This window comes from Mauremys reevesii, linkage group 18 (genome assembly GCF_016161935.1).
Source record: "Mauremys reevesii isolate NIE-2019 linkage group 18, ASM1616193v1, whole genome shotgun sequence".
NCBI lineage: Eukaryota > Metazoa > Chordata > Testudines > Geoemydidae > Mauremys > Mauremys reevesii.
The window spans coordinates 16,653,716-16,775,611 of NC_052640.1; the positions used below are offsets into that span (position 1 = coordinate 16,653,716).

A 121,896-nucleotide genomic window follows, 5' to 3' on the forward strand; every position below is an offset into this window, starting at 1 on the left:
TGTCAGGTCTTTTGTGTACCACACCTTTAAATGTTTAAGAACTCTTGCATGTGCAGAGTTTAACAGCCATCTTCTTGAGTCACGGTAGCCTGTATGAGAAGAGATACACCCACTGATCTCCCTGGGAGACTTTAGCTCTTGCATTTAATCTACAATAAAAACCCTTTTGTACTGAAAGTGTAGTTTTCATTTTCTTTTAAGTGCCTGTCAGGCTGCAGGTAGAAAAGGAGGCAAACGTGTTTTGAAGAGGAATAAAAGGGCAAGAACAAAATTATCGGTTAAACATCTGGAAGTGTCCCCCAAAGTAACACTGTTTTCACTCTGTGAAATTCTCATGGTGAAACTAAACCAGAGGATGCTCGGGAAAAGGCCTGCTGTATAAAGTTTCACTTAGCTCCAGGTCATTTGGTGACTATTCACGTATCTCCCAGAAACGGCCATTCATTTCACCGGCCTTTGAGATACTGAAAATACTTTTGCCTTTGTTTTTCCCTACAGAACTGGCAAATGGGCAGAATTCACCAGTCAGTAGATACCCACACACATTGCACAGCTGAACTGTTTTGTATATACGACAGCTACTTTAAAGAAAAGCTAGTCCTAATCTAAGTGTGTGTATGTATACAAACAAGGACTTTGTAGGCATCCAAAGCACACTTTTAAAAGTTTCCCTACTAAATACACTAACAGACACATACATACTCATTACAGCACAGCCTCCTTGCTCTAGCTCCTACTAACTTACAGAGCTGCTGCTGCTGTTGTGACCTTTTATAGCTGACCCAGCTATCCCAGAATGCTCTGCTGTTCCCTGCCCCAATTGCTTACTCATGCTTAGCCACACCCAGTCTGCAGATAAATCAGCTAACAGGAAGCTGAGCCTCCCCTACACATTCATTCATCCAGGGAAGAAAAGTCAGAGAGAGAAAATGCTAAAGAAAAGCTCCTCTAGGCCCCTGTGGGAGGCTGAATTGTAGTATGTTTGCTTCCAGCTCCTCACACCCAGTGTTTTGGTGAGTTATCTTGGATCTGGGTAGCCCTAACTATGTGAGTGTTTGAACCCCAGATCCAAATCTGAATTTCACAAATGACCCCAATGTTTACAAGTGAGACAAGGTGGGGGAGGTAATATCTTGTTTTGGACCAAATGCTGTCAGTGAAAGAGACAAGCTTTCAAACCAATGTTTATAAAAGGCTAAACCAAAATCTCAGCTGCAATTATAGGGGTGTTGGGAATCTGGATTTGAGTCAGAGAGAGAGAGGTGTAGCTGTAGTGTCAGTGTCTTGGGAAAACTGACCTTCCCTCTTCATTTTTTTCTTTAAAGTCACACAGGTACAAATTGGTTTGCTCCCTTTTAAAATCCCTTTCACCCTGAACTTGCCTGCAATCCATTGGCCTGCAAGCTCAGCACAACAGTGGTTCAGCAGCTGTTCTCCTTTGTAACACCGCTTAAGTGTGTGACTCACACAAAAGAAAAAAGAACCGGAGTACTTGTGGAACCTTAGAGACTAACAAATTTTATTTGAGCATAAGCTTTCATGGGCTACAGCTTATGCTTGAAAACTTATGCTCAAATAAATTTGTTAGTCTCTAAGGTGCCACGAGTACTCCTGTTCTGTTCTTTTTGCAGATACAGATGAACACGGCTGCTACTCTGAAACAAAAGAAAAAGCACAGCAGGATTCAATCCTGCAAAGTACTGAGTAATATTGAACATCCTCACTTCTCATTACAGCCCTCTGGGTGCTGAGGAAGCACTGCTCCCCTTGAAGCTACTCCCAATACATTGCAGAACCAGGCTATGCAGAGAGTAACCCACTTATTACTGTTGTTTGATCACTGGCACTCAAAAAATGGTAAGACCCTTATATGGCTAGTGGCCATTCACAGTTGCACTAGATAAGAGGTAATGCATTATCAGGGATAGACATAAACCCTTGTACTACAGGGCATTACTTAACTTGCTAATGGAGGTGAGAAAAAACTTCCCCTAGCAGCAGATTATTTCACAGTGGTCATGATGGGGGTTTCCTGCACCTTCCTCTGAAGCATGTAACTGTGGCCATTGGCAGAGAAAGGATACTGGATTAGATCAGAGGATGGGCAGTCCTGCAGTTTAGGTGCTAATCTAGCACTTGAGACCCAGGTTCAAATCCCTCCTCTGCCACAGATTTCCTGTATGACCCAGGGCAAGTCACTTAATTGCTCTGTTCATCTGTTCCCAGTCTGTGAAATGGGGATAACAGCCCTGCCTTACCACACAGGAAAGGGGTGAGGATAATTAAAGACTGCAAGGTTCCAGATACTTCAATAATAGAACCACTAGTCTGCTGCAACATGGCGGTCCCTGTGTGTCCAGCGCTATACAGGACGTGAAATGAGAAAATCCTTTTACAACCTAAAAAAACAGTGAGCAGAAAGGAGGCAATGGAAACCCAGAGGAAGACATAACCTGCTCTCATAACAGGACTTCTGCTGAAATCTGCCTTGGGGGTTGGATGCCCAATGGCCTCTAAATTTCCATGGCAGATTTGAAAATCTCAGCCCCAGGCACAAAACGTTTCATTACGGCTTCAGCTCTCTCGGAGCACAACAGCATCTGATCAAGGGTTGGTGAGGGAATGGAAACGGGATCACCTTCGTATCAGTGCTGGAAAACGAGGGGCTAGGCTGTGGGCCTGAGAATCATGGACAGATTGGGGACCATGGGGGGTGTTGCCCCCCAAACTGTATATGTTGATAGTGGGGGGGCACAATTTAAAGGTTCAGCTGCCCCTGGATATGCCCCCCTCTTACTTAGAGGCAACACGATATTGCTGGTAGTGGGGGGGGAATTTAAAGGTTATGGGGGGCACATGACCACCCCACACATCACCTCTGAATCTACAGAGGTTTTCAAACTGTGGGGCCCACCTTCCTAGGTGGGCATCAAGGAACATTTAGGGGGGCAATGCCAGACAGCTCAGGCCAGCCCTGCCCAGCTGGGCTCAGGGAGGGAGGGAACACCACATCTGCCCACTGACTCATTCATTATGTACACTCTAATTTAAGGACCACTAAAAATCAGTAAATCCAGATGTTAGACCTACACCAATTATTAGTAGTATTAAGCACCCCCCACTGCCTCCCCAAATATAGACGTCAGACTACACCTGTGCTGAGAATCAGGCGATTCAATCTGCTACATGGGAGGGAAAAGCCTGTTGTCATCTAGTGCCAGCATAAGGTGGAATGGGGAAAGATGAGGTTAGTTGGAGCACTAAAGCACAATGCAGCAAAATGGTGCCTATCAGTCCGAACTGTGTCACTGATTAGAGGTGGGAAGTTGTCATTAAATAAATCACGTGAACAAAGAGGAGGAAATTCTGTCATTGGTGGGGCAGGGCATTGCAGCAAATAAAGCTCAGAGTGGCACCCAAAGATGTGGCCCATCTTGACGTCCAGATGTTCTGAGAGACACCAAACCAGTGCATGCCACGCACGGGGCTGCTCGTTGTCACCAGACAGACACGGCAGGAGGAAAGGATGAGTGCACTGTTTTTCCTTATTTATTCCTTAGCAACCAAAAGCCCCCCTGTATTTTCCCAACTTTGGGGCTTACGCGCTGGATCCCCATGCGGTGGCATTCTACCACCATGAATGGTGAAGGAATCTGAATCGTCACAAATGGCTGGATCTCATTTCTGTTACTAGAGAACGATAAGCTAATGCACCCTGGGGACTTTACTTGGCTCCACAAGAAAGGATCATGGGTAATGGGGTTAGGAAAGGGAAGCCTGAGGCACAAAGGGGTACAGTTTCCCCTTGATGCATGTGCTTTGCTGGGGTACATGCAGACATTCACTTAGACTTGGGGCTGGTCTACACTGGGAAATATCTGAGTGACATAGCTCTGCTGACCTGAGCCCTGGTGTAGACTGTGCAAGGTTGATAGACGTATTCTTCCATCAACCTAGCTACCGCCCCTCAGGAAGGTGGATTAACTACAGTAACAGGAGAGCTCTTCCCAGTGGTGTAGATAGTGTTTATGCTGAAGTGCTACAGGGTCACAGCTGCAGCACGGATGTCGTAGTGTTTTAAGTGTAGGCATACCATTGATGTGTTCACTAGGGGAAAGGTGTGTTCTTAACTCCAGTTAGCGAGCTCAGGGTCAATCCCAGTGAAGACGGAGACATGTGTAGTTTTTGCATGAGTTAGCAGGCTGAGTTAAAGGCGAGGCATCCCCATAGTCCTTACATTGACCCGCCAACTTGTGTGGAAACTACAACCTGCCTTGTCTTCACTAGGCTTCTACCCTGTGTTAGTTAAGTGGAGTTAAGACACCCCTTCTATCCTGTGGAAAACAAGGCCTAAGAGGAGTCAGACCCCTGGATTTAACATGTGGGTCCCAATGCACCCCCAAACCTCAAGTGACTCAGCTGAGACCACATGATTTCAGTTAGTTTCCAACCAAAACTTGGCCCATGTCCACTCCAAGTTCTACCCAGCCAGATTGCTCAGAAAATTCATCCCACGTCGTTCGCTCACAGCCCCGTTTCAGGCTCCGCTCCTTTAATGCCCTGAGTCGTAGCCACCATCTTCATTGCAAAAGAGGGACGAGCAAGGCCGTCTATGCAGCCTATCAGCATGAGTGCTAATTATCCAGCAGGCGTCACTGCTGCAAAGCTGAGCAAGGCTCTCTTTCCCCTCTGGAGCTGAGCGCAGCGAATCATGGGATTATTTGACTGGCTTTCTTGCTATGCCTGGGACATCTTCCACCCTGAGCAGGGCCTGAAGAGCCTATTTAACTCTGTCCCTCTGACTGGCTCCATGATCAGTCCATTGCAAACGCAGTGGATTAGTTTCACCTTCTCACTGTTCTGCACCTACACACACTTGCACCAGGAGGAGGAAACGGGATTAAAAACCATGGGGCAGGAGAAAGCAGCCATAAAACGTGGAATGTCCCAGGCACTCATGCTTGACCTTAAAGTTTGCAAGCTTAGGGAAATGGTAATGTAACCAAGAAAGCCAGCAGATGGAATTCAGCTCCCCAGCAGGACTGGAAACAAATGAATTGACTAACTGAAATATACATTCACACTGATCTCTCTGCATCAACAGCACACTATTTACCGTCCAGTACAATAATATTGAATCAAGATTTGCATGGAAGGGTAATTTCTATTCCATAGCACAAGATAATTTCCCAAGACCTTTTTTTCCCCCCAGAGATGCAAAAACATTTACTTTAACGATAATGAAAATAAACTTTTCAATCAGATAAACCATAACTACCAACTGTTAGGAGGAGGATTAACTTGGGCTGAGTTTTTTTTTTTTTTTTTTAAACGTAGCATGAGGAAAAGCCCTGGGGACAAAACATTTGCAGGACGGGTTTTAGTGTACATTGAGCTAATAGTTTCTCTGAGGAAAAATGTTTAGTGCTGACAGGTATCGGTTTTCATTACTTGGAGTGTCAACTAGCAAAGTTTTAATCAACAGGGTTACAGGCAAAATCAAGCAGTGTGGTCTGCTGGTTAGAGTGGGGCACTGGGAGTCAGGTCCCTTTGGTTCTCTTCTTAGCTGTGAAACTGGCTCGGCTGTGTGACCGTGGGCAGGTCACTGACCGCTGGCTTGTGCCTGCACAGCAGGACTATGATGGTTCTGGTGCCTCGCTAGGCCACTGAGCCCCGGCCCTCAGGAGTATGTGGGTACAAAATGTACTTTTTATTATTTGTGTCACAGCAGCACTAAGGGTAGGTCAACAGTGGAACCAAAGACCCATGACACAGACACGGCTGGCCCGGGTCAGCTGACTCAGGCTCACAGGGCTAAAAATTGCTATGTAGACATTTGGGCTCGGGAAGGAGCTGAGCTCTGTAGGGTGACCAGATGTCCCGTTTTTATAGGGACAGTCCCAATTTTTGGGTCTTTTTCTTATATAGGCTCCTATTACCCCCCACCCCTGTCCCGATTTTTCACACTTGCTGTCTGGTCAGCCTAGAGCTCTGGGACCCTCCCCCTTCATGGGCTCCCAGAGCAAAGGCTCCAGCCCAAAGCCTGAATGTCTACACTGCAATTTTACAGCCTGAGCCCTAGTCAGCTGAGCCAGGCCAGCCATGGGTATTGAATTGCTGTGTGGACATACCCTTAGAGGCCCCAGTGTCAGGCACTGTACAAATATATGGTAACAGAAAGTCCCTGCCCCAAAGAGCTCACAAACTAAACCAAAGGAGGGGGCGGGGCGGGACGGGACGGGACGGGGGGGACATAGAAACAGAGGTGAAGTGACACACCCAAAGTCACATAGCAGGTTAGCGGCAGAACCAGCAACAGAACCCAGGTGTGTCAAATCCTGCTCCCTGATCTAACCACTAAACAGCCATCTGCCTTCCTCATCTCGGGAAGCTCTTCACTAGAGACTCCCGCTCCTGCAGCCCTTAGAAGCAGCGGCGGCTCCAGGTACCAGCGCTCCAAGAGCATGCCTGGGGCGGCAAGCCATGGGGGGTGCCCTGCCAGTCCCCGCGAGGGCAGCAGTCAGGCAGCCTTTGGTGGCTTGCCTGTGGGGGGGTCCACCAGTCCCGCGGATTCGGCGGCAATTCGGCGGTGGGTACGCCGAAGCTGCAGGACCGGCAGACCTCCCGCAGGCAAGCCGCCGAAGGCTGCCTGACTGCCGTGCTTGAGGCAGCAAAAACGCTAGAGCCGCCCCTGCTTAAAAGACTAGGTTGGAGCGGAGCAAGCTGCTCACCCACTGCAAACATAACTGGAGCAAACTCAGCGTTCGCTTTCCTTCTTATCAGAAACGTTAGACCGCAAGAGATTAGGTTATTAGCAGTAACATAGCTCTGGTGCTCCAGGCAGATAGCAGGAGAGATATGCTGCTTATCTTATCAGCTCCATTATAATGGCTCCCCTGGTGTCGCTATAATTTTCTGATAATATTATAAACAGACCTGATAACATTTTATCTTTCTTATACTGTTGGCTTTGGCTTCTTTTCACCAACCCTTTACTTAACAGGTTGGCTTTTCCCTTTTCCACTAAGTGGATTCTCCCTGTACTTTTGTTGCTCTATTTTACTTTATTTTAAAATCCATTTCACTCTGCTGTCCCCTTGAGGTTTCTTTACAGTCCTCCTTCTGAACTGTCACTTTATCTTAACAGGAGATGCCGGGCTAATTGGCTTTTTTCATCCATACCAGCAGCAATAAGAATCCTTTGCACTTGCATACAGGGGCCTCTTTCATCCAAAGATCATAATGTTCCTGAGACGCATTCGTTAGGAAAAGGCCACAGAGTCCCCTCCTTGAGCTTTTTCCTTGCATAGGGGAACTTCATGAATTTGGTCTCTAAGCGTTTCCTTCTGCTCATTGCCGTAGGGCAGCAGGATTTGCCCTTGCGCTGTATGTGTGTATTTAGAGAGAGCGCAAAGGGCTTTTCCTCATGAGCCGCCGCCTTGTGTTCCTGTGTGCACGATCGAGGCACGTTGTCTGGAAGAGAATTATTTCACAGATGGCAGCTCTGCAGATATGACATTCATTCAAAACCTCTCTCTCTTATAAATGACAGTTTGGAGAGAAGTTTAATTCTTTTGCAGTAAATTATTCCAGAACCATTAGCATAGCAACCGTAGTCGGCCAGCAATGTCTGCCATGCTTTGAGTGAGTTTCACTCTATCTAAGCCCGACCCAAAGCCCACTGAAGTTCTTCCACTGATGTTAATGGGATTTGGATCAGGATCTATTTCCCTTTCCAGTCATCTCTTCACAGTTTACTGTTAAAAACTCCCCCCACCCTTTGTTGGCACCGCACACCAAGCAGCTATAACAAATACTCTGTAGTGTAGAGCATGATAGTTAGTGAAAGACAAGGTTATCAGGTCCATCCCCTTTGCAAGAGCAGGACAGCAGGATGTCAGAAACAATAAGAACATAAGAACATAAGAAAGGCCGTACTGGGTCAGACCAAAGGTCCATCTAGCCCAGTATCTGTCTACCGACAGTGGCCAATGCCAGGTGCCCCTGAGGGAGTGAACCTAACAGGCAATGATCAAGTGATCTCTCTCCTGCCATCCATCTCCATCCTCTGACGAACAGAGGCTAGGGACACCATTCTTACCCATCCTGGCTAATAGCCATTTATGGACTTAGCCACCATGAATTTATCCAGTCCCCTTTTAAACATTGTTATAGTCCTAGCCTTCACAACCTCCTCAGGTAAGGAGTTCCACAAGTTGACTGTGCACTGCATGAAGAAGAACTTCCTTTTATTTGTTTTAAACCTGCTGCCTATTAATTTCATTTGGTGACCCCTAGTTCTTGTATTATGGGAATAAGTAAATAACTTTTCCTTATCCACTTTCTCAACATCACTCATGATTTTATATACCTCTATCAATAACAAAGAAGATAATTTCTAACTTGAAATTGACAATAGTGAGAAGCATTAAGGGGTGCAGCCGGGGTGGGGTTCAGTCCCACATGGATTCTCAGAACAGAACATGAATCAGAATTGGGTCTGTGCTAGGACAGTGCATCCAGAGCCCTTTGACTTGTGAGCAAGATCAGCTCTGGATTCAGCTCCAAACTCAAATTTTGCATCTTAGGCCTCTCTCTGTAATGAGACAAACTGCAAATCCATTTCTGAACGCTCCCAGACTTGCGGGGAGAGAGGGGGGATTTGGATTAGGATCCAAGCCCAGATGTGACTCAGGCCCATCTCTAGAACACAGCTGAATAGGCTGCAGCAGTGCCAAAGTTCTTTGAGCCTGACCAAAGCCAATACCTCTAAGGTGTGAAAGCCATCCAATCTGTGGTCTCTCTGCCGAGACTGCCAGCATGCAGGCCAGCTACTGCCTCCGGTGAAACAGAAACATAGGCCCAGATCCTGAAAGGATTTAGGTACCTAACTGCCATGGGAGCTAGTCACTTGGAACTGAGCTGGAATCTGGCAAAGGTCCATTTTTATCAAGTCATGCGGTATAACTTCGGCCTTAAAAATAATTTAGTGAGAGCAGTGTCCTGGTTCACCAGCCAGCCAATCATAGCAGCAGTTAGCCTTCAGTTTGGGGCTGGGATTAGGATTTAAACAGACCTGTCTCTAACCATGACAATGCCCAGTGTCAGGACTGAGGTGTGCCAGTATCTGAGGCCCCTGCAATGGTCGGGAATTAAGTGAGATACACCCAGATAATCCGAGCGAGTGACCCATGAGACAGGATCATGGTGAAGGTGAACCCACCCAACGTCACTGTCAATCTGATCTAGGGGAAGATTGGCTCCCAACCCCACATAGGGTGATCAGTTAGGTCCTGAGTATGTTAGCAAGACGCAGCCAGCAGCGAGACACCAAATTCTCAGTACTACCTCACAGCACTGGCCCACCCTGTCCAGGGGCCCATCTTCTGCTGTGGCCATCTCTGATGCTTCAGCGGAAGGAAACCACCCCCCAACCCACCATAACACATTGGTGGGAAAAATCCTCTCCTGGCCCCTGCAGGTGTCCAGCAGAAGCCCTGAAGCACATGTGGCACCTTTCTAATACAGGAGTAATATTAAATCCAGAGCTGAGATCTGACTGGGGTCCCTGGAGAATGTGTCGGCAGGCACCTCAGAGCAGATGGGCCACCATGTTTTTACATTATTCTTGACATTCTCACATGGAGGGAATTACAGTATCTTAAAAAACTAAGTACAGCCACCTGCCAATCTGTATATTCCTTTGCTGAGAAATTACAGCATTTGGAGACGGTAACTTTTGGGACTTAATTTAGATGAAATAGTGCCAAAATAAGTCAGGAAGATAAAATATTACTTTTGTATTACAGAAGTGCTGAGAGATACCAAGATAAGGGCCCCATTGTGCGAGGCATTGTACAAACACATAGTAAGAGGCAGTTCTTGCCCTGAAGAATTTACACTCTCAATAGGTAAGTGGAAGGAAATTTTATCCTTGTTTTACAGATGGGGAACTGAACTAGAGAGAGATGAGGTGATGTGCCCAAAGCCATACAAGAAGTTTGTGGAAGAGGTGGGAACCAAACTCAAGACCTTCCAAGTCTGTCTTAATCACAAAGCCACCCTTTCTTACCACAACTTCTTAGAACTCAATGGTCTCTAAACCGTTCTCTTTAGAGCCCCTTGAGGTATTTGTAAATCCATGTTCAGCACATTTGTATGGGTAACGCCAGTGGTAAGTTCAAGTTCAAAGCAAACCTACACATTGATATATAACATCAGAGAGGATGTGTGGCTGTTGACAGTGGGGCGGGGCACAATTTAAAGGTTTTGTGGTATGCAGTGGGGTTCAGGGCAGGGCATATAAATCCTGGAAGAAATTGACGGGGGGGGGCACATGACCCCATGTGTCCCCCTCATGCATCTCCTCTGCATAACATACCCCCAAAAATATAACATGCCATAATTTTCCACCGCTAAACTCCAAATTATGGATTCCTTCAATTCATTTTAGAAACATGGTTTATCTAAAATTCATTGCCCCTTCTTTATAAGAGTCTCTCTCTCTCTCCCCCATATAATCCTTAGTCCTGCCTTGAGGGCAGGGGACTGGACTAGATGACCTCTCGAGGTCCCTTCCAGTTCTATGAGTCTATGATATTCATCTAAGTATTGTATTGGGCCTCATGGGGAAGGCTACTACCATGTTTCCCAATATAACGAAACTCCGTTCTAATCATAGATCTTCTTTGCTTTCCTCTTGAGAATAGTGTTACAAAATGGAGCTGAATGAATATCCTTTGGTCATTTAAGGAACTCGTGAGGTTTGATTAAATCATTAAAGGCAGAAAGAATTGAACCAGACATTCATTAGCAGGCAGTTTCCACAACTCACTTCTTCCTGCTTTCCTTAGGTTCAATGTTCCCCATTCTGCAGCTCCTGCCAACATCTCATTCCTCATCTTCTCACAAGTACCTCTCTGTTTACCTCCATCACACACACCTGGCTTCATACATTCCTGTATATTACAGCAGCACCTCAAGGCCCACCTGATATCAGGCCCCCATTGTGTTAGAAGCCGTTAAAAGACAGTCCCTCCCCTGAAGAGTTTACAATCTACAATTACAAAACAGTCAAAGGGTAGGCTGAGAAACAGAGAGAGATGAAGGCCCAGATCATCAAAGGTATTTAGCATCTTTTAAATCAATGGACATTAGGAGCCTAAATACCTTTGAAGAACTGGGCCAAAGTGACTTACCCAAATCACACAGCAAGTCAGTAACAGAACCATGAATAGAGAGGCCAGGTCTCTTGAGTCCTAGGCCCTAGCCCACCCTTCCTGTGTTCTTGGAAGCTCCCTCACTCTTTTGAAAACCCACTAGTTCCATGACACATTCCCTTAACAATGACCAACTACCACTACATTTCTGAATGGCACGGTTTGCTCTACACTGTACCAACCTGTGGCAGTAGAACGTAAACCCAATGGGAAGGATGATTTATTTAACACACCCACTACGCCCTACGCGCGCGCGCACACGCACACACTACAAACAGATGTACATCTACAGTACTTAATACATAATTTTAGGCATTAATAAAACGAAGGGCTCACTTTTAATATATTGCATGTAAAAAAACCCAAAACAGTCTATGAGCACCAAAGAGCCTTCAGAAGACCGAAGATGGGCTCTCAGGACTACTTAAAGGCAGGTCTATTTAAAGGGCCTCATTCTTGTTTTCACTAAGGGCCCTTTACACTGCTCCTCTAATACAGGAGTAATATTAAATCCAGAGATGAGATCTGTCAATCGGTTCTTTGCCACTAATTTTAAAGGCTGAGGGATCAGGCCCTAGAAACGAGGCCCATAATAATTTTGGTTGTATTGTGTCATTTTTCCTAAGAGGCTGTTTCAGATGGAGGGAAGTGTTCTCAAAAGTTTACTCTTCATTTGGTAGCTTGCTTTATTTTATTTTTTTTAATTTTTGTATGGTTCAGGGATGGTTAAAGCAGAAATGTTCGCAGGTTTGCCTGTGAAGAGTCAAACATTGTTCCTGGAAATAAAAAAGTTGGCAACTGGCAACCTGCAGCCAGGACAGTCATTGTAATATCTAAATACCTACTCACAAGAGCAGAAATATCAGATCTGCATGCAGCTGTGTTGTCTGCCCCCTCCGTTCGCAGAAGTACTGCTTCCCAGAGTCAGGGGCGGCTCTACGAATTTGGCTGCCCCAAGCAGGGCGGCACGCCACAGGGGGCGCGCTGCCGGTCCCGCGGCTCCGGGGGACCTGTTGCAGACGCGCCTGCGGAGGGTGCGCTGGGAGGGCGGCAGGCGGCTCCGGCAGACCTTCCGCAGTCATGCCTGCAGGAGGTCCGCTGGTCCCGTGGCTCCGGTGGACCTCCCGCAGGCATGACTGCGGAAGGTCCGCCGGAGCCGCCTGCCGCCCTGCCGGCAAAATGCCGCCCCAAGCGCGCGCTTGGTGCGCTGGGGTCTGGAGCCGGCCCTGCCCAGAGTGGTCCTGCTTGGAATAGCCTTAGCTGTCGGCTGCTCTGGGAGGCCGTTTATTCCTCCTACTTTGACTGCCTGTTGTGGTAATACGTTTTCTTCTTCTGTTACTTCCTTGGGAGGTATTTGTGTGTTAGTGCCCTGGAGGGTCTCTGCCACAGCGGGTCCCCACGAATCCTCAAATTGTGGAACGCAGAGCGGGGAAGCATGTATTAAGAGATGGAAAGTTCTGTGCCAGTGCGGGATTGCTCCCTAATGTTATATCTTACTAGTGTTCTCTCCCTTAGTACCTGGGTCTGCGAGGTGCTTGCAGGACAATACAGATATATCACACAATGTGTATGCGTCTTACTTAAGGGATGTGGTCTTCAGCAGCTGGAAAACACAACCCAAGGGGATTTTTCCTGAACCATGAAGACTTTTTTAAGTTTCTGGTTTGGAAACCAATTTTTTAGAGTCCAGTTAACTCCAAATAGAAGGATTGGAGTCCATGCAGCTGGGGCTGGGTGTTTTGCAGCTGAATGTTTGTAGTTATTTGTGCCTTACCCTACCAAGTACTGCCCCAGTTCCTTTTTCATCCCAGCAAGCCCAGATTGCCCCCAAAAGCCCTGTGTTGCTGATTGATGGGGCTTGTCCAGAAAGACTGAGCAGTTTGTGGTGTTGTGACAGTGAGAATTTTGGTCACCCGTCACAAATGGTTTATCATAGGATAATAATTGTGTAATAGAAGCTTAATTTCTCCTCCATTGTATGCAAGGTCTAAGAACAAATTTTAGAAAAGAAAATAGTTAAGGGCATGGAGGTAAATGGTAATTGGGATAAAATACAACATGGTTTTACAAAAGGTAGATCATGTCAGACCAACCTGATCTCTTTCTTTGAGAAGATAACTGATTTTCTAGACAAAGGAAATGCAGTAGATCTAATTTACCTGGATTTCAATAAGGCATTTGATAGAGTTCCACATGGGAAATTATTAGTTAAATTGGAGAAGATGGGGATTAAGAGAAGAATTGAATGGTGGGTAAGGAACTGGTTAAAGTTGAGATTACAGCCGATCATATTGAAAGGCGAACGTCTGGCTGGAAGGAGATTACTACTAGAATTCTAAGTGATCGGTCTTGGGATCAATCTTATTTAATATTTTCATTAATGACCTTGGCATAAAAAGTGGGAGTGTGCTAATAAAATTTGACGGTGACACAAAGTTGGGAGGTATTGCCAGTACAGAGGAGGACCGGAATATCATACAAAAAGATTTGGATGACCTTGAAAACTGGAGTAATAGAAATGGGATGAAATTTAATAGTGCAAAATCATACACTTAGGAAGTAACAACAAGAATGTTGGCTATAAACTGGGGCTGTATCAGCTGGAAGCGACAGAGGAAAAGACAGACCTGGGTGTATTGGTCAATCAAAGGATGACTATGAGCTGCCAGGGTGATGTGGCTTTGAAAAATGCAGTCCTAGGATGTATCAGGAAAAATATTTCCAGTAGAGACAGGGAGGTGTTATTACCATTACACAAGATATCGGTCAGACCTCATCTGGAATACTGTGTACAATTCTGGTCTCCCATGTTTAAGAAAGATGAATTCAGATTGGAATAGGTGCAGAGAAGGCCCACTAGCATGATCAGAGAAATGGAGAACCTACCTTACAAGAGGAGACTTAAGGAGCCTGGCTTGTTTAGTTTAACCAAATGAAGGCTGAGGGGAGGAATGATTGTTCTCTATAAATACATCAGAGGCATAAACACCAGGGATGGAGAGGAGTTATTTAAGTTAAGGGCCAATGCTAGCACAAAGACAAACAGATATAAACTTGTCATCAATAAGTTTAGGCTAGAGGAGTGAAACTCTGGAACAGCCTTTCAAGGGGAGTTGGGTGGGGGCGGGGTGTGTGTGGGTGTGAAAAAAACTTACTTGCTTCAAGACTGATCTTGATAAATGTATGGAGGGGATGGTATGCTGAGATTGCCTACAATGGCATATGGCCCATCTGCGACTGCTATTAGCAAATATTTCCAGTGGCCAGAGATGGGACACTAGATGGGGAGGGCTCTGGGTTACTACAGAGAATTCTTTCCCAGGTATTTGCATCTCACCCACATGCTCAGGGTCTAACCAATCACCATCTCTGAGATGGAGAAGGAATTTTCCCCCATGTCAGATTGGCAGAGACTCTGAGGGGTTATTGCCTTCCTCTGCAGCATGGGACATGGGTCACTTGCTGGTTTGAACTAAAGTAAATGGTGGATTCTCTGTAACTTGAAGTCTTTTAATCAAGATTCGAGGACTTCAGTAACTCAGCTAGAAGTTATGGGCCTATTACAGAAGTCGGTGAGTGAGGTTCTGTGTCTGCAATGTGCATGAGGTCAGACTAGATGATCATGATGGTCCCTTCTGACCTTAAAATCTATGAGATGTTATATACCCGAGTTGCACATGCTAGACATAATTATAAGCTCACCAGTGGAAAGTATAATAGATGGTTTTAAGTGACCTTATTGGATTCTATAACAACGTTACAATTGATTAACCACTTATTAAAACATCTATTAATAATTCATTCATTCTTTGTAAGCTATTTCTAAACAGAGCCTTCATAAAAAGTGTGACCACAATTGCCTTTCAATAAACTGGGGGTCATTGCCCATTCTATTTTTTCTAGAATCCCTTCAAAAAAACAACAGAGAATGTAAGAACAAGAAAGACTCTTTCCTGCTCACAACTCAGACCACAACCATGAAACAAATTAACTCCAATTCGCATGAAAACCTTAAAGCAAGAAGACCAGCAATGGGCATGTGACCCTCTGGCAAAGATATTCCTGAGCAATGGAATTCTTACTGGGGTGAGAATCTGAAAGCTCCTGAACTCATAGCCTTCCTCAGATGCCATATGCCTGATTCAAATAAGGATGAGAACTCAGTCTTAGGTAGACTATCAGCCACTGCTAACTTTCACCCAAACTCAAAATGAATTGGGATCTTTAGTTCATAGACTCATAGACTTTAAGGTCAGAAGGGACCATTATGATCATCTAGTCTGACCTCCTGCACAGTGCAGGCCACAGAATCTCACCCACCCACTCCTGTAACAACCCCCTAACCTATGTCTGAGTTACTGAAGTCCTCAAATTGTGGTTTGAAGACCTCAAGTTCAAAAATGGTTCAGCAATCTTTAAAAAAGAAAGAATTGGCTCATTTATGCACTTCCTGGTTTCATGGGGCTTATCTAAAGGGAGATGCATCGTCGGAGCACAGCACTCACCGCCAAGAATGTCCAGGTTCTAATCTGGGCTCCAGCACCATCATCTTCTGTGGCCTTGGGCTTAACTTCACTGTGGTTTATTTTCTCCAGCAGTAAATGTGGGTAGCAATATTTATTTACCCTCCTCACTGGGAGTGCATTGTGAGGATTAATTAGTTCTAACCATGGCCCATGGAGCACCAGGAATCCTTTCCTGTTGGACAGCTGAGAGAACACACCGAGAAAGAGGCAGAGAGGCATCAGGGGTTGGAAAAGGAAGTGGCTACATGGGAGAATTGCTGGAGAATGGAACCACAGGAGATCCACCAAATCAGCCCATCTCGGTAAAGTATTATTGTTGTGTGGAAATACTTAGATACCAGAGGCAAGACCCAGGTGAACTCAGGAATCACTTTGAATCAGTTGCAGATTTATTTAGAAGCTTGAGGTGAGCTGTACAACGTGACACACCACAGAATTATTAAATGAACGGAAGGGCGATCTAGACAAACAGTGTGGATTAAATTTAGCCACATTCCCTACCCAGACTACAGCCTTGGACATTCCCCAACTCTGCTACGAAATACGGAATACGGGGCCCGATTCTGCTCTTGCACCAGTGCAAGTGACGTAAATGCAGTTATACCAGTTTAAATCTGGGATAGCGAGAAGAGAATAAAGCCCAGGTTGAAATGCGGCCAAGCCTGAAGTAACTGGGTCTCCTGCCACAGTTGTCATTATAGTGTAGACAGGCCCTAATTGGTCTGCTCTTTAAAAAGCTTTGAACTTTATGCAGGATCCCTTGGCCAGCGGGAGTTGCAATGTTCTACTTATAGAATTAGCACAATGGTAAGTAATCCTGGCTGAGCTCTCACATCTCCTCCCCGAATTGAATTTTATTAACTAATGGGCCAGTGGTGATGGCTCCATGATGAATGACTTACAGGTGCAATCAGCTGATGCAAATGGATGGGGATGATACACAGATGCCGGAGCCTAATGTATTCTGCAGTGGGCAAAGGATAAACCTCGTGAAACATTTATTTTAAGTCTTAAAATATCAAATTTCTCATAACTACGGGCTTCCTAAATCTAGGCCTGGTAATTACAAGTTTAGAGCCATGAATAATTTCATGCTAGGAGGTGAATTAAATTTAACTGCCCCCCTATCCCCTAAAAAAGCACATTACCAGTGAGGACAAGTTTATGATCTGATCCAGGACAACTGGTGCAATAATAATAAATGAAAACCGAGACAAAATTTCATTGTCCTGTATATGGGGATCTTAGAAAAAGTTCCCTTTACAATCCGAGACTGGGTTGAGAACTCCAAAAGTGTATGTGAGATTTATGGACCCTTTCCAGACACATGACTCCAACCCCTCTGGATCAGCAGGATTCTGGGCTCTAGGAAATGGGGAGGGTTTTCTGCATCTCCATCCCTGGGATGGCATAGACTTGAAATCTTTAATCTTACCTTCACCAATAACCTCCGGAGATCAAGGGCCAGAATGATCTCTGATGTAACATGATTGGCGTCAAAAGAGTTACACTGGAGTTTGCAGTCTTGGTGTAATTTATTTGGAGGGATTGGCAGAGATGGCAAGAATCCGTTGTCACTGTCTGGCTGCCACATGCATTTCTGTTGTCTCAGAGTTCTGGCACCAACTCCAGGGCTCCAGAGCTTGCATAGAAGTTGCATGCTGGTGTCCCTCGGATCAGAGAAAACGACAGTCATCCCAAACTTCCACCAGGGGCATGGCAGCATCAAGAACATCCATCATTTGGATTGCGTCCAGGACTGTATTATAAATGCCATTTTCCAGTGACTCATATCACACGGCTATAAAAATACAAGCATCAGGCAACGTTCAATAATGTTAAGTCTGTGATACAAAAGGAAGGGCGGAATTTAGGACTGATTTTCCTTCCTCGGCTTTCCCTGATGTGCCCAGGCTCATAGTAAAGCGTGATGGGGAAGCAAAGAATGGAGAATTGACCTATCACAAGGAACTTCTAAGTTTGTGTCCCACCTTAGTCGTCCGTGTGTTGTCAACTTCATTCTCAATAGCTTCTCTGTCCCTTTAAAACTACCAACCACCCTGGGCTAAATTCTGCTCGGATTTAAGCCACGGGCAACCACAGTGATGTCAAGATTCAGAAATAATTGATGTCAATGGGCTGCACAAGGTAGAATTTAGCCCCAGTGGCTCATCTTTCGTCTTCTTGAGAAGTAAAATCTTCTGGGGCATTTCTGATTTCACTCTCACTGGCCTTTATACCAGTGTAACGCCCTTAACATCAGCTGGGAGAAAATGGGGGTTTCTTGCGATTTCAAGTGCTTGCTTCTGCCAGCCGTGCCAGCAGCACCGCAAGCACGTCCCTTCCTGTGCTGTATTTTGCTTCTGATCCCAGCTAGGTTCTGCAGTTGCAGAGTCACTTGAAAATGAAAATAAAGGGGGGAAAGTCATTAACAAACATAACATCTGAATGATGAAATTTGCTCCTGGAAATCAAAAACACAATGAAAATCTCCATTGGTTTCCCCTGTCATCTGTGGAAAGCTGTAGTAGCAGATGCTTTAAATTCTCTCTTGGATGAAGGGGGGAAAGCTTGGGTTACTGAAAAAACAAGTCAGACTTCAGTCTGAGGAGGAGGCATTAGTAGCTGCTTAGGATCTCAGAACGGCAACACCTTGAACCCATCACCAGCCAGGACCATGATGGATGGGTGAGGATAAAGGGCAGCCTCGTTGACCCAGGATGCCTTCCAGTGCCCTCGAAAAGCCAAGAAGAAAAGAGATTCTTATCGCCCCGTGAAAGAACAGAGGGGAGAATTATCATTAAAATGCCATCCAAATAAAACTAACAAACAGGGGCTTTTCCCTCTCAACCTCTGCTGCCCCACCCCCATACTGTACAAGTACTGAGACGGGTCTGATGGCAAGTTCCACACACACACGAGATGACTGTGACACAAAGAATTTTTATCTTTGAATTAACTTTCCTGAGTCAAGGTCACATCCCTCCGGTTCAACTTTGGGTTTCTTAGACACTCTTCTTTGAAGATTTAGCAGGATAAGTAATCAGCTAGTCTGGGCATAAATTGTAGATCCATTAAAATGCATGGACTAGAACATCTGTACCCACATTCTCTACTTATCAAATGAGGCTTTGAAGCTGACAATGAGGCACTTACCAATCAGGTAAACTCAATCAGTCTAGGTCAAGAAACACCTCTGGAATAGTTAGAACTAATTTAATATGCTTTAGAAATCTATTGTGCAGTGGGGGTAGTGTGGCCTAGTGGACAGAGCACTGGACCTGGCTTCTAGTCCTGGCTCTGCCACTGGCCTAATGGATAACCTTGGGCAAATCACTTCATTTCCTTGTGCCTCTGTTTCCTCACTTGTAAAACGGGAGTAATGATTCTGACCTCCTTTGTAAAGCCCTTTGAGAACTACTGATGATGAAGAGCACTGTGTAAGAGCTATGGAAGAATAAATCTTGGCTGCAGTTGAAGGGGGGAGGGATAGCTCAGTGGTTTGAGCATTGGCCTGCTAAAACCAGGGTTGGGAGTTCAGTTCCTGAGGGGGCCATTTAGGGATTTGGAGATTGGTCCTGCTTTGAGCAGGGGGTTGGACTAGATGATCTCTTGAGGTCCCTTCCAACTCTGATTATTGTTAATCAGGGGCCAGAGGTCTCAGTCTAGCTTAGCTGACCACAATCTTATGTCTGAGTCCTAAGGCAGTGGACTCAAATGTCTCTCATGTCTTGGTTTCATTCCTAAGGCTGTGTCAATGTCGGAGGGGTTCTGCCAGGAGTTAAAGTAAGGTCCCCCCAGCCTATGTTTTGCACCACAGGATCTTGAACTCCCATGTGCACTTTTTAAAAAGAGAAGGAAGGGTTAACCTTGCAGTCTGGACAGAAGTTCTGGGCCAAATTCAGCCCTGCACTAAGCAGGCTCAGTTCCCGCTCAAGTTCATGAGGGCTGTGCAGGCTTACTTTGCTGCCCAAAATGGCGCTACCTCCCGAAGTTAAACAGATTCCAGTCTCCAGGATTCTTTGTGAGATATCACTAAGCACCCAGTGGGTGGCATGTTCCTTGCCAGCCACTAACCCATTACCAGTGACATACCTTGAGCTGCTGTGATGGATCGGTGGCAGCATAGGAGTAAACAGACCCCCTGATCAGTAGCTAGACTGCCTGCCAGCGGCACAGAGATAGAACTCTGGCCCTACCTCCCCACACCCAGCTGTCTGTCCTTTATTTGTCCCTGGGATGGAGGCAAGTAGACATGTCCTTTTCACTCACATATGCTATGCAAATTGGAGTTTATGATTATTATTGTCTTGCCTACAGGTCCACCGTGGGGCCCAGACCCTGTTGCCCTAGGTGCGGCACAGAAATAGAGACACACTTATGGTCCCTTCCACAAAGAGTTTACAATCTAAGATTCAAGTAACACACAGGAGTTTCCCACGGCAGCTCCCCCTGGGCTCCTCTGAGCCCCGAGGCTTGTGGTCCAGCTTAATGTGTGCACATTTCCTAAAATCTGTCTTCCTCTCTCTCTACCACTGCATCTCCTTATGTTCCCAGCGCCTGTCTGCCTTTATCGCTTCTTACTGTGTTCTCAGGGCCCCTCTCTCTCTTTCTCTCTCACGTGTGGTTCCCAGGGGTTAGTCTCTCTTTCCCTGTTCCCAGAGCCCATCTTTCTTAATCTCTTTCTCTCTGCTCCCAGGGCATCATACCTCTCAATTTCCATGGACAGGCTTTGAAATAAGTACAAATTAGTTGGAAAGCCTACAAGCAGGAATTTCTATTGACGTATGTGTGTGTGTTACAATCCGGTATCTGTGGTTGGGGAACATCTGGTGCCATGTAATCCAATGTCTCATGAAGCCCTCTGACTCAAATTCCACCTGTGCACCAGGTTGTTTATTAACCAGACACTCTGACCCATTTGGAAAACAGTACTAGTCCATGGCACAAACCCCAGAGGGAGGGACTCTGCATCCAGCTGCCCTGGTATTTTGGCTGGGTATTAAACACTCCAAAAACAAGAGAGACTTTGGCTCTTTGAGACCACCCCCTCTCCCCAGTGTTTTCTAAAATGCTTGCATCACGCTGATCCCCCAGGACCTTTGGAATTTGCTCTCCAAGTCAACGATGACTTCAAAGGCTTCCAGGAAGCAGGAATAGGGCTGGAGATATTCATTCTTAATAAAGGAAATCTCCAGAGTTCCCTCACTGATCTCTCTTCCAACGTGGCTGTCCTCCTACTTTCACCACGTATCAAAGAGCCCCTTCCTCGTCCATCCCCACGGTCAAACTGATACGGATGTTGCCCCAGTCCTTCCCCATCGGATTTACTCAAGCCAAGAGTATCCCAAACACTGATACTGCCAAGCAGCCTCAGCAGCAAAACAATGGAGCAGAGGGTCACCGAATCAAACAGGAGGGGACGCTGGAACAATTCACCGAGCGCTACAAGACAGAAGGCGCAAATATTTCTTTGCTAAACACATTCAAGTCTAGTAACAGGTGTGAACCCTTCTCTATTTCATGCAGTCTCAAAACTGCCTGGGAGCTGACATGCAATTCTTTGGGTCCAGCAAACTCTGACCTGTATTTGTTTTAAATCTCTCTCTCTCTCTCTCTCACACACACACACACACTTCACTCCCTCCTGCCCAGATCTAACCACACACACACACCCCACTCCCTCCTGCCCAGATCTACCTCACCACCACCACCACCACACACACACCCCACTCCTGCCTGCCCAGATCTACCCTCCCACCACACACACACACACACTATTCACTCTCTCCTGCCCAGATCTAACCGCAGACACACACCCCACTCCTGCCTGCCCAGATCTACCCCCCCCCCCCCGCCCCGCACCACACACATAGACCCCACTCCCTCCTGCCCAGATCTAACCAAATGACCAGTTTAGCCATCAGGGAACAAACACCACAGTTCACCTATAAACAGTAGCCCCACAAGAAAGGGCTGCTAGGCAAACATTGTGCTGTGCTACCGATGACACAGGCATATTTTTGTCCCTTCCCAGGCATCCATCATAATAGATTTACAAATACCATGCAAGTCCTTAAGGGGTAGCTCCCCAGCTGCATGGCTGCTTTCCTACCACCACTGGGAGGTTGTGCCACAAATGTGGCTTCACATCACCTTTTTGGTGTTTTGGCTAAAGGTGTAACTCAGAGCTGCTACAGTCTTCCCAGGCACAACTGTCCCCAAAGAGCTGTTCTGAGAGTTGGGGATCACCGAAGTACAGTGGCATCCTAGCCATGTTCTTCTGCCCACCCCTCCCGCCTTGCCTGCTGGCACGCCGTAGGTCAGGGGCTGTAATAGGGGGAGTAGCATAGGGCTGATTGCTAGTGCTCTGCCACCTGGTGATTGCCCTAACACTAGGTGAATCCCCAGGTGGCCGGTTACTCTGGCTTCCAGCTGCTTGGTGCCACTCCAGCGCACTTTGTGCACATGGATCATCTCTTACTCACTATGGCAAGGTCAACGCCCACTTCCAATCCGCCCATGAGGCCAGTCTCCATCGCCCACCTGTAACATTTTCAAATATAGTTCCTTTGTGCTTTGTCCCATGCTGCTCCTCACCCCGGGGAGGTGCCCCCGGTAAGCACCCGCAAAACCAACTCGTCAGCCTCTGTCAAATCCCTCCTTACCACTCTCCTCTGCTATGACGCCTACACAAAACCTGAGACTAGTTCAGATCTAAAACTACTGCTCATCATGCTGACCAACACTGCCCCATTGTTTCCTTGTGTTCCCCTGCCTGTATCCATCTGTTGTCTCTTGTCTTATACTTACAACCACTGGCTCTTTGGGGCAGGGACCGTCTTTTTGTTCTGTCTTTGTACAGCGCCTAGCACAATGGGGTCCCAGGCCATGATTAGGGCTCCTGGATGTGATGGTGATACAAATAAATATTATTATTTTTGTAAGTGCAAAGCAGCCAGGAAGTGTGTCAAGGATCTGGCTCTCTGCAAGTTCCCACATGGATACATTGACTTGCTCTCAGGGATACCTGCTCTCTTTCATAGAATCTCAGGGTTGGAAGGGACCTCAGGAGGTCATCTAGTCCAACCCTCTGCTCAAAGCAGGACTAATCCCCAACTCAATCCTCAAATCCCTAAATGGTCCCCTCAAGGATTGAACTTGCAACCCTGGGTTTAGCAGGCCAATGTGCAAGCCACTGAGCTATCCCTCTCTTTGCTGATGCAGCTCCCCCCCCTTGATAGACCCGTACTCACGGACAGCTGCATTCCCACCGATGGAGCCTCTCTGTCTCTGGAGGGACTGCACTCTCACCAGCTGATTGGATTCATCATCCAGATCATCACTAGAGGCATTCTTGCCACTGCTGCTTTGGGCTGGTGCTGGGTACTAGTCACCTCAAATTAATGCCTGTAAGAGAAAAATAATCAGAAAAAATTATTGGCCCACACCCAGTGGGGTCATCTAAGGCCTGTCCCTACACCTGCCTGCTCCATTTTGGACTAGTACCCAACACTTCCAAGAGATGCCCATTGAAGATCAGTAATCGCCTCAGCTATGACTGCGATCCGTGCTCAGGGACACAAACAGGCATGTGAAAACTGTTTCTATTTCCATGGGCAGCCATAGGCTTGCATAAGTACCTGCACTTTCAAACCCCACTATGCCTGCATAGCTAAACTACCTCCTCAGAGGCACACAAATCACACCCCAGGCCAAAACCTGCTCACTTTACTCAGGAGTTATCCACTAGTGGTACTACTCGAGTAAGTAAGCTGAGCAGGCATCGATCCCTGATTTGAGGCACGATCCCATTGAATGGTCAGAATCAGCCCTGATAGAAAGTAGGTCTTGTGCCTATTCCCTTCTTTACCAGGCTTTCTGTACTGCTCTCTGATAAGGCTATTGCATCAGACCTCCAGTTACACTTCCTTCGTATTATCCCCCCGGGGGAGACTCCTTTCCCTCCCGTGATTTGAAATACATTCTCTCTGTGCCGATGATTTACAAAGCTCTCTCCCCACCTCTGTTTAGTCTTGCATTTCTGCCGCTCTGAAATCCTACTGTGGATGCATTAAAACACATCTCCCAAATGTTTCTGTCATAAACAGATATTGCCAACAAAGATTCATTTAATTCATTAAAGAATTACCAGTGCTAAAATCTCCTGCTTTATCCCTCTGGTGTATCTGGCTCTGCAGTCCAGCCATTTAGATTCCTGTCTATACCTTCCACTGCTTGCAGTTATCACAATCAGCAAATCACCACCAGGAGGTTGGTGTTGGCATATAAGAGTTTAATTATCTACAATTAAAGTCTTATATGCCAACACCAACCTGCCTACCCTGCAGCAGGCAGCTGTAGGATAAACTGCCCACATGGAAAGTTTCTCCCCCCGCCACATTCACTAGAAGTTGGCTAGCCATATACTGTCCAATCCTTTTCCGAAACCTCTTGGCCTCACTGTTACCTTGAGGCAATGAATTCCTTGCAGGTCAGAGCAGATTTACAGTATGCTGCCAGGGCAGTGTAAGGTAGTAGGAAGTTTGCACGGCTGTATTTCATGCTGGGGACGGAGTTTCTAAAGCAGCTTGTGATTTGGGGGTTCTACGACCTGGTCTACACTGGTCTGTTAGGAGTGTGAAAAAGTTAAGCATAGCTGTGCCGGCAAAAGCCCTAGTGTAGGCACAGTTTTACCAGCCTCCTTTTTGCCAGTGTAGCTTATTTCCGGTGTAAGTTACACCCGCAAAACCCCTCATTTGCTGCTATCAGCTGCATTTCCACTAGGAGGGTTTGCTGGGAGAACTGTGACAGTCCCGTGACACAGGCCTCCCTTGAGATAGCTTTCAGGGGCTCGGTTTTCAGAACACCTGCCCCCTCGGGAGACCAGACCCTGTTGGGCACCCACAAATTTAAACACCCCAAGTCACTTGAAAGTCTTGGTCCTTATTGCTCTGGGGCTGTCACTCTCTCTTCTTTCATGAGCACCAGACAACTGCATGGGGGGATGGGGGAGGTTAAGCTCTTGACTAAGGGGTTTTTCCGAATCCAGTTAGTCCTTGTCTCATAATTTCACAGCTTGGAACCCCTCTTCCCCGCCAAAACCCCCATTCCAGCCAGTCCTTCCCTTTGAGCCATACTAGGCACTTCCTTGGCAAGCATAGGCACCATATTCCCAAACTGCTTCCCCCGTTGCCTGTCACCCACTCCTCAGGAACGGGCTCACTGCTGGGATCTATTTGCTCAAGGATGAGATGTTTTCATATCTTGGCAATTCTCCCACTTGCTTTCATCGCACAGATCCAATGCTGGAGAGCCAGGGTTTGCTGAAAAACTCTTCTGTTGTTGGCTAATTACTGGGCACCTCACTATGACAAACAGAGGCTTTGAAAAGCTAGTCATCCCTTCCCCAGGCTTGAGCAGTAGTGCATGATGGTCGCGGGGTCATTTGGGGCACATTTTATACCAACCCGTAGTAAAATACAGGACAGAGTCCTGCAAAAGTGCCATAATCTCCTGTTAAAGCTGGTGGAAACTGAAGGGGCTCAGCACCACTCAGGATCAGGTCCTGTTTATTCTACATTTGATCCATCCACACTGGTGTTGGCTGAAAACCCATTAGGTTAAATAAACAAAGTCTCTGTTAGAGGAATTTAGAAGGGTCTGATCCTGCAAGGTGCTGAGTGCCTCCTGGGAGGTGCTGAGCACTTGGAACCCTATCGATGTCAGGGGGAGTCAGAGCCACTCAGTACCTCTCTGGCTCAGGCCCGCCATTAGTAAGTAATGGCACTGCGACCGGGAGGCCCTACCTCAGGAACCGCCAGGCAGAGAAAAATGAAACTTCTGCTTTCCTTCTTATGCTGTGTCTGAAGAAGACCTTGTCTCATGCCTACATGTGCTGGGCTCCATTCACCACTGCCCTGCAGGCTTGTGTTGCCATGTCCACCGGCGCACAGTGGGTGTAAAATACAGCCAGTCTGCCAGGCCATGGTGTAGATCATCGCCCCTCCAGGCCTGCGGAAATCCCCCAGAGCTGTGCCGTCTTTTCTCTGGATATGGGTATCTGGAGCCCACAGAGCTGGGAGACTGCTGGGAGCCAGAGCTGGTACACAGGCCTTGGGCCTCTGCTGAGATTGCCGTGGTCTCCAGGGGATCCCTGAGGCTCTGTCCTCACAGCCTTTTCAACAGAAAGCAACGCAAGCGCCTTTCTCTCCTCCCCAGACAGGATGCTATGGGGGGCGGGGGGAAGAGATCTGGTGAACATTCCCTCCCTCAGTTTTGGGTTTCTCTGTGGAAGTTTTGGGCCAACGTGTGGCCAGCAGTTGAAGAATAGACCCCTTAGGGCCTGTCTACGGTGTATTTACCAGCTAGTGAAGTGTGGATGTGGGTACAAGTCCAACACATGCTGTCAGGATGGTTATTAAATATTGTGAGTCAAGGTGCTGCTTTGATTCAAATCTCTCTCCAATTGCTGTTGGTTTGTTTTCACATTTCCCTTCACTCGCTCACATCTCTGGGACTACCGGGGGGCTGTCAGCACCTACTGCCCTTTCTTTACGGATTCCAGTTTACTTAAGGAAGACGCAACCCTGGCTTCCCATGGCTGAGAGGGCAGGAGATTACCGCCCACACACAGAATAAAAGGGCTCCTCAGAGAATCGTCCAGCTCTGACCAATGGACCAACGTTTCTCTCCCCAAGAAAAAGAAAAGCAGTTGGCAAGTTGTTCCTTGTTTTTACTGGTGTGCTGAGTGAACCCAAGATCCGGCTGTGATAAGTGGATGCAGAAGGATGTGATAAAAAAGGTAAGTTCATGACAAGGCTTGAAGTTTACTGTTCGTGGTCAGGGAATCCAGTGATTTATTCCAGGCTCATCGCCTTGGCTTTCCAGGCACTTGCTGGAGATCTAACATGAAGCCTGTCCACTTTTAAATACTCATCTCCATGCTGCTAATTAGTGGCTACATCTGGAGAAAGAAATGACAATACCAATAAACAACAACACTAGAGTAGCTCACATTTATAGACCATCTTTTATCTCAAATTTAGCATTCTGTGGCCCACACTATATTCTTCTGGTTCCTCTGAGAAGCCCTAGAGAGAGGGGTTTGTGGAGCTGTAGCCCCAGAACAGCAGTAGCAGAATGCCGAAGGGGCATATGGAGGCATGCACCAAACAGTGCTATTGGTACTTGCAACAGTATAGTGTGTACTTTCCCCGTGCCTGCCCTGGGGCACTGGCACGTATGCAAGGAGCTGGGTTGGGATCTGGTCACACCTTATGCTAGCTGGCCTTGTTCTCATGGAGCACTGCAGAGGGCCCAGATTGTGCCACTCGTGATGTACAGAATTACAGTCCTTCAAAGAAGGCATTTATTAAACAAAACAACTACAACTACAAACTAACAAAACAGACTTCCACACAGCTTGAATTCCAGCTTTGGCCCCGGTGTTTACCAGATAGCACACTCTGTCCTGAACTCTATAGCACGCAGAGACATCTAGTGGCTGAATAACATATTGTAAGTAAACACATCATTCATTCCAGATTCCGATTGACTTCAGTGGACTTTAGATCAGGCCCTCAGAGTGCTAGTGGCAGCATTCTGCCTGGTGTATTGGGGGTTGCTCATGAGTGCTGGACTGCACGTGCTGGCCAATTATTGTGAGATTGCTCCCAAGTGCTGGAATGAACATGCTGGTTTATTATTGTAGGGTTGCTGGTAGTGATTGTTTTAATAGAAAAAAGCACATTGTAAATCTCATTTCAGGTCCCTTGCCATGTTGTACTGGTTCACACGCCACCTAATGATTTCCGCCAGAACTTTAATACAATTAAATAGGAAAATAATGTAAAAAGCACGGAGCAATTTTAAGAGTATCCCTACTGAGGAATGATTTGGCAGCCACAGATGGTGTGCCATATCCTTTTCCTGGTGCAAACCCCTTGACCTCAAGCGCCTGTGTCAAAGCATAACTGAGCGGAGTACTGGATCCATTATCTTAAAGTTTAAAAAACTGAGCATTTCTAATCTCCTCAATGCAAATGGGAAAAAGGTACACGTGACTAGAACACATGTTTCTCCTCAGGAATACGAGTACTCCCCTGCCTGTCCTCCAGAGCAGCTCTCTTAGGAGAGCAAGCTGGGGGGAAGGCCAAAGGGCATGCTGGCGTTTGGAAGGTCTGCGAGAGAAAAGGAGATGCTGCGACGCTGCTATTTGAGAAGCCGGCGAGGTTGCGAGGGGCCATAACGTGGGTGGCCCTTGCCCAGTCCCCTGCTCTGCTCAGCTTCTCAGGATGTGTTGTAAAAGTTGTTCTCCTTTTCAATGTTTTGGAAGAGAGACACCATGGGACATTACATTACACCTGAGAGGGGTTCCCTTTTCTAGCTAAGGTGTTAAAGGCCCAGCCAGGCAACTCACTTAACTCTCAGCCTTTGCTGACATGCTCCTGGTTGTGAAAGGACCTCCAGGTCCTGTCTGCTCTGAAAATGTCATTTCCTTTCAAGACAGTGTTGGCAAACAACAGAGCATATGGCTACTAATGGAAAATATACGGTATGCACCCTCAGAGGTATAACTTTCCAGCAAAGTAGGAATGGTCTAGTGGTTAAAGCAGGGATCTAGGAGTCAGGACTTCTGGTGCTGACTTATCTGTGAGCAAATCACTTAACTGCTGTGTGCCTTAGTTTCCCCAAACTGAAAATGGGGGAGTAGTATTTACATGACTCACCGGGGCATCAGGGGGCCCAATTAGTGTTTGTCCAATTTTGAGATTTCTGGGTGAGAGGTGCCCTAGAAGCGCAGTGTATTTTTAAAACCTCAGTTCTCTCTTTGCCAATTCTAGTCCACTCTAAGGAGAAGCTGCTGTTGCGATGACAGCAGTGGATGAGCTGGTTTGGACAAGTCCGAGTATGCAGATTTTGATGGAAGATTTCAATGAAACATGAAGACAATGAGAATGTGGGGGTAGAGGGACGGACAAGGGAGCCAGTACCCTCCACTCCCATGGAAACAAACAGGACAAGCTGAACATTGCACTAAACCATCAAGAAACTCACTCTGTTTTTCACCAACAAAACAAACAATTCCAGGAAAGCACAGCAGAACACGCTTGTTTGAGTAGATTCCCCAGTCCCTGCTCTCCCCGGAACGTGAAACCTTGTTGGGATAAAGCAGCAGCCCCAAGCTGCTACAGTGAGAATAATCTGTGCCTCTCACTTCCCCACTGAACCTGGAATATCTAGGGTCAGCGTCTCAGTGGGTGCCGATGGTCGTCGCTCTAGTGAAGTCAATGGATTTACATGAGCTCAGAATCTGCCCTCTACCTTCCAAACGATGCGGTTCCATTTGCGCTTTGGAAACCAGGCTGGTTTTGTTTTTAACTTTAAATGCCAGGTTTGGATTTTCAGACATGCCAGGCTCCCATTTCCCCACTAAGGTAAGAGCCAGATTTTCAGAAGAGCATTCGCAGCCAGGGCCTGAATATTCACAATGCCAGGAGAAGGCAGGCTCATATCACAAGCAACTGATCATCAGGCCCTTACCACGCTGAGCTCTTTTGAAATATCAGGCCTCTAATTCTGGTGCCTCAATGAGAGCTGAGGTCTTTTGAGAGTCTAGAATGAAATCCTGGCCCCACTGAAATCAATTTCAAAACTCCCATTGACTTTAACAGGGCCTCAAATGCAGGGGCGGCTCTAGACATTTCGCTGCCCCAAGCACAGCGGCATGCTGCGGGGGGCGCTCTGCCGGTCGCCAGTCCCACGGCTCCAGTGGACCTCCCACAGGCGTGCCTGCGGAGGGTCCGCTGGTCCCGCGGCTTCGGTTGACCTCCCGCAGGTGTGCCTGCGGACGGTCCACTGGTCCCGTGGCTCCACCGGGACCCTCTGCAGGCATGCCGCCGAAGGCAGCCTGCCTGCCGCCCTCCCGGCGACCGGCAGAGCGCCCCCCGTGGCATGCCGCCCCAAGCACGCGCTTTGTGTGCTGGGGCCTGGAGCCGCCCCTGCTCAAATGCTTGTGGAACATACCTGGCTGACAGCCTTGGGGACAGAGGCCTCTGGTTGGGTCAAAGACCATGTCCAGCCCAGGCAGCAGCAGTAAAACCAGCCTCTCACTGCCTCTCCAATGAGCCATCATCCTCTTCCTGAGGGACCACGCACAGTAATTCTCCATGCAAATGCCGCTCTGCTGAGATAGCCAACAAGGGCTTCTGTTGTGATGGAGGTCTTGCCATCCGTATCAAGGGAAAGGAATCAGGGTGACAGGTTACTGGTCCTACATCACTGTCTGTCTTAGTGCATTTTGTGAGGTGATTTCAAACGCACGGGTAGGGCTCAGTGCTCAGCTAACGAGCGCTGACACGTCCCTCCCTTTGCTCATTCACACATGGGAGGGGGGGGGAAGCTTTAAAGAAACGTGCTTCCTGATTTTATAGTATCAACTGACAACTGGGGCCACAAGCTGGTGTGGTCCAGTTAAGGCAGGGCAGAAATGAGACTTTGTCAATGTGTTAACTTTAATGAAAGCTTAATGCCTTAATTCAAGCGAGGAGGGCTTAGGTAAGGGTTGAGCAAAAATTTAATACTTTAATGGGACTAAAGACTTAATTCATTGTTGGACTGCAAAAAACTAGCGCTCTTTTGCTGTGTCTGACACAGAGAGAGCGCGAGAGCCAATTATAAAAGAATCTGAAAGTATCAGGTTCTAAAATCAAACCATACCATGTGCAAGAGGGAATGTGAGGTTGTTTGCATGTCACCTGCCCAAAGCTCCAAGACAAACCACTGGTGTAAATGTAGCTTGAGATTTTCAGATTAAAAAGAAAAAACTTCCCAGCTACAAAAATCTCTTTCTAAAAAATGTCATCTGTGTTACTAACACCACCTCATTTATTACAACTGAAATAACTTCACAAATAATTTCCCCAGTATTTGGGGCCAGGTTTTCAAAGGAGCTCTGGGCCCAGCACCTCCCATTTTCATCAGGCGGGATGTTTTCTTAGTGTTTTGCATTGCACACAGCTAGCAACTACAGAAACAGGCTAGTCAATTTCACTTTCGGGTTCTGATGCAGTAGCAGGATAATGTAAAATTTAGGTCACAAATATATAATAGCAACACATTCCCATCCGCAATTTTGCTAAATAAACAAATAACCCCAAATTCACTGGTCTTTCAGGGGATTAGTATCCTAGTTTGTTAAAAAGAAAACAGTGTGGATTCTGTCAGCGCTTAGTTCAATACACTGATTCACTTGCCTCAAAGAGTTGGGAACTGTTAATCAATACAAGATCATTTAATTTACCATTTTACAATAAAGTATCGTTGTTTTTTACATTTACGTTATAAAGCACTTTCACCTGTAAGTGTCAAAGATCTCCACAAAGGTGGCTAAGTATTTCAATGTTGCCTTTGGGGAAACCGAGGCACAGTGAAGTTAAACAACATGCTAAAGGTCACACAAGTGACCTTGCACAGGTTTTGACCATCCTGCCCGAAAAGGCAGAGTCCAGCTGCTCCCCTGTGAAAGGGATTGGAACGTCAAGAGAGCCTTCGATTTAGAAAATACTGTCACTCTCTTGGGTGTAACCTGATACAATATACAGCTTGGTGATTCAGTTAGACTGTCATCTCTTCAAACAGAAATCTGCCCAACCTATGCAGAAAGGACGCATATGTTTCCTATAATGAGACTGTATGTCATTTTTTATGTGTGTGGACTGTTGATATGAAAAGACCTACTCCTTGCTATCCCATACCTATCAGTTTTTCTCTATATAGACTCCGACAAGCCTAATATGTAAAATACATTACAGTTATATAGGACCTGAGCCTCATGTATTTTCAAAGAGCTGATAACATAAGCTGAGAGGAATGCGTGCAAGGGTGTTATAAAGCTCGACTCTGTGTTCCTCCGAGCCTGAGGCTGCTGTTGGCAAAGGCAGCCTCTTTGCATTAATTAGAGCAACTTCAGCAATGCTCTAACACAGAGAAATTGCTAATAGCTCCAAGAGGCTGAAACCAGAGTCAGGGATTAGGAGGGCATAGAGGAGGACCAGCCACACCCTATTTCTTCAGAGGATCCCCCTACACTGGAGTGATCCTGGTGGGGCTGGATGCACTTTTCATGGCCAGAATGCGCTGGTAGCATGATGCAAAGACTCAATGTTTGTATGTTACACAGAATTTTGATCTGTGTGGGGAGTTTTTACCTGATTCAGAAAGCCAAGGTTCCTTTTAGCTGACCCCACTCCTCAGCGCATCACATAGCTGTGCCAGAAAAAACCCTCCCCAGCTATTCACCTGTCACACCTCCATGGCTCTTGTGGCTGATTGCAGGCCCCAGCAGCGGTGTCCTGTGGGGGTGGGGGATTTATCAGACACTAGCAGTAATTATTCCACTTTGATTCTTGCTTGTCTCTGGCCCATGAAATCAAGGTCACACTTCGGGGAGGGGGTGGAATATGGGAGGGAGAATGCTCCCATCTTCAGAGATAGGAGCTGGGCCCAGACTGCCTTAACTGGTTCCACAGAGCTGTTGCTTTCTGAAGCAAGCATGCCAGAACAATGTCATCTCAATACCGCAGGCTAATCTGGGTGAAACTGAGCGTGACGGACTTCATGCATGACAGCCAGGAAGCCAAGCATGGGAGGTCAGCATTGGCCTAGGCTGTAGCTTCCCAGCAGCCGGCTTAGAGAAAGGAGGCACGCAGGCTGTGTGAGCTACTCCAGAAAACCCAGTCATCTCTGCCATCCACCTCCACGAAACCTGTGCATCTGCTTTATGAACGCAGGGAGGGACCTGATCCCTAACCCTGGTGGCCTGACAGCCCTTGGCTGGAGTTCTAGGATCCCATCTTCTGACCGAGGTGAACGGCTGCTGTTTTTTCAAACCTGCTGTCATTAACAAATGAGGCACGGGGCTTGATTAATTCCACAGGTTTCTTCCATTAGGAGCCACTACATCACTGCTGCACAAGAGCCTTCCTCCCCTCAGAGCTGACCTTCCTCCCACTGCGTGGCCATTTCCCTTGGCTGTGGAAGTTATTACAGACTGGTTATTTGAAAGACCTGGAAACCGGGGCAGCCGCTGCTTCCTTTCATCTCCAGCTCTGCTGCTCCTCACTCCTTGGCAGTTTGGAAGGATGGTGGAAGTAATTAATGGTTGGGGAGGGGTGGAGGAGGTGCTCCTGAGAGGAGAGTCAAAAATTCCTCTTGACAATGACCACATGTCTGAGGCTTGGCTACCAGTTCACCTGACAGCAATAAGGGCTAATAGCCATTAGTCACCACCGCAGACATGCTGCATGCGTTTTTGTGATTTCTTTTTCTTTCTTTCTCCCTGTGTCAGCCATCCTGGCGCTTTCAGACAGCTTCTTTTGTCATCTTGCCGGGAGGAGAGAGGGGAGCTCATGGCTCAGAGAGCTTGGTCAGCATCCTTGGCGGAAGGGGATAAAAATGATCTTCAAGGGGGAAAAAATACTTGCGATACAAACCCCACCCCCTCACATTAACCAGGGACTGAGTAAGAGAACAGCAGCAGTGGCTGCTGGGCAGCTGGCAGACTAGTATTAACTGAGCCCACATGACACTTCCCAGCTAATCAAAAAAGAGGAGCCAGATGATGATTGTACATCAGAGATCCCACTGGAACAAAAGACGGGCCCGAACTAGAATGTTCCGCTCCAGCTGTGTCCAAGTGTGAGGATATTTGGATCCAGGGTTTCAGTTCAGGCCAATCTGGAATTGACACGTGTGCCGTGGTTTGGGGAAATTTTTTTCACTAATTCATAACACTATTCCTGACTTGGGAGCCAGGTTGGTCAGGAGGGAAATCCTAGGTAAGCATCATTGTCTCCAGGTTACAGATGGGAAAATGTAGGCACAGACAAGTTATGACCAAAAGATCCACTAATTTGGGGTCCACTAACTTCTGGGTGCACAACTAGACACCACTCAGGCCTGTTTGGCATTATTAAATGCTGAGCACGCATGTCTTCCATTGACCTGTAACAGTAAGACTCTAGCCATCGCAAGCTGAGGAATCAAAAAACTAAGGCTCCAAAAATAAGGAGGAATTTCTGACCCAATGTGTCTAGCCCAAGCAGGTCAGTGCCAGAGCCAGGCCAGCAATCCAGGTCTCCTGATTCCCGCCCCATTGTCCTATCCTTTGGAGACAGGCCGAAGCAACAAAATGGGCGTGCTGCTCAGGACGCTGTTCGCCCCCCACTCATACACCTCTAGATCTGGGCTTTCTGTTCAGGCCCATCTGGAATTAAGGCCTGGTCTACACTGGGGGGGGGGGGGTGTCGAACTAAGGTACGCAACTTCAGCTACACGAATAGCGTAGCTGAAGTCGAACTACCTTAGTTCGAACTACTTACCCGTCCTCACGGCGCGGGATCGACGTCCGCGGCTGCCCCGTCGACTCCGCCACCACCATTTGCAGTGGTGGAGTTCCGGAGTCGACGGGAGCGCGTTCGGAGTTCGATATATCGCGTCTAGATGAGACGCGATATATTGAACTCCGAGAAGTCGATTGCTACCCGCCAATCCGGGCGGGTAGTATGGACGTACCCTAACAGTAAATTAGCCACTTTCCAAGGTAAAAGCTGCCAACAGAAAACAGGTTATGCACCAAAACGAACCGCTATAAAGAACCAGGATATGACACACATGGGACCCTTGGACTGAATGGGATTGCTGTGCGGAGAGGGGCGATTCTATTTCCAAGAGAATTTTGATATTTCAAAATTTGGCTCCATTCCCGTTTGGAATGAAACCCACAAATTTAGAAATTCTGTGAGTAATGGAGCCCTGGTTCTGGGACAAACAGCCCCAGAGCGAAGGCTTCCCACTCCCTGTCAGCCTAACCAGAAGGCAACCGTCAAGGTCTTCTCCAGGCTGCCCTGTGTCTGTCTGAGGTACTTACATGGTCCCCATTAGCACATTGTCTGAGCATCTCACAATCATTAATGCACTTCTCCTGCCACAATCCCTGTGAGGTGGGCACTGCTATGATCCCTATTTTACAGATGGGGATCTGAGACACACAGAGACCAAGTTACTGCCCAAGGTCACACATGAAAACTGTGGTAGAGCGGAGACTTGAACCCATGTCTCTCTCAACTAGGGGCTTCATCATTGGACCATCCATCCCTCTGTAGATAACTGTTTAGAATAGAAGTCTATCAGTTCCGTTTCAGAGAGACCATGTAAGACTTTGTAAGATTGCCAGGCCTTCCTGTCCGATCTGTGATGGCCCCTGTGTGCTTTATAAGACATAAGACAGAGATCTCCACGCTAAAGTCATGCTTTATCTTCTCACAGGAGCAGTACTATCTCCCACTTCCCGGCACAGTACGTGATTTGGCTAGAAAGAAAAGGGTTGCTTATTTCTAGAGGAGTTTTCTGATGCGTCTGACTTAGACATCAGTCACTGTAAGTAATTGTTGTGTTACTGACAGAAGAGCCAATCCTTCCCTGGGCTGAGTGGCCATCCTGTTTGTAAAGGGAACTGCACTCTCTGAGGCAAGCAGCGACAGGCTTGATTGGCATTCAGTTGCCATGCAGAAGTTAAACCAGATGAGCTGTGTCAGCCAGTGGAAGGCAAATGCATGGTAGCTGCTCTGAAAGCCTATCTTCCCCTAAATTTGTCACTGACTGCATTGTTATCTGCAAGGGGGCAGAATGTAATCAGAAACACATTTCTGAGTGAAGGACTGACCTTTGCAGAATCACCAGGAATGTCTGAAGTCATACAGCTGTGCAAGTGCCCTGCTTGCTCAGCCAGGCGGAGCTGCGCCCGGTGCTCGGAACGTGCACGTGGTGCCGAGCAGCATTTCTTGCCACCTGAAATCTGTGCCCTGTATTTGGAAATAAACTTTCTGGTATCAGCGGGAGCTGCTGGGTCCTGAGCTGTTTTGAAAGTCTGGCCGCTTCATAGATTCAGAGAGTTTCATAAGGCCAAAAGGGAGCATTAGATCAACGAGTCTGACCTCCTGTATAGCACAGACCATTACATTTCGCCTAGTTACCCCTGTAGCAAGCCCAATAACTTGTGTTTGGCTAGAGCAGATCTTCCAGAAAGGCATCCTGTCTGGATATAAAGACATCAAGAGATGGAAAATCCACTGCTTCCCTTGGTAGTTTGCTCCAGTGATTAATCACCCTCACTGTTAAAAATGTTTGCCCAGTTTCTAATTTGAATTTGTCTGGCTTCAGCTGCCAGCTATTGGTCCTTGTTCTGCCTTTCTCTGATAGATTAAAGAGCTCTTTAGTACCTGGTATTTTCTCCCCAGAAAGGTTCTGATCCACTGTAATCAAGTCACCTCTCAATCTGCTTTTTGATAAGCTAAAACAGATTGAGAGCTTTCACTCTCTATTTTCTCCAGCCCTCAAATCATTTTTGTGGCTCTCCAATTTTTCAGTATCTTTTTAAAGTCTTCACACCAGAACTGGACACAATATTCCAGAATCGGTCTCTTCAATGCCGTACACACAGGTAAAAATCACCTTCCTACTCTTATTCACTACTCTCCTGTTTAAATGGCCACGGATCCCATTAGCCCTTTTTGTCATGGCATCTCACTGGGAAGTCACGTTCAGTTGCTGGTCCACTGTGACCACTAAATCCTTTTCAGAGTCGCTGCTTTCCAGGATACAGTCCCCCACTCTTTAGGGATGGCCTCCATTCCTTGTTCCTAGATATATAACACTGCATTTAATTGTAGGTGTCCAAGTGGGAATTGAACCCCTGGGGAGATCTGGACCCAATGGTGGGTGATGAGCACTACTGGAAGTCTGGCCCACGGCCCATAGACATCACATGGACAAGCAGGTAAAAGAGGCTATAATGTCAGTGGCGTTAGAACCAATGGGAGCAATATTGACTTGCAATATGGGGGAAAGTGTTCAGGTGTGGGGAAGAACATTAGCAAGTGAGAACCCTTTGTAGAAGACCATCAAAATGGCTAGCTGACGGCCTATTGATGTTGTAGGTTCTTGCAAGATATTGTATGAATATTCACGAGGCAAGATTCTCAAAAGCACTCAGTACCCAGCATGTACCCAACTCTTTGAAGATCTGACCCTGGAAAGTACAGAGAATCCTTTGTAAGCACTGGATGCTCAGTGGTAGAGCTGTGTGAATGTTTTCTGGTGAACCTTTTTTTGGCAAAAAATGCAGATTTGGTGATACCGCAACATTTTCCAAACTGGAGTTGGTTTCACCGAATTGTTTCAGTCAAAAACAAACAAACAAAAAACCCCCAGAAACATCTGAAAAACTCTGAAATGTATCTTTTTGACATTTTTGAAATTAAACCTTTTGATTTTTTTGGCTTGAAACAACTTTTTGTTTCAAAATTTCCTATCATATTTTTTAAAGAAATAGTTTAAAATTGGTCAAAATCTAAACAAAACTTTTTTTTTACCTAAAATAATTTTTTTCTGACTTTTTTGTTTCACTGAAAATTTCTAAAAATGTTGTTTCCAGTTTGACCTGAAATAAAATCTCCCCCACCTCAGTTTTTCGGAGTTGCCAGAGAACTGTAAAGTCTGTTATTCGCACAGCTCTTCTTGGCAAATTGCATGACCACTGGTCAGTCAGAGTAAAAGTCCCCAGTGATGTGATAAGCATGGGAAGGATTGCACCTGGAGAGGGCAGCTGAGTCTAGAAACCATTTAGTGGGGCTGTTCCTTCCTGCTGGACTAATAGAATTAAAAAAAACTCACCCTCCATGCAACACACATCCCTGGTGCAGTTACAGAAGAAAGCTTCCTGCAGCTTCTTTAGACGAACCACCACCAGAAATTAAGTCTCGTCTACATGAGGCAGGTTTTGCCAGCATAACCACGTCAGTAATAAAATCACCGTCCTAACTGACATTGCAAGTCCTGTATCACTTTAAGTGCAGATCACCCTTTTCTATGCTCTTCTGACCCAATGATTCTGTTGACTACATATCAAAGTTAGGTGAAATAAAACCTTTGCACCAAACAAACAAAAAGCCACATAAGTCATTTTAATCACTGCCTTTTGTTTTCCTATTTTAAATTTTCTTCTTTTAAAACCCAAGACAATCAATCAGAACTGAAGAAATTCCTGAAACTGATGAGAAGAAAAAAACAAACAAACAAAACGAACAACTGATAGATTGCAAACAAAATCATTATTTTTCAAGCAAAGCCAGTTTCTATTCCTACAGCTACAGTGGGAGAGAATAGGTGAGCCTAATGCTTGGCTGATTTTCTAGCTCTTCAAATAAGAATACACCTCCCAGATCTCTTGTGTACATAAATCCTATAGCTGCCAATGCACCTCATGCACAGGATTAGAATCATTTCAAGGCTAGACGCAGGAGCCAGAATGCCTTAATGGGAAAGGTACATCTCCGAAAGGTGTTATGGCAATTTGCAGACAAGTGTCTGCTTGGACAGCTGGGATTTTACTCCAGTGAGGCACAAATTGAATGTATAAAAGAGCAAGAGCTTTAAGGGCCAGAGTTTCAAAAGACGTCAGCCCCTTTAGGCATCTAAAATAAAGCCAAATTTTCAAAGGGCTCAGCACCAGTCGCACCTATTGAAATACTTACATGATCATGCTGAGCTCTTTGGAAATTTTAGCCACTTGTTGTGCCTACATGCAGTGCTCTCAGGTCTCGCAATTTTTTTTATGAGCATACGATATTTGCTCTTTTTTTAAATCCCCACCTGCTGGAATGAAGAGATTGCATGAGAATCTCACTTTCATTCAAAAAAGGACATTTCTAGCACCTAGTTGCTGGGAAAAGCTTGAAAACGTGAAATGAGTGTAAACTACAAACACAGAAACCAGAAGGCAAATAAAAAGAGGTACAAATTTATTACTGTTTGAAGCCAATCATGATTTTTGAACACTCAGGGTTTGCAATACTGTAGATGGGAGCTGAGCTCTTTTGAAAATCTGGGGTTTTTTAAGAGCATAAACAAAATTGTGTAGTAAGCTCACAGCATTTGTAGGACTGGCACTTCAGTCAAAGTGCTCTTTCAAACATAGAAAGTAATATAGTGCTGCAATACACTGGATTCTTTTCATTCCTTTGTGTTCCCTTCATTTGGCGCAAGACCAAATCTTCTCTGTTCCCTACCCAGACATCAAAGTTATTCTGCTAAATATCCTGTCCTCTTGCAGTTTTGGTGAAAAATAAAATATGCAGAAAAGAGACAGAATTATGCCTTCAAGGGTCTCATAAAATTCCTGTGAACGATAAATCAAAACAAAATAATAATTACCACCAGCCAAAGGAGCACATCTACACTTCAGATTTTTCTCCTACTTTTTCCTAGCTTATCAAATCTACACCAGGGTGGAAATCCCAGATTCTCCTAAAGATATTGATACGCTGGTAATCTCAAACTCTGAAACTCTTTGGGAAGCCCAAGCCCACCGTATCTACTTGGGGCTTCACCACAGTGCTCCCAAATCTTGCTTGGAGTTAGAAGTGGTACAATTCTAGAAGCAAGATGCCCTTTTTTTTAAATGGATATACGTATCTTGCAAGCCCTTTGGGCCATATTCTGGTTTCATTGCATAAATAATAAGCACTTACAAAGCGTTTTTCTTCTTAGGATCGCAAAGCGGCCAACAAAGCTGTGTGAAGCCCCTATAATCCCCAATGGTGGAGAAACTGTGGGTTCAACAAAAATATGGGGAGGGGGAATAAGGAAAACATATGGGAGGATTCAAGTTGGCCCCAATGAACAAGTTATATGAAATGTTAAAGTCAAGTTTAGAGCCCTTCACAATTTCCTCTTGCTTGGCTTTAATTCACATGTTCAGGGCTCTTCTCTGCTACTCCTCAGTGATCCATGGAGCATCACTGGCCACGGGAGGATTTCTCTTTCTGCCTGTAAATGGAAGACGAGATACGAGGGAAGGGGAAGTTGGGATGATATGGGCCATACTCGGCCCTGATTTCCATTGACTTTCCATTGACTCTTCCATTGGAAGAGAGCAGGCCAAATTCTTCTCTGACCTACAGCCACTGCAACTTCATTGAACTCAGTCGGGTGAAACAAGGTGCAAAGCAGAACACAATTTGGCCCCACTCCTTCCTGTGCATCAGCTGGCAGCCCAAGGCCAGCACTGAGGAGCCCTCCAAAAAGGGGTCTGGGAGCCAGACCTAAGTGTGCTGCCCATGCAGTGCCACAGAAGAGGCGTCAGCACTTTGCAGGCAGAGCGCCTCTGGCAATCTCCATGCAGGCAGTGCTGACCTGGGTGTGTGGCCAGGGGCGGCTCTAGACATTTTGCCGCCCCAAGCACGGAGGGTCCGCTGGTCCCGCGGCTTCGGCGGACCTCCCTCGCGGCGACCGGCAGAGCGCCCCCCACTGCTTGCCGCCCTGGGCACGCGCTTGGAGCGCTGGTTCCTGGAGCCACCCCTGTGTGTGGCTGGTCCTTTGGGATCAGAAAAACCTTTTATTTGATGAGAGCGGTTGTAAAGAACCACTCATCTCTGAATCCAATGTTTTTGGTGGTGACATAAGAACTGGAATGCCCGAGGAAACTGCTTTCTGACTTCTTGTTAGCCAGTGTGGTGAAACAGAAGTTTACTTTTGTAGCTGGCTTGGTATATCTTATGGAAGAATAACCTCCAGTTTGGGGTTGTGTTTGCCCTATTTCTCATCAGTTTGTCCTAAATTTGGCATCCTCAGTTGTGACCCAAGAAGGCACGGTTACACAAGCCTTTTCCTGAAAGGCTAGCATAACTTCTCAGCGCTTTCTGGGGCAGGTAGTAGCATCTAATATTCTGACAGGAGCTGTGGCTTTTTGCATTCTCATGAGAGCAATTAGGTTCATTAGTGGGCAATTAATTCCTTTTTTTACCTGCCAAGTTCAGTTGATCCTTAGGGTTCATTTTAAGATAAATCCCCCCTAGGAAAAATTCTCATGAACCTGACAATATTAAGTCTGATGAGTAACATGACAGGCACTTAACTGCATCATTTACTGCATGAGAAAAATAATACTCAGAATTGCTATTAAAGCCCATCCGTGATGAATTCTGGCTGTTTTTAAATGATAATTTATTAGGAAAGTTTAACAATTTTTTGCTTTTATTTCTTTAGCTGAAGATTCCTAACATCAAGAAATATAATCTACAGACTCATGCAGTTTGGATAAAGGTAACTTCTTAACCTGTGATTTATTGGGCTGAAATTCACCCATGTGCACAGGGCCAGCAAAATGAGTATACACCATGTAGCATGGGCAATAGACCCAGATCGTCAAAAGGTAACTAACTTCCATTGAAACCAATGGGATTCAGGCACCTAAATTCCTTTGAAGATCTTGGCCTAGCTAGTGACACATAGGCCTCATGCAGGCTCTCTGCACAGGGCTAAATTTCACCATCAGTGCAGTCCAAGGTAACTAACATAGTACATTTAGCAAACAATAACGAAAGCCACGAAAGTTAGACAAGTACATTCCCTGGCCAGAATCCTAGAGTCCGTAAATTCTTACTCAGGCAAAAAACTGCTTCTGAAGAGAAGGACTGAGGAGCAGAACAAGCCTCCTCAAAGCAGGCAATGGGCCATGGGAAAAGTGTGGGAAACCACACAAATGGGGTACATTGGTGTAAAAGGAGAGGTTGCGCTAACAAGGCAACATGCTGTTTGACTCCATGGAAGCCTGTTCATTGATTAAGGACTGCCCGATTTTAGAGGGGGCATGGTCGTGTGGGGAGGGAATGGAGGTGGACGTGTCAGCATTAGATGGTATGGAGTCCCCATCTGTGATGTGCCTCCTCCTCCTCCTCTGAAGGAGAGTTTTGAGTAAACTCGGGTAAGTTTTGCCTCTTCTTCCTTAGTCTATTCTCTAGCTATCTCCACAAAGGACTTCTGAGCCCTCACGCCCTGCCTCTCGCTCTCTGTAGATTGAACCTTGATCCCTGAATAGATGACTCAGAGGAAACTTCATGAATCCAAACTCTGGAAGTTTCCTGGCCCAACACAGGCCTCTTTTCCAAATCTGGCCCGGAATAAGGTCTGAATGAGTTAGCCTTAAATATTCAGAGCAAGGGAGATGTGATGGGAGAAGCTTTCCAGGTTGCTTGCCCATAGAGTTAGAAATAAAGAACTATATGCACTGTGAGGTCATAGATATAAGTAGCAACTAGAGAACTCCCTAACCAGAAAAATGTCCTAAGTGTATTAAGTTCCATGCTGCAACGCATCCTGGTCCTCTCTGGAGGACTACAAACTCCACATTTCTCTAAAGGATTAAAAATTAAAGACTCTATATATGTAAAGACTTTATATATATATAAAATACACACACACACACACACACACTTCAGAATAAATTTCAAATTCCTGAAAACTATTTACACTGCTATGTCCCCTTATCAATTGCATGTAAATAATCCTGAGCAGTATTCTAAAGATCAATTTTTTGAGGGGGTCTGATTACTCTTCACAACCCTGTTCACTTCTGTTGAGTTTCCAGATGGAGTTCCTCATGGAGGGGGCTCAATTCCTGACAGAGTGCCTGCAGGTCTGAGATCCAATTTTTGTTGCCTTGGGAAATATTGATCGATTAATCCGATTCCTCCAGAGAAGTCCCGTATGAGTCTCCACGAGGCAAGAGCTGGTAGTTTCTGCAGTTACGAGCAGTTCTAAGTGTCGGAGTTTTTGAGTCAAAACTTTGTTCCCTGATCTCATTTCAGGGAGTACTTTTGTTTTGTGCCAAACACTGAAGTTGTGTTGCTGCCAGATTTGTATTTCAGCATCCCATTTTCAAAATTGCCTCAGGTCAGGCCACTTAGGTTTAAGCTGTATGGGTTCCACAGGGAAAGGCATCCTTAGTCATCTTCCCACCAGAAGTTCTGCTGGAGGTAGTCCAGATGCAAGAGGTGTTGATCGATATGCCAAGAGTGCTTTATATAGGTTCACTATTTTTGCTGAAGCTTTTTTAAAGTCTGCACCACTCTCTTCACCTCCCCGTTGCTCTGGAGGTAATCTGGACTACTAGTAAAAAGGTCAAAATTAAAGTCCTGCACAAATGCTAAGAATGTTTCCAAGGTAAAATGAGGCCCATTATGAGATATAAGAACTCCAGGAACTCCATGTCTTGCAGATATTGACTTTAGTTTCTGGATGACCTGTGCCGATGAAGTCTGTGTATGTATAGCCAAGTCAGTATATCTGGAGAAGTAATTAACTACACTAATGTAAGTGTGTCCTTTCCAGTAAAAGCAAATCTGTGGCTACCCACTGCCAAGGTCTGTCAGGTAGCTTTGTAGAGAGTAATGGTTCTGACGATTGTTTTTCCACCCCCTTCGTTACATATCTGGCGGTCCACGACATTCTGAATTTGCCTTCTCAGGCCAGGCCGGCATATGGATTATTGTGATCGTGCACAACACTTGTTTATACCTTGGTGTTGCTCATGGATTTTGTACAGCATCTCTCTCTAAAGTACCTTTGGTATAGGAATGTGCCGTCCTTCAGCCATGGGAAGGTCACTTCAGTCCTGCCAATATGCAATAGGCCTGTTGGAAGCTGACTCAACCCCACCCCCTTTGGCACAGTTGAGTCAGTTTCTGGCAAGTCTCATCCTTTTGTTGTTCACCTCTAATTTGCTGGCAGGTTCTGCAACTGCTGCCAGAACAAGGTCAATGTAGACTGACATATTTCTCTAAATCTTTTTCTTCTTCTGTTGGTAGCTGCTCAACTGGGGCTTCAGATAGAGTGTAGTTTCTGTGAGTATTTTCTCCAGTATATGTTCAATATTGAAAGAAAATTGCATTAACCATAGTCAAAATCTTTGAATCCTAGGTGGAAGGTCATCCAGTCATTTTGAACTCAATCATGCCTCTAAGAGTCTGTTTCTAGGTTAAAATTCAAGTCAAAGAGATATGCACTGAGCTGTTCACAGTGCCAAGTGCCTGCTAGAGCTTCTTTTTCCACTTAAGCATACTGCTGCTTGGTTTTTGTGAGGCTTCTTGATATGAATGCTACAGGTCTCCGGTCTCCTTCTGGTTGTTTTTGTGAGAGCCCTGCTCCTAAACCATGATGATGATGCATCCACTGCTATTGCTGTTGGATAGTTACCAAATATTGTGCCAAAGCAGGAAGAGATGTCAATAGTTTTTATTTGATTAAAGGTATTTTGTTGTGTGCTCCCCAGATCCACATATTGTGACCATTACGAAGATCTCTTAAGCATTTTGTTGGTTGAGCTAAATTAGTTAAGAATTTTGTCATGTCCAGAAATCTTCTTACAGCAGAAACATCTTTGGGTTCAAGTAACAAGTAATGCCTTCAGTTTCTCTGAATCCAATTGAATTCCCCGTTTGCTACAAATTTTATCTGCTTCTTCACAAACTTATATTTCTCATTTGGAGTGAGACTGGCTAGTTATAAGCATCTCAAAACTGCATGTAGTCTCATCATGTTCACTTCTATATCTACCACATACCGACACATAATCTGCATGGCAAAGGATGCCAGGCAAACCTGCCATGATCTGAGAGATTCTCTTTTAAAAGTGTTCTGGTGCTGAAGATATGCTAAATGGGAGACAATTGAAACATCACCTTCCAAACGGGGTGATTAATGTAGTCAATAGCATAGATTCTTTAGCGAGGGGGACTTGCCAGAAGCCTGCTGTAGTATCTAATTTTGAAAAGACTTTGGCTTCTGATAACTGGAAAAGCTTCCCTTCTTTCAAGGTTCTTTGGTCTCCCACTCTCTAATTGTGCACTGTTCTTATCTTGTAAATAGTATTGTCTGACTGCTTTCACGTTTGTGTCTTTTCTCTTTACTGTGTCACTATTGTCTGATGCGGTCTCCCCTGTGCTGTTCGCAGGTAAGTCACGTTGCTGATTTCTTGCATTCTAACTTCTGCTATAGCTTTGGCTGGTGTGAGATCTGGGTCTAATTGAAGCTGTGAGGATAAACTGGTGTCTCAGTTACCAGCAATCATTTTGTCGCGTATTAGCGCTTCTTTCAACATTCCGTATTCCATCAAAAGCCTTTTTCACTTTGAAATATTCTTTCTTCCTCATTAGTGAAGGGTAGGGCACATAGGATATCAGCAACAGCAGCATCACCCATGGCAAATATCAGGCCATTTACCTAGTATTCTTCTGCTTTCTCTATTAAACCAAGAATCATGCAAATCTATGGATCCAGCAAGGCCAACTGCCTGAGTTGCCAAAATCAAATTCCTCTAACAGAGCCATTTGTGCTATGGGCTCTATTCCTGCACTGAGACAGGGATCTTCCTCCTTCCTGCTGCAGCTTTCACAGGTCTCTACCCTGTTTTCCCATTCTCTTACCACTCCAGCAGCTGGGGTGGGGAGGAGGTCTCTTTCCGCCCCCCACCCCCGTTACTCCTTCTTTAGAGAGAGGGATTCCCTCACTGCTGACACCATGTAGTGTGAGGACATAGATGTAAAGAGCCATGCTTTAAGCAGCAAATAGATAATTCCCTAACCAGGAAGTTCCTACACTTACTTATAAAGCTCCCTGGTACAACACATCCTGGTCCTCTCTGGTAACTGTGGAGAACCATGAACTCCATAACTACTCCACACTATAGATAAGCAAGTCTCTCTTTCATCCAAAATATCAATAAGTTAAATGCTCTGAAGACCAGAAGGGCTGCAGGAAGAAATTTCTACATAAACATGTGTATCTGGCCATGAGCCAGAAATTCATCATTCCCACTAACAACTGGGAAAATCCTGCCCAAAATTGTCCAAATTTGGAGAAGAGGGTTAAGACTGGTGTAAACATCGCAGAGAGCCACCAGATCCCAGAATGAGGCCTGCAGCTGAGCCAGGAAGCTGTGTATGCATCAACTTCTTCTGGTGAGTGGACCTGTAGCCACTGTAGGAAGGTCTGCTGCTCGTGCATCTGGCTCTTTTCCCATACCACTGCTAAGCACCACTGCCGGACTGACTTTGTTGCACCTCCTTTCATCTGTCAAGATGTTGGACAGCCATATCCATAAATTACCTGTGCAGCTCCCATTGTTGCAAAATCCTTCTGACTCATCAGAATAGACCTTCTCCTCTGTCACAGCAAGCTGATGTGAAGAGCTCGTCCAGAAGATTGGGAGCTTCTATGACTGCTTCAGGGATTAGAGCAAACATCATATTAGCACAGCCAATGGCCAAATACCCAGCATATCCACTCCTGCACCACTGTGTAGCATTATGGAGAGCTACCACAGAGGCCTATCTGGGGCATGAAGCATTCATTGCCTGGTCCACTTAAGCAACAGAAATATGTTTTCACCTGCACTTAAGCAGCCACAGACTACCTTGAGGATTTGCCCAGTGACTGTGTAGATTGTTATTTTATAGAGGCCTTTAAAGTTGCTCTTCCCTATTAAGGGATATGTAAGCAAAGGATCCAGGAAGATCACTCACAATTCAGAGCTACATAGATTCCAAGGCCAGAAGGGACCATTGTGGTGATCTAGACAGACCTCCTGTATCACACAGGCCAGAGAACTGCCCCCAAATAATTCCTTTTGAACTAGGGCAGTTCTTTTAACAAAAATAAAATAAAATAAATAAATCCAACCTTGATTTAAAATTACCAGTGATAAAGAATCCACCAGTGACTCCTGGTGAATTGTTCCAATGGTTAATTACCCTCACAGTCAGGATGTTGAAAAAAAAAGACTGCCAAGACATTTTGTCAAAAGAGCAGCCAAATGAGCCATGCAACATAGGACAAAATGAACAGCGCTAAAATATTATAATCTGTCAAAGCCAATGCACCCCGTGCTGTGGAACAGGCTGTTCCCGGAGTGCCCAGAGGTGGTGGTGCAGGGAATTCATGCCCAACCCATTGATCGCCAAAGATAATTTGTTCTAGTGCAGCATGTTGGGAGTTTCTCCAAGACAGGGGCCTGGAATGAGCGGGGTGTGTGGCAGATCAGGATTGAGGAACACTCCTAGATTCACGTAGGGCAAGGCCAGAAGGGACCCCGTGATCATTTAGTCTGACCTCCTGCTTAGCAGAGGTCAAGGAACCTCACCCAGTAATTCCCACATCAAGCCCATGCATGGCAGAGCTGAACAGGAGAAACTTGCACGGCACCTGCCCTCACTAAGCCAGCGCTTTTCATTTTATTTGCATAACTACTAAATTCTTCCACCTTTAAAAACCAAACAAAAACACACACCAAATTCCTGGCACCATGCGACACAATCTTGGAAGCGAATTAAACTGCAGTGTGTAGGGCTAAAAGCTTCTAAACGTTCTCCACCCTTCCCTGAGAAATGCAAGGTCAGACGCTGCTTAATAATCCCTTCATATTGGTAATTTAGTTAATGTTTGTACAACACTTTGAACATGCAAAGTGCTGTGGTGTGGAAGTGCTAAGTGCTGTAGTATTTAGCGGCAAATCCTGTCATAATCCCTCATTGTGCAATAATAGTAATTAATCATCGTCATCTCATTCAGAAAAGGCCCCACCCCCCAATCCTCACTCCCACCCCCGTCAGGCACTATGGGAGCTGCACAAACTCTTTCTAATGCAGCACGTCTTGATAAGACAGCTTGGCCCAAGCGGCAAAGTTCAGATCCATGTTCAGGGCTGTTCTGGTTCAACCTAGCCCAGGCACAGTGGTTTCTAATCTTTACCCAGGACTGTAAGCTCTTTGGGGCAGGCACTGTCTGTTTCCTACATGTTTGCAGAGCGCATAGCACAATGGTGCCCTGATCCCCAACTGCAGCAGCTCCTGGAGGCCCCCAACCTAATTAACAACAAACAGAGCAAGGGGCAAAGTTCAGCTCCACCTCACCTTTTGGGGGAGGGGGTATTGGGAGCCAGGGTTCAGCTCCATTGCTATTAAAAGCAATGGACAATTCACAATATAAGAAGGGGATAAAATGTTGACAGCTGCTGCAGGCAGAAAAGAAACCTGAAGCAAAGAACTTGAGAAATCAGTGTGTGCAGACTGTAACAACATTAGCTGGAGCGTTCAGGCCAGTAAGAAGTGCCTGTCGCATTTACTGTTCCAGCCTTGAGTGGAGATTGACACTGGAGCCCTTTTGTGATCATTTATAGGATTTTAAAGAGAAATAAAAAGACACCTAGCCCAGGCTCTAGGTGCCCAAACACATTGTTACCCATCCAGTAAATACAACGAGGCCCCAGCAGCACTAAAATAATCATTTCAACAGGAACTCAGCCAGTCAGACACTGACAACGAGTCCTTTCCAGCCCTTCATCATCATGGGAAGCATACTGTCAGCCCTCTGCAAAACCCCGGAGGTCTACAGTTAACTACAACTATTTCCCACTCCATCAATTCTTATGCCGTAACCAGACTGACCTGGACTACAATTGCCTTCTACCCAGCCAGAGCTCCACCAGAACTTCCCAGAGCCTGGAAAGCGAGAAGAGCCAAAGACTTGCAGAAAGTCCACACGGGACCTTACTATCCCAAACTATCAACCCGAGAGGTATTCAGTAGTACAGTGATGGGTGCCAGTACAAAACCCTGGATTAAATTAGACTGAGAGACAGAGAATACCCAGGGCTCAAAGCCGTATACTTTGTCCCCTCCAGGCACCATGTATTCGACAGGGCCGCCCAGAGGATTCAGGGGGCCTAGGGCAAAGTGGGGGAGCTGCAGCGCTTGTACTCACCCAGCAGCAGTCTGGGTCTTTGGCAGCATTTCGGCGGGCGGGGGGCCCTTCAGTCGCTCTGCATCTTGCAGCACTGAAGGGCCCCCCGCCAACAAAATGCTGCCGAAGACCCGGAGTGACTGAAGGGCCCCACGCTGCCAAAATGCTGCCGAAGACCCGGACCGCCACCAGGCCAGGGCTCGCGGGGCCCCTGCGGGGCCCGGGGCAAATTGCCCCACTTGCCCACCCCCCTGAGCGGCCCTGGTATTCGACAATTACAGCACAATGTCCATCACCTGTGCAGATTTACGGCAGAAGTTGGTTCATTTCAATAAACTAGCATCAGTGCATTTCATATTCCCAATACTACTCCAATCAAAGGAAAGAACCAGAATACTGTCGTTTATTCAAGGTAATATTTTCTCCTAATCATTTCCTAAGGCATCTGTCCCAGCCCACTTCTGCATTCCGAGTCTTGCACGCATTTTGGTTACTTCAAAGACAAAGACGTTATTGGCAAATCACACAACAGTCGTGCAGTGGATGTGCAGCAGACTGGCACATACTGTTTGGATGAGGACTTTTTTAAATTGTAGATTTCTTTTTCATTTGACACAGCTTCAATTTACTTCACTTTTTGGTTGCAAATATTTTCTGCCCAGACTGCAATCCGTTTTTCACCAGATCATTGCACCCACTTTTGGCAAACACGTGCCAAATTTTTATTTGTACATAATAGTTAGCATCTTTTTAGTTTTAGTCACAAAGACTAATTAGCTGTCTTGGGGTGCAATCAGTAAAGAATTAAAAGACAGTAGCACAATTAAAGCCAACCAGCATGGTGTTACCAAAAATAGGTCTTGCCAAACAAACGAGATATTGTTTTGTGATGAGATGACAAGTTTTGTTGATAAAGGTAACTGTGTTGATACAATATACATAGACTTCTGTCAGGCACTTGACTGAGTGCCATTCTGACCCTTGTGCTGTTCTGAAAAAAAAATGCACTATCCGAAGTCAATGCATAACATATTAAAATGGATGAAAAACTAGTTAACTGATAAAATGTAAAAAGTAATTGTAAATAAGGAATCACCATCTAAATAGCGGTATTTTGAGTGATGACCTGCAGGGATTGTTCTCAATCCAATGCTCTTCCAGATCAGTGATAAAAATATTGAAAAAAAAAAGAATTTAAAAATCCCCTTCCAAACACAGGATAGCTCTTTAATCTAGCAGAAAAAAAGGCATAAAGAGATCCAGTGCTGGGAAGCTGAAGATAGATAAATTCAAACTAGAAATAACGTGTACATTTTTAACAGTGAGTGTAATTAACTATAACAACAACTTACCTAGGGACATGGTCTCTTCCAACATTAGGGTCTGAGTCTATCATGATCATCTAGTCTGACCTCCTCCACATTACAGGCCACAGAACCTTGCCCACCCGCACCTGTATTACGCCCATAACCTCTGTCTGAGTTACTGAAGTCCTTGAATCACATGGTGACTCCTCCATCATTTGCAGTCCTTAAATCAAGACGGGAGATCTTTCTAAATGATATGCTAAAGGTCAAACAGAAGTTATGGGCTTAATGCAGAAATTACTGGGCAAGGTTCTTTGGCCTGTGTTATACAGAAGGTCAGACTAGATGATGATAATGGTCTCATCTGGCCTTAATCTACGAACCTATGAAATTAAAGCAAGGGCCAAATTTTGCCCACATCTAGACTAGTGTCAATCCAGAGTAACTTCACAAAAGCGATTTACATGGGTGTAAGTGAGGTAAGAATATGGCTGAGACTTGTAATTTTTCCTTCCCAGGAGAGAACAGGCCAGATGCGACAGGGGGCAGTTAATCCCAGTGTGACATAGAAAGAGTTTAGTCCAAAAGGCTGGGTTGGTTTGGTAGTCTATTAAGCATGAGTGAGAAGTTCATGACATACACACAGAGAAGTTAGATTAAAAAAAACATTTAAAAAAATCTTGTTGGAAGATTGCAATGTAACAAGGTTCGGTCTTAGAATTCAGAACCCTAACACGAGAACTCCCAGAGAGAGACAAAGCAGGCTGCTCCCTAAGGCAGAGGCGCACAACTCAATCCACCTTACTGTAGGCTGGTTCTTTGAAGAGCTGACCTTGATTGCATGCTTCCCTACAGAGCCCTCTTGCCTGCAAGCAGGACCAGGAACTCCCTCCTCACTTCTGCCCCCACTCTCTCAAAGTGACAGCTTGCAATTCCAGCACAGTCCTCAATACACCACAGTGTGGTTATGAAGTCTTTAGAGATATTCCTGTGATATATTTGCCCGATAAATTGGAACCCTGCCTTCTTTGTTTCCTCACCAGCAGGCAGGGCCGGCTCCGGGCACCAGCGAAGGAAGCAGGTGCCTGGGGCGGCCAATAGAAAGGGGCGGCAGTCCATCCGTTGTTTGGGTGACACGTCCTGGTTGGCGGCGGCGGCACTTCGGCGGCAGCTCAATCAGTCCGCTTCAGTCTTCGGCAGCAATTCGGCAGCGGGTCCTTCACTCCCTGTCTTCCTCTTCAGTGGCAAGTCAATCTTTTTTTTTTTTGGCCGCTTGGGGCGGCAAAAAAGGTGGAGCCTGCCCTGCCAGCAGGTTTCCATTTGAGTCAGGTCAATAGCCTGCTGGTAATAGATATTTTGGCTAAGAACTTTCAGACAGGTTGACATTTATGAAGAGTTTGGGTAGACAAGTCTGACTTTGTTCCTCTGAACCATGATAACCTGTCAGAGATCATCTAACACAGAGGGAAGACTTTCTCTGCAGAGCTGCATGGGGCCAGAAGCAGATTCTTTTCTTTATGAAGCTACACAGGGGTCAGGTGAGCATGACACAGAGGGAGAGTGGCAACGGATTGCTTGAGCACAGAGAACTCCTTCTGCCAGGATTTCCAGTGAGTCCCTTGATGGAAACAAGCAGTCTCCTCAGAACCATCCTCCCACTTTGTGTCCAACTGGAAAGAAAAGAGGCAGGTTCCTAAACAAAGGAGTTCAGATTTTCTCTTCTAACAGCTGTAGTAAAGCTGTGGTCTAGTAGCGAGGGAACAGGCATTGTATTAAGGAAACCAGGGCTCTATTCCTGGCTCTGATCTCATGTGTGATTGCAGGCAAGTCACTTTAATCGCTCTGTGCTTCACTTTCCCCATATTTAAAAGGGAGATAAAGATACTTCACTTTATTTGTAAAGATCTAGGAATTAACAGAGCAAGGCCATAGTCACCAAAGACCCAGCCAGAGCGTGCTAAAAATGTCTTCTCTCCAAAATCCCTTCCATTCCAACCACAGAGACGGCAACTCCATGGGACAAGACACAATAAAACTATATCAATCAATAGCAGGAGCTACAGTGAAACACAGTCAGGGGCCTGATGCTACCCTCATTCGCAGTGGTGTGAGGCATCAGTAACGTTGCTGGAGTCATGCTACTGGATTTTTTTATTTCAAAAAGCTTGTGGCCTTGGCTTGCAGGGGTTGCTTGCAAAGATCAGGCTCTCATAGAGCATAATGAAAGAACAACAACAACATTTTGCACTAAAACCCTCCTGGCAGCCCAGCTCCAAATCTGCTCGCTGGCGATTCTGTCACGGCATTGGCATTTATCCTTTTAATCTACTTGAGAAAATAAAAAAAGTCTGGCCAGGAACTGATTCCCTGTCAGCAACCAGGTGGATCTTAAGCTGAAGAAAGAAAAGAAAAAAAAATCCTCTAGTGCCAGGTTGCAAGTTCCAGTCTTCATAGAATTAAAGGTCAACGGGTGATGTTGCTCCTGCCCCAACTTCCTGATCCTTTACGGCTGGAAATGCAGTGCCTGGGAGTGGCTGGACAAGGATGTGCCTGATCACAGTGCTAACTCCCAGCCTGTCCAGTTCCCCTCGGAAGGCTGCAGGGAAAGGGAAGCTGCTACTATTCCCACAGACCCTTGTTTGTTTTTAATTGTAAATGGAGCCTCCATTGCTATATCCCACGTGCTCTGAAGAGGAGTGAGATGAGCAAAGCAGGGGAAACAATGAGGAAACGGGCCTTAGGGTTGCCCAGGTGCTGTGGCTTTGCATAGGCTCTACCTACAGCAGTGACCCAGGATCATTACCTAGAACTGGATCCTCCCCATTGTTCCATGGAAGGAAGCAAACGTGGGCTAAGCTTGCTGAAGAAACTGAGCAGAGCTCCTGGTATCCAATCCACAGTGTCTCCATGTGTTTATTGCCCAGTGGGTTGGGGGAAGCGGGATCATGATTGCCTGGAGGGAGGCGGAGTTGGGCAGCATCTGCTCTATGAGGCATGATCTCTGAGTGTCCTAGCAAACTGCAGAACGTCTGCACGTTTTCCCTTCAAAAATTAATACTGTGGTGGGGAGAAAAAGCTGTAGCCTTGGAATGGGAACCAGTGGCAGCACAATATGGTAGCATCTCCAGAAGAGAGATGAAAAGTCCTCTCTCCTATTTGTCTAGCCTCTAATTTTATAGGGAATGTAGACGCTAATGAAAGCAAGGGGTTAATAGGGCTGGATAAAACCAGGCACAATGAATGCATGTTCTATGCAACCTTTCCCTACCCCTCTGCTAGTCCACCTCAGTTCTGACCTGCAGCTGTTTCAGGCCCCTTTCAGATATGAGCAGTGGTGTTTCTTTGTACCAAAGTGTTGTGCACAAATAGGGACAAAGATGAAATTACTAACCTCACTAAGTAGGGTGACCACACATCCTGTCTGGGCTGGGACAGTCCCTTTTCTAAGCCCTGTCCCAGCTGTCCTGACTTTTTTTTCTCAAAAGGCGGCATTGGTCCCATTTGCGATGCCAGCCCCCCACAGGAGGGGAGGCAATGGCTGGGGACGGGAGGCAGCGTTCCAGTATGTGGGGGGGGGGGCAGGGCTGCAGAGTTCCAGCGCTGGGCAACGGCCTCCTGAGGCGGCCCCCGCAGGGTTCCAGCAACAGCTTCACGCAAAAGGGGAGTGGTGGTGGGGGGTGCAGAATTTCAGCCACGGGCAAGCAGCCTCACAGGGGGCGGCGGGGGGAGAAGAGGGTTGCGGCGGGTCCTGTTCTCTCTTTGAGAAATATGGTCACCCTGTCACTAAGGAATATTTGCATCCAGTCTCCAGAGGTGAAAGGCTGGGGTGCTACACCCGCCTTATTAACCCTAGAGAGAAGTCACATGCCTCACATTTTTGGAGCAGCAGCATCCTTTGTTCCTTCACAATATAGATGGGTAAATAGCGAAGATGTTAGAAAGACCAGGAATCAAACATGCCTAATCAAATCAGCCACTGCTGCGGGAAATCAGCATGTCTGAAAGCATTATGGCCAACCACAAATATTCAGAAATAATTTGAGGAGATTTACAAATAAATAAATGTTGCATTCTTTTCATTTGCCTTCTGGATTTTGAGCCTTTAAGGTGTACGTGGGTCACATTTTCATGATTTCCTCTGCAACCATGTGGGCTTGAAGCTTAAGAAAGCAAGCTAGCTGAGAGCCTCACATAAACACTGGTCTCCAGGAATTGGGACTTTAAACAAAACCTCAAATATTGCAGGACTTGCAAATCATGAGAATTAGCAAAGGTGTTAGAATCAGATACATTTCACAGGACTGGCTTTTTTTTTTTTAAAGCCGTTCAAAAAACATTAGACTGTTTATAATCGATATGATCAAATCCTTACTGTGTTTCTTTCTAACCTTTGGCAACTGCCCTTTAGCCCCGTTCAGCACAGTTAGTGCTACTAGGGGTGAGATGCTGCTGCCGAGATTAGGTGAGAAGTGCAGTTCTTTCAGATCCGGTCCAAGCTGAAGAAGCTGATGGCACCGAGTCACTATGGGCGGTAGGCACATTTGCTAGGCTTCACTCTTTTAGAATCTGGATCTGCTCTTTTATTTGAGTCCAAGGGCTGAAAATGTGGTTTGGTGGGCTGTGCCAAACCACAGAACAGTTCCTCAATGTGTGAGTCATCTCAGAGCTGAAGCAGAGGCAGAGAAGAAAGGAAGAAATGGCGTAATGCAATATATGGGGTTTTTTTCCTTCTGGGTTCTTGCTTTCTTTGGTAAGGATAGATGAGATGTGCTGCGAACAACCCCCCTCTCTCCAACAGCTCTCTCAAACCAGTCATACCCAGCCTCCTGGTCGGGATTCTGGGTAATGTGGTCCACCATGCATATCCTGCATTATGAAATATTGTAACTGAGCGACCAGGGGAGGACAATCAAAGCTTCATGTGCACATATGACTACGTTGCAGAAAGGCATTGTGGGCTGGCGATTACGGGAGCATAAGGGAAGTCAGGATTTAAGGCCTCTGTTCCTGGCTCTTTTACTGACTTGCTCAGTGACTTTCGGCAAGTTATTTACCTTGGTTTCCCCAGTCTCCCATCCCCCCCTTTTTAAAAAGAGATAATATCACCTACCTCTGGGGTGATGTGAAGCTTATTTAATGAATATCTGAAAATCACTTGGAGATCTTCGGCTGAAAGAAGTTCAAAGTATCATTGCTCTAGAAAGAAAAAAAATAATTGAATGTCAAATAAGCCATAAAAAAAAGACCATGTCAAGTGGGTCTAGACAAGGCTGGAAGAGAAGAAAGGGTTCATGAGCTGAGGGGCACTACCAAAGGAGCATGACTATTTCTCAGAATCATGGCAGAACTCATGCTTCTTTATAGAAGGGGAAACCCCTTGGAAGGGCTGGCTGGTTCTAATAAAAAATAAGCCCATTTTAAGGTTCCGATTCACAGAAGCATCCCTATTCAAGAAGGAGGCTTAAGTGTTTGTCTAAAAAGCTAAGACTGTGCTTAAGCGCATTCCTGAATCCTAGGTTAAGCTTTCACTATGGGTTACATTCTCACTGCAGCGCTGGAGAGAGAGAGGAGTCTCTGATTTACAGGACTATGGGCTAGAAAAAGACATGTGCAAAGTGAACACAATGCTAAACAGTTATTGGAGGGCTCCATTCATTCAGCGAGAACATTCCCCTTAATCCTCAGTGACTGGTAAGTCTTTCACCATTGTCCTCAAGAACCTGATCACTGACTGCACGTGCATTCTGCCTACAGAAGGCAACACCAGCTTTGCTGCGAGGGGCGAGGAAGCCTGAAATCCCGTGTTTTCTGATATGGCTACATTTTTGGCTCTGCCACAATGGCAGCCAGGTCCCACGTGCTGCTTTCAAATCAATGCTGCTCACCAGCCAGTCTGAGAGGTCTGCATCCTCACCTTCACAGACCTGACAGCCTGCAGAGTTCCAGCCAGGGGAAGAAACTCATTTAATATTACACTGCAGGGCTGAGCAGGGAACTGATGTTCAGTAGGATATGGAGAAAAGAAGAGCCCTACAGAACAAGATCTAGTATCAAAGCACCTTGGAATGGGCAATGAATTCTTCCTTTCCCATTCAAGCTTTGTGCTCAAGAGTGTATGGATGTGCAGCAGCAAATAAATAAAACTATTCATTTTTTGTATTGCACTAGTGCCTAAAGGCCCAGAATGAGACTCTCGCCTCACTGTGCCAGGCACTGTACAGATATATAGCAAGAGACAGTCCCTGCCCTAAGGGTCTGACAGTCTAATTTGGACTGACCTCCATTAGAAACATTTTTCTGGAAGTAACTGGAACCACAGAAGAGCATCACTCACTCCCAAAACAACATTTGTACTGGAGTGCAAGGGAGATGCAGACCAGACTTGCCTTTCTCCCTTTAATCATCTGTTTTAACCCAGCGGATAATTCCCACTGGACAAGTGGGCACTTGGGAGACAAAGCCAGCCAGCCCTATGTAAGGCCTACAGTGATTGGCAGCTGCAGAAAGTCAGGCTGCCTGTGACAGTTCCTTGGGAGGCTGTGGGTTAAAAAGGGCCCTGAGACACCATTTGGGCAGCACGGTTTTCACTAGCTCTACAAATATGCACTATTCTTTGCATTGTCAAAGCCGTGTCTCACAATAAATTTGCATTGACATGGCTATCAATTAAACTAGGGGTTCTCAAACTGAGGGTCACGAGCTGTCAGCCTCCACCCCAAACCCACTTTGCCTCCAGCATTCTTACTGGTGTTAAATATATAAAAATATATAAAAGAAGTGTTATAACTCATAAGAGGGGGTCCCACTCAGAGGCGTGCCATGTGAAAGGGGTCACCAGTACAAAAGTTTGAGACCCATTGAATTATACCCCAGATAATTCAGGCTGTCATTTGTCTGTTAACTGCTCATCTTCACATGACTTAGCTCTAGAACAGGGGGTGGTCAAACTTAATGACTCAAGCTGTGCGGGGGGAGGGGGGATTTAAATTGTCATCCCCTCCACAGCGGGCACCAGTCATCTCTGGCAGAAGTCCCTAGCCCCCTAGTGCCCCCCACCCCCCACACAGAGGGCAGAAACGAGCCCTCCCCCTAGTCTGGTAGGCAAAGAATGGGGGTGGGGGGGACTCCAGGAGCCACGCTTTAACTTTCATTTGTGAGCCACTGTTTGGCCACCCCTGCAGTATAGCATCAGTCTGTGTGAGGGAGACTGCTCTACTCACCACTCAGTGGTGCCTCCTGGTGGTTCATCTGAGGAATGAGCTCTGTCACCTGGTGGGACACCCCTTGCTTGGAGCTGCAGCACTCTCCTCCCAGATACCTTCTGAGGTATCGCAAATCCTTTGAGGCAAACTGTCCCAGGCGGCCTCCTCCCCACTACTTGGTCTGTGCCACTCCCCCAGTGGCTGGTAAGGGAATCCAGGCCTACCCTCAGCATCAGGTTCCAGTCCAGGGACCCTCAACCCAGCAGCTCTGGGCTTTTACACTCCCAGCCCTTGCTGCTCCTTCCCTGGCTTGCTTCCTACTCTGTCTTTGCAGCTTCCTGCTCTTCCCCCTGCATCTTCTCTTTACAGATCCTGCCCCCATCCTCCCCCCAGCTGGACTTCCTCTGCAATTAGGCCCTAACACGCCCTAGGTTTCCTCCAGGTGCAGTCTCAGGTTAATTGGCCTAATTTACCCCTTCAGGTCTTGTGTGGGTGGACACGCCACCACAGTCTGTAACAAAACAATCAATTGTCTCCTCTGGCATCTGGTTTCTTCCAAAGGAAAATGGGACATACGTGCAGGGATCACAATATTCTTACAATTTTTGAATCACTTTGCCTAGCAGTTTGCAGTTTCCCGCCTCATGCTCCCAGTGGAATGTATTGTAGATTTCCAGTGCCTCTGGGCCTGCCATAGGTAGCAGTGTGGAGGATTTCACCCTCTCTGGTTTCTCTGCAATGCCACCTGCTTTCTGAAAAAAATTAGGAATGCTGCAACCAGCCCTCCTAGTTTTACACCAGGCTCCCTTCCAGGTGGCTTCATTTACTCCATGTTTGCCAAAAATCCAGTTGTCTCCTGACACCATGTAATAAAGGCGAGACGCACACAGGAGTGCTGGCAAGAGACAGGTCTTTATTTTCTGGCTCCTGTCACGTAACATGGGTCACTGTTACAAAAGGTTCTACCTGTGTCACATGGCAGGGGTCCCTCCAATGGCTACAATTACATGCTTAATCCTAACTCTATCTGGTTAATGTATTGTTGGGATTTAAGCTGTCAAGCGAAGAGTCCTCTCAATATTTTCTTTGCTCTCCCGCAGTGTCTGCTTTGTATAATGATGGAGGATCACACCAGTCTATCTGCATGTCAGGCAACTATTCCACTAAGTACTAACTGTATTGTTCTAAATCTCTCACATTTCTTCAGTAAAATTCAATTTACTTTTTGTTACGAGAATCGCTTGCCTGATTGTTCAGGACTCAACACTCTCTCTCTCTTGCTCTTCCCATCTTTTCAAAAGGAAAAACTCACAGATCCCCCAGCTTTAACCAGCTAATGCGGAGGGAGCTTGTTGTTTTTAGGTTGCATGTTTGTGTAAGAGAATTTTGGCATGGCAATGTATTACAAGTGGGTGGGGTGGGGGGAAGAGCACTCAGAATTGAAGGGTGCAGAGAGAGAGTCTCTCTGGTCTTGATTTTGTATGCACTTCAGCAAAGTAAAGCTATGCCAAGGCACAATACTGTATATGAGGAATGCATATTAAATCTATCTATATCTAGATATATTACACACACACACACGGGTGCGCCAATATACCACCAACCTTAAACTGTGGCTCTCCTCTGACAAGTAACTTTGTAAAGATGGCATCTTCTTACTCAATAGATCTGCTGCCTTGGGCTTTCTCATTTAAATAGCCTGCATTCGGTCGCACGATGTTCTTTGGGATGCCTCTTACTGGGAATGCTCCAGCCTCCAGCCCATGAGAAATTTAGATGCAAAGGTTCTCAAGGCCCAGCAGAGAGGCTGTTGGGACCCTATGGTGCAGGATCTTCAAAGGGAGAGGAAAGGCAGCAGAGAGAGAGGGATTCAAGGGCCAGTCTCTCAGCCCCAGTTTAGAAGGAGTAGAAGCATGTCCGGGGTTGCCTAGGGGACTTGGATGCCTGATCCCCATTATTTTTAATAGGAATTGGGCATCCAAATTAATAGGAATTTTCAAAATCCGAGGTGGTTTTAAAAATCTCAGCCGGGGGGGGGTCTTAAGTGACTTGACCAAGGTCAGATAGGAAGACTGTGGCAGAGCCAGGACTAGAATCCACATCTTCCAGCGCCCCAGCCCAGGGTTTCGCCACAATATCATTCTGGGCCTACATACACAGGTGCATCAGTGAGAGACTGCAGTAGTCATAACTCTGATTTTCCCACTGGGATGGTGTTATAAAATGTAATGTTTGTTTAAATCCATTTCAGTACATGTCCTCGTTCTGACGGACAGGTGCAGAGCAGAGGGTTGGGGGGTACATGCTCAGGAAAGGACAGGAGAGAGTTAATTAGCGGTTTCTGTGCCTTTCAGATGAGATGTGAGATTTACTAATAGAAGGAGATGTGTGGTAATGAGATCCCTAGTGGACTGCAGCTAGATCGAAAGCATTTGATGAAGCTTGACAGGCTCCATGTTTCTCAGCGAGATGTACACGGACGGGGTGTTGAGCGGTGTGTATATTCGGGAGGATCTGTGAACCTTAGAGCCAAACACAGGACAGCTATGAACAGAGTAAGCAGACCTGCCGCCCTTCCCCGGGTCACAGGATCCACGCCTGTGGGGAAAGGGGAAGTCATTCAAAACCAAAGCGCGAATGGCTCATTCCTGGAGTAGTGTGTGGAGGTACCGAACTCCACTGCTGCTGTATGGGATTAGTGAGAGAATCCAAACACCAGTAGGGCTGGGACGACAGCAGCGTGGCCGTGGTTAGGACTCCTGCCGTCCCACTGGGGCTGATTCCTCTGTATGTTTCCAGAGCCTCTTGAACAGGAAGATTTTCCATACCCTGGATTCTCCATCCCCACTCCTGTAGTGGGCGTAGATAGCTCTTCTGGTATCAGGAGAGGAGGGCAGTGCTAAGATGGATGACAGGTGTGTTCAGTTTGGGGCCTGTCACCCTTAGCAGTGTCTCCCGAGAGCCAAAAGCCCCAGCCATCATGTGAACACTCTCTGGTGGAAGCTCTTGTGGAGAAGTAAATGGATGCTCCCTGCCTAACCCGGGCTGAGCTTGTGCACTGAACGTCTTTGGTGTAGCTAACTTCTCTCTCCCTTAGGTAAACAAATACATTATCGGGCTTCTTCATCCAAGCAGGCCCGCCCTTGGCTAGGGGTCTGTTGGGACGCAGCGGTGGTTTGATTTAAACCTGCCCTCGCCGTCAGTTGTCCGTCAGATGAGCCAGCTGGGAGGCTCCGACAGTACCATTCCCACAGGGCCCGGGGGGTCACTAGGGAAGGCGATTGGCTGGAAGGGCACAGAAGTCAAAACCCCACAACAAAATGTGATTGCCGTTAACAGCAGACTATCAAGCTGTGCTCAGGCGTTACACGTGAAAGCTGCACCTCGCTGCTGCGGGTTTAACTGGTCTAATGCCAAGTCTGCATGCTCTCTGCAGGCTGGGCTTTCCTGACTCAAAGGGTGGCGGCTGTTCAGCATCAAGGGTACCTGGTGTCTGCTCCTCCAGAAGCTCCCTCAGAAGTCAAAAATGTAGTTGTCAAGGTTTCATTGAGGAAAGAGAGAGAACCATGATTCCTTCTGGGTCTCCGGAAGGCTGCCTCCATCCTCAGAAGGCCTGTGTGTCTCAAACACCAACACCTCCTCCCTTGCCAGCTAGCCTCTAGATCCCCACAGTCCACGTGGCTGTTTTTATTCTGCTAAGGCCGTAGTGTATAGAATGGTATCGATTCCTGCCTGGCTGATGATAAGCTTTTATCCACCGCTGGGATGTTCCTATTGTAGGCCTGATGCTGTTCCCGTTGGAGCCAGTGGCAAAACTCCCATTGACTTCTATGGCCTAGGAAGTAACATTAGCAGCTCCACAGCGGTGTCCTCTCCTCAGAACAAAACAAGGGCATCCCAGATACACCCCGGAGGGCACTCCCTTCTGTGTTAGGGAAAAGGCGAAGGATTTGTAACAAGCTGTGGTTCCCCCTCTCTCACAGGAAATGATACAATTAAACTCAGAGGGACCCTGCATGGCACATATGTGGTTGTGACAAGTGTACCGCAAAGAGACAAGCAAGGAAGCTCGCTTCTGTGGAAACTGGAGGAGAGGAGAGCAAGCCGCACCTCTCAGAAATGCCAGTGCGGCTCATTGTGATTCCTGAATCTATCTTTTGTAATGGGGCCCGTTGCTGTAGTATCTGAATGGCTGTACCATTCAGATGCCAAGGCATGCCAAGGGAATCATTGCCAAGATGCCTTGAGGGCCTGATCTCTCTTACACTGGTTTTATACTAGTGTACTGGCATAGCTTGCAATGGACTTACTCCTGATTTACACCACTGCAAATGACAGCAAAGTCAGATTCCAAGGCTTCATTTGGAGCATCGTCCACTGCAAGAACAGGTCCAGCTGACACAAGTTTTACAAAGTGGCCCAGGGAGGGGCTGAACCATAGAAGATAATGGCGGGGGGAATGCAGGCTGACGCGCTGGCATAATTTTGCGTAACATTAAGACTGCTTGAGCCGCGAGGATTCCCGCACTATGGCTTTTCAGTGTCTCTAATCATAATCTCACACATTGAGCGCTCTGTTGCAGGGATGCCTCTTGCTGGCCTGCATTTGTTACACAGCATTCAAGAGAACTGTTCTTGTTCTTTGGTCAATGTTTAATGGCAGGCCCAAGGGTGGATCCAGTGCTTTCCAACCATTTGCAGAGACCTTCTGGAAAATGGGCCTCAATCAGAAACCTTAGGAAATCTATCCAAGAGATTGTAACAGATAAATAAGGAATTGTTGGCCATGAGCTGGTACTCACCAGCACCTGCAAAGCTATTGCTGGTGCATCAGGGCAGCACAGGGAGCACTTGTGGGGGCTACAGACACCCCAAAATTTGTCTTAGCCTCCAGTAGCCAACCCTCCCAATGCAAAGGTCAAACATTATGCAGAAGTAAGGGTGGCATGGTATGGGATTGCCACCCTTACTTCTCCACTGCTGCTGGCAACAGCACTGCCTGAAGCTGGGTGGTGGGAGAGCAGCAGCTGCTAGCTGGGCACCCAGCTCTGAAGGCAGCATTGCTGCCAGCAGCAGCGCAGAAGTAAGCCCAGGCGTGGGGCCAGGGAACACAAAAGCAGGCCCTGTCCCATGTCCCCACCCACCAGGGCATGCTGCCATGGGCAGGTGGGGGGTCCGGGCCTCCCCGTAGAATTCCAGACTGACCTGCTCCAGTCAGGACTTCTGGGCTCCGCCCCCGTGTTCGCTGATTCCTGAAGGCTCTGTCAGCCCCCGAGCTGGGTCCCCACACTTGAGCTGCTCTTACTAGCTGTGAGCAGTCAAAGAGTGGCAGGGAGCTGAGGAGCTGCCGCAGCCCCAGGGCACCACCACCACCAGCAACATGAGGAGGAGACACTGAAGCGATGCGGCTGCCTGCACCATGGCACCAGCCAGCACAGCAGCTGTTCCACATTGCCCAGGCATAGCGCAGCTCTGCCCCTCCCCCCCCCCAATTTTCTGTCTAGCCCACCTCAGCCCCCACACCTGGAGGAGATAGCTCTGCCCCATGGGCATAGACACATTTCCTTTATTGTTGGGGAGATGTGGAGTCTGTGGAATTAGATGTAACATGAAGGATCAAATGACAAACAGTGTGTGTTTGGTTTTGGTTTGTTTTGCATTTTGTTCCTAGAAGAATGCAGTCTTTGGTAGCATCTTTGGAGTAAATTCAGACACTGGGTTGGGGCAGGGAAGGGGAGTTTGGAGACCTCCCTGCAGCCGACACGTTTGTTGCGTAAAATGAAGAACAAGGAGACGAGAAGAGTCCAAGATGGGAGACCACTGGGTCTTTGCAGATGTTCTTCTGGGAGATGAGAACAATAAGGCCCAAAAACCATGATGCTGGGTGGAAGGAGAGAGAGAGAGAACAACCTCTTACCCTGAAGTCCCTCATGTCAGCTCCCATCCCACATTTAAGTGCACGTGTAACTTGAAGCACATGTGGCCTGATCCAAAGCCCGCTGGAGTCACTGGAAATCTTTCGATGGACTTCAATGGGCTTTTGAGCCGGCCCATGTATAGTCCAACTACTCTCCTGGTTAAATGGACACACACGCTTAAGCAGTTTTCTGGTTAGGCCTTTATTAAATCTCCCATCCAGCACTCTCTTGTCCTCTAGGAACGTGGGGACCAAGAGCTTTATGGTTTGAACTTAACCCCGCAGTTGTTTAAAGAACTTCCCCTGAGGCCCATTTCAGGGGCCCATCAGTTATTCTGGTTGTTATGTATTACATCGGCCATGCCCTAAATGTGCATGAATTCAATCTGCTCAAGCTGCTTACACAGCCCCTGCCATGCTCAATCACCTTAAAAATATCTTCTGTTTGCACACTTGAACGTTTTCAGTATTTTCTCTCGTGTCAGTTCTTGATTCTTAAGAGCAAGAACGCAGCTCGAAGCTTTTGTCTTTGCGGTGAGCGCACTCCTTGAGCCCAGTGCACAGTCCAGCATGTGAACTCATCATCGCTGTAGTAACGTCCTTGGGACTTCACAGCTCTATTCTGCCGCCTTGCTTGCCCTAACGTGGCAGGACAATTTGCCAAGCCAGGCCCTAGTCAATGGGTACAGAAATGGCACCATCGGGCCCTGAATCAGTGCCACTTCCAGAGCAGCACATTTGGCAGGGAGGGGTTGCTTATAAATTCCACTAACAACGGGCAATCCCGAACCTTTATGGAATTTATGGCATGAATAGGAAAAATACAGTCAGAGTTCTGTATTAGTCACACACATACATTTACATACGTGCACCCTAGCCATGTTATACATACATGACACAGATGGGGAACACGGCGTGTGTTTGTATGTTTGTCTGTGCATCTGTCTAGAGCAGTAAAAACAATTTTGTAATGCTCTGAATGAAGGTTTAGCTTTAGCTAAAGCCCAATCCGTTTTAATACATTGTAAACCAATTGGTAAAACCTTTTGTCTACGGTGTGAACAACCAGATCACGTGACTTCACATGTTGCAAAATAAATATATATTCATTCCTTCACTGGGAGATGAGACCAGCTCCTTTTTGGCTCCTTCCACTCAGAGCTAACTCCAGCATGGAAAGGGTTACTCTTCTTGCATAGGCGTGCATACTAGGAGCCACAACGGCCAAAGTATTTCATGAATTAGAAAACACAGACGTAAGAGCTCTCAAGGCACCGATCCTGCCCAGGATCTGAGAACTTCAGAGCAACTGTTTGTGCTGAGCACTTGGACTTGAATCCACAATCCAAGCCTGGATAAACTCAGGGGAAGGAGAGAAACAATGGAGCCACCATGCAGAATCAAGAGTTTGTCAAATCATTGTTCTCCTTGCCAGCCCCGTGACTGTTTAAATCCACCCATTCATCGCCTCGCCTGCCACTACCTGACACATCCAGATTTATTCCAGCCAGCCAGACTTTGGGGGTTTTTTTAGATGAATCATCACCCCGTCTCAGAACCAATTTCTCAGAGGGTACATTTTAAACCTGTTGCTGATGCAATGCTTTCAACCACAACAAACAAAAAAGCCCCACATTGGGTTGCCAAGCAACGTCGGAAAACAAAATGACAGGGCCCGTGTTGAGTTCTGAGGCGTGGTTCAGCTGTGCCTGGAGCAGCCTGGGCTGGCATTTCACACTAGCATTGTGCCTTTCAGTGCCGGGAGGCCTACGGCAGAAGGGCGTGAAGTCTCTTCTCTAGCCACTGCAGGCCGGGGCAGTGTGAGTTTGACTGAAGCTCGTCTTGTCTGCTGAGGTTTGGGGAGCGAATGCCCTGTGTGGGGAGTATGTTCTGAAATATGTCTGCACAATCGCCTGAATGCTGATCATGGTGTGGCACAAAGGGACCGAGTGGTGGGGGCAAGGGGCATGAGCGGGAGCAAGGTATAGTTGGGGGCCCAGGGTAGAGACATGGGCCGAGGCAGCGACCCCTTGAACAGCACAGGGATCCCCCAGGAAGAGGCTGTCTTGGTATAACCCCAGGGTCCCCCAGGATGGAGTCAGGGAGGTGTCACATCTCTGTGGCCCTCTGGTGCCATCCAAGTGGCCCATAGCTGGCCCCACAATTTAAACCAGGGGAGGGGCTACCTGCAATAGCAATATTGTGGGGCTGCCATGTTTCAGCCCCTGCATGTCATTCCCTGTAAAATGTGCACATGCATGGGGGGGGGGGGAGAGGGACCAGGAGGGGCTGGAGTGGCCACCACAGTGCCTAGATAGAAGCCTGCCCTCCCCTGCCAAGTCTCAGTAGTTCCTTTGCAAGTCACTCCCCGTGCAGATCACCTCCGCCACTCCATTCAAAGCAAGCGTCTAATTCCACACCTTGGGGTCCCAGCCCTACCCCAGGGAAGGTTCCACCTGTTATTACAATAATCATAATAATAATCCATTGCATTTATATGGGATCTCATAGCCTTAAGGACCCCAAAACACTTCACATACTGGAGAAGGATCACTTTCTCCACCACCTAACTGCAGCCACTTCTGGGGTGAAATGCACCAGGCCTTTCTATCCCTACATCTAAGTGCCAGCAGCCTTAGCGGCTAGACACTGATTCTAGCACTGGTTGTTACATTTTCCGTTCTGGATCAGGGGAGACAAAGGAAAACTTGAATTTAGGCAGACGTAGGACACGATGCTCCCTTTGGCAACACAGGGGGGAGTGAATACACAATAAGCACATTGAAAAGGGCCACGCGGGTATGGCAAGAGAACAGCTATGTGACATGCTAACCCCCTCAGCACAGAGGCTCCAGCAGGCTGAGCTAGCAATGATCTGCCTTTGGAGCTGGGTGTGAATTCGGGGCACAGACAGCTGGACAGAGCACTGCCACGCATAGCTGCGTACTCCAAATGGAGAACACTATATGCAAAATACATTAACTTCTGCTCTGTGGCCTACACTTCTGGCAGTCAATGGTGGCTTGGCTTGTGAGCCAGGCCGCCAATGCTGAAGCAGGACTGAGAGGTACCCAGAGCAGTAGTCACTCCATATGCTAGGCCAAGATCCATTGGGTGTGCCCCAGAGTTTCCTGTGTTTATGGCCATCCTAAGCACCTTCAGTACAGCGACAGGCCCCTCCCTTGGGGAGAAATGGTGGGGTATTTTCCATAGCTGCTTGCATGTCAATGACTACCCCAACCACTCAGAAGGGGGCGATATGGTGCCCAGTTGAATCCTAGAGACAGCTTTTGTTCACTACAGCCATAACATATTGTTCCTTACAAAACACCTGTTCTCTATCCCTTCTAAAGTAACAGAACAGACGCTTTATTTATGGCATGCCTTATGAGTTGGAGTTGCACCAAACTTATATATGGTTTTCTGCAAATTACAGCATGAATGTTCAACCTGAATTCTGAGTCATGCTTTAGCAATACAGCTGAATACTTATTGAAAGTACTAAAAATGAAATGCAGTAACCCTGTAAATTTAGGCTCCAAAACATGCTTTCAATTTAGATTTAATAACATATGTATTGCATATTAATCAAATACAAATTGATTGTTAGAAACATATTTTCAGGTTTAGCAGGTAGGTCACAGATATGTGCTGACGTATTACAGAGTCAGAAATTATGCCTTTAATCATCTAAATCTTATAATCTAAATCTGGTTTAGATAATCTGCTGGAATGCATTTAATTTTTGTATTATTAAATCTAAATAAAAGGCATGTTTGGGCTTCTTAATTTAAAGAGTTTCCTAAAATTCCAAGGCTGAAGCAGAAATCCCTCTGCCCAGCGAAGGCGGTTGGAGTTGAGGGCTGCTCTGGGAGGAAGCAAATGCTGGGCGGTCAGAGAGTCACAAAACAGCCGGCGACAAGACCATGTGTGGAAAAGCGTTTGCGTTATTGGCATGAAGCGGATCATGTAAGAAATAAGTGGCTGAGGTCAGCCACTCAAATGCTACAGTGGGGTGAGAGTAAAGTGAGCCCCAACCCACCCTGTAATGCGACCCTCTTTGATGCCCGTTTCACTTAAGATTTTTTTTCTTAATGGTAAAACACGTGCTGGTTTCTAAGTGATGTCTGACAGGCCTCCACAATTGTGTTGATCACTTGACTTGTTTAATTTCAATCAGCATTCCCATTCCCTCCCCCACCCCCTTCTTTCTTTGGCCAAGTACAGTGTGACACTCATATTGCCCTTTCCAAAATATCAGAGAGCTATTTGCACACGTGAAGTGGACACCTCTGTTTCCCCTACAGAACAGCCAGGCTGATTTTTTCCATTGACATTTAGGCCTTATCCTTAAAATAATACTGGAATGAAATAGCCAGTTTGTACATGTACCACGGCCTTCTGCTAGACAGAATCTCAACTGTGTGTGGAATCCACTCTATGTCCTAAACCCCATAATTCTAACAGACCCCACAGATTCCCCTTTAGCTCAAGTGGTTAGTCTTTTTCTTGAGTAGCAGGAGGAGGAGTATTTTATTGCCGACGTTACTGCAAAATTCCCAGTGGCTGGGCCACGTAATAGAAAGTAGGCCACTGATTTTATAGAACACCTTTTATGAGAGGATCTTGAAGATCTTTACAAAGAATTAAGCGTCATTGGAGGAGTAGGCAGAACATTTTAAAGAGGCGTAAAGTGAGTACAGAGGAGCCAGGAGTAGCACTGGATGGGAAATGGTCTCCCAACCCATGAAAATCTGAGATTTCTAAAAGTGTTTCCCTATCGTGACAGAACAGAGACCTTTCAAAAATGTTCACAAAAAATTAAAGGGAGACTCCTCCCAAAAATTGCCTGGTGGTTAGGGCCCTCATTGGGGATGTCGGAGACCCAGTTTCCGCATCCCTGGTCTCCTGGGGGGATATCTGACCACCAGGCTCTTTGCCATCCTCTCTCTCTCTAACAAAAATAAGAAACCTTCCCCATTAAACTTTCACTGAAACTGAGATGTTCCCACAGAAAGTTTCAGTTCTGACAAAAGAACAATAAAGTAATAAATTCCCAACCAGCTCTCCCCAGGAATGGAAGCTCCCAGGCTCTTGTTCTCATCACTACAACAGTCCCTCACTGCTATGTATTTGAAAAGCTCGTTCAGTACATAGAAACATTGCTCGAGAGAGAGATTCCCAAAGAAGAGCTCAAACTAAGGGGGCAGGGTTCATCCTCTGGGCCAGATTCTCCAGTCCATGCAGTGCAAAGTGACCATAAACCATCCAGAGGAAGTGGGCGGGAAATTCCCCCTGCACAGGAGAACTCTCTGCCATGGAAAGCTGACACATGCCGCTCAGCTGACTCCTGCACCCGCTGCCCTGCACCCAGCTCCAGGAAAATTGCATATGCCAGATAAGAGCCCTGGGTAAGATCTCCTTGAAAAAGTGGCTCTGTATATTTTAGGAATTAAAAGTAAATAGATTATTATTTTTGTCAGGAACATTTAAAGAGAGTTTTACAAGATCCTGTCTTACGATATTAAATATATTCTCTAAGTTATCAATGAAAGTCTTTCCACTGGATCAGTTACAGCAAGTGCAAAATAATAACAATAATATCTTGCTATACAGCACTTTCCAGCCACAGATCTCAAAGCGCTTAACAAAGGAGGTCAGAATCAATACCCCCATTTTACAGATGGGGGAAATGCAAAAGATAATGAGATGCTGGGTTGCACTTTGAAAATAAGAACATAAGAACAGCCATGCTGGGTTAGACCAATGGTAAAACTAGCCCAGGATCCTATCTCCCAACAGTGACCAATGGCAGATGCTTCAAAGGGAATAAACAGAATAAGGCAATTATCAAGTCACCCATCCCTTGTCATTCAGTGCCAGGTTCTGGCAGGCAGAGGCTTAGGGACACCCAGAGCATGGGGTTGCATCCCTGACCATGTTGGCTAATAGCCATTGATGGACCTATCCTCCATGAATTTATCTACTTCTTTTTTGAACCCTATTATAGTCTTGGCCTTCGCGCTGATAAAGAGTTTCACAAGTTGCCTGTGTTGTGTGAAGAAACACTTCCTTTTGTTTGTTTTAAACCTGCTGCCTATTCATTTCATTTGGTGATCCCTAGTTCTTGTGTTACGCGAAGGAATAAATAACACTTCCTTATTTACTTTCTCCACACCAGTCATGATTTTATAGACCTCTATCATATCCTCCACCCCCCCCGCCCAGTCATCTCTTTTCCAAGCTGAAAAGTCCCAGTCTTCTTAATCTCATATGGAAGCTGTTCCATACCCTGAATCATTTTTGTTTCCCTTTTCTATACCTTTTCTATTTCTAATAGATCTTTTTTGAGAAAAGGCAACCATAACTGCACACAGTATTCAAGGTGTGGCCGTACCATGGATTTATGTAGTGGTATTATGATATTTACTGCCTTATTATCTAAACCGTTCCTATTGGTTCCTAACATTCTGTTAGCTTTTTTGACTGCTGCTGCACACTAAGCAGATATTTTCAGAGAACTATCCACAATGACCCCAAGATCTCTTTCTTGAGTAGTAACAGCTAATTTAGACCTCATCATTTTGTATGGTAGTTGTGAATATGTTTTCCATTACATTAAATGTATCAACACTGAATTTCATCTGCCATTTTGTTGCCCAGTCACCCAATTTTGTGAGATCCCTCTGTAACTCTTTGCAGTCAGCTTTGGACTTAACTATCTTGAATAATTTTCTATCATCTGCAAACTTTGCCACCTCACTGTTTACCCTTTTTTCCAGATCATTTATGAATACGTTGAACAGCACCAGTACCAGTAAAGATCCCTGGGGGAGATTGCTATTTACTTCTCTCCATTCTGAAAACTAACCATTTATTCCTACCCTTTGTTTCCTGTCTTTTAACCAGTTATTGATCCATGAGAGGGCATACCCACTTATCCCATGACTGCTTACTTTGCTTAAGAGCCTTTGGTGTGGGACCTTGTCAAAGGCTTTCTGAAAGTCCAAGTACACTATAACCACTGGATCAGTCTTGTCCACATATTTGTTGATCCCCTCAGAGAATTCTAATAGATTGGTGAAGCATGATTTCCCTTTACAAAAGCGATGTTGACTCTTCCCCAACAAATCTTGTTCATCTGTACGTCAGATCATTCAGTTCTTTACTATCGTTTCAACCAACATGCCTGGTACTGAAGTGAGATTTTTCGCCCTGTAATTCCTAGGATTGCCTCTGAAGCCTTTTTTTAAAAATGGGTCTGAGTGCATCGCTTGGATCCAGATCTGAATCAGAACTCCCTCAAAGTTCAGTGGGAGGGATTGCTGGATCTAAGATTCTGATACAAGCCCCTCTGTCATTTTAACCCACCACATCAAGGTTCTCCTCTTCTCCAGGCCAGGATACTATTCTGGAGGGATGATGCCCTTTCTCTGGCAGAAGCTTTCTTTTTAGCATGCTCTCCTGGCATCTGGGCCACGGGTGCTGGAGCTTACAAAGGGAGGGGGGGGGGTCAAAGCATAGTTACCGAATGGCTGTTCACGCAGCGAAACTAAGCACGTAACAATATGCACACAGAGCATCAGGTGGCGTCCTGCTCCCAACTGAAGACTCAAAGTTGTCATCTTCTACAAACAGTCTTCCCTGGGGCTGGGTGGGGAGCAGGAAATATCCACAGTCCTGCACAACCTCCAGTGGAAATTCGCCAGCCCTCTGCCTCAGTGTAACTGAGAGGGGCGAAAGTATCACCCATAAATTCACACCAACAGTCACATGGGAGGGGAAAGAAAAAAAGTGCCGTCAGCTCCTTGATTTACGAGCCCTCCTGAACTGCAGTGCAGAAAAAACAAACACACACACACACACACACACACATAGAGATGTGGTGGAGGGAAATGTGATCCCATTTGCAGCTTTCTTCCTTTATCACGTTCACTGTCCAGCGAGAAGCCAGCCGCCTGAGGGGAGGGCTAGGCACAGTGAAGACACAGTCTCCCTGGCTAGCACTAATACCTACTTGGCACCTTTCTTTTTGAGGATCTCTCAGCACTTTAGAAACCTTTCCAGGTCAGATTCCAATTAAACCGGCATCAATCCAGAGTCACCCCAATGCAGCCAATAGAGTTACTCTGATTTTACATGCTTTAAACAGAGATCAGAATGTGTCCCCCGAGTGACTACGTTTCACCGCACCCATTGTGAGAGGCCAGAGGCTGACCACCTGACACTCCCTCCTTCCCCAGCACCCTTTCCTCCTTAGACCACACTTCTTCTGAGAGGGCCACGGGCCAAGATGTTCAAAAGGGCCCTGTAAATCAGATCTCTTGAAGGCTTCTCAAGTTGGTCCCCCACTAACTGTGACACCCCGAATTACTGGGCACTTTTTAAAACTTTGGACAAGGCGTTGAGTCCCTCCTGCCCCCAGAGCTGGGGAGATAGGTGAACAATACCTTTGAAACAATTTCAGTCATTCAAGGGGACAGTGACCAGTGATAATTAGCTCTTGTCAATCAAGCTGCTTTTTGTCACACTCCCACCTGCTTCCTTACATTAATCTGATGTTTACTGAGATTGTAAAACATTAACACCTCTCCCTGCCTGTCTGTAAAACACCTGACACTGTGCTGGTATTTGTATTTGGTAGCGTATTTGACAATTAGGGAAGCCGAGGCATAGAGATTAAATGACTTGCCCAAGATTACACAACAAGACACTATGGAGTGAGGGATGAAGCGTAGGTTTCCTGACACCCAATCCCGTGCTCTACCCACAAGATCACACTTCCTCTCCGGGTTGGGCAGAACAGATTGGCCCTTTTCTAGAACCAAATCCAAAAGGAAACTTTTGGCAGGTTTGAAATCTACCTAAGGACTGGCACAGTCCCCCATCATTGTATCTGAGGCCTCACAAGCATTAGTTAACACAACACCCCTGTGAACTAGGGACACGTTAACCCCACTTCATGGGCAAGAAACTGAGACTTTCCCCAATGTCATAGAAAAAGTCTAGAGCAAAGCGAGAAACTGAACCCAGATCTCCTGACTCCCAGCCCAGAGCCTTACCCACAAGACTTAAGCCTAACATTTGCGAAAGGAAGAATACTTTGTCCTTCCAATTTTCCCCATTTCTGTGTGTCTCTCCCCCAGCCCTTCTTTGCAGCATTTTGGCCAGGATCAAAACTGGAGGAGCTAAACTCCCACAAGAAAGAGCATCCCTGGGGTAAATCCCATTGGCTGGGAGCATGATTGCTCAGCAATCTCTCCAGAAAACCTGTGCCCATGCAGTCTCCAGGCAGATTTTGCAGACTCATGGAGATTAATATAAAGTGGAGATAAGCATCTAAAAATCAAATCCAGCTCAAAGAAACCCTCAGAATTCCAAAGTGTCTTAGAAATTCTCCTAGCACTAGTTCTTCTTTCCACTGTGTCTCATATGTAACCTCTTTCCCATTAATTTCCATGCCGGGGGGTGGGGGGAGGTGTTGACCTGCAACTTCATCTATTTAAAAGTTTTTCACTTGTAATGATTCCTTCTTCTTTCGAGCCCATCACGTGACCAAGCTCAGCAAACATCTTTTGAACAGCGCTCTCATTCTTGAAGGGTTATGTGTTTAAGGGGATTATTTGGGTTGGTTCCAGTACAGATGGTTTCTCTGCAGTCCCTCTGTGCCTTTCACATAACTAACTCTGTTACAGCCTAAGGTAATTAAGTGGCCTCAGACACACACATTCAGTAGCATTCCTTTAGGGAGTGTCATCTAGTGGTTACAGCACGGCCCGGGCTATTAGGACTCTGGAGTTCTATTTTGCAGCTCTGCCACGAACTCACAGTGCTACCTTAAGCAAGTTACGTAGGGCAACATTTTCAAAGAATAAGTGACTTAGGAACCTACGTCCTATTTTTAAAAGTGATTTAGGCATGTAGCTCCCTAAATACCTTTGAGGATCTGGGCCTAACTTCCGCTGAAACCAATGGGAGTTGGGCATCTATATACTTTAGAGCAGTGTTTCCCAACCTTTTTGATACCAGGGTCTGGCTTGCTGCCTTCCCAAACTGCATTAGGGAGATCTCAGGGACCGGCACCAGGCCACAGACCGGTCATTGAGAATCACTGCCTTAGAGGAGCTGGGCCTTAGGAATCTGATTCCCATTGACTTTCAACGAGGCTTAGGGCTGGTCTATATAGGGGAAAGGCCTGGAGTAGCTAGTACGGAATAGCTACAAGCACAGTAGCTACTCCACACTAGCTTATGGTGGACAGGCCCTAAGGGCAGATTTTCAGAGGTGTTTAGCCACCTAAAGATGCACATGGGCACCAAGAGGGCCCTTCAGAAGCGCCTAGGTGCCTCACTCCCATTGAGTTCAAGGCCATTTGAAACCCATTGGAGCAGCCAATGCTCAACACCTCTGAAAATCAGGCACGAGGTGTCTCACAGTGGGCACAAAAAAACGGAAGCTCCCCTAAGCAGAGGCCAATGGGGGAGATTTCAGCCATAGCTTTTTGTTGCCTCTGTCTACCCATCTGTGAAGGGGGCTCGGTGGTCTTCCCCTCCCTCCCAGAGACGCTGGGAGAACGATTCAGTGTTTGTGAGGCAGCTGCAAACTCTGCCAGGGCTGGGGGGGAAGGGAGGGAACTGGCCGCAGTATCAGATGGCTCCTTTGCACTTGGAGGAGGTGGTTGGAGTTTCCCCACAGAAATGGAATTCCTCCTTAGCGACTGACGGCCAGGTGGATACACCAGCAATTGATCTCACCCATTATTTTCTTTACTGCCGATTAATTCTACTTTACAGGATAAAATAAATAGCCCATGTGGTGAAACTGGGATGCGTCTCTGCATGGGCAAGGCTAAGTAAAGAGGCAGGAGGCCATGTTTGGACAGGGCTGAATACTTCTAGTTTTGCTTCCTCTGAGAAACGTCTCTACAATAGACGGAGTGTGTGAGAGCGCGTATGAGAGCTGTGCACCCGCCCACGGAGCGCTGTCGCTTACTCTGTAATAGATACTGTGCCACACAGTGTTTCTGCAGGGGGCATGAGCTGGGGTATGGAGGAGGAACAATGGACTAGGCCAGTGGCTGCAGGATGATGTATTTGTGCCTCTCCATGACACCTGTTGTTATGAAGCTCAAATGAGCCTTAGAAAGAGAGTCCAAAGCTCACTCCAATTAGATCTCATGCAGTCAAAATCCCCCACTCCTCTACCTTCCAGAGCTTTTGTGCTGCACTTTCAGTGCAATTACATGCTAAATATCTGTCTGTCAATAGGCTGGATCCCCTCAATTTGTATGACACGCTTTAACGCAGGCCCAGCCAAGCCTAATGGAATGACAGCTATGCCCTAAAACCATCCTCTGAGAGCTGCTGGGAGAGTTTTTGCTGGTTTGCTTGGGGGGAATTTGGAAAGGTGGGGAGGAAAGCAAAACAAATGCAACCAATTAGCAGCCACGCTGGGAGCTCAGATCTCTCAAAGGGCAAAGTGGCAGGAGGGGGTATTGTTGCTTTTGTTACTGAATCTCAGCTCTTTCAAGAAATTAAATGTGAGACACTAAATCATCCATGTAACTTTATTTTGCTCTTACCCCACTAGAGCTTTTCAGACACTAGATCTGTAGGTATAGATCTATTTAATATCAAGATTCGGGGCCAGATTCTCAGCAGCTGTAAATCAGCACAGCTCCCACTGAAGTTAATGGAGTGATGTCGGTTTATACCCGCTGAGGATCTGCCTTCGCAGTGCTTCCATTGATTCCATGTCAAAGGGTGGCCAGTTGGTTCTATATTATGGGTGTTTTAGTCATGCACACTAATGAAGAGCCAATTTTATTTGTTTGTTTTAAAAGAAGTCCCCAAACTTCCAGACTAATCTCCCACATTATCTGAGCTCGTTTTGTCTTCATGTCCTAAACAGCTGGGAAGGTCCTTAGACATGACCAAATCCACTATTCTCCCTTAGGAAAAGAAGAAAAAAGGGCTAGAGAGAATTGCTTAACAACCAGAGAGAATTCTATTTCTTCCCCAAAAAGGGGCTGGGAGAGGGGGAAAGCAAAACAAAACCCAACTGCACATTGTCAGAAAAAGAACAAAACCCAACCAGCAAGACAGAGCGTTCAAAATAATGATTTTCAGCCAGCAGCCAGACAGCCATCTAATCCCACATGAATAGAGACATCAGTTGGACAGCACCCGTCAATGTGCTCACTGATGCCGATCACAGTGGATGGGTATCATACAGTCCCATAAACATACTCAGACCAATGCTTCGTTTTAACTTATTTCATGGTGCACTTTGCCGCCGATCCCTCTCCCTCAATTTCTCAAATGTAAGCTGAAATTGGTCATAATGATGCAGAAAAGGCAGACGTGCTCAATTAGCATTTCTGTTTGGTATTTGGAAAGAAGTAGGATGATGTACTCATGTCATCGGAGGAGGAGGAAGCATGTTCCAATTCATTAGTAATTGAGGAGGATGTTATACAACATCTAGTAGGAATAAACATTTTTAAATCATCAGGCCTGGGTAATTTGCACCTAAGAGCCCTAAAAGAGTTGGTTGAGAAGGATTCTGGACTGCTAATGTTAATTTTTTATAAATCTTGGAATACCAGTGAAGTTCCAGAAGATGTGTTGTGCCACTTGGCAATCTGGGCCCACTCAAACAAAGGGCATTTTTATACAGCCAAATGCAAAGTTATACCTCAAGGATACTCAATACTCCAGGAACAAGGAACACAGGCTGTGGCTGCTGAATGGAGGACTGTATCCTGGAAAGCAGTGACACAGAAAAGGATTTAGAAGTCAGTGGACAAGCAACTGAACATGAGCTCCCAGTGTGATGCGGTGGCAAAAGGGCTGATGCGATCCTTGGATGTATAACAGGGGAATCATGAGTAGGAGTAGGGGAGTGATTTTCCCCTCTACATGTGGCACTGGTGAGACTGATACTAGAATATTGTGTCCAGTTCTGGTGTCCACATTTTTAAAAGGATTTTTAAAAGGATGTTGAAAACTTGGAGAGGGTGCAGAAAAGAGCCACAGAAATGACTCAAGGGCTTTAGCAAATGTCTTACAGTGAGAGACAAAGAGCTCAATCTGTTTAGTGTATCCACAAGAAGACTGAAAGGTGACTTGATTACTGTATATAAATAACTTCACAAGGAGAAAATACCAATACTAAAGAGTTTTTTAATCTAGCGGAGAAAGGCATAACAAGAACCAGTGTCTGGATGCTGCAGCCAGACAAATTCAAATGAGAAATTAGGCACATATTTTTGAGATTGAGGGTAATTAACAATTGGAACAAACGAACAACAGAAGCTGTGGATTCTCCATCTGTTGATGTCTTCAAGTCAAGATGAGACACCTTTCTAGAATATTTGCTTTAGTCAAACACCAGTTATTGGGCTCAGCATAGGGGTAATTGGGTGAAATGTAATGCCTTGTGCCATTCAGGAAGCCAGACAAGATGATCCACTAGTCCCTTCTGGCCTTAAAGTATGAATCTATGAAAGGCCTCGGAATGTTTGGTTGACCAATAAATGTTCTAATGTCCTCTTCCCAGAAGGAGCTTCTCACTGTGAGAACCCACCTGAAGGAGGGCAAGGAGAATACGACTTTTTTACACCATTTAACAATTCCTAGATTTGTATTTTTGAAAAACAATTGCTAATTAAAGTTAGTACGGGCCCAATTCCAGCTAACAACACCTGCAGGTGCACATCAAAAACCAGCAGCAGGAGCTCTGTTCCCCGGCTCTGGCATCTCTCCATTTCTGCAGAGAAGGCTGCTCTATGAATCATAGAATCATAGATGGACCTTCTGTAACAAAGGCAGAAGGGAGAGCATTACAGCGTGTGGCCTAGGACTCACAGGCATGCTCCAAATATTTATGTAATCTTCCAGTCCCATCCCAGTCTCTCCATACTGACTCCTTGCAGATCAGTCATCCTTTCAGTAGGAACAGAGCCAAGATACGGCTGGTTTTACAGGCCAAAGTACAGGTGGACATCAGCACTGATTTTACAGAGCATATCTGTACCTCTCTGGATAGGCATTCTGCCTCTTTGCAGGCACTCGATGGAATCTGGCCCCTCATCCATTATGTGCCATATGGCCAAGTTATAATTGCTGTGAGACTCATAACTTTGAATTTCTTGATGATCACGCACAGAAAATCTCAACGCTCACATTGCATGAGGGAAGCTCTTCTGCTGTTATTTTCCTTTGTGGGGGGACATTAACATTTTTAAAACATCGTCAGTGCAGTTATATATTTAACATGAATGTGCTGTGTTATTAGAGATCGTGTCCCCTTCCAGTCCCATGAACTCTGGGAACACGCTCCATTTTGAACTGGTGGGGCTGTGGCGAAGCAGAAAGGAGATCAGATGTGCGGGGCCCCTCGTAATTCCAATTTAAAGGCATCTTATCTTTAAATGGGATTGTTGAGGTGGGGGGCTCCCTTTTGTAAGAGATCTCGGTCCAAGTTGCTGGACTTGTCCAGTCTTAAGCAGCTCACGCTGCATTTTAGTGGCAGCATAACTAATCTCTGTGCGGTACTGGGTTGAGAAATGGATGGTGCCAAGCAGCTAAAGTACAGAAGTACATAATAAAATGAAGAGGAAGTGGGGATGCCGCTAGGTTAGAGAAAAGGAAAGCGGGATCAGAGATATTGGTCTGGCTGCTGGAATCATGCCTTAAAATTCCCTAGTCTGTGTAATGGAGAGAGTTTGACTAGCTGATCACAATGGCCTTAAATTCTGTAAGTCTGTGACACATGATGAGATCTGATCATTGAAGATGGACCCAGACCCAGATCTTGGGACCAAGCCCCCGAACTTTGAAGGTGTTCCAAATCAGACCCCAAATCTGGATCCGAATTTTGCAAATGGCCTGACTCTCTATAGGACTGGAAAGCTTGGTTGCCAACACGCCAAACTCTGGAGTGTTCAAAATCCATCTCTAGTGAGAAATGAACCCCTTTTCTTCTACGAGTCTGAGCAAATACACTCTGCTGAGAGTGACCCGATGTCAATAGCTGAGACGAGGTCAACAGAACCAGATGTTTCACATATTTTTTAAAAAATCAACAGAAAATGCCTCAGTACAGCAGGCTGTTGCTAAATGCTTAGAAACTGAGTTAATATCACCAAACATCTTCAGACATGTCAAAGACTAAGATCCTGAGTGAGGTCTAAGTTTATGGCAAGTTTGGAGTTCTTTCTTGTAATGCAGTTCGTGTTTTTGTGAAGGCCTATAAAATAATTTAAAGCCAATAAGAACAAGTCAATAACGTGGCTTCCAGAATCCTTTGGACACACAGAAGCAGATCGGAGGTCTCCAGAGGAGGAAACCTCATCTGGCCAGTTTGCTGACAGGAGAAGGTTCAGTGTGATTAAAGAGGCTCTCCCGCTTGCTCAAGGAAATCTGCATGGATACATTGCTGCTGACACCTGCTCCAGCTGGTCCATTGCAACTTGACAAGGCAGCAAGACTATTGGCCCCGCATGAGATGGGTTAGATGATGAGGGAGCAGCAGCATTTAACTTGTCTGATCTGATCTTTCTTGTGGTTTCTGTAGAAGCTGGAATAAGAAAAGAACTAGTTAGGCATCGACTGCCTCCTACTGCCAAGGACAGTTCCTGCCCTCTCACAAATTTGCCAGCATCCTCCCAATTACTTTTAGAATAAATGTCACTTTCTTTGGGAAACAATTCCACTGTCTGTCATATCTCAGTGTTCTGAGATTCTCCCTCTCTTCCGCCTACATTTTCCTTGTCTTAATTTCATCTCCTTATTCCTCATCATAGCCCACAGAATCACCCTAAATAATTCCTCTTCCTCCTTGGTATTTGCATGCCCCGGATATATGTACAGCCTAATGATTTGTTTCTTTAGATTTTCGTTTTTGCCAAGCAGAGGTTTTGAAATATTTTCCCCCTATAAATCAGTCCCTCCAGCCCCTTAATCATTACATAGACACTTTTTTGTATTTTATCTTCTTTGAAGATCATTACAACACTTGCTCCTTTCTCCCCTCCAGAACCATGTCCAGGTCTCTATGACTTTTCAGAATAATTGTCATTGGTTCTAATGTGTAACATAGGGTATGTCTACACTTCAAGCTGGAAGGTGTAGTTTCTAGCTCGAGGAGACATACCTGCACTATCTCTGATTGAGCTAGCAGACTAAAAATAGAAGTGTCGCCATAGTGTAGCAAGCGGCAGGAGGGCTATCTGTCCTGAGTACGTACCTAGTGTCTCTGATAGCTTGAAGTGTAGCTTGAAGCTACTAGCTTGAAGTGTAGACGTACCCTACTGATCAGAAGAACTGATCCAGTGTTCTGTATGTACAAGACTTCTATATCAATACACATTACACCTACACTCTCAGATATTGGCAGTACATGAACATTTACATGCTATGGAATTAATACATCTTGTGTCGACACAATGTCACTTAGCGTGTCTAGAATTATTAATAGGTCTCTGAGAAAAACAATTGAGCAAAAGACTAGTACTCTAGATGTTTGGCTGTCAGGCTTCTCAATGACTATTTCTAACTGTGTGATGCTTTGGTGAGTCTCTCTGTTCATCACTGGAATGCTCATTTTAATGGACTGTAAATTTTGGGAAGGGTAACTTCATAAGTAATAGATATTGGGAATTTCTTTACCTCTGAGGTAAGGGAGTGCCTGGTCTCTTTTTTTCTTTCAGGACATAATACTATAAATATGCATCAGGTTTTGTTGTTGTTTCTCCCTCTTTAAGGGTGCCACTCTGATGTGGGATGACTTGTGTAAACGCTGGCCTGTTTGGTCCTCCTTCTAGTGAGAGGAGGGGGCTTCCTTGCTGAATCCAGCTTCCTGGTCCTTGAGGTATTGAAAAAATCAAAGTCACGGCACATAAAGTCAGTTTGCAAGTGCATCTCAATCCAGATTACTTCTGTAGATGTGTCCCCTACCTACTTCAAAGGAACACACTTCATTGGAGGTGTTTGGGCTGCAATGTTTCGGGATACCAATCCTTTGGAGGCCAAAACTCTGCAGCAGCGATGACTTCTTATGTGACTTCTGTTCTCCTGAAGAAGGATCTTCTGCTTGGCCTGAAAACTAATGCTTTGCAATGGTTCCGTTGGTCCAATAGGTGGCATGGCATCTCTTCTCATTCAATGGAGCTACAAACACCAAAATCTCCTTTGCCTTCTCTTTTCTTCTCAACCCTTCCCCAGCTTCACACACCCATCCCATTCCACCCCTTGGATTGGCACTTTTTTTCTCTCTCTTTTTTCCTCTAGGATGAATCAAGAACGAAATCAGAAAGATTACACACCACTACGGTAAATTAATACACACACACACACACACACACACACACACACACACAGAGTGATGTTATTTCAAATAAATGTTGCCAGCATGAAGAGTTTCCACTAAAGGGAGGAAAAACTTGGAAATCACCCATCACCTATTTGGGCTGAATAATTGTGAATTGTTGCGCATTCTGTCCCTCCAATCCTGTAGCTAAAGCCAGTTCATAAATTACACTCTGCCACTGCCACATACCAATTCTGCATTTTGTACAGTACTTGCCAAAGCCATTGCAAAAGTCGGCGTGTCCTGAATTCTCTCATCCCCACAGCTCTCCTTAGCCTCCCTGTCTCATGGCTATACATTTTTCCACTCACCTCTTTTCTCTATCGTGAGTTTTGCACCCAGCCCTCCCCTTCTGCTTCAAATCACTATGACAGCACATTGGAGTTTTTCTTGGACTGCAGGCACACCAACTTACAAAGCAATCCGTAATTCCCAGTGGCAGAGATAAGCACCAGCTCGTTCCCCTTCTCTAAGAAAATGCAACTTGGCTCTTACAATTCAGGTATAAGAGGCGCCACCCGCACGCTGTCATTCAGAGCGCCACTCCAAACACTGCCCAGGCAGACGGCTTTGGGATCAGAGGATCCCACACAGCCTTGCATGCTAACTCTGCTGGGACAAAAGGGAAATGTTGTGGAGAGGGCTAAGCTGAACCAAGGCTGCTGCTTCAACGTAAAGGGCATCTGTCACCACAGGGCTGAGAGAGGCCTGCACTGTGGTGCCTTTGATCTAGCTGTGGTACTTCTATAGCCCCCATGACTGTAGTACCTAAACCTCTCACCATGTTTAATGTATTTATCCTCGTACCATCCCGGTGGGGTGGGCTAGCACTATTAGCCCTACACTGGGGGCACAGAGACGAAGCAACTTCCCCGAGGTGACATAGGAAGCTCGTGGCGGCAGGGAATCAACGGCAGGTCTCCTACCTCCCACGCGATAACCTGGGCCATCCTTCCTCTTCCACTCGGCGACACACTGGGGCCCATTCGCTATATGACACGTTGATTCTGCCGCTGTTAGCAAGATGGGTTATTTTGCTAATTAAGGACAAAAAGGCATCAGAGAAAACAGCAAAGCAGCTCAATGATTTGGGCCCGATCCTGCAACCCCGTACCTTGGGTCGTCAACGGGACGAATCATGTGACTCGGGCTATTTCCACAAGGATGGGGCTGGGCCCCACAGTGTCCTGCTCTACGTTAAGCCTTGTTGCCTGCCGTCACAGGAAAATGTGGTTTATGCAAAGGCTCCCCTGCCTGCCAGACATTTAATGCAGTTAAAAGGTCTTCCCCTACTTTCCTCTTGGTTCCCCAGATAATCTCTCTCTGTCGCTCCCCAGTGGCTCGTTCGGTTTATCACAGCCCCATTCCGAGATGTGTGTCCCTACTGCAGACTGAACTGCTCTGGAAAACTCCAAGGAGGGAAGCCCTGGCTCCACTCAAGTCAATGGCAGACTTCCCACTGGATCCATGAGGCCGGGATTTCACCCACAGTTTTACATTTAGGAGAGCCTACAACCTACCCACCCCCTTAGGAGCACAGCTTAGTACTTTCTACCTGTGTGTATGTGGGGGTGGGGGAAGGAAGGAATTTGCTCCCTGGGGACTCTGGCTGAGCCCCGAATCCTGGACCCACCACGCTAAATAGACAGCACACTGAGGAGGGCTGTGGCACCTCTGGGAGAAGGAATGGAAGCAGCTGAGGAGCTGCTCCATGGCTACTGAATCTGCAGGCCCAGCTCTGCAGTAACTCCCATGGCTGCTGCCCCTCACCCCCTCCCTGCACAGTGGAACCATATAGCTGAGAAATTGAATCTACTGACTCTACTCCCTCCAATCGCTTTCTCCCCAGAATGCACCAGTCCTGATGTGCAGGATTCCCCCACAGCCTTGTGTTCACCTGCATACAGGGGCTCAACCTCTCTTGTGCAGGTTTCGCATTTCTTGCCCTTCGGAGCCATCCGCGCCCTCCACCCTGAAGGGGGACAGGATTTAGCCTAGAAAGCCAGTTTGCTTAGTTTTCTTGCTGTGCCCTTTGGCTCTCATGTTCTTACTATCAGTGTGTTATTTATAGCACTGCTTGCCTAGTGACAGCAGGAGGGGCCCTTCTCAATGGCTCCCAGCCCTCTGTGTGCATAGTCCAGGCGTCCTACAGATCCCTCAGGATTCATGTGCAGCTTAGGGAATTTGCAACCTCTGGGGATGGAGGGGCAACTCCCATCCTCTTCTCCTCTAGAAGGGATCCGGGGAGAACTCCATGAGGTTCCTACACTGAGTTTTCTGCTCAACCCTGTGAGCAGATTTTCCCACGGAGTGAGTGATCTGGTCTCAGGTACGGATGTCAGGGTTTGACTTCATCAACATCCAGCTAAATGGCCACCCCCATAACCCATAACAGCTGCTGTGTTTATAGTAAACACACGCAATAACTGGGTGGCCTTTGAAGCCGAAGTGTCCATTGCGAGTAATTAAGGGTATGTTGGATGCAGATGTGACGTTTCTCTCAAGTTCTTTGCCTTTCAGACATAATTATGGACGTACTTGAATTTCTGGCCCTGAGGGCCTCCTTGAGCAAAGGGGAGCGGGAAAATCATACCCTACAATGTCTCGAACAGAGCAGAAAGAGAAGCTGGGGGTTTCTGAGTAACTCATGCCTGGTAAAATTCCTCAGTGCCACCAGGTGCAATGAATGGAGAAGCCTTCACTCCATGCGAAGCCAGTGATGATGGAAGGCCCCTTGGGCATACCATCCAAATGGATTCAACACCACGGCCTCCCACAGAGTTGTCCCAGCCCCCGCCCCCTGGGTCTGAGAGATGAGGTAGTTCAAAAACCAAATACAGGTCTTGGAAAGTCACGTCCTGAGTGAGCAGAGAGAATCAGCGGTGGCATTACTAATTGAAATTAGGTCTCGTTACTTTGCTTCTGGCAACCTTACGCAAAATATTCAGTAAAAAGGGGATGGGGGGTTGTGAGTACTCCCCCGCCCCGCCAAAGAAACCAAACCCAGTGCAGCACTATAACCCTCTTTAAAACTTCTGTCCCGTTGCAGGGTTAGAGACCTAGAACATGTAGGGTTAATTCAAACAATTTGTCCAGTGTGAAGGCAAAACACAAGCCCTTTAAAATGTGGGATCAGAAATGTAACGGGGGGATAAAAGAACAAAAACTTACAGGACCTTTTGGAGGACAGAAGTTTAATTTCTCTACTAGAGATCAAGCTTTGCAAACCTGGATGCTTAAATTTAGACTCCTCAATTCATGTTTAAGGCCCGTAAATAAAAGCGTCCTGATTTTCAGAGGCTCTGAGCATCCACTAATACCACAGAAGCCAATGGGAGCTGCCAGTGCTCAGCATCCTTGAAAATTAGGCCACATTTATGCAGATTTAATTGCCTAGCTGTAGGTATCCAAGCATGAAGACGTTGGCTCATATGTCTACACTGTGCCTATTCAGATAAAAATAACCTCCCATAGATATTATGGCCTCCTGCATCCTGATCTCACTAGACTAGACATTTTTCACCTTTGGAGGGAAAAATAGCGAGAAGTGAATTGGGACTCAAAACATTCATTAAAATAAATAGAGGGAGGTGGAGTAGGATTGGGCTATACAGAACTTTCAAGCTTTGCTGTTGGTTCAAATCTATACCCTCTCAGTAGTTCCTGAGAGACAAGTTATTACCATGGCTGCTGAATGGCCCATGCGAAATGAACTGGTGGATCTTCATCCAGATCCTTGTGGCCAGGCCATGAAACCAAAGTGGTGAGTGACACTAACTGGTAAGTCTCAAAAGAGGCATGATGGGCTGTTGTGACTGAATAGCTACTCAGCCCTACAGGTGGTCCCTCTAGGTCAGGGTTGGGGCACATTAACAAGCAGCGTGGAGAATTTTGCACTACACCTCTCTGTTCAGTGGATAAACAGAGGACGGAGGTCTCCCGGGCTATTAATCTGTCACTTTCTCCGGCACTAAATTAATTTTTTAAAAGTGTTTTAAAAAGAAGAATAAATACAAAGAAAAAACAGATGAGATGATTAATGGTTCCCAGGCTGTTCTCTCCGTCTTTGGGTAATGCCACCCAGAGGTCTGCCGGCAGGGGCGGCTCCAGGCACCAGCACGCCAAGCGCGTGCCTGGGGCAGCAAGCCACGGGGGGCGCTCTGCCGGTCGCCACGAGGGCGGCAGGCAGGTTGCCTTCGGCGGCATGTCTGCGGAGGGTCCGCTAGTCCCGCGGCTTTGGCGGATCTCCTGCAGGCTGCCGCCAAGTCTGCAGGACCGGGGACCTCCCGCAGGCAAGCTGCCGAAGGCCGCCTGCCTGCCGTGCTTGAGGCGGCAAAATACCTAGAGCCGCCCCTGTCTGCCGGGGATGGAGCATGGAAAGGCTTTCTCTAGCCCTGCAGATACATTTAAAGTGACAGGTGCCCTTAAAGGTACTACAGATCCTGGGTCTACTCTCCTCCTGCTGCAGTTACAGTTTGGAATGCTGTGGCCATGCTGGGCTTTGGGGGAAGTCTGTGCTGCATGAGCAGAGTCACTGAGAGTGGAGAGGATCTTTTAACACCAGCCCAAAACGTTCCAGTAGATTCTGTATTTCCACTGTCCTGCCTTGTTTTTCCCATAGAGGAGCTGGAGAAAAGTGGTCACTGCAGAATTTGAATCTACGCTCTGCAAAGTCTACAGCTGTGAAACAGATGGTTCAAGCATTTGCTCTTGACCAGATTCTGTGTGGCCCAGTGGATCAGGTGTTGGCCTAGGACTCCAAAGAGCTGCGTTCTGGTCTCAGTTCCCACCTGGTGTGTGCCCTTGAACAAATCACTGCCCTTTCCTCTGACTGTTTCCACTTCCACTACCTTGGGTATTTAGCCTGCAAGCTCTTCAGGGCAGGGACCAGGTTACTGTGCATACAGCATCTAGCACAAATGAGCCTGATCTGGGTTGAGGCCTCCAGCTGTCACTATTATACTAACATTTCTGACAACCACTTTTTGCATCAACTTCAGTCTTTCCGACTGGGATTGCGACTCAACCTCTTATTTACCTGGATCAAAACTTGTTGCCTCCCACTTATTCCAGGGGACATTTTTCTCTTATTTTTCTGGGTCCCTTTGAGGTTGGGAGTTCAGTTTCTGCCTCTGTTGAAGATGAGAGAGAGATTGACACAACAACGGACAGACACTCAGACACTCCCTCTATATGACACACTTCTCTCTCCCTCACGTCTGCCCTCAACCAGGACTGAGTGAGAAACAACCACCAGGTCATTCCATCAAGAGCTGCAATGATGCAACATCAACTCTAAATGAGTTGAGCACACACTTTTGATGAAATTGTGTGGGGACTCTCAATGGGAGCTGTACCATTGACTCAACAAGAGCTGGCTCCGACACACACAAACACACATGCTGAAGTGTTGAGTTTTTTTTTTGGCAAATCCCTGAATGCCTTTTGAACTTCATAGGGGGTACCAGGGCCGGCCCTAGACCAAATGGTGCCCCCGGCAAGGAGTGTATTCAGCGACCCTCACCCCCACCCCGCCATTTGTTAAACACCTTACAGCACCCCCCACCCCAACGTCCAGCACCCCAGGCAGTCACCTGCCCTTAAATCCATCCCTGAGTGGATCGAACAACAGAGATAATACCAATAATCACTCATAATAATGGCTGTCATTCTCTCTGACACTCTTGAAGAGTCTAGTGTGATTTCTACAAAGTCTGCTTTAGTTTGTCCAGCCCTCATTTGGGGTCTTTGTGCCACATTTCAATGCTGCTGTGCAGCCGCTGAGGCTAGCAGCGATCTCTTTTGCTTGGGAGTTCTGCTGTTGATTTCAGTGGGACCAGGGTTAGCCCCTGCATACATTCACATGGTAGTGTATGACATACCACTTTGCTTCACTGCTGATGGGGCTCAGTCTCGCAATCCTTCATTTAACTCCAGGGGGAGTTTTGCCTGTCCGAGCACTGGTGGGCCTGTTCTCACCGCAATCACTACCAGCTGGTATAATTTACTGTTTCTGAAAGTGACCAGGGCCAACACAAAAAGCTCGATCACAACTACTGTGACACCACATTAGTGCCATTACAACATGCTGCTTTTGTAAATCTGCCCTTTTAAGAATGTGGATTAAAACCAAAATATGTAGCTAGGAAAATTCTAATCTTCTATTATAAATACTAGCAAATCCTTAACAATGAGAACCAAGGAAATCCATCTGGGTACTATTGCATTGCAACACTCAGTCTCCACACTCATCACACTCCAGGGAATTCAGGCCTTGAATTACACGGTTCTATACAATAAGAATAATAGATAAACACACTTGTCTCACAAGCTATTGGGTAATATATTTCTTTCAATGGGAACCATCAGTTATTCTTCCATCTTCTGCTCGGCTCTGCATCACATTTAGAGGTTTTTACAAAGTGAGTCGGGGGAGGGGGGCAGGTTTATTTACTTATGGCTTCGCAGCAAGGCATTACACCTATTCATATTGGTTATAAATGACCTCAGGTCTGCCATTATGGACTAATGTCTGCAGCCCTTTGACCTCCGGAAGTGCTTAAGGAGGAGCTGTAGTAAATCAGGGTAGCACTTAGCTGCAGAGGAAGAAATTCCCTCCTTATCAATCTGCCAGCAGGATGGGAAGGATTCAGGCTCTGCTGCTGAAGACTGATGTTCTTTCAGCCCCTAGGAAAGCCCTGCAGATAGAAGTGCCCTCTGTAATTGCACTTCACCTACCAGACAGCCATTAAGATAAACAAGGAGAGTGTGAAGTCGGTCTGGCTTCTCCCTTGCATTTCCGACAGAAGGAGTCACAGCCTGCCATCCTACATGGAGGCTCCTTTTAGAATCCAGGCCTTGTGGCCACGGGGATCTCAGACACCAAGGGAGCCTGCATTAGTGCAAACACGATTTACCCCAAAGCAGTGCAATCTGCGCCAGGGCACTTTGCCCTTCTTGAAACCCAGGCAAATTGTACCAGTACAAACTATTCTGTTTCTCCACACAGGTTTTGTACTAGTGCAGTAACTGAAATCCCAGCCTGCAGCAGGTCTCAGGCTATTTTCTCTAACCTTTTCCGGCCCACCACCTGAGCGCTAACACTTCTCACAGTGGAGGTTCTCATGATCCCACCTGTCTTAGGCAGAGGGCCCTCGAGCATTTTCAGCATCTGAAAGCTGGGACACCTGTCCGAGTCGAAAAAGGGGAAGTGACACCTTGCAAGTCACTTAACCTAAGTCAGAGTGGGCCAGCCATTGTCCAACTCCTGAGATATTTATTCAGGCCACTGGGGCAGTGGATGACTTTCCTGCTTTTCTTTGAATGCCTGATGTCAAACAGCTTACGATGCAATGACGTGTTTCTGAAGCTCACTTCCTAGCCTGCCAGAGATCCTTAGCAATTAGCTTTTCATTGGCATGTGCTGCAGTTTGCCAGGTTGCCATTATAAAGATGCACTTGCTGCTCGCATGAGTTTAACCTCTGGAAGATGTTGAGTACTTTATGGGCTAGTGTATCTAGGACATAGGAGGAGGAAATAATGTAACACACCTGCAGGCTCAGATGCAGAGGGGAGCATGGGATCCTTGGAAACCATGGACCCAATCCCATAGTCCTTGCCAAGTCATGACTCCCACCAACTGTATCCTAATGAACCTTTTCTCTTGAGTATCTATCACTACCACACATGCAGCTATCACCCACTTAAATCTTGCAGACAGATATATCCAGAGCTACAGATAAACTAAGTATGGATCAACTAGCTTTGATTGAACCTGTACTCAACAACTATATTTACAATAATTTTGTGAAGGCAAAGCCTGCATGTCTTTGGGTCACTTGCCATATTTTCAGGCTAATGAGTTTGACATACACAGTTTCTTCCTGAGAATCAAGGCAAAAAGCCATGAACAGTGGATGCTGGAAGTTCACTTGAACTGAATATCCTTTCTACAGCTATGTGTGCACAGTGTAATTACATTTCTTCTTGATCACCTCTCTTTCAGAACAGGGAGGCCCTGGTGCTCAGTGGAAGAACCCGGAAGGTTTGGTGCACCTGCACCTCATGTGGCACTAATGCATCTCTGGAATCCCTCTGATTTACACATGTCCAAGAAGATACTATCTGCTGTCTTCAGAGTGCTGTGCAAACGGCTGTCAATTAGTCAGCTCTTTTCTGAGGAAAGGATGAGAACCAAACAACCCATTCCTAAATTTATCCTAATCCACTGAGCTAAACAAGCAGCCAAGGTCAACAATGAGAGTGGAAAAGGAAACAGGTCAGAAAGGATTTTGAATGTAGTCACATGTATCATGCCACTAAATGACTTTGTTTTACAGTACATATATCACTGGTGACTTTGTAAATGTTTCGTACTTCAGCGTATCTCCAGAACAAACAAAGCAATTTTATTCTCCCGTAACTGGTTCTGGGCTCTTTCCATACATTCCGATCTAGCAGTATCACAGCTTCAGAGCAACGAGAGACAGAAAGGACCTGTTAGATCATCTAGTCCAGCTCCCTGCCAATGCAGGATTATTTCCTATCATTCACTGATTAGTACTTACATTAAAGGAAGAGTGCAACTTCCAGCAGGAGGAGCTCACCTGGCTATTAGGACACAGGACCTGACAGAGGTCTTTAGGAAGAGGGTTGGAGTCCGAACATAAAAACACCGAGGTAGCCATAATGTTGAGGGTTCAGCTCACTATGATGCTTTTGTAGGCCCATCTGTAGAACTTTTATTTTCTGTGAAAGTTGGAATGGAATTTTACAGTAGGGAGTTTTGTAGTTCTGATAAAGCCAGAGGCAGGTCCAAACCAAAACCACAGATCCAAAGCACCCTGAGCACTGGGAGCGTTCACATCTGGATACAGCGGCTGAAGTTCAGGCCCATCTCTCTGCAGTGTGTGGAGCAGGGGTTGTTCTTGTAACTTGAGGGTTTGAAAAGGACAGACCGGTAAGAGGCAACGTGAAAAGGATAAAAAATGCAATAACATCACATACGGGAAAGAACGGGCCGCTGGATTCTTAATTTGGTCGAAGGAGAGCAGTTGTAACGTTACATTTCTCAGACAGGGCCGGTGCAAGGATGTTTTGCGCCCTAGGCGAAACTTCCACCTTGCGCTCCGCCCCCCTCTGAGGTGCCTCCCCCCCCACGGCAGCTACCCCCCTCTGCCCTGGGGTGCCTCCCTTGCGGCGTGCTCGGGGAGGAGGCGGAGCAGGGGTGAGCTCCTTCACTTCTCCCGCCTCCCAGGCTTGCGGCGCCAATCGGCTTAGGCGCTGCAAGTCTGGAAGGCGGGAGAAGTGAAGCAGCCACGGCGTGCTCGGGGAGGAGGCAGGGCAGGGGTGAGCTGGGGCGGGGAGTTCCCCTGTGTGCTGCCCCCCCTTCTTTGCTGCAGGTGGCCCTCTCCGCACTCCTCTGCCCCAGATCCCTCCACCTAAATGCCGGCGGCGACCGGGGCAGCCGAAGAGCCAGCCGCCACGGTCGCTGCCGAAGAAAATGGCACCCCCCAAATCCCAGCGCCCGCGGTCGCCTAAATGGTTGCACTGGCCCCGTTCTCAGACAATAGAAAATACAGGACAGACATCTGTATTCAAGAGACACTATTTAAGGGCTTCTTATACTTTTGAAAACCTGCTTGTTTCTTTCTTATTTGGAATCTTGGAAGTTCTAAACAATGAGATCTGTCCCTGCTAATTCTGTCACTTTTCATTCGGCAAACTTTGTCCCCTTCCTGCATGCTGACAAAGGACTTTGAAATTAACACGCCATTTCAATTTCCTTGCTGCTTCGCTCAACAGCTACACCACTGATGTCAACACATGTTTGAGAACAGTGTGTCTGTCGCAGATGAGCACAAAATGCTGAAGAACCTACATCCACAGGCAACTGCTAAGAAGAAGAGGAAACAAAACCAAGAATACTCACATATTTACACTGGGAACAAGGGAGACAGTTCAAATACTGCCATTTGGGGCATGGTCAATGCTATTTTCAGTTGTTGTACAGCTCTTAGATACTCTGTGATAGATGCCATAGAAACAGCTCAGCTAGATCTCATAACAAAGAAAGCCCAAATACTGTAGGTTGACTGGGTCTCTCTGGAAAAATAAGCAAAAAACAAAACTCTGGGCTTACTCTGCTCCCACCGAAATAAATGGGAATTTTAGACTTCAGTGCGAAGCAGGAGCTCTGTGAGCAGCAGAACCAGGATCAATGCCTGTTTCATGTCATTGATACAAACATACACAATGTGGTGTTTACATTCCATGCCTACGTTTCACACATGCGTATACTACACAAGCTGTGCATTATGATAGCTTATCTCTATGTTACAAGCATTTTCCAACTCATTAATCATGGGGTAGATCATAGCAAAATAACATGTTCCTAAACGGGCTCGTCTTTTACTTCCTTCATCTTTATCTCTGTAGACACGGATAAAGAAACTCTTGGATCTAATCAAAATTGATTTTTTTTAACCCAAGTCCCTTTTTTGTTGTTGTTGGTACAATCGTCCGGAGAGAAACAATATGTTTCTTTCATGTTCTGGTTGATCAAGCACTTGAATCAAAGTCCCAGGTGTAAGATAACAGGCTGACTAGTTTAAATAAAAGAATACGGCTATGTCTACACAACAGCCTATGCCGACAAAACTTATGTTGCTCAGGAGTGTGACTATTCCACTTCTCTGAGTGACGTAAATTACACTGGCATAAGCCAGTCAGCGCTATGAGCTTCTCCCACCAACATAGCTTCTGCCGCTTGCGGAGGTGGGTTTTTTATGCCAACAGGAGAGCTCTCTCCCATCAACATAGAACATCTTCATCAGATGTTCAGCAATGTCACAGCTGTACTGATACAGCTGCAGCACTGTACGATAGACATGGCCTAACTCGTGACAAGCCTGTGAACGTGGAAACATGGCACCACCAACCCCATCCTAAAAATGACAGAGAGGGAGAGGAGGAGCAAGGCTGACGAAGAAGGAAGAAAACCCTTATTGGGCATACGGAGTAAAAATCCCACCAAGGGATTTTTTTCCTAAAAACCTTTTCCCTGCAAAACCTTACACACACGTTAAACTTTAAGCTTTCGATAGGCCCCTGGACTTCCGAGGACTGCTCCCTTGCTTAAAGTTAAGAACATGCAGAAGTGCTTTGCTGGATCTGGTACTAAACTGGTATAGCTTCCTTCTACCCCAAAGACTTATCAGCTCTTGAACATTTGAAAACTAAATCTTTTTCTTAACTACAGGTTTTCCTTTAATGAGTACAGACATCGATTGGTCATTTTAGGGCTGTTCATTAATTCTCTGCACAGTGTTCTTTGCACCTGATTGTGTTTGGGATGACCGGGAAGTACTTCCAGTAGTGCAGCACTCTGTAATTTTTCTTTAAAAAGGGGGATTTGTTTGAATTGTTTTTAAAATCACACACAAAGAATTACAGGAGCTCTCCAAACCCTAAAACCACTTTGCACCACTCTGGAAGATAAAGGGAGCCATGAAGTAGGGGTCTATGTAATACCTGAGTGGTTTAAAGGAGCCTTTATGTCAATGAAAATCAGGCCCAAAAAACAGGTCAAATTTGAGAGCTTCAGAAATTTGATAGTATCAGTTAAATCCTGTTACCATGATGATTTCTGAGCTTCTCTACCTCCCATAATATATCATTGTAAAACCTGTTCAGTGCCTGCTTTTACAGCTAGTGTACAGAGAGCGAACTTCCAAACTCTTACTTCCCATAGTATTATTTTTCTCCTGTAATATTTATCATTATTATTATTATTACTTTTGCCATAGAGAATCTCATTGCAATTAGTCTGGTTTGCAGTCGAAAACAGATGAAAGGAGAAATTCAAACAAATCCTTAGCACATATCAAAAGTGTTTTCACACCACACATCCCAAGAAGGTTTCCTAAAAATAATAAAGGAAAATCAAGAGCTCAAATACTTCACCCTGCCCAACAAATGCAAATTATGCCTGAATTTAAAGGGGAAGTGAAATGATTTTTCCTTCTACTCACCTGCCAAGTCCTGAGAGCTCAGGGCTCTCTGTGTTTCTTTCAGCACTTGAGATCAGAAACACCCAAGGCTGAGTGGAGAGATTTTGCCTTACACTGGTCTTATTCATTATTTGTGAAGTGCTGACAGATGCATTCAATGCTCTACACTGCACATAAACAGTCCCTGCCCCAAGGAGTTTACAGTCTACAGCCCTGATCCTGCAAGTTGTGCTATGTGGGAGGATCATCACTGATTTCAACGAGCCCAGTCCAACTGAGTGGCAGTTTTCAATAGGCAATCTTTCCTTTGCTTTTAATAAGGGATGGATCAGGCCCAGTCATATTAGAGGTGTGATTAATGTTTGTCAGAGAAAAGCAGAGTCTTGGCACGTATTGTAAGGAGCAGCAGAAATGATTCTCTCAACTATTTTGTTTTTAAATACTTTTTTTAATGTTTCCATACAGTATGATTTGGGATCTCAAACAGCTCCCTTCCTTTTCACTTTACCTTTCAGCCTCGCAAGGCAGAGAGCAGTAGGCAACTTCTACTCCCGGGGGGGTTGGCAGCTCCTGTAAACGTGAAGGCTGGGGGAAGCTGGGGGAAGATTTTTTTTTTCTGGAATTTTGTGCTAAGTTTTTCACCTGCCATTTTCTGTGGTAGTCTGAGAGCCCAAAACATTCCCACGCGTAACCTGAGCAATTGACTTCTCGTCCAAAATACTGCAAATTTCCATACACTCTGTGTTTGCGCCAAGTTACTATGCCCAACCGCTCTGCTGACTGCAGCTTGTGGAGGGGAGCGCATGAGAGCTACGGCGCAACACACCGAGTCCCCCGCGTTTATAATACATGAAGAACAGACATCCAGAGACGCACGGGAGATCAGGGGAGGACAGAAGGAGCCAGGGATATAATCACTCTGGTACCATCCCCAGATGAACCAGGGAGCTCTGTCCCGCCTCCTGCACATGCCAACCAAAGCAGAGTGCTGGCTTTAAACCTTGGTAAGGGCTATGTGTTGTTATTACACTGGAATGTAGGCCCCCCAGAGCAAGTTTGGGTTAAGGATATAATGGCTATTGTTATAGCTGGGGCAACAGAGAAGCCGGCGCGTTTCCCACCAGGATCCCATGCAGTGCCCAGAGCCTGCCTGATTTATACACGACGGCTCCAAGGGGAACAGAATAAAAACACGCACAGCCCATTGGCGTGTCCAAGCAACAAACCCAGCTCACCGTGCAGTAGACAGCTTAAGTGGGAAAAGCACATTCTAAACCCATCTCAGTACAGCCAAGGACTAGATCTAATGACTGGGAAGTCTCAAAGGTTCAGGGTTCAAGTGTTTATCGGAGCTGTGCAGGATCCCACCAGGCCATGCTGCCCTTTGCTCACCCCCATGAATCTCCCCCCACCCCTCCTCCCTGCCCTACCTGGTGTTGTCTTCTTGCAGGGAAGGATCAGTGACCTCTTCTGGCATCTTTGGAGGCTGGTTTTCTCTCTCCTCTGGTGTCCTCGTGGGGAGTTTCCAAGTAGACCCGAAGCCGGTGTACAGGTGGAAAGGGTGCTAAGCCCTCTCCCATTCTCCAGCAAAGAGCCACTTCCTGAGGCTGCCGCTGGTAGTTTATCCAGCTGGCTCGGGGACCACACCTAAAATGCAGCCACTCCCTCCAAGAGAAGAAGTCAAAATGGCTCTGTTAACCCTCCTGACCACATGAAGTAGCCTCAGCCAACCAGGAAAGCAGAATCAATACCATGAGATTGTGACGAGTCACAGTCAACCAGCCTCTTAGGAAATGTGAAAGCTGACCACCAAAATTTACTATAGCCAATTTTCACAGTGACCCCAAACACAATATTTTACATCCATCCTTCCTCTGAGAAAAGTGAACACAAAAAACGAACACAATTGTTTCTGTTTCACGAGCATTTTTAGGGGTCGCAAAACAAGCAAACTTTGACAAAAACCGTTTTCACTGAAAATTACTCACCCTGCTCGCTTCAAAACACTGCTTGGGTATTTAGTAGGGCTGCAACTCTGGCCTACAAGACAGAACAACAATATTGACTCCCTTTGCAGGGCCACATCTATATTATTTCAATAAAATGTAGGCCTGCTCTTAACCAAAGCTAACAAAAAAAAACTATTTGCAGTTACGGAAGGTCCATTTACTATTAAAGACCAGTTTAAAGGGTATTTTAAAATCCTTTCGTACCCCTCCACCAGCTACAATAATCCCTCAGAAGTTTGAAACTTAAACATCTGTCTTCCCTAAGTTTTTAACCATTCATCATGCGGACACACCCACACCGGTTTGATCAGTGCTGGGCTATTGGTTGTATATTGTTGCCCGCCCCCCAGTAAAAAGGCGTGTTCTGAGGTATTTACCTTGGGGAAATTTTTTTAACAAACACAAAATTTGTGGCCTGCCAACTACGCCAACATCCCTTTAATATGCAGCAGAGTAGTTTGGGAACCCTGGGTCTATCTAGAAGGACGTTACAACTTCTAATCTATAAGCACCTCCATCTGCTGTCTTTGTCTCAGGACCGGGAGCTTGTCTACCTCAGGGGTTTTTTGAAATGGTGTATCTCCATCAGAGCAAAGGCCCAGTGTAGAGGTCATGGGGAGGCGTCACTGCGGGACTTGTAGCAGGATGATTTACTCCACTTTCAAATTGGGGAGGTCGCCCTGGAAAAAGCCTGGCTTTGCATCAGTGCAGAGCATCTATGCTGAGGATTTGCATGAGTGTAATGAGACCAGTACAAACATCCCTAATGCAAATTAGCACGCAGCCAGGGCTCTGCACTCCAATTATGTGAAGGAGACGGAGGAGCGCTTTTAGCCTCCCTCTCCACAGTCAGACCACTTTGTTATGCTCTACTTCTGCCTATTTTAGGTCAGGTTTGTGATCAGGAAGGAATTTTCCCCAGGGCCAGAATGGCAGAGACCCTGAGGGGTTTTCACCTTCCTCTGCAGCATGGGGCATGGGTCTGAACTAAAGTAAATGGTGGAGTCTCTGTATGGTGAAATCTTTCAGTCAAGATTTGAGGACTTCAGTAACTCAGTCAGCGGTAACAGGCTTATTGCAGGAGGGAGGTTCTGTGACGTGTAATGTGCAGAAAATCCAGACGAGATGATCATGATGGTCCCTTCTGGCCTTAAAAGTCTGTGGGTCTAATTCTACAGCCCCCATATTATAGTTTCTGAGCATCTCACAATGGTTAATGTATTTACCCTCCCAACACCTCTGTGCGGTAGTGCAGTGCTGTTATCCCTATTTGACAGGCTGGGAACTGGAGCAGGGAGAGACCAAGTGTTTGCCCAAGTTCACACAGGATATCTGTGTCAGAGCAGGAAATTGAACCGGGTCTCCTGAGTCCTAGGCTCATGCTCTAACCATTGGACCATACTTCCTCTCTATTTCAGCTCACAATTCTTAAAAAACAATGCTGGCTGAAAGAGATCAAAAATCCCAACAACATTTTTTGTTAACATTTCAACAACAAAAAGGAGAGAGGGAAATCCACAAAAACTGTTTCCCCAGTTTTTCATCCAGCTCTGTTTAACAGTATGTGTCAAAAGGAAAATCTATAAACAAACAAACAATCAATCAAAATGCTTTACCTACTGTCCAGCTTCCTGGGACCAAAAGGCCTTCATGCTTACACCAGTGTAATTCCATTGACTTCAATAGATTTACTCCTGATTTTCCCCTATGTGAACAAGAGCGGAGTCAGACCCAAATTCTCCAATGTATTGGTCACACAGTTCATCAGGAAGGGCCTCTTTTCTCCCAGACACGTTTCACCCACTTATCTGCTGAACCCCTCTAAGATACAAGATACAATAACCCGGTATCAGCCTGGTTATTAGCTAATTAGATAGACTCAAGCCATCCCTTTCCGATTCGATTTGAACACTGTAACATTCATTGATTTTGGTTCATTTGATTTTTGGGTTATAAATATATAGACACATTTTGCAAAATGCAGATCCAGAGCTTGGACACTCCCAAGGGTTGTGGGTGCTCAAATCCAGGGCTTGATTCCAAGTCCATCCAAAATGTTGGCAATGTGGTAAAGGAAAAAACTGGAAGAACCATGAGCTTGCTACCTTTCTTCATAAACCCTGCAAATTCCACAGGGAGACTTGCAGAGTCTACATTTTCACCGTCAAAAAATAATCCCCTCCTTTTGCATTTCTCTCCACTCCCTCCCACTCTCTCATGCTCCCAAAAAAAAGCTGTTTCCAGGCACAACTGGTTTGAGAAACTGTGGATTATTCTGTTAAAATTGCTGACTTTGGGCTTGGGACCACAAGCCAGTTTGGGACAATCCCCTCTGGTCCTTTCTCCTGCTAATTTATAGCAACGTTTGTTGAGACAAGGAGTTATGGTCTGTAAAAGGCCTGCCGTCAGCCTCTCATAAAACCCCAGCACCCTGTCAAAAAAGGGCCGGAGCCTGGGAAGAAAGTTTCAGCAATGATCAGCTGCTTTCCAGATGGGTGGCCTTCTACACAGCGATCAGTCCCCGCGGCCCAATAAACCAGCCCTGATTTTGCACTTTAAAAAAACAAAGATACAAACCCTCCTCTACTTTCTGTTGGGGCTTTATAAACACACTCCCAGACTCTGTGTCAAATTTATTAAGGAGAAAATAATTCTGTTGTCTCCCTCTCGCTCTCTCTCTTTGCATGCATACGCCCAGGCTTCTAGCTCCTAGAAGGGGAAGGGAGAACCATGCCATGATTTATAGCCCTCTGGGTTGTTTTCCCATCAAAAACAAAAAGAGGGTGGCAAGCAAGTCACTGAGTTGAGGTATTGGCCCCCAGGCATAAAACCACCCACAGGAGGCAATGTTTGTTCTCAGTCTGGTATAAATTCTGTGCCTGGTCCTACCTCTGCATCCCAACGCACCACAAGGCCGTGGGATCAAATAAGAAAGAAGGTTACATTGACTGACTCAGGAACAGAGAACACTACATGTTGCACCCAACAGGGTGCAGTTGACTCTGAATCTCAGAAGAGGTGATACCTCCTTTGTAAAGCTTTTTGAGATCAACAGATGAAAAGCACTGCAAAAGTGTTATTATTAGTGCACCTAGTCCAGCCCCCTGCCTGGCAGAATGCTTCTCTTCAGTACATTTATCGATGTTTCCTGATGTGTAAGTTTAACTATGGCAAGCAATGGGTCTTCTGCCTCCACCTCTGGATAATTATTCCACCAGCTAACAGAGCTATCTACGTAGGTACTTTTCAACCTTGTCCATCACTGCGGTAGGAGAGTGCAACCCAATGTTGTCCCTCATAGTCAGCCTGTCCCATTTCATCCCATTATCCCTCTATTGTGCCAAATTCCTCTCTCCGCTCCTTTAAATTAAATCCTGGCCCCACTGAAGTCACTGGCAAAACTCCCATTGATTTCAGCTGGGTCAGGCTTTCATCCATGGTGTTTCCCCGTGAATAACTGGAGAGGACTGCTATGGCCTCTGCTATTTAGCTAGGGTGACCGGATAACAAGTGTGAAAAATCGGGACGGGGTGGGGGGTAATAGGAGCCTATATAAGAAAAAACCCCAAATATCGGTACTGTCCCTATAAAATCGGGACATCTTGTCACCCTATATTTAGCCAAGCTGTACATATTTAGCTCTCAGTCTTTTCTTATCAGCCAATGCCTCTAACCTGTTTTGTTTCTCTTCTCTGACCGCCCTTCAGCCTGCAGTTAGGTTATTCTTTATAGAACACTATAAATGTGTCCAGAACTCAATCTGCTATTCCAAGTGCGGCCAAACCAGAGCTATGGCCTCTCGCCTCCTTGTCCTGCTTTGCTCGATAAAAAGCATCACATTGAGCACCCAGACATTCAGTTGTGTCAGGTAGCAAGAAATTGCTTCTAGCTTGATCCTGCAAGGTGGTGGGCACTCTAGCCTCCATCCGGCAAATAAATTAAACATGTGTTTAACTTCACGCATTAGGCCTACTGGAGTCAATGGGGACTACTTAGGCGTTTAACGTTAAACATGTGCTTAGGTGCGTTGCTGGATCAGGCCTAGAGGGCTCAGCACTCCAGCTTTGCACCATCAATCTCTTAGACTGAAATGTTGTGGGGGACAAGAACTCTCTTTTCATTACAGCTCCTAGCACAATGGGGCCTCGATCCCTGATTGAGGTATTTAGGCAATATGGCAATACACATTAATAATAAATACAGAAAGCTGGCTAAAAACTGCTGAATGTTTTTCATTGAACTCTTGCAATTTTGAAATAATTTGACCAGCTGGTCAAAAAGCAGCAACATTTTCATCCGTTTTTTCAAAAATTGGAAAGGTTTTGACCAGCTGCAATAATAAATGCATCTCAGCTACCAGAACAGCACAGAAGGGGAAAAGTGGCCTCTCAGACTAATATCTCCAAAGCCATTTATTTGTGTAGAGTATCAGGGTATCTTACAGAACACTAAAGAGAAGCAAGGGTAAAAAAAAAAGAATTAAAGCAAGGGGAATGACCTCGCTCTCTCTCTCAAGCAGACATTATTATATCAGGATTATGGCACCACATGAGCTGTCAGTGGAATATAAATATCCTAGACACTGAATCTGCAAACTCTGATATGCGTACTTAACATTACGCATGTGAGTGATCCCACTGAAGTCAATCAGATTCCTCATGTGCTGAAAGTTACACATGTGCTTGAGTGCTTTGCTTGATCAGGGTCAGAGAGCTCAGCACCTTGCAGGATTGAGCCTTTCCCCTTCCTCCCATTTCACTCAGCTTGGACAAGGGAAGCAAATGAGTGTTGTATATTCTGGTTCTCATGCACTAGCACAATGCTGCAAACACGTCCTGAGAAAGTTTCCATCCGGATAAACAGTTTTCATTTCAACCGAAGCCATGAAAACATTTATATTTCTAATATTATGTAAAACCATCTATTGTAAAACTCGTTTTTTGACCTAAACTACCTAACAATATCCCTTTAATATCCTGAATCTGTGTGCGCATACAAATAGAAAATAGGAGTAGACGATTTTTCATTCATTACATGTATCATTCATTACATGCCAAAGCAGTTTACAAAATATGGGCCAATCCTGCAAACAATACTGGGAGTAGCACTTTCCACTATGCGCACACCCATTGATTTCAGTGCACTACGTCCAGTACTAATTGTTTGCAGGATTGGTCCCCAGAGAAACCAGTCCTGCAATTCTTATTCAGGCAAAACTCCCTTATAGTCAATAATACTTTTCATAGATTCATAGTGTTTAAGGCCAGAAGGGACCATTAGATCATCTAGTCTGACCTCCTGTATAACACAGACCATTACATCTCACCATTATTCCTGTATTGAGCCCAATAACTTGTGTTTGGCTGAAGCTTATTTTCCAGAAAGGCATCCATTCTTGATCTGAAGACAATCCACCCCTTCCTTAGATCGTTTTTTCCAACGATTAATCACCCTGCCTGTTAAAAAATGTCTGCCCTATTTCCAGTTTGAATTTGCGTGTCTTCAGCTTCCAGCCATCAGTTCTTGTCAACCCTTTCTTCACTAGATTAAAGAGCCCTGTAGTATTTGATATTTTCTCCCCAGGAAGGTTCTTAGACACTATACTCAAGTCACCTCTGAGGTTTCCTTTTGACAAGCTAACCGGATTGAGCTCTTTAAGTCTCTCACTGGTAAACAGACATTTCCTCCAGCCCCTGAATCGTTTTCATGGCTCTTTTCTGCACCCTCTCTGATTTTTCACCATCTTTTATAAAACACGGACACCAGAACTATATGCAGTATCATAGGTGCCGACTCCGTGGGTGCTCCGGGGCTGGAGCACCCACGGGGAAAAATTAGTGGGTGCTCTGCATCCACCGGCAGCCAAGCTCCCCACCCCGCTCTGCCCCCTCACCTCACCTCCTCCTCCTCCTTCTCCGCCTCCTCCCCTGAGCGTACTGCATCTCTGCTCCTCCCTCCCTCCCTCTCAGCGCTATCCATCGCCAAAAAGCTGTAGCAAGCTCTGGGAGGGAGGGGGTAGGAGCGGGAACGTGGCACGCTCAGGGGAGGAGGCGGGACCAGGGCGGGGATTTGGGGAAGGAGTCGAATAGGGGCAGGGAGGAGGCGGAGTTGGGGCGGGGCCTTTGGGGAAGGGTTTGGAATGGGGGCGGGAGGGGGCGGGGCAGGGGGCAGAAGGGATTCGAGCACCTACCGGTGTCAGAAGAAGTTGGCGCCTATGTGCAGTATCCTAGTATCAGCGTCACCAATGCCACATACAGAGGTAAAATCACTGCCCTACTGCTACTCGTTACTCCCGTATTAATACATCCAAGGATCACATTAGCTCTTTTTGCAACAGTGTCACTCTGGGAGCTCATTTCAATTCCTTGTTCACTATGACCCCTAACTCCTTTTCCAAGTCACTGCTTTCCAGGATACAGTCCCCTCATCTGCAGCCATGCCTGCGGTTCCATGCTCCTGTAGGTATACATTAGGCATTTGACTTAATTAAAACCCCTTTTGTTTGAATGAGCTCAGATTATCAAATTGTCCAGATCGCCCTGTCCGACTGCCTTGTAAGGACAGTCCTCAGGAATGGCTCCAAACACATACAGTCAAGTGCTGAATACTTTCACCTCCTGGGAGAAGGGTGGTAAACAACCAGCAAAATAAATGTAAATGCACAAGACTGTGTAAATCTAAAACCAAAAACATCCCCAAGTTTTGCCCATCTCTAGCAATACCCTATTCATTCCCAGCCTCACATTTAGTCCTCCTATGAGCACGTACGCTTCTGCAGGAGAGAGATGAAACATCCCTTGAAGTTTCTCTTTAATCCCTAATTAAAAAATCCAGACACCTCAGAGTTACTCAGGGTGAAATTCTGTCCCCACTGAAGTCAATGGCTAAACTGCCCTGGACTTCACTGGGGCTAGGATTTCACCCTCCAACTCCAGGATTTGGATTGATTTTTCTTTGAGAGCTCCACAGCGATTATACCATTTTCCATCAACGCAATATCCATCAACATCAGCAACAGCAGCCGTGCTTGGTACAGCAGTGAATTCTCAGTGGAAGCCTATTGGAACTTAGCAGTGTTGGATCAGTGTTATTACTGCATTTTTTATAGGCATAACGTTCCCTCATTAGATGTGTTGAGAACTGGAGCCCCTTTGCAAAGCATCAATGCCTCACAGCCATCATTAAGAAGCTGTTACCGCTGAGGTCCAGGCTTGCCACAAAACATTATCATCAATTATTCCCATGCAGCTTTGCCCGTCTACAGTATTTGGCAGAGATATTAAGTACAGTAAATGGGAGTTTTCCAGTGAACCGTCGTCAGTCCTGTGCTCTATCTAGAGTGACTACTGGAAGCCAGAAGTGTTTAAGCAAAGCTAGATAAAATCTGCAGGGCCCAGTGTTGTTTCTTTCTGGCTTCCTGCAAGTAAACAGACGTGTTTACAAGGGGCTGTACATTAGCATCAATCATAAGGCGATTTTGTTTACAGTAGAGGAATTTCCTGCAGGCTCTTGCTCTCCTGGTTTCTTTCTTTTTGTTTTTACTCATGTTCAAATGCAATTTAAAGAAAGCTACAGGTTGTCCAGATTGAATGCAAAATGCTACACGTTGAAATTTGAAATGGGCTATAATTCACGCCCAGGTTTATCTGGGCTTTTTTCTTTGTTAATTAACACATATTTTACCTTTTAAAAAAAATACAGAAACCACGGCCCAACCCTAGCTGATTCCTCTGCACTTCACAATGAGAAACTTCAATTTTTTTTTCTAAGCAATTGTTGTCATCAGCAGGTCTATAGAATATCACAAGAGAGAAAAGGAGAAAGAAGATGAGGAAAGTCAGCGGCGCTTCTGATAAGGACTTAAGTTCTGATCCAAACACCATTGAAAGCCACACGTTGATTTCAGTGGGGTTTAGATCAGATCCTACTGCAAAGCAGTACACAGGAAGGCATTCTGCCTCAAGTCAGGACTGTCCTAGCCACTTAGATCCTAGCCTTAACAGACCAGAACTCCCTCTGACTTCAATGGGAGTTTGGTTTGATCAGGATCATAGAACGTGGCTGTAGCATATAGGAATGGGTATTGTCCCTTTAAGTAGCTTTGGAGCCCTCTCATGGGCTTCCCTGTCTTCTCTCACAGGGTCCGTCGACATTTCGAGCTGCAGGGTGTAATTCCCATCACCGCACTAGCTAAACTTCGAGCGCAGCCACAGCAACGTGAGCGGGGGACGTGCCTAGCATCTCAGCTGGCACTTGGGCAGCTAGCCCCTCTTGCCACGAGTACCACTGCAGCTACCCTTCCATGGCTAGCGCACGAGCTCGAGCCGAGCTCGCCCGGGTCTATCTCCGCAAGCGGGGCATGACGCCTCTGGTGCCACCATGACCTTGATGAACTATTCCAGGCTGAGGCGGCAATAGGTAAATCTTGAACAAAAATCATAGAGGCAACCAACAAAAAGTTCATGCCCCCGGGGGCACTTCTCACCTAGCAGAATGCAAAAGGTTTGAACCTTCACCCATAGCAACCAATCCGTTCTCCACCTGCCAAAGAGGCAAGCAAAGTACAAGGGTTTTTATTGACTAAGCTGTTTGCCGTCAGTACTGATGGGTCGTGTGACTGATCACGTTGGATTGAGCCTTCCTGCTGTTTTATTACCCCTGGTTTGAGTGTAAATGCGTACAAGAGCTCAGCCAGGTGCAGCTACTAGCAGACAGGCAATTATTTGCCAGCACAGCGGAGAAGGGAGTGATGGTAGATCCTCTCAAAAGGCTGGTTAGTAAGTGTAACGGGGCGTGCTGAGTCAGGGCTGACTCAGCACCCGGTCACTCCAATCCCCACCTGTATACTCAACTGGGAGCTGATTGAAAGGCAGAGAGTTGGCTGAGGGTGCCAGTTAATTGAGGAGAGATACAGGTGAGAGGCCAGTTAGGTGAAAGTTACCCCACACGCGCATACCCACAGCACTGGCACTACAGAAGCAGACAGGAAGGATGCGGTAGGGAGAAGAGAAGGGAGCCTGAATGAAGGTAGAAATAGCTGTTGCTAATTCTGTGCCTTGGCCCAGACGCAAGTAAGGGAAACTGGCTAGTGACTGTAAATCGCACGTAACTAACTCTCCAGGCTGTGGCCTGCTGAAGGGATAAAATAAAGCATGATGGTGGCTAAGAACTCCTGGTGTTGTGGTAGTCCATTACCGAGGCTGGAAAAGACCTGAGGGGGGTCATGAGGATAGAGTTGTGATGGGGTATGCAGGCCCCGTGCAATGGGTGGAGAGGAGAAGGCTAGGGTCTAGGTACTCAACGGTATTTAGGTGCCAAGCTGCCCTTGACGATCTGGGCCCAGAAAGCTCTGCATGAACAGGGGAGGCACCATCTGTGTCAGCCCTCACTGCAGGGGGCTCAGCCAGGAGGAACTGGAGCAGGGGTCAGCTGGGCAGGGATGCTTAGAAGGAAGGAGAAAACAAGAGTGAAGTTGGGGAGTTTTCATGGGGCCACTCTCCATGCTGATATCAATGCACAAGCTCTAGTTCACCACAGAATCTGGCCCAGCATGCCTCGCTTGTCAACATCCACTGTACAAATGCCAGCTAGTCAATACACGTCTATGGCCCAGTCAGGGCTGGGCTGGAAGAGGTGGGGATTCGCACATGGGACATCTTGGAGAGATAGCTCAGTGGTTTGAGCATTGGCCTGCTAAACCCAGGGTTGTGAGCTCAACCCTTGAGGGGGCCACTTACGGATCTGGGGCAAAATCAGTACTTGGTCCTCCTAGTGAAGGCAGGTTGCTGGACTTGATGACTTTTCAGGGTCCCATCCCTTCCAGCTCTATGAGATAGGTATATCTCCACTGATGTTTAACTCCATAAATGTACGAACCCCCAAGCCCATTCAGAGCATTACATCTACCCAGAGGCAGCACACCCTCATCTCCCTTCCACTGCCTCTATGCTCTTCCAGTTCAGCACCATCTGCTGGGTCTGGATTCAGCAATAAAAGCAGGCCAACCAGCTTCCAGTTCCATCTTGCCGTATCTCCACTGAGCAGTTTCCCCCTCTAGGCAAGGGAGGAAAAGGTTGGGCCTTGGCAACGGAGAAGGAACAAAACTTCCTGATTCTGTGAACCAGTTTACAAAGACACATCCTGCTGCACATCCGTGTGTTACAGGTGCATAGAGCCATGAGCCATGTCTGTTAGCACCACCTTCAACTGGCACATCCTGCTACATGGATACTTGGCGCTCTGGGGAAAATGTAAGATGTTAGCAAGTCCTGAGCTGTCTCCTGGCAGGTTCCCAGCCCCTGTTCCTGCATTCAGCACTAGCTGGACTGCTCCCCTAGGATAAAGCAATGAAGAGTCCTGTGGCACCTTATAGACTAACAGATATATTGGAGTATAAGCTTTCGTGAATGAATACCCACTTCGCCAGATGCATGGGATAGAGTCTTTACATCCCCAGATCCCTGTGGGTTTTCCTCTCCCATGCTGTGTCCTTTTCCCCATAAGGACCAAGGGTCCCCCATTGCTTCAGGCTGTCAGAGGACTGCCAGGTTCACACACACATTGCCAAATATTAACCCAGGATAACAGGCTGGCACTGGCAGGCTAGTGAGGGCCAGCCGGGCTGATACATATTAACACTCTGGCTGCTTCACTGTGCGAACCAATATTGTTTATTGAGAGGCTATATGCTCAATGGGTAGGGGACTAGACAGACTCAGGAGATGTGCATTGGATTCTAGGCTCTGTCACTGACCTGCCATGTGACTTTAGGCAAGTCATTTCACCTCTCCTGCCCCTTGTCTACTTAAGCTGTTTGAGGCAGCATGGTCCAGTGGTTAAGGTGCCTCCCGGGTTCAATTCTCAGCACTGTCACCGACTTCCTGTGTGATGTTGGGCAAGTCACCTAATCTCTCTAAGCCTCAGTCCCATCTCTGTTAATGGGAACAATTCTCCTTCCTCTTTGCCTTGTCTAGGGGGCCAGAAACTGGGGCCACTGATCAGAGCCAGAGTCAGGAACCAGAGCCAAGGGTCAGAGCTGGAATCAGCAACAGGGCTGGCGCAGGACAGGAGCAAGAGCACTCACAGCTGTGGGCTGACGCACTGATCAGGCAGTGACATGCTGCTGAGCTTAAAAGCAGGCCTGGTGGCTCCTCTCAGCCAATCACATAGGCTGGTCAATCCAGTGGTCCTACTGCAACTCTGAGCTCATTAATTTTACTATAGGCTGGGCTGGCTAGGCCAGAGGTTCAGTGCTTGCTCCTAACAGCAGGAGGAAGGGAGGTGACCATTTACCCATCACTCAGCAACACCGTATCCAAGCTTGTAAAATACACTCAACAGAATAAACATCAGGGTTGGCTGGTGTATTCAGTCTTACACCACGACTGAAGGGAATACAGCTAAGGAAAAGCTAACCACATTCTCGATCAGCTGAATAATGCAATGCCCGTTATGACAGGAGACACGCAGCCAATGCCTATCGCTACACTCAGTCAATGTCAGTATCACCAACGCCTTCTTGGAATACCATAATGAAGAGCACTAATTTGATTCTTAATACTGCCTTGCCTCAGGACCCATTGCTTTTGGTCCCGGGACAGACTGAAACGATCAATGACCTTTATCACCCAATCCCTGCAAAAAAACTTCTCTCTTAAGGGCTTTAAAGACTAGCTGTGTAAAGAGCACTTTGGGATGTGGCTGTGACGCCTAGGCAGGGAGGTGGGTTCAGCACCCGAGCTCACGCCTGAGTCACACCTTCAAAGGGCTGTCTACACAGCTAGCTTTGAGAGCGCTGGCCCGAGTCTGTCACCCCAGGCTGGGAGGCTCACGGCCACAGGCTGTGTAGACATATCCTTAAAGAACCTTCCTCAGGGCTTGATCTTCCTCTCAGGAAAGGCAAATGGCAAATCCCCCATTATCAAGCCCTTAGAAAAGATGACTTCTCAGAGGCATCCCTAAGTAGCTAGCTAGTGCCTTGCAAGGTGACAGGTGCTTTAGAAATGCCATTGATTAGACAGCTGGATCACAGCAGCTGGAGGAAGAATGGAGCTCTTTGAGGCAGGGACTGTCATTTTGTTCTGTTTGTACAGCACCTAACACAATGGCTCCTAGCCCAGGTCTAGGGCTCCTAGGCAAAACAATACAAACAACAACCCACCATTCTGAAGGGCTGTCATTAACAAGGACACACCAATACCCCAACGTTCAGCCACTGACTCACGTATTGGCCATGCACTGACGGGCACCCCCATCCTCAGTGGGGTTTCAGAAGGTTAATTTGTTGTGGTTTTCAATTGGAAGAGTGTTTTCCTGGTCATTTGCAAATTATAACCTTGAGAAAAAGAAGGCGAAATTTCACAGTTTCTGGGATGCTTTTCACCACTAACACACAGCCACTTCTGGGGTGGAATGTGGCAGCTCTTTAACAATGCACAGGAACGTTACACAACAGTTTAGGACAGGAAGTGAAAGATACCTTGTCATTTTGAACGGACCTGGAGACGGCTTGTAAAATCTCTACCAGAACTAGCTCAGAACTAACAATTGAGGAAGAAGTAGCGTGTTTTAAACAGAACTTTGCTATGGCCACAGTGAGGACTTTACATTATCTTCATCTAGTCCTTGTGTTACCGTAGCACCTAGAGGCCTCAAAGGGTTGGCATGGAAGCAGAGGCGTAGAAATTTGAAGTGACTTGCCCAGAGTCACACACCAGGTCAGCAGCAGAGTTGGGTACATACCACAGGAAGGACAGTGATATGGCCACACTGTGTCTTTAAGGAAGGACAGAGCCTCCTGGAGCTGCTCAGCTTGCACAGCGAATGCAGCCACTACACCACCCCGGGGTATGTACAGCACACATTGCCCTGTGCGGCTGGCCAGTGCCATGGGGAACAAGGGCATGCACCCAGGAGCAAGGCAGATGGCTGGAAAGCGTGCCTGTACTCAGGCGAGAGGAGAGACTGCAATTGTGCCTGTCCCTATAGGAAGGCACAAAGACACACGGATATGGAGGAACAGCTCCTTGTGCCTTCCCGCCTTAGCACACCCCTGGGAGGGCAGGCACAATCTTTTTCCCCCCTCGGAGAGCTTGGGTTACCCGCTTTGTGAGAAGAGACCCTGTCCTTGGCTAGGAAGATAAATGAGTTGCAACTGGGGGAGTTATTCACGTTTAATGCACAGTAGGAAGCAATTGGCTAGCAAGAAGATACCGGACATCTTCATGCTGGTCTTCTCTTCATAAGAAAGTCCCCGTAACAATGTCAAAAAAGGCTTGAATCCCAGGTGCTTTGGTCTCCCCTGCACATCGGCGTCGTTTGCCGGGAATATTTATTTAGTAAATGCTCAGTACCAAGGTTCCTTTATTCCGTGTATATTAACACTCAAACCTGACATCCCCTTTGCAAGGGCAGTGCTGCCGCAGTGGCAGCTTGGGCACATGTTAGAGACCCAGCAGAGAGCCCAGCTATGATGATATTACAAGGGATTCGGTCCATTTGGATTGTTAGCCAGTACTGCAAAAAAGTAAAACCAACATTTTAAATCCGCTTTCCCCCTTTATGATTCTAAGCATGTTATAACATGCGTCCTCGTCCCGCACAGCTGGGTGGGTTTATACCATGTGCTTGAGAACCACATGGAACATCATAAGAGCTTCCACATTAGGACTCGATTCAGCAAAGCATTTAAATACACGGCTACCCCCCTCCACTGAAGTCAATGCACAAGCAAAGCACACACTCACGTGCAGTGCTGAATAGGAGTGGACAGCTGCAAAGGCAAGGCTTTGGGTCCGGCCCTGATTGCCACTTATCAAACTCCTATTCCCTCTGCCAAGGCCCAGGGTGATCCAGGGCACTTGGGACTCGGATCCATTAGCTCGGTCCTGACTGCCAGGACTCCGCGGGCGGGGAGGGGAGAGGGGTGCTCCACTAATGCCTTGTCCACCAGCCCACAGGAGCAGGATGTTGTAGATTGGAAGATGAGGCACACATTTTTCAAAAGCGGCCTCTGATTTTGTCTCTCTCTCTTTTTGGGTGCCGAGTTCAGGACAGCTCAGGCCTGACTTTCAGAGTTGCTGAGCCACCTGCATCTCCCATTGACTTCACTGTCATATAGAAGGTGAGTGGAAGAAGCAAGAGGAGAACCAGGATCTCCTACTGCCCAGTTCTCTGCTCCAGCCACTAGGCAATACCTCCCTTCTTTCGCTGATACACTAATGTAGCAAAAATGTCCCTGGGAGCAATTAGTCAAATAAAATCAACAGGACCAATGCCAGGTTCATACAGGATATTCTGTTCATTAGTCACCCCATCTCCTTTTATCCTCCTACCGGAACTCATTTTACACGTCCCTCCACATTGATCCCCAATTGCCAATGTAGAGCTTGTTAAAAAGACACTGAGAAGCATCTTGCAGTTTATTCCCCATTAGGGAATAAGTTTGTGTCACCCCAGGTGCTCCTTGGGAGACAATGAGATCCAAACAGGCTATAACTGAAATTTACCCCAAACCTACTCTCTTTATCTAAATTACTGAGTTTATCTTAGACACTCCTGAGAGCCTAATTAACTACATGTCAGCACCAGCCACTGGCGGGAAAGCCTGAACTCCTTGGAACACAGACACCAGCTCCTTCTATAGCTCACTGCGCCCTTCCTGTTTCATTGACTTGTCAATTGTCATTACATCAGCTCAGTGCAACCTGGTGTTATTGACTCTCACATGCTGGCAGTGGTGAAAGAGCCTGCCCTGCTGTGTGGCTCCCTTTTCAGTTGGTGGCTCTTAGAGTTTACAGCTGCTTTTTAGATAATTTTCAATTGCTAAAGAAGATATGACAGCAGCGGGCCTTTGAGTCTCCTAGGGAGGATGTCCAATTAGCTTGCTTTAAGGAGTCCCACAAGTATAGCAGAGAGAGCTGCTCTTTGGCCACACAGTGGGCCAGCGACAGCACAAGCCTGCAGGTGATCAGTGTTCATGCCCCATTCCCTTCTCCTCAAGCAGGCAGGGGCTGTGGAAGTGCAAGGCCGGCCCCACGCCAGGGGTTTGCGCACCCGTGAAGCTACATCCTGCAGGACACGGATGCAAAGAGCAACCATCTGGGAACCTGCGGAGCTTCCCCCTGGAGCAGGGAGAAGGAATGCCTTGTACAAGGAAGGGATTGCAGAGGTAAATGAGCAGAATTAGTCTATATCCCATAGATGGCAAACTCTCACATCCCACCACCTTCCTCTCAAACACACACACACACACCCCCCAGAACACCTCAAAGCTGTTCCTGGGTTTTGGTCACCCTCCCAGTGTGCTCCAGACTCTGGAGTCTTTGCCATTCTTTCTACCCCAATTGTCCTGGTAACATGTACTTTGCTTGATCGCTGTGCGGCTAGTCCCATACGAAGGACATCTGGATTGTGCTCACCATCAGGAAGTGCCTGGCTCGCTGAAGGAGGAGTTATACTATCACACCAGAAGGTCATTCACACTCTGTGCTGTCGGGCACCTACTGCTTTTGAGAGCCACTCACAAAACTCCCCTGGAGTGGTCAGAGCCATCTTCTCCCTGGAATTTCGGATCTGCATCTGCCTTGGGAAGTTAAGAGACTAAGTCTGGGATTCCAACCAAAGTCTTTCTCACATGGTGGCACACTTCAGTTCCCTCTGCGCCCAGGTGGAATGTCACGCACAGAGCATCTGCCGTAATTAATTCTCAAGAGTGCAAACACCACGGGAGAGGGCCCTTCCGGCCCCCCCTCCCCCGCAATGCAAAGCAAAGGCCTTCTGGAGTTTAAGCTTACAACTGTTCCCAGGGGAGATTTTTAGTGCAAAGCAATGTGCCAGCCAACACCAACCCAATTGTACTTGGTTTGATCTTTACCAGGAATTACTAGCTCCCCTCTGGGAGAAAATCCACCAAGTGAATTTTGTTTCCAGTCAGCTCTGACTCACTCCACACCACTAGGACATTCAGAACATTTCATACAGCGGCCATTTAAAGCGCAGCGATCTGTGACACCCGCTATTGACACTAGAATACACTGGGGGAAAATAGCTGGTGGCTGGCCTGCCAAACGTTGAAAAGCAGCTTCTAAATTATGTCTGTGATTTGATGAGTGAGAGTCTTCAAATCTGCAAAGACTCGGCTGTGCACACGTGAACCGGGTCACTGCTTGGAGCGTTAGGCCTCTAACTTCCCCCAGTCTGTTCAAAATAACTGCAGTTGGAGAGGGCGGTGTGCAAAATCTGCACATGCAAAGTCACTCCTGCATATTTAGACATTGCTTCATGTGGCCAAAAAAAAAAAAAAATGATGGGCTGCTCCAGTTTTTCTATATTCTATTGTTAAGCAGGTAGTAGTAAGAAGTGGCACAACCAATCAGCTATAAAACTGGAATAATCTCCTTTTGCCAAGGGATGTGGTGGGTTCTCTGTCACCCGGAATCTGTAGATCAAGGCTGGATGTCTCTAGATATGCTCTACGTCAGCCAGATGTTATGGGCTCAATGGAGGAATCACTGGGTGAAATTCTATGGCCTATGTTATACAGGAGGTCAGACTACATGATCCTCTGGCCTCAAAAGCCACGAATCCTCTCCCCCAGGCTCTTGGAAAAGAAAGAATTCCAGTGGAATGATACCCAGAGATGGGCCAAAGCAGAACACAGATTCTAGCACCCCCAAACTTCGGAGAGAGATAAAATCAGAACCAGGACCTGTATTTTGCAAATGGCCTCCATAGGATTATGATAAAAACTTAGTAAATTAAGCTACCAATACCTACATCGCAATACATCATCTTACAATAGAGGGCTCTAATAACCAGCCACAGAAGCCACGTACAGAGGCTTTTCCAGCACATATTGGATTTTGATGCCTTTAGGCACCATCATTTTGGCTTGACACATAACTCACCTCTCAGTCCATCTTGTCCCAACAAACGCCACAATTTAAAAGAGAATGTCATGGGACATTGCAATGGGAGTAACGGTTCTGGACAGCAGCTGGTATTACACACAGCTCATTCAGTATCTGTTAAGGGATCCTTTGTGATCTACTGCTGCAAGCACACCCCAAACCTGTGTGTTTTAACTGAGCAAACAGCACAGATATTCTGCTGTCGTTTAGGGGGGAGGTGTGAAGATGCCTCTGGGATCAGATCTCTGAGATATCCTGGGGACACACAGATGCATTCAGGTTTGCAGTCCAGGTCACAGCGACAGGGGCGGCTCTATGTATTTTGCTGCCCCAAGCACAGCAGTCAGGCGGCTTTCGGTGGCATGCCTGCGGGAGGTCCGCCGGTCCCGCACCTTTGGCGTACCCGCCACCAAATTACCGCCGAAACCACGGGACCGGTGGACGTCCCACAGGCATGCCACTGAAGGCAGCCTGACTGCCGCCCTCACAGCAACCAGCACACCACCCCCCGCGGCTTGCTGCCCCAGGCATGTGCTTGGTGCGCTGGTACCTGGAGCCCCCCCTGCACAGCGACCTTGGATCAAAACCCTGTTTAGAATCCCATCTGATGGCATAGAATGGGAAAGGGATGTTACCAAAATCCTCTGGCAAGCGATTAGGTGGGAGCTCTGTCTTTAGAAATCTCAGGCCTTGGCACAAAGATGCCTATGAGGCCTTGCATCAGAGATGCCCTGTGATTATCAGACACAAACTGTGGATAATTAGAACTGCCTGATTCAGGATTCAAGTAAGACGAACCTGACAATCTCTCTCCACATTCTTGATGGGGGAACAAGATGCAGTGACCTCAGAAGACACATTTTCATGAATGTCCTGGGATTGGTTGCAACTTCATACTTTGTTGCACATCTACTCTGTGTGCGCAGAGTGCATGTGCAACTGTAACATTTTGGCAGGGCAAACATCTGCGCTCGCTAAATTCGTGGGCATGGTTTAGCAGGTCAATCGAAAATTACTCCCTAGAAACTGCAGCTGTTTACAATCCAGCAAGCACCATTTATTAGAACATACCACCTCCCAATCACTCACCTTGATTGAAGCGTCCCCGAGGGTTTTCACTAGAAAGTCCTTTTTTTCTGGGATTAACATCTCCACCACTCCAGTTCCCGTTAGGCAGAAGCTTGGCCCACAGGCTGCCGCTAATCAAAGACACAACAATCATTTACAATCATCTCAGGATGTTTCACATTCAGAAATCTGCCTCAAATGGCGCCAACTTCTGGGATGAATAGTCCTTTCCTACCTCTAGTCTCTACCCCACCAATGTCTTCAATCATTAATTATTTTTATTAATAAATATACACATCGGTTAATGCCCAACAGCTCCAGTGAGGACTGGTTCTCCATCCTGCTACGCTGTACAAACACAGCTAACAAGACAGCCCTTGCCCCAGACAGCTTTGGCAAATACAAATTAACCTGTGAAATGGATTTAAGTGCAATCAGGGCCTAATCCAAATTTCATTTCGATCAGTGGAAAGACTCCCCATTGATTTCAGTGGAAGCTTCATAGGCCCCTTGCATTTTGTAAATAACAATTGGTTTGCAACAGTCCGACCATAATCTAGATTAGCAATGATTTACCTACCTTTATTTTCCTAAATACCTTTGCTCAGCGACTGGCTTGAAAAGTACCCTGCACACTGTCTGGCCTGAGCCAGCAAAGATGTCCCTGCGGATTTTGATTCACGAGTTAAACCTACAGAGATTCAACCACACTGCTGTCTCCTGCTGCATCTGTTCACGATGTACGAACAACTGCTGCAAGGCAGTATTTATATTCTGACATATTTATGCATTTCATACTTCTGCAGTATGCGATTAGGCAAAGCAGTCCTAATGCTGGAAAGAGCTCACCAGCTGAACCGTGCTTGTGTGGGATGATCAGCTGCTGGCATGAATCTGCATGGATTTTGTTACCTGCTGCAATATAGACATCAATATGAAGGGATTACACTGTAAGAACATGAGCGGGGTTGAGCTTTCTCTGAGTGACCCAAGCACATGCCCAGCGTGTTTGGATGAGCAGATCAAATAAAAGATCCATTAGACGGCAAAGCAGTCCAGGCCCACGTTCCTGGAGGCTGAAATCAAGGACACATTTTCAAGCTCTGAGTAGGTTAAAGAAACCTGATGCCATCTGCAATGGCCCTCAGCCTGAGCGTGCCAGCTGGACTAAACATTTTCATTAGATGTAAGCCTTGAGTACAGTTTTGTGGGATGCAGGGTTTTCTGCAGTAACTCATCAGCAAAATGCTTGCCAGGGGCTCATAAATAGCACTTGAAGCTTCATGGAATATATGCTACTTCTGCAGTAGATCATGTAGTTGCCTCTCCTCTCAAAGGCACTAATCGTATTAGCTTCTGAAAGAGCTGATCTGCTCCTGCTGCTTGTCCCTTGCTTGAGGTCATTGTAACCCTGTGTTTCATTTTGGCTTTTTACATCCTGATAAGTACTCGAGGCCCGACGCAAAGCTCGCTGAAATCAGTGGGAGTCCTTTGGCCACCGTTATCCTTGGAACAGGCTCTTTGACAACAACAAACTCCAGCAGGGTGACCAGACAGCAAATGTGAAAAATCAGGACGGGGGGTTGGGGGTAATAGGAGCCTATATAAGAAAAAGACCCAAAAATTGGGTCTGTCCCTATAAAATCGGGACATCTGGTCACCCTAAACTCCAGTAACAAAAGCAAGGTATTAGGTGGCTTCAAACAGGGATAAAAGCAGCAAAACCAGATGAACTCTTGAGAAACTTAGATCCCATTTGAGGGCAAGTGGGCAGAACATCAACACCCTGTGCTTTGACAGGCCCTTCTATCCAAGGAGTTTCAAAGTACTTTCAAAACCTGCATGAACGAAGCCTCACAATGTCCCAGGCATAGGCATCGACTCTGTGGGTGCTCAGCACCCGCAGGGCCGGATTAATCTTTTGTGAGCCCTGGCACCCAAACCGTGGTCCCGCCCGCCACTCCACCCCCAAGGCCCCACCCCCGCTCAGCCTCTCCCCCCCCCCCCCCCCCAGGTCCTGCCTGTGCTCCACCCTGAGGCCCCGCCCCCGCTCGCCCTCTTCCCTGAGGCCCTGTCCGCACTTCACCTCAAGGCCCCACCCCACTCAGCCTCTTCCCCCTCCCCTGAGGCCCTGCCCATGGCCCACCCTGAGGCTCCACCCCTGCTCCCGCTCTTCCCGCTGAGGTCCCGCCCACCACTTGCACGGGGGTCGAGGGGGTCGAGAGGAGCACCCACCAGCAAAAACAATTGTCAGCACCTGTGGTCCCAGGGTAACAGCAAAGTATCTTTCATCTCATTTTACAGCTGGCGTGTAGCAGTTCAGGGCCTGTTCCTGCTCCCTCGGAGTTCAATGGGAGTTTTGCTGTAGACTGATCACAGCAGAGTAGCAAGAAGGTCTTTCAGGAAGTCTTTGGCAGAGCAAGAATAGAAGCCAATTCCCAGCTCACGTCTTAACCTCCAGACTGTTCTCCCTCCAAAAGAAAGGCAGAAAATAGACACCACCAGCAGATTTCAAAAACAACCCAGACAAAACAGCTTGCAAAGATTCCCATCAGGCACTACTGAAAATAATATTTCCTGCGTATATGCATTATTGCCAACTTCAAGCATCCAACATCACACGTCAGGCCCCAAAAGCATGAGATTGGCTTAAAAATAATAGTTGGAGTGTTTTTTAATTTGCCTTTGGGTTTTGAGGTCCCTAGAGGGTCTTGGTTTTCCAGCTTTTCTCTGCAACCATGAGGGACAGAAATTTTCTTTTTTTAAATGTAAGCTGGGATTCTCACCTCTTTACATACATGATTATAGGAGTTGGGGCTTTAGGAAAACACCAACTGTTGCGAAACGTGGCATCACCACCATGTTTCTTATCCTAAGCACTTTGCAAACCTTAGCTAATCATAGAAATGTCGTGCTGGAAGGGACCTTGAGGACTTACGTAGTCCATGCCCCTGTGCTGATGCAGGATTAAGAACCATCACTGACAGGTGTTTGTCTAACCTGCTCTTAAAAACCTCCAATGACAGGGATTCCACCACCTCCCTAGGTAACTTGTTCCAGTGCTTAACCACCCCAGAGTCAGTAAGTTTTTCTAATACCTAACCTAAATCTCTGTTGTCCTACCCTCCGTGGACATGGAGAACAGTTGATCACCATCCTCTTTATAACAACCTTTTACATATTTGAAGACTGTTATGTCCCCCGTCAGCCTTCTCCTCTCCACTCTAAACAGGCCCAATTCTTTCAACCTTTCCTCCGAACACTTCAATAAGGCAAGCAAGAATACAATTTACTTTATAGACAAGGAAAGAGATTAAGGCCACTGTCCTGCAATGAGCTCTGTCCAGGGGGAACTCTGTGCATGCAGAGTCATTGCAGGATCAGGGCCTGAGTGAGATGGTTCAAGGTCACAAAGGGGATCAGGACTGGAATTAGAAGGAGTTCCTGGTCCTGTGCTCAGATCACCCATCTCTCTTTAAAGCAACTGGCCCAAACAATGGTCCTGTCCACCAGAACTATCTGTTTGCAAAGTCCATGTAATTTTGTTCACGTGCGTTTATTTTTTTGCTGCCCGACTCTTGTGAGACACCCTACACTAACAAAGCAGGGCGTGACAGAGATCAAACCAAAACAACAGAGAAAGAAACGAGATTTCAGTTACAAACGTCCTGTTTTTAACCCCTCTCCACCCAAAAAAAAAGGGTTTTCAAAAGATGAAGATTCCGTTGGCCACATCCTTTAAAGTGAAATAAACGTCTTTGTAAGTCCCAGGGGGTACGGGAGCAGAAGATGGCAGCTCCGATTTCCACACCTGCTGCCCCCTACAGAAAAGTTTAACAAGAATGTTTATCTGGAGAAAGAAAAATGAAAAGCTAATGGATAAGCAGACACGCACTGGGGATTGAGAGAGATCCTGGCATGTCTCATTAAACCTGGAGATCCTTTTTTCCTTTCAGTGCTAAATCCCACGGCTGGAGCTCTCCCCGGTGTCTTTCTGGGGCTTGGCAGTGTTTGGATTGCTTTGAAATGTAAGGTTCCCCCTTTTGTTTGTTTTCCAAATGGTTAGAGAGGGAGGAGCAGTCGTCCTGGGTGACCAAAGCTGAGCTTTCCCAAAACACACAAGCTCCTGCTCTTTGTTTCCTTCTGCTTCATTAGCTGTGTCTCTAATTAGCAACAGGCTCCCTTGGGCTTCCCTGAAAGCAAAGCCACTCCATGTCAGCCGAAAGCCATCCAGGGACTTGTCAGAGCTCAGAAGGGATGGCAGCTGAGTCACTGCGCTCCAAGCACTCGTGGTGCTAACACTGCCAGGAAGAGAGGGGGATCTATTCATCCACCTGATTCCCTCTAGTCCGCCCAAGCAGGCTCCATCCTTATTTTAGAGAGAGGCTCAAGCTGGACTAGAACCCAGGAGTCCTGCTCCAATCACTACGAGACATCTCTGCCCAGTATTCTGCTGCAATGGCCCAAAACACAACAGGCCAAATTCCCCTCCCTTAGTTACATCAGCATGACCCTACTCATGCCGATGGGTAACCGAGAGGGACAAGTGGCCCTTCGGCTCGCCGGAGCATTACTGGAGCACTAGGGGCTGCTGCTGAAGGAGGTTGTTGTTGCGGCTTCTTTCAGTCAGTTTTGCAGCAGCTTTTCCCAGGAGCGAGCTGCGAGCTCAGGGGCTGGGGGTCTCATTGAGACAGAAAGCCCTTGAACATGCCGTGCTGGTGTCAGAGAAAAGGGAAGGGCACTAAGGTTGTTTTCCTCCTTCCCGCCCTCCCACCAGCTTCCATCAGCAAGTCCCTAAAGAGAGGGAGTTTGTTTAATTCCCTGCGGAGGCCAGATCCTGTTGCTGCCACAATGACTGATGGGAAAGCCCAGGACTGACAGGAGGATGCTCTCTGTCTCCCCGTCTCTTTATCCTGGCCCCAAGGGTCCCTCCATCTCCAGTTTCTCCCACTGAGCCCGCAGCCAGGGCACATGCTAGCACAGAGCTCTCATCCAGGCAACACAGAGCTCCTCGCTGTTATTATATTAGCGGTGCAGTTAACAGCAAACGTGGCTTACGGTCAGCGGTGTGAGGCTGGGCACACAGCTCCCTGAGCAGGGATGTAGCGCCAAGACAGAAGACAAACCCACAGCACTACCCAACACTGGAGACACTAGCAGTAGCATGGGGGGTGGCATTTGTAAAGGTCCCATAAGAGCCCAGTTGCTTCTCAGTCTTCTCATGAAAGCCGCCATCCTTCCTACATGGGAGATGGGCCTGGCCATCCCCAAGTTTTATGGCACAGGCCCATCTCAGACATGCTCCTCCTCTCTCATCTCTAAGGCCCAGGTTGAAATCAATGGGAATTAGGCCCCTAAATATGTTTATGGCTCTGGGCCTGGGACCGATGTTGCTTAGCTCCCAGCTCTTGGCCCATTTAAAGCCCCCATTCTAATTATAATCCTTCCCCTCCATTTCCCAGCCCCATTCTTCATCCTTTTCCTCTGCTGGAATCCCTGATTCCAGCCAAAAACAGGAGTGTCAGATAGCACAGGTAAGGCCCCTGCTTGTGGTGTTTCCACCTTGAGCAGATGCAGGAAGCAACGGCAATGCCAGGAGAAAGCCTGAGATGTCTGCCCAAGTGAGCAGCTTCCAGCGGCTCTGCTAACATGCAGGTAAGCACCCAAATTGAACCATAACTTCAAACCCTTCCACCCTCGACTAAGACAGGAAGCATTATTGCTGCCCAGCGGCCAGGGCCAACTCTCTGCACCACACTCTCTCAGCTCAGCCTAAGCCTCCATCACCTTTCAGCCACAGCGCTCTCCCCACCCTCACTGGTTCCTGTGTGCTATTCTCATGCTTTTGCTAGTGCTATCCTCTCCAGCAGCCGGGCTCCCTCTGCCTCCAGCTACTGCCCCTGCTGCAGCTAGGAACCAGATGCACAAAAGCTGATGGCATCAGCCTACATGCTCCTGCCCCCGCTACCCTGGCATTGGTAACAGGACTCTACTGGGAGCACCGCACCTCTGACTCACGCATGAATCCCCAGCAGGACTAGGTGCAGGGACAGTGGCTATCAGACACAGAGTGCCACACATCCAAGCGCTTTACCTGCTCTGGGGAGCAGTGTAGACCATAGAGCAGGCATCTTGCCCCTGCCTCCCCTAAAAACTAGAGATGAGCCTGACCCACAAGTTCCAAAGTGTTCAAACCATTAGAGAGGGAGGGGCCTCGTCTCAAATTTGGATCTAGAATCTGGACTCTGAATCCCTCAAAACTGAAGGGTGTTTGGATGCCGGGTATAGTTTCAGGCTCATTTCTCCGAAAGGATTTTAAACAAAAATTAACAATACAGTTTAGTGAGCAGATCCGGCCAACGAGCCAAACACCTAGAGATCACATGACTGAAGCCAAACCAGCCACCTCTGTAAATTTACACCGTCCAATAAAGAATCTTATTAAACTGTCCTAACTTGTGTGCGTGTGTGTAAGAGAAGGTGAGTGCGTGTAATAGACATGAATGTACATAGCTCTCCGCCTCAATGTAAGGCATGCAAAACCGTGTGACTAGGGAAACCAATGAAAACGTTCCTCATTGAAAACGTTGTTATCTGAAGCTGACAATGTTCACGCTGTTCTATTCAGAACCTCCTTGGTGCCTATGGTCTGAAAAACCTGGAGGAAGATGGTACCAGGCAGGGAATCCACTCAGACGAGAAGATAAGGTGAGTCCTGATCAAGATCCTCATCTCCATTACGGGGGCATAAAGATTCCAACACCCACTGTAAGATGGGACTGTCCATGGAACTCTGGAGCTCTCCTCAGAAAAACCGTCGGGTGATGGTGGCTTGGAATTTGCCCTTCTTGAATCCTAGTTTCTGCAAACCACTCAACAGCCAGATTCTTGCCTTCACTCCCTTGCAGTGAATTGGCCTAGTAGCATGTTCAGTTGTGAAAACCGTACAGAATTGGGGCACCTACAAGAGCAGTCTAACTGCATTCCCTTGGGGATTCCTCTCAGCTCCCCAAGTTAAAGTGGTAACCACACTCCAAGTTTTTGCAACTGTAATGAGATCAAGATAACCTTTTGGCATTTAAAATGACGGAGGTCATATCAGAGCGCCCTTTGGCCTTTCCCTACGACCTTGAGTCAAAGTGTGTTTCCACAGAAGGTAAAGATCATTTGGCTTGATCCTGATGTAGGGGAAGGCTCAGAGCTTTAAGGTTCGTCTGCTAACACATTAGGGCTGTTCTATGATAGGTGTTCAAAAGACAATCCTCTTTAACAGCTCCACATCTTTAGGGAGATATTTCTGTCCCAGGAGATATCCCCTAGTATGGCAGAGACCCACTTTAACATCATTTAAATCATTCAGGAACCCCAGTAAGATGGCTCGTTGATGTTCATGTCATTGGCTTCTCTGGGGAATGGGATCCACTTGAGAAAATACAGTTCCTTAGGACTCTTTTCTTACACAAAGATTTTCTTTGAAGGAGAAATAGCAAGATCTGAGCATTGATTCCTGCACAGGAGATGGAAACAGTTTCTCTCTGTAACAGTTCTAGCAATAGACCAGATGCTGATGAACAACAGGCGCTGAAAGAAGAAATCAGCTCTGAGCTCACCTGCTCTGCCCATAGCTAAATCCAAAGCACAGAACTCGATGCCATGTCCCACCATACACAGGATACTTTTAAGTACACTTTTGTGGAGTAACAGAGTAATTAACAAAGTAACAATCGAGGATCAAGGTTTATCTGGGACAATGGATCCCAGAGATGAAGAAAAAGGACAACCTGCTAAATAAAGAAAGTAAAGAAAGGTGCACCCAGAGTTGTGTCAGGTGCCCTGTTGAAGATCTGAGTATCTCTGCCAGCTTCTCCTGACCCAAAGAAAAGTATTTTGAGTAACATGCTCTGAATTTACCCATGGCTGGGTACATCTTACCAGAACCTAAATCGCCCGGGGTTTGTTCCCAACCTCACTCCTGGTTTGATCGGCTTCCAGGAAGACAGTACTATCAATAATGGCATTGCAAAACTACAAATCCCAACTCACTGGCTCTTTATTATTTCCAGAAACACAGCTGCTTTTGGAGATAGAAAAACCACTTGCTGGAGATGATCTTTCCAGAAATGACTTAAAATACCCAGCATATACATTTAAAGTACATTTGGAAAACTACAAATTCAAAACAGTGCTACCATACTGGCTTGGGCAAAGCATTATGCAGATACTGAGATACCATACATTGATAACAGATTGTATCACACAACTCATTTACATTTGAAAACTGAACAATATTGTAACATCTTAAATACAGGTTCAAATTTGTCTTTTTTTCCCCATATCAAGCTACATCCTGCTCATTTGACACAGCCAAGTGGTCTCATTAAAGTCAATTACACCTCTACCTCAATATAACACTGTCCTCAGGAGCCAAAAAATCTTACTGCGTTATAGGTGAAACCACGTTCTATCGAACTTGGTTTGATCCGCTGGAGTGTGCAGCTCCCCCCCACCCCCCTGGGAGTGCTGCTTTACCATGTTATATCCAAATTTGTGTTATATAGAGTCGCATTATATCGGGGTAGAGGTGTATATTGCATTAGTACCACTTTGGAGGTCCCAAATATCTGGATGGTGTGGAGGACTGAAGAGAGATGGCAAAATTTAGCACCTAAACAGACCTCACCTCTCTACATTTCCAGGTTGGACCACAGAGACACACAACATGCCTCTTTTCCCACTACCTCTGTTTTTGCTCACGGTTGCAAGTAGGAAATGCACTGAGAAAAACAAAACTAAAAATGAACACAGCAGCGTTGGTTCAAGTTGTGGGTGAAGGGTCCATGTGTGCATGCACTAGCAAGGAAGAGATTCTTATATCTGACTTGCTTTGCTCATCCCTGACCAACTGGAGTTAGAAAAACCAATAGGTGGAGACAGTTAAAAGTGAGAGAGAAAACACAAAGGAACAAAAGATAAAACACCCATTAGGCCTGATCCTGAGCTCAGTTATCCAGTGTGCACCTGGAATAACTGGTGAAATCAGTGGCATTACTCCAGATTCACACTGATGAAACGGAGATAGGAATCTGGCCCTGACAGTACATCACTAGGTGCTTGATATAGTCACTAGTTGTATTCAAGCTGGTATATCCAAACATACTCATTGGAAAATGGGCCCAAGGGATAAAAGGGTCCAGAACCACAAATGTAGGGCTGTTTTGGACTCATCTCTAATGCTGCTAATAGTACAGAACCACGTTATTTATACCATATCATCGGTGTGCTTGGTGCTTCACAAACAAAAAAGAAGGCAAGTTCCTTTCCCCAGGAGGTTATCATCTCAATGAAACCAAACTGCTTACCCAATAAGTAGGGACAACAGGTCATGATGCAGGGGAAAGAAGGGCTGGAGAGACAACAGAAAGAGTCCTCTTAGACAACACAAGCTTTCAGAGAAAGCGTAGCACGCTCTTTGTTTTGCCACCTGTTTTGATGTAAAGCAGCAGGAGACAGCGCTGAGGCAGAGAAGAGTGGTGGGAAACCAGCTGCAGTAGGTGAGTTTCATGGCTGGAAATTGGAGGAGGTGAGCGAAGATGCATGCAGTGTTAGGTAGGAAGCATTAATATGAAGATCAGATACTTTGAGTTAGACAACATAATGCTAACGGATTCTTCGTTTGCTTCTCTCTCTATCTAAAGCACAAGTACAACACAGCCAGC

At 46.6% G+C, this 121,896-nt stretch overlaps 2 long non-coding RNA genes across 5 annotated transcripts; one reads left to right on the forward strand and one right to left on the reverse strand.

Annotated features, from left to right (window-relative positions):
• The first annotated feature begins 895 nt into the window (after positions 1-895).
• On the forward strand, positions 896-2,695 carry LOC120385945. The gene is made up of 3 exons (XR_005589446.1): positions 896-1,013; positions 1,737-1,857; positions 2,266-2,695. It is a non-coding gene; the product is annotated as an uncharacterized LOC120385945 (long non-coding RNA).
• A 20,324-nt stretch (positions 2,696-23,019) lies between these two features.
• On the reverse strand, positions 23,020-112,912 carry LOC120385926. 4 transcript variants are annotated; one of them, XR_005589422.1, is made up of 7 exons: positions 112,761-112,912; positions 112,202-112,311; positions 95,819-95,907; positions 94,182-94,233; positions 93,624-93,858; positions 54,800-54,885; positions 23,020-23,155 (listed from the first exon to the last, which is right to left on the reverse strand). It is a non-coding gene; the product is annotated as an uncharacterized LOC120385926 (long non-coding RNA). The 4 variants fall into 4 exon arrangements; XR_005589421.1 differs by lacking the exon at positions 23,020-23,155 and adding an exon at positions 38,656-38,984; XR_005589419.1 differs by lacking the exon at positions 23,020-23,155 and adding an exon at positions 45,758-45,866.
• Positions 112,913-121,896: the final 8,984 nt, after the last annotated feature.